The sequence below is a fragment of the Phaseolus vulgaris genome, chromosome 3 (assembly GCF_000499845.2).
Source record: "Phaseolus vulgaris cultivar G19833 chromosome 3, P. vulgaris v2.0, whole genome shotgun sequence".
In the NCBI taxonomy this organism is placed as follows: Eukaryota; Viridiplantae; Streptophyta; class Magnoliopsida; order Fabales; family Fabaceae; genus Phaseolus; species Phaseolus vulgaris.
The window spans coordinates 49348418-49492596 of record NC_023757.2 but is presented as its reverse complement, the minus strand read 5'-3'; the positions used below and the strand labels follow the sequence as shown (position 1 = coordinate 49492596).

General features: G+C 30.8%; 12 protein-coding genes, 1 long non-coding RNA gene and 2 other non-coding genes across 26 annotated transcripts; 5 read left to right on the top strand and 10 right to left on the bottom strand.

Moving 5' to 3' along the window:
• Positions 1-4752: 4752 nt before the first annotated feature.
• On the bottom strand, positions 4753-6079 carry LOC137808406 (uncharacterized). The gene has a single exon (XM_068609497.1). The coding sequence runs from the start codon at positions 5854-5856 to the stop codon at positions 5179-5181; it is 678 nt and encodes a 225-aa protein (XP_068465598.1). The 5' UTR covers positions 5857-6079; the 3' UTR covers positions 4753-5178.
• Positions 6080-17432: 11353 nt separating this feature from the next.
• LOC137808405 (GTPase ERA-like, chloroplastic) lies at positions 17433-24201 on the bottom strand. Of its 8 annotated transcripts, none has more exons than XM_068609490.1 (10): positions 23681-24201; positions 23239-23384; positions 22116-22256; positions 21927-22040; positions 21686-21811; positions 20466-20564; positions 20258-20359; positions 19818-19898; positions 19582-19717; positions 17433-17772 (listed from the first exon to the last, which is right to left on the bottom strand). In XM_068609490.1, the coding sequence occupies exons 1-9, from the start codon at positions 24054-24056 to the stop codon at positions 19631-19633; spliced, it is 1272 nt and encodes a 423-aa protein (XP_068465591.1). In that variant the 5' UTR covers positions 24057-24201; the 3' UTR covers positions 17433-17772; positions 19582-19630. The 8 variants fall into 8 exon arrangements, with proteins under 8 accessions (XP_068465591.1, XP_068465593.1, XP_068465597.1 ...); XM_068609492.1 differs by having other exon boundaries at positions 17433-17756; positions 23681-24122; XM_068609496.1 differs by having other exon boundaries at positions 17479-17756; positions 19582-19684; positions 23681-24122.
• Positions 24202-25523: 1322 nt separating this feature from the next.
• LOC137808404 (uncharacterized) lies at positions 25524-29446 on the bottom strand. Of its 2 annotated transcripts, none has more exons than XM_068609486.1 (4): positions 29165-29446; positions 27843-28535; positions 27059-27487; positions 25524-25996 (listed from the first exon to the last, which is right to left on the bottom strand). In XM_068609486.1, the coding sequence occupies exons 1-4, from the start codon at positions 29280-29282 to the stop codon at positions 25818-25820; spliced, it is 1419 nt and encodes a 472-aa protein (XP_068465587.1). In that variant the 5' UTR covers positions 29283-29446; the 3' UTR covers positions 25524-25817. The 2 variants fall into 2 exon arrangements, with proteins under 2 accessions (XP_068465587.1, XP_068465588.1); XM_068609487.1 differs by having other exon boundaries at positions 29017-29254.
• A 9634-nt stretch (positions 29447-39080) lies between these two features.
• LOC137808403 (uncharacterized) lies at positions 39081-39774 on the bottom strand. Its single transcript, XM_068609485.1, has one exon. The coding sequence runs from the start codon at positions 39664-39666 to the stop codon at positions 39304-39306; it is 363 nt and encodes a 120-aa protein (XP_068465586.1). The 5' UTR covers positions 39667-39774; the 3' UTR covers positions 39081-39303.
• A 7975-nt stretch (positions 39775-47749) lies between these two features.
• On the bottom strand, positions 47750-48396 carry LOC137808402 (uncharacterized). Its single transcript, XM_068609484.1, has one exon. It carries the CDS (start codon positions 48279-48281, stop codon positions 47919-47921), a length of 363 nt encoding a protein of 120 aa, XP_068465585.1. The 5' UTR covers positions 48282-48396; the 3' UTR covers positions 47750-47918.
• Positions 48397-52229: 3833 nt separating this feature from the next.
• LOC137808401 (auxilin-like protein 1) lies at positions 52230-58480 on the bottom strand. Of its 2 annotated transcripts, none has more exons than XM_068609482.1 (8): positions 57904-58480; positions 54028-57343; positions 53871-53949; positions 53671-53765; positions 53516-53581; positions 53336-53425; positions 52953-53129; positions 52230-52504 (listed from the first exon to the last, which is right to left on the bottom strand). In XM_068609482.1, the coding sequence occupies exons 1-8, from the start codon at positions 58311-58313 to the stop codon at positions 52469-52471; spliced, it is 4269 nt and encodes a 1422-aa protein (XP_068465583.1). In that variant the 5' UTR covers positions 58314-58480; the 3' UTR covers positions 52230-52468. The 2 variants fall into 2 exon arrangements, with proteins under 2 accessions (XP_068465583.1, XP_068465584.1); XM_068609483.1 differs by having other exon boundaries at positions 53871-53946.
• Positions 58481-70516: 12036 nt separating this feature from the next.
• Positions 70517-70588, top strand: TRNAE-UUC (transfer RNA glutamic acid (anticodon UUC)). The gene has a single exon. It is a non-coding gene; the product is annotated as a tRNA-Glu (tRNA).
• A 199-nt stretch (positions 70589-70787) lies between these two features.
• TRNAE-UUC (transfer RNA glutamic acid (anticodon UUC)) lies at positions 70788-70859 on the top strand. The gene has a single exon. It is a non-coding gene; the product is annotated as a tRNA-Glu (tRNA).
• A 2616-nt stretch (positions 70860-73475) lies between these two features.
• Positions 73476-77194, bottom strand: LOC137808400 (pheophytinase, chloroplastic). 2 transcript variants are annotated; one of them, XM_068609479.1, is made up of 7 exons: positions 76957-77194; positions 76763-76873; positions 76530-76668; positions 75422-75592; positions 74743-74983; positions 74449-74540; positions 73476-73967 (listed from the first exon to the last, which is right to left on the bottom strand). In XM_068609479.1, the coding sequence occupies exons 1-7, from the start codon at positions 77030-77032 to the stop codon at positions 73694-73696; spliced, it is 1104 nt and encodes a 367-aa protein (XP_068465580.1). In that variant the 5' UTR covers positions 77033-77194; the 3' UTR covers positions 73476-73693. The 2 variants fall into 2 exon arrangements, with proteins under 2 accessions (XP_068465580.1, XP_068465582.1); XM_068609481.1 differs by having other exon boundaries at positions 76763-76869; positions 76957-77180.
• Positions 77195-80575: 3381 nt separating this feature from the next.
• LOC137808399 (tubby-like F-box protein 2) lies at positions 80576-88743 on the top strand. Of its 2 annotated transcripts, XM_068609478.1 has the most exons (6): positions 80614-80744; positions 81226-81317; positions 86759-87131; positions 87209-87296; positions 87562-87691; positions 87783-88743. In XM_068609478.1, the coding sequence occupies exons 3-6, from the start codon at positions 86781-86783 to the stop codon at positions 88453-88455; spliced, it is 1242 nt and encodes a 413-aa protein (XP_068465579.1). In that variant the 5' UTR covers positions 80614-80744; positions 81226-81317; positions 86759-86780; the 3' UTR covers positions 88456-88743. The 2 variants fall into 2 exon arrangements, with proteins under 2 accessions (XP_068465578.1, XP_068465579.1); XM_068609477.1 differs by lacking the exon at positions 81226-81317 and having other exon boundaries at positions 80576-80744.
• Positions 88744-89937: 1194 nt separating this feature from the next.
• On the bottom strand, positions 89938-92213 carry LOC137808397 (anaphase-promoting complex subunit 10). Its single transcript, XM_068609476.1, has 6 exons — positions 91891-92213; positions 91755-91815; positions 91577-91669; positions 91420-91490; positions 90550-90654; positions 89938-90461 (listed from the first exon to the last, which is right to left on the bottom strand). Exons 1-6 carry the CDS (start codon positions 92067-92069, stop codon positions 90392-90394), a joined length of 579 nt encoding a protein of 192 aa, XP_068465577.1. The 5' UTR covers positions 92070-92213; the 3' UTR covers positions 89938-90391.
• A 3494-nt stretch (positions 92214-95707) lies between these two features.
• On the bottom strand, positions 95708-101250 carry LOC137808396 (U-box domain-containing protein 5-like). The gene is made up of 6 exons (XM_068609475.1): positions 100406-101250; positions 99732-99806; positions 99031-99207; positions 98699-98806; positions 97248-98422; positions 95708-96941 (listed from the first exon to the last, which is right to left on the bottom strand). Exons 2-6 carry the CDS (start codon positions 99786-99788, stop codon positions 96185-96187), a joined length of 2274 nt encoding a protein of 757 aa, XP_068465576.1. The 5' UTR covers positions 99789-99806; positions 100406-101250; the 3' UTR covers positions 95708-96184.
• Positions 101251-113365: 12115 nt separating this feature from the next.
• On the top strand, positions 113366-114472 carry LOC137805973 (uncharacterized). Its single transcript, XR_011080288.1, has 2 exons — positions 113366-113771; positions 114216-114472. It is a non-coding gene; the product is annotated as an uncharacterized lncRNA (long non-coding RNA).
• A 16212-nt stretch (positions 114473-130684) lies between these two features.
• LOC137805972 (uncharacterized) lies at positions 130685-131447 on the top strand. Its single transcript, XM_068605847.1, has 2 exons — positions 130685-131032; positions 131116-131447. Exons 1-2 carry the CDS (start codon positions 130758-130760, stop codon positions 131174-131176), a joined length of 336 nt encoding a protein of 111 aa, XP_068461948.1. The 5' UTR covers positions 130685-130757; the 3' UTR covers positions 131177-131447.
• Positions 131448-136015: 4568 nt separating this feature from the next.
• Positions 136016-138085, bottom strand: LOC137808395 (zinc-finger homeodomain protein 6-like). The gene is made up of 2 exons (XM_068609474.1): positions 137609-138085; positions 136016-137451 (listed from the first exon to the last, which is right to left on the bottom strand). The coding sequence occupies exon 2, from the start codon at positions 137169-137171 to the stop codon at positions 136206-136208; it is 966 nt and encodes a 321-aa protein (XP_068465575.1). The 5' UTR covers positions 137172-137451; positions 137609-138085; the 3' UTR covers positions 136016-136205.
• Positions 138086-144179: the final 6094 nt, after the last annotated feature.

The following is a 144179-nucleotide window of genomic DNA, read 5'->3' as shown; positions in this document are numbered from 1 at the left end:
CTGCATAAAGGAAACTGTAAACATCACAACCAATTCAAACATTCACTCATTGCTTATTGCTTTCTAACGTATTCATCACCAACTCAGCTACATGATGTTTCTGTTTCAATAATGCTGTTTTTTCTCACAACAAAGGAACCTTTGTGGGATGTTTCAAAGTACATATTCATAGAAGGACCCCCTCCCTCCCAACAAAAAAACAATATATAGTATGGAATATAACATTTTGGAGTTTGGTGTTACAAATCATACCCAAAACCATTGCCAGATTTGCAGAACAAGGCGAAACTAAAGGACAGTCTAAGCATATTTCTAATGCTTGTTTCCATTGAGAACGACTTTGTTCCCTTTTCGGCATATGAAGCTTCAATTAACCTTAATCTGCAAAAGTTGGTTAAGGACGGATGACATGTTTGATGTTCCTATCAAAAATAACTCCGAGAATGCAATTTGATGAGGAGTGCGTGTTCTTTGGAAGCGAGTTTTCAATTGGTATTCGATGAGACTTGAAAAAAAACTTTTTAATGCTTAAGTCGGTAGGAATAAAAAATAATAATAAATTTTTAACAAAAAGTCAAGAATAAAAGTATAAAATAAAATTTAATATATTTTTTAATGAAAGAATCATCATTTATTTATAAATTTTGTTGGACTCAAATCATTTTAAATATTATATTAAATGAGTAATTATTAGTTATCGTAATTGAATTGGGATACGTAGAGTTCCTTATTATTTGGAATTTCAGTGTATTTTCCGCAGAGAAGTTGATAAAGTTTTTTTTTTATTATCTATCAGTTAGATCCAATCATAGACTGACTAAGTTTTATTCAATTTATCCTAAAACGAATTTATAAATTTGTTTTTGGAAAAGGATGTCCATTCAAATTTAATTGTATTTTTTTAAGCATCGAATCAATCCAAATATGGATTCATAGTAAATTGAAACTACTTTAAATAACTTTAATTTTTCGTATAAAAAATTCCCGAAACTTTAAATATCACAATTAATCCTTGAAACATCTCCATCCACGTATTTATTTCTTTTGCTGAATGAAACTAGAAAAAACTCATTGATTAAACTAATCTATCTGAATATCCAAATATTAATAGCCGATAGTCCCTAAAATATTATTTTGTTTCATTCTTACAGCTATTTTCTTAAAAACCAATTAAGTTTGAGACATTATGAAACATTATTTTGCTTGTTCCAACAAAAATTGAAACCTAATTTTAAAAATTAAGTAGAGCGTACATGGTACTAGAACATGAACCCCCTTGTGACTTACTTAGTCTGGCATAATTTAGTGGTGGGGTGGGGGTGCATTAGAAATGACAGTTTTTCCTTTTGTGAGAATAGAATTGATTTTTTGTACTTGTTTGTTTTGTTTTACGTTTGTATATATTTATTGTTTTCCATTTGCGTTGGTTGAGGTGTGGACACAGTAATCCTATCATGTTCTCTCAAACTAAAAACACATCGGGACTCAAAACGTGGTTGATACAGACACAATAATGTTCCAAAGGTTTCCATAACTGGATGATCTGTGTCACTGCTGGAAGATAAGCCAGTGTTTCCTTTGTCTTATAACTTTCCTTGTTGTTCTTGGTGGCTCTGGGAAGAGATGTACCTGCCTCTCTGACATGCATGATTTCTCTTCCTATGATTGGTGACTGTGGCTGTAAGAGAGTACCAACTTTAAAAGTTAATATGCTTGCAATTTTGGGTATTGGGGTATTTCTTTGGTAACCTTGAGTATGATAAAAATGGGGTGATATTGCAGTATTTGTTGTTGGTGACTCAGGGGAACCTTATTTTCACTAAGAAAACAGTATTTGAAAACGTTTGACATCAAAATGTATTAATTATACTATGTCTGTCGACAAATAATATAAATTTGAGCAAACTTTTGTCTGAACCTAAAAACATAATCATGACTTGGTCCTGTTTTTATGTGGTTTAATAAGGAAAGTGGGTTTAGGAATATAGAGCTTTTCAAGCAGGTGGGTCCCTTTTAATATGCATATTAAAGGTTGTTTGATGGAAGAATGTGAGGGTTAAAAAGATAGTAACACCCTTCTATGGTCCTCCATTATTCCTCTCAAAGTTAAACACTTCCAACTTTGCTTTCTTAAGAATGACTGTGGAAGCTTTTCAACTTTACTGAATCATTCAGGATTCCATCTCTAAAAAAGGCCTTTCTCTCTCAATTTTTTCTCCAACTCCTTGGATTGTTAATGCTTAATGCTTTGTCTTTGGGTACCCACCACTAAACAAATCATACTCTCTCCGTCTTATATGCTGTTTATTTCAAAACATTTTTAAGAAAATGTTAATAGTTATAATAAAAAAAACATGTTTTTTTGTTGAACAAGTTAATTGTGACAAATGAAAACATTTCTATTAAAAATAATGAATAATTTTAAAATGTTTAATAAATAAAGTTACAAATGTTGGAGAGAGAGCAAAACACGAAATGCTGTTCCTCATTGATAAAAGAGTAAAGTGATGGAGGAACTTAATTCATGATAACTTTTCACTTTGGCTATTTCTGCCATGAATTTAATGAAAGTAAAAGTTGGGAATTATATAAGTGTTGGAAGAAAACTAACCCAACAACTGAACCACTCCAATAGTGATTGTATGTGGGAGTAATGATGAGTATCCCATTGAGGGGCAAAAGGGTGGAAGAGAAAATTGACATTTTGGAAAAATGGAAAGGTTTGGGTGCATGCCGACATAAACAAGATTATAATCTCTTCACAGAAAGTAATAAAAGTGTGTTTTTTTCCTATTGAGATAGCATAAAGGGTCCTATGGAAATAATAGAGAATTGGTTTTATAAAATGATCAAAGCATAATTTCACAATGATTGGGGTTAATTATCCACTAGAGAAACCTTTTGCTGAAGAAAAAGGCAAATAAATGGTGGAAGGGGGCGGGGTGGGGAATGCAATGTGTTAACTTTGTGATTGATAAGACAAGATCAAATTAATTCTATAGTATTACCAAAGTCATTGCAATAACTTCATAAGAACATGGCTACATCAAGTTGCATAGTTACCTATAATTAGATACCATAACAGCTACGCTATATAAAACTGAATTCATAATTCAAGAATTTGTGTTTCTCAATTATGGGAAATTAGTGTTTCAATCAAGGGTAATCTATATTATTAAAAAAAAAAACTAACCAATCTTTCATTTTTACCTGGTGATCTTAGGAGCCAAATTTAACCATGTGATTGCTCAAATAATTTGAAACTTGGTGCTTTTACAAAAAAAATATAAAATACCATAAAATCCCACATACGCACAACCATGCAATTATTGTATAAGAACTTGCCATATGAAGAAGAAATTCAATAAGAAAAGGTTATCTAGATAAAAGTTATGAAGGTAAGAGACGCGCAATCCTTTTCTGAAATTTTTGGTTGATTCGTATTTGAAAATGTTCATATAATTCACAAATAATTGTGCCTTATAATTAAATATGCCAACGCATTCACTTCTTTTATGACAATTTGTTATGAGAGAAAGAAATTCAATTACAAAACTTACATAGTTTATACAGTACTTTTGAGAGTTAGTGGAATCTTTTGAAGGGATTGTAGATTTTTTTTTATTTATATGATATTTTTCTAGCTCATTTTTTTATTTAATGTGAATCTTCCAATTTAGCCTTGAATTCTAAAAAATGTCATATAAATAAAACAATTTTCTTTTGGAAAACACTGATATATAATTCACAAAAAAAAAATAGAAATACTTTAAAAAGTAAAAAGTACGTTTTATTTACCATTTTGTGTATATTCTCTCTTATAGTTCTTATAGTGATATATCCTATTAGTATTAGATGTTACGAACACAAATAATGTTTTCTTTAGATGAAGTAGGAAGTAGAAAAGGTAGGAAAAGAAGAGAAAAATAATGAATAATGATGTCTTTTGAATTGAGTGAAAAATAAAAAGAAAGTTTGTAGTAAATTTAATTGATGTAATAGAATAAATTTAATTTCATATTAATATATTTAGTGAATAATTTTTTAAATAATTTTATATAAATATAAGATTTTGAAAATGTAAATTAAAGTTAAAATAAATTTTAAAGTAAAATAAAAATTATTATAAAACCTTAATAAATAAATAAAATAAAATTTTAAAATAAAATTCTATTAAAATAAATCATAAAAATTAATTTATTTTATTTTATTTTATTATAAATTTAATTATTATATATATTTTAATTATTTCTTTAAAAAAAACAAATATTTTGTTCCATTTTATTTAACTGTAATCGATTTACTTATTTGCTTAATCGATTGTAAGTTATAGGAAAATAAACTTTCTTCCGCATGTGAGGATGGAAACTCATGGAAAATCTTGAAAATTCTGACAATAATTTCTTATCTTATTTTTTGTATAATTTTAAGTTTTTTTTCTTCAAATTTCATCGCTTTTCTTCATTCTATGACTTTTCGTCGTTCGAAAGAAATCTAGGGTAAATGTTGAGAAATTCTTTTTAGTACTTGATGAAAAATGTAAATAGTTCATATCTTAGCTCAAAATCCTAGTATGGTAAATTCATAGACATTTTCCTTACAAAGATATCTGATTTTTAAAATATATTTTAGTTCTATATTCCTGAGATCAGTGGCAGTTTGAATTTCTGATTGTGTGAATGATGCATTTACTTTAGCAATGAAGTATTTAATCTAAATATAGAGTAGAGAGTTGGAAAATATGATGGTAGATGAAGAAATGAAGCATCAAGCATTCACGTTTATTGTTGGGAATACAATTCCATTCCCTTGCTTTTACCACAATCAAACATGCAAACAATTGGAGAACTTCCATTTCCCTCAAACTATAAACTGTAGAATAAGATCAGCATCGCTTCCAATTCTCGATCAAGGAACATATTCTTCTTCACTTCCATTATATCACCGCCACCTATTTCTTTACCTTATTTTCGCCAAAAACAAAATCATTACTAACAACATTACTTACTGCTAAAACACAACCATCTTATGCCATCCACTGCAAAATATCCACACTCTACACTACAGTTAATTGGATCAAGGGAAACGAGTACTGCCACTGCCATATATTATCTCTTTTTTTTTTTCTCAAACAGATATTTATTATTGAGCGCATTTTTTTTTTCTAGCTTTGAAAATCTAGGACGGATTCTGAACAACAATGGCGGAAGACTCTTCCCGAAGAAACCTCAATTGCTTCGCGATGAACGCTTCAATGGCGCGTTGAAACTCCTCATTGCTCAGCTTGTCCTGCGGGTACAAATTTTCCGGTGGGTTTTCGCGCCGCTTCTCGGTCTCCGACCGACGGAGATGTCGCCTGCGCGGCGTTTTCACGCTGTCCCCTTTCCAGTTCTCTGACTTGCTCCGGCGGAACTTCGTGGTGGGGGCGGGGTCGACGCTGGGCCGATCCTGAACCGTCTCGGCTATGACCTTCTTGTCGTGGAACTCGGGCTCCGGCAGCACGCGCGGCTGCGGCGCGTGGATAACAGTGAGGGGGGTGCGAGTGTTGAGGAAATCGTGGTAGAGAGCGTCGGCTGCGGAGTGGGGGGCGGAGAAGCGACGGGACTGGGCGAGGAGGGCGGCGATGATTGCGTTGGAGAGGGCGAAGACGAAGAGAGGGCTGGCGGCGAAGGAGAGGAGGCGGGTGAGGAATTGGGCGGAGAGGGCGAAGACGAAGGGGAGGCGCGTGAGGAGCCAGGAGAGGAGGAGGAGGAGGAGGCAGAGTTCGAGAATGCGAAGGGTTTTGGAAACGGCGGCGAAGAGGTTGTGTCTTTGAATGGCGTTGGCCTTCTCTGCTTTGAAGAGAAACTGGTCCATTGATGGACACAGAAAGAGACACTAACTAAGTGCTGCGTTTGATTTTGAACAACAAAAGGTTTTCTTTTGGTAGAAGACAGAAAGAAACAGGGTGAGAGTGAGACTGTGACTGAGTGTGTGTGTGTGTATGAGACAGAGAGAGAGAGAGAGAGAAAGAGAGCAAAAGAGCATGAAGAGTTGTTTCTTACTATCTGAAAGTTGGCATAAGTGAAACTTCTTTCAACACAAACTTGCTCTTTTATAGACTCCGCCACCTGCCACTGCCTCCTACATTTATCTCTCACCTCATCAATGTTTTTCATTTCAAATAATAAACACCAAAATATTTCCCTTATTTATTAACATCATATAACAACATGTATACAAATTAAAAATAATAATCAAACTTTACTATAATCATCGATAATTATATTTATACTGTTAATATCTAATCATGAAAAAAAAATATAGATTAAACTGTAATTTTACATAAATGATCCAAAATGAATCGCATATTAAAAGAAGCGATGAAACTACATTACATATGATTTAGTTTAGTAGAATAAGCAAGTATTTAAATATGGTGATTTTGCTTGGTCCAGAAATGGTGGGAGATAGCTGAAACTGGGACTTACGGTTTAAGATACCTTTTTTTTTTCATTGTTTTGGTGTGGAAGATATTTGATTCTTCAGCGGAGAGGTAATGAGAATCGGTCTTTGGTTAAGGGTGTTGAGATAAGATGTGGCATTTCACGTGATGCGATATGTGTTAGTGACACTCTTCTTGTACTTTTATTCTAAGACCAAACATTTTATACTAATACAATTCTTACTTTTTTTTAATTATATTTATCAAAAAATCATTCAAATTTAAATATATCGTTGATCGTGTTAACCAGAGGTTATTATTTGGTAAAAGAAATTTTTCAGTTTGGCTAATGAGACTGATATATTTATATATTTGAGTTATTATTTTGCTGTTCAGACCAATGTTTCTTACCAAGTCAACTGAACCTTCTTCTTCAGCTCACGTGGCTGTGCAGTGCCCAACTTGAAACATTCCACGCTTCATTGGATTTCAGCTTTCTATTCTATCTATACCCTTCTGCTCAACTTTCCGTCTCTTTTTCTTCAAACATTTTCTCTCCTACAGTTCTTAAATCAATTTTTCATAAAACTATTTTATTTATATTTAGTAAGGTAACTTTTTTAATAGTTTTTAAATTATTTAATATTTTAAAAAATTATACTTATCATCTTATAATGCTACTAAACTTTAATACTTTATTGTTTGAATCCTATTTATGAGTATGATTTTTGGATTTTTGTCGAGCTGTTAAATTTTTTTATTATAAATTTAATGTTAGATTTATCTTTTTTTGTTTAAATTATTTAATTTATCTTACTGAAAAATAATAATGATTGTAAATTAAAGTAAAAAAAATATTCTTTTTTATGTAACTATTACTTGAAATTTTAATTTATATAAAATCAGAACATAGCAATTTGAAAATATGAATTTATAATTATTAAAACTTATAATTACTTAATATTAAGATTTCATTTAATAATTAATCATGTTCATACGTATTATTCTAAACTTTCAACCGGTTTTTAATTAGTGTACCCTTTTAATTTAGTTTTTAACTTTAAACTTCATTTCTCTTTTTGAGCTTCATTTTTTACTTTCTATCTGAGTTAATTTTGGCAATGTAGCACGGGACTAACCTTGTAATATAATTAGTGTGCGGATAACAAGGATAAAATTATATAAGTATTATATATTATTATTATACCATTTTACAATCAGTACGAAGGAGTTGAACCAGATCTACTAAGTAGTGTAAGTAGTGTAGTAGAGTTTCTAATCACTATAACAAGCCTTTATAGAGTAGAAAAGTCTCCAACTACTAAAACAAAACAAAAATTTATCAATAAAAAATAAAATTAATAAAAAGGTGTATTTCAGTAATACACTAATCCATATAAAAAAAAAATACCATCACCAAACTCTCATAAATATGCCAATTTATATAAAAAAAAAAACACCATTACCGAGTTCTCATCAAATCTAGACTAAAGGTAAAAAAAAACTTTACCAAAAACATCCACAAAACATATAATACAAGTTTCACTAAAAAAAATATTAAATAAAAAATAATTTAAAAAATTAAAATAATTACATATTATGTTAATTGCACTATAGACCATTTTATAAAAAAAATTATTGATATTTAAAATAATTTATATTATTAATAAAGATTTATAAAGTAATTTCATTAGCTACCAAAATTTTAAGTATTAACTATTTTATATTTTAAATTAGTCTCTATTGATTTTTTAAATTAATCTAGAATCTAAAATATTAGTAGCTAAAATCATTTTAGCTAGTTTATATACAAATTTATAAATTATTTTATAAATAATATAAACTATTCTTTCAAGGTTTTCAACAAGATAATAATAATTATTTCTTCAACACATTTAGTCCTTCTTCTTTAATTCTCCAGTATACTTCACTGATCTCTTCCGGTTTCTTCGGATAAGTGGATCTTGGTTCTCTCGAACATGTGGATGTTATTTCTCTTTGACATGTTGGTCTTAGTTCTCTCAGATAGGTGGGTGTACATGTAAGATGCTCCAATAATAAAATCATAATCAATTCGGTTAAGTGATAATTTATCTAAAATACATCAAGTCACCTATTTATAATGCTTTTTTATTAGGTTTTATTAATTTTATTGGACTTTTACTTTTTGTATTTTATATTTACTAAGTTTATTCTAATATTTTGAACTTAACCTTTAGGTTTTGGTACACTATTAAGACTGGTCATTATTTTATATTTTCTTATTTTAATTAATGTCTTTTGATCCTTATTAATCACATTGTGTTTGGCAGACCGAAAGTTATTGTAGTTATGATCTCTCGATCATGTAACTTAACAGTTTTTTTTATCTAAATAGTGCAAAAATTATTTTAAATACCAATAATTTTTTAGTCTCTAAAATATTATATAATTTAATAAATATAATAATTATTTTATTTCAAAATTTGATTATTATTTAATAATTTTTTTTCTTAATAAAAGAGAAATAACTATACAAATTCAAAAGAACTGAGTGCTATCTTTTATCAAGTAAAACCTATTATCCCAATACCCTTTTCCGTGTGGTATTCTTCCTTACCATGTAATTCTTTAACTGGTTTGTTACGGAAAACGTATAGGTATTGTTGGCTCCCGACAATATCTATTCTACAATGAAACCAGAGTTTAGATCGTAGACAATTTGGTTAAAAGTATAAATTGAATGTTTTTTTTCTGAGCAAGAAAATTGAATGTATGAAGCAGTGTTTTCTCTTGAAAAAGTGAGTAATAGTAGCAGAGTATAATTTCCACTGCCACCATTGAGAGAGAGAGAGAAATAAGTGTATGGATTTTAAATTGAGCTAAGATAATAATAGTGATAAACAATAATAAAGGGTGTTGGTGATTGACATTGATATGAGTAGAAACTTAGCTGGTAATTTAAAAAGTAAAAAAAAGTAGATAAAAATTGAAGGTTAAGGAGTAAAATGAAAGTATTTACTTGGCGTGGCAATAAATTAAATAAAGAAAGTAATAAAAGGCGTGATGAGTGAGGTTCTTGCAAGTTGCAAAAAGAAAGGTTTTGGTGTGTTACATGCAGCACGTGGCGCTCAAGTGAAGCACGAAAAAGGGGCCAATTCAAGACGTAACGATACTAATAATACTGTTATTTACAGATTACTGTTGCTTTGCCTCTGCATTTTCCACAAACTGACACTCTCTGTTTCCGATCTCTAGAATTCTCACTTTTTCTTCTTCCTTCACTCCCAATACTCTCATTCTCATCATGCATTCCTTTCTTAAATATACTTTTCTGCTCTTTCTTGTTAAGATTTTTAATTTTACTTTTTCCCATGTCGAATAACAATTAACACCAACAACACTACATAAGAAAAAAAAGCCAATTTTTTTTCCACCACCTTCGTACCATCCCCTTCACTTCTATATTAATACTAAAAAGGCAGTTTTAATATTTTTAAAAGATTAAGTAATTTTAAATCCTATATTTCATATATTTCATACTTTTTCTTTCATCCACATACAAAGTTTCATTATTTGATTATGTATAAGAGGGTTGACACGTTATATTTCACACTTTTAATGTAAAAGATTTTTATTTTTATTTTATACTCATTTTTATATTTTGCTGATTTTTTATTTATTTTGTGACTTTTAAAATAATAAAAAAATAAATGAACAAAAATACGTTCATTATCATTAAAAATATCATAAAATTTATCTCAATAATTAACATTTAACATCAACCACCACTAATTACTACAAATAACCAATCACCACTTAAAAAAAATACATCACCCTCTCTACATACATACGGAAATGCAAGAAAAAATTTACCAGGAAAAAATGTTCACTTGTTTATTATTTTAATATTTTAAGTAGAAAGTAGTGTATTAAAATTGGTGTTTTGACTTTATTATATAAAATATTCGTGGGTCAATTTGTGCTGAATATTTTCAGTATTTTCTCACAAAAAATACAACAACTCTTTCTCACAATAACTTTTCACTTATCAAATAACTTGTTTTTGTTGCATTAATTTATGCACTATCTTTTTATGTTTTTATATAATTCACATCTAACATTCACTACATACATGCATGCTTAATTTAGCTTGAATGAACTTTTGAAAGTTGATTAAATTAGAAATAATGATTGTAATTGTGTTGAAATGGATGAGACCTGAGAAAGCACAGCGTAGGTTTGGTTCCTCTCCAGTTTTTGTACTGTGAAGAAGCTATCATGTCCCTTCAGATTGACAAGATGTTTCAAAATTTAAATTTTGATTGCATATTTAATGGAACGCAATCAATGTTTGAAACTGAAGACAGTAACTGGAACTTTGACCACGGCACCCTATAAAACTTTTGTTGAATGCTTCATCAAATTTTGGAACTTTCGTCACCATTCTCAGCGTTTTTCACAAAAAAATTAGGTTTAAATTAATGAACCATGTACTACCTCCGTTTTTATACGTAAACAACCAATTTAACTCCAAAAGTTGTAAAAAATTACATATAGATTTAAAATTCATAAGAAAATTACCTACCAAATTTCATGCAGACATTTTTATTGATTTCCTTTTGCGGATATTTTTTTGGGAAGGAAAGCTGTTTCTGTTTTTTTTTTGGCAGAAACTTCTGCAGGAAAACTCTTACAAATTTCAAATTCTTAAGAAAAATCTTATGAAATGTAAAAGAAGTCCAATAATATATTCTATAATCAAAAGTTATATACATTAATTAAAATTATACTATTTCGGAGAAAATGTTATTATTTGCTGAGAATAGTAGAAGTGTAATTTTTTCTATTGATGAAAATGGAGGTATTAATTTACAAAAATTATTAATATGGCTCCGGTAATTTCCCCTTTGCGGTAAGAAAATTTATTATAGATTACAAAATTCATAGTAGTTTAAGGATTGGGAGTAAAACCCACTTTTTTTTTTTTTTATGATAGTTCTAAATAAATTGTGAAATTAACATTACAGAAAATCATGAAATAAAATCAATTTTTAGAGATCAATATAATTAGTTACAATAGTAATTAAATTAGAGATTATTTTAGAAATTTAAAAAAAAAATTAAATTAATTTTTATTATTGTTAACAACTAAAGTTTTAACTATCAAATATTTAATTTTTAAATTTGGTAGCAAAAACTTTGATTGGTTAGATACTAATTTAGAAACTATTTAACAATAAAAACTAATTTAAAAACTATTTTTTTTTTATTTTTAAAATAATCTTTAATTTAATTACTATTACAACTAATTATTTTGATCTGATAATTTTTTTTTTTTAAGTGTAACATTTCAAAATGTGATTTTATCATTTTAGTTTTTATAAATTCCAAAAAAAGTGAAAGTGCCGTAATCCACGGTAGTTTAAAATTATAAAATATATAGCTTAAGTGGAAATAAATAAATAGTTTATGAATTAATAACGAACATGTTAAAAATACTTAAACAAAATTTATATTTTTTAAAATAATTTATATAGAAATGCTACTAATTAATAATAAAACTATCAAAATTAATATTTATTTAATTAAAAATATATACAAATAACACTAGTGTTAGTAATATAATTCTTTCACTAAATTCAAATTATTGTTGAATAATATGTCCTACTCGTATTTCAAGACTAAAATAAAGGAATACATCACGCACATAGGACATGCAATAAATAATATAATTAGTTTATAAAAATATGTAGCTAACAATAATTTGATTGAAGATATCTTATAAAAGAAATTTTGGTTGTTAATTAGATACTAATTTAGAAATCATATAACAATAATAAAAATTAATTTAAAAATTAAAAATTTATTTAATTTTTAAAATAATTTTTAATTTAGTTATTATAACAACTAGTTATTTTTTATCTCTAAAATTAGTTTCTGTTTCATGATTTTTTTTAGCGTAATGTCAAAATTTGTGTTGTTTTTGAAATTATTATAATTGTATATTTTTATGAAATATGAAACATTCCAATAAATTTTGATTCTAAAAATTATTCGTAGAAAATATATAATATTTTAAATTATTTTAGATTCAAAACTTATTATGAAAAAAATATCAAATTTAAAATTAATATAAAGCTAATTTAGAAACATCCACACTATTTGTTTTTAAAAATATAAACTTGAATTTAAAATCTAATCAATTATTTAGATTCGGATCTACAAAATTCCAAACAAGTGTTTTTATAAAATATAGATTTATATTTAATTCTAAACTAATTATTTGAATTTAGGTTGCATTTTAAAAAATCCAATCAAGGTTGAATATGCACATATTGTTGCTTTCATTCCTTCTCAAGTTTTAGGATACTATGAGATGAGAGATCTTAATTTTATGGGACTTAATTTCTAGTTCCTATACGCTTATAGTAAGACTTACTAGCTATACAAATATCTGAATAACAAGTGATCATTTGTTTCTTTAATGTTGTTGATAAAAAAAAACACAAATATCTGAATATGGAAGATGATATGTAATACAACATGTAATGCGACTAGCTAATGCTCTTATAGATTAAGTCCATTAAGTAAGAGATAATGAGATTGTCTTTTAACCAAACTTTGTTTATCTAATTGTTAATATACCCTATTACTTTTATATTGCCATTTGGATACATAATTCTTCACTCACCGTTATAACTTCCTTAAAATAACATAAACAATATCGAACTCGAAGGTAATTTTAAAATATTATAATTAATTTTATTTTTTTATATTATCACATAAAATTGATTTTTATTTCTATTTCAAGTAGATTTTTAGGTAAGTGTAATAAACAAATTATTAAAATAGGTTCTTACCAACTATTCTTTTAACATAACAAACAATAAATTTTTAACGTCAACTATATTATAATATTATAATATTCAAATCATTAACGAGTCATTAAATATTTTAAGATATTAGTTCATATGAAAAACATGTTTACTACTTCGAAAAACTCACAATAACTTATTTTAATAATTTTTTTACTATAAATATCAAAAGATATAAAATGAATAAAAAATAATTTCACGTTATACTACATCAATAAAAAAAACCATATTTAACCAAAAATATTATTTTTTATTTGGACAGATATTATTGTGTCTCATAGTGAAAAGATAAATTGACATCGCAGTCTCTTGATTTTTGATGGAACATCGTGTAAGACATAAAAAAAAAGGTGAGGAGTGATATGTGCATTAGACCTGGTTGGGTACCAGTGAGAATTAGAAGATGGGAGACCACAAAAGAAGAAAACATGAAAAACACGTATATGGGTGACGAAATTCTTCTCATTTTCACATCACAAAAAGGAACTCCTATGGATATTTTCAACTTACCTTTCTATCTCTCTCCTTTAACCCATTTCCGTTCCTCCTAATTCACATAGTCTAAACAAAAGCCTAGGTGACATAACACAGTTTCTCTGTAAGAAAAATGACATAACTCAGACTAGAAAAAAAGGGTTGTAAAGGTGGTGAAAACTGGTCAAGAAGACTATAATAGAGTAGAGGTGGTAGTTTGTAGCCATGAGAGGTGGTTGCAGTGTTACTATTGTTAGAGTTAGATGAGTGATGTGACTATGAGTCTCAGGAGTCATATCGTATAGAATAATAATAATAATGCATAAGGGCAAGAGACATGCATGCATGTTGGCCCTGCCCTGCCAATTTCCACTGCACTTCCATAGGGCTTTGGGAACATGCTGAATCAGGTTCTCTATATCTTCAAGTCACCATTTATTAACAATAACTTTACTACCAGATAGTCAAAATGGCCAACATCGAATGGTGGAAAAATTCTAATGACTCATCTAATCTAAATAGATTCAGTAAAATTTTATTTAAACGGTAATTAAGTCAATTTATCTGGAAAATGTGATTAAGGTAGAATTGAATTGTTTTTTTATCTACGAATGGATCCATGACCGTTGAGGTCTATTAAAAAAAAATATAAATACTAGTGATATATATTATAAGAAAAAAATATTCAATAAAAATCAATTTTAGAGAAAAAAAAAATTAGTTGTTATAGTGACTAAATTAGAGATCATTTTATAAACTAAAAAGTTGTTTGATTTCTAAATTAGTTTTTATTATTGTTAAATGGTTTTTAAATTAGTATCTAATTAACTAACAAAGTTTTTGCTACCAAATTTAGAATCTAAATAATTGGTAGTTAAAACTTTGGTAGCTAATTAGATACCAATTTATAAACTATTTAACAATAATAAAAACTACTTTAGAAACCAAAAACTTTTTAATTTCTAAAATATATCTAATTTAGCCACTATAATAACTAACTATTTTTTTTTCTAAAATTGATTTCTATTATATAATTTTCTTATAATGATATGATTTTTTCTCTGAACTCACCTGCATATTATTGTGCTGATCCTTGAACTATTTTTACATATTTCTCCACAATCATTTGGTGAAAAGAAATACGATCAGAAATCACTAACACCTGATAAGCGTGAAGACTAAAAGCAGAAAACGAAAAAAAAAAATCACTTTATAAAAAATCTGACCTATAACCACTTTTCTTTTCTTTTACTATGGAAAAACAACAAAAGTCTATTTGGGATAAGAAATTAACGATGTGATAAGCTTCTTAAGTCGTTTTCAGAGTTGATGTGGCGGTATGTATAAAAATTGGTTCAATCCACTTTAGTGAGAAAAAAATGTGTGATTCTATGGACTTCTTATCTTCATAACTTGGTTTCTGACATTTCAAATAAGAGACTTATTCTTTAAATGCACAAGTCCTTATAGCTCGATTCCTTTTCTCTTTTTCTCTTTTTCTTCTCGGAAAGGACTTCTCTGCTTCACATTTTTATCTCATCTACAATCAAAACTATATTTTTATGAAAATATCTCATTTCAAGACTTCGATTAATTTAGTTTGAAATTTTATTATCATTTGAAGATAATATTTATTATTAGAAAATATTGTCATCTAGTTATTTAAAAAGAGCGATTCTCAAAAAAAAAATTACCAAGCAAAATTCTTATCCCAACAATTTTAATCAAATCACTGATAGCATGTGTTTAGAGTTTAGGTTTTAAAAAATGATAAAAAAATTCTTAAATTAAAAGTTAAAATATTAAAAATTGTACTTCAAACAAAAAAATGCTTCAAATTTTTCACGTGTCGCACATTAATTATTATTACAGTTGATGTAGTGGTTTTAAGGTAAAAAAATATTTATTACAACAATATATTACTAAAATGACTAATTAAGTGGTCAAATTAGTGAGAAAAAGTTACTTTCCCATTGTTAATTATGGAATACTTAAACTTTAGTGGCATTTTTTCTTTTAAAAATTGCATATAAATTATTATGTCATTTATTTTAACAAGATAACGGTTATGCATGCTCTAATATGAAAATGAAAAATCTATTGTTTTTGTTGTTTTTTACATTATTATTGATTAGGACACAAAATTATATAAACTATAATTACTTTATTACCTAACTAGATAAGTTTAAGATTTAATTAGTTTATATTAATACATTCAAGAACAATAAAATTTCTTTATAATTTGGTTAAATTTAGGAATATCATATACTTTAATCTTCGTGGAGCTATGTTAGAAATATAGAACCTCTCTTAATAAATATGATTGATTAGTTATTAAGATATTACTGATTACAAAATTGAGGAGATTGTTACTTAAATTATGGATGAATGATTAGAGAGCATAATCTAAGATGTTAAAACATAATATTTTGTTTAAGTGCATGCTTACGAATATATGTCTAGCAATGCAAAGAATTTCATTACATTTTTTTATTTAACTAATTTCACATAGTTTTCGGTGTCTTAAGGCTAATTAACTTGAAGGTAATTAATGGGTGGAGGCATAAAAACTTCATAGAATTACTTATTTTGTGCATGAGGAGTAGCCATGGACAAGGAGACATGCATGAAATGGGTCATGAGCCAACTACATAATAGGGCATCAATCTCAATCCAATGAAAATATATTATTTTAGACCATCAATTTAAAAACTCTATTTTAATATCTAAAGATTAAATTTGAGATGAGAAAAGTATTGGTCTTAGTAAGTCCGTTTCCTCCTACAGACAGATTTTTTTTTTTTTTTTTTATCTAAATATAATGATATGCTAAAGAGATAAGGATAAGAGGGAGATGAAAAGGGAAACGGCATGCAGCTCCATTGATGGTGGAAAATAGCTTAACCGGAATCTTAAGACAACGATCTTGAAAAGGGATTTTGTGTTGAAAGCAGAAGCTTATTTTGAGAAATAGATGGGACTTTCTGGCCTGGAAAGTGCAAAAGGAGTAAGAGGAATATTTGTAAATGTTTTTAGAAGATACTATGCAGAGTTAAATAAACATTTAATCTCAAGTACACTACATTGACAGATAATAGATATTTCATTTTCCAAATCCTTCTGAATAGGAATAATCGATCGTGCGGTTTAAATGGGTTCTGCAAAAGGGTGACATTGACCATTACTCACAAAAAATGGTGATGTTGTTTCGAAGGCATATTCTGTTTGCTGCTTTTCTTGTTTAAACTTATCGTGTTGTTCCTTAAGGACCATCATTCTCTCTCGGCTTATTTCACGGGAAAAAACCAAACATGTTTCTTGGTTTCACAGCCACACTACTCCACAAAGTTTAAAGAAAACGTTTGAGCTATGTAGCCCATAGCCCATAGGTGCAGGCTTTGATGTTGAGCCCGTGAATATGAGGAATTTTTTTTTAGTAAATAACACTTACTATGTTTAGATTTTGTAAAATTTATTTCAAAGTTTGAAAAACACTTCAAATAGAAATTTTGTGATTTCATATTCTTTGGAGAGTGCAGGATGGGATATACTGAGTAGAAGGAGGAAGGAAAGGGCTAAAATGTTACCTTCTAGGTTTTCTCGTTGACCGTCCAATATAGTAGCATATAGCCCTTTAGTCGATGTGTCTATGTTGAGTTTCCTAAACTCACTCAGCCTTTTCTTATCCAAAATGTACTGCAACTTCGATTGCATCTTTTCATATTTTCTCATGTGAGCTGTTAAATGCAAATCTCATTCATGTATTTTCTGACTTTCCCCACAAATATGGGAATCCAAATCTAACTTTCCTTTCTAAAAAAAATCCAAATTTGAGTTCTTAAAAAATTATGTATTGTCACATCTCACCTACATTCTTGTTCGTGGGACTTTGGTTTGGGATTTTGAGTTGCTTTGTGTGCTCTTTTCTGTGCTCTACCTCAGACAGGCTCCTTTCTGTGCTTTCCTTCTACCTTTTTCATGTACTCTCATACTTCGTAAATCTGGGGGAGGTAAACACTATAAATTTATTCAATATAAAGTTCAAGAAAGATTTGTTTTCACACAAAAAAAAAAAAGAAAAAAGAGAAAGTAATAGAGAAGTTTACAATAATTTAATGAAGAAAAATGTAATTTCTTTTTTGGCTCATCGAGCCTGGTCCATGTGTACATACATCAGGTGGAAAAGAGCGTTATAGCTAAGAATTGGAACAAAAAAGGGGATTCAGGATTGCTGAATTGCTTGCTATTCGTTGTTTAGGGTCTAGGAAGGATACATGGGGTTGTCATGAGCAGATATCTATCTAAATGGAAGATCAGCAAGCCAATCCCTTGCAAAATTGCTTATGAATCATATACTACTCCTTGCCAATTCATTTGATTTGCAAATTAAGTCGTCTCTCAAATCCTTCCACGATCAGATCCTTTCAATTGAAAACATTGACAGTAAGAAAGAGGGAGTAATACAAAGTTAGAATGAAACTGTTAATGTGTTTTCTGCTTTAATTAGTACTTTTTTATGCATGGGAAATAGGGAAGACTCAGCAATACGTAGGTCAAAGTGAAATTATTTCGTAGTTAACAATACAATTAAAGTGTACTAGTCAAATATCAAAATCATATGCATCAATTTAAGTTATTACTTGAGTGAAGAATATTTTTTCAACTCATTCTTTACACCTGTTTTTCTTTCTTTATAAAATTTATAAAATACGGATCCTCACCTGTTTCTTTTTCTTTATACAGTTTACAAAATAAGGATCCGCTTGCATACAAATTCATCTATAGAATACAACTAGCACAACTACAGAAATGTGGCACAAAAGACACAAATAATGATTTTGTAAGCAATTAAGTACATCAACCATCCGATTGTTTTTGTTTATCACATAAGTATCATTCTTTAGAAGCAAATCTCTAGCATTATCGGACAAAAAGATGCAGACAACTCTCTTAGCACATATGAAACTCTTGTGTTGAATGTCTTACATCAAATAAAACCAAATTAAAATATATAAATGAAGATAAACATCCCCTTACAAATTAGTTTTATGAAAATGAGTTAATTTAAACTCACTTCATAGTATAGTATTAGAATAATTCAGAATCTATCTTAGGCAAGTTCATTAGGACCACTGGTATTAGACTCCTACTAGACTACTCACAAATATTTGATCACACAATCGAGATGTTCATTCTTCATCATGAGAGAGTCTCTTAGAAATCACATATCGAAGATAAAACTAAATTATCAATTATAAACTCACTTCCTAATACCTTGATTCACTAAATTGTGAGAATAGACAATTTTAATGTCATGCAACGCCAACTTAAATTTTGTGTGTTTAAACTAGTTTTGGATACTACGAATATTATTAGACATCTGGTATTCTCCTTCAACTTTCAACTGTGTCACGCAGTTTACATACACTCTGTTTATACATGAACAGCTAAAGTTCCTATTTTCCAAAAATAAACGAACCCTAACAAAGCTTTTTCTTAAAAATATTATTATGATTGAAATAGATGGTAATATGTATTCGTAACACTGTTACCACTCCCGTTCCTACAATAGCCGAAAACAAAAAATAATGTAAATGTGATAGGGAAAGGAAAGAGAAGCTAATGAAATTGCTTCCATATCTTAAATTTTCCATTCAACATATTTTTAATTCACATTTTTACCGAATAGGGATCATTTAACAGGCCTACAAGGAAGGGAAGAGGGTTAGTGTCAACCAAAATCATATACAGCTCAAGTTTTGATAGCAACCGTGGCAAGGGATCTTAACTTTGCTGATCAAAAAAAAAAAAGGGATCTTAACTTACATATTATACTAGATGCCAGATGAATATTTTTTGTTTAGCCATCTTCACATTATATAACACGTATCTGACCCCCATAACCATAGTGCTTTAGAAGCCCTTCATCCTGTCGCCAATTTTCTTTAATCTTTACTTCAATCTGTTCAGATTTCAGACAACGGTATATATATATATAGAATAAAAATTCCAGTCTAGAAGGAAAATGTCTTCAAAATGAGTAGCGTAAAAAATTGGCTCACCTCAAGATAAACTTTCTTCTGTAAAAAATCTTCAACATCAAGGCGAGCAGCCATTGCAAGCAGTTTCAAAGCCTTTCCTTCCTGGTGTATTTGAGCAAAACATACAAGTGGTTACTGTTCAGTTTAAAATATGCACCAGCTAACTGCTCATTGAAAAGGGGGAAGAGGCATCTTTAGCAGTATTTTGATTTTTTCCAAAATAAAGACAATTTCTAAGATTAGAGAAGAACAAAAATATCAGAAGTCTAAGATTACTTTCAGTTGCAATGCATGTCCATCAAAACAGATAAAAATTATTTTTTGCAACAATGTTATCAAATTCAGTGTTTAGAGAGTACACAAAAGCAAGAAAAGCAGTAATAACATTGGTAGTGTTGACTGTACAAATAAATTCCACAATTTCACAAATGATCCACTGAATTCTGGTTCAAGTGACATACTTTTCCAATAAGGATAATCTTCTGTGAGTTTTTCTCAACCAAAATCTCTACTTGTATGTAATCTTTTGCATTCGGCCGAGCTTTATAGTTTACAACATTTACCTGAAAGAATTGGATATAAGAAAATATTTTGACAAAAAGAAGTTAGTTATTCGTTCAATTTGAGAGGGGAAAGTGGGCTATATCACATAAAAATGAAGATGATTACCTGACATGCGTATGGAATTTCATTTCGATACTGTATAAAAATCTTTTCTCTAACAATTTCAGACACAAAAAATCTTTCTGGATGCTCACTGACTATATCCTGCAAATTCAGGCAAGTCAAGGCAGCATAGAAAATGAAAGAAACAAGTAGGTAGAAGAAATGGCAAGTGGGTATATTCAGGTTCTTATTGTATCCAAATTTTTGAATAACATGCTATAGCGATAGCAAAGGGGATCTGCACTACAATATATCAGTGGATGAAATCTGTACAGAGCAGAAGGAAATATCATACACTATTTGTAATACTTGAACAATATTGATGAGTGGTATCTACAGATTGGCGATTTAGTCATGGTGCATTACAGCTTAATTGTTCAAGCCATGGGAGGTCGATGACAGTTGTAACTTGTATATATGACATATATCATCTAAAATGCCTCATTTTTCCGGTTCTTAGAGTACCAGAACCATTACATATGTAATTAGTTACACATTAGTTGGGAGAAAGCACTAACAACCTTCTCCATACCATTACTATGTCACCCACTACAGTCTATAACTGCGTGCCTATAGATGGTACGGCATATTGACAAGATAATCACAATGGGATTGCTGGACTGAAGGCCACAAAATTAATCAGGATGCATATGCTAAGCTTCAAATTGATACTGTGACTTCTCAAGTAGGATCTATATAACATATCGTGGATGAATGTCACTTAAATTTCTTTATAACACATCTTTATACAACAAGAAAAATTAACATGATTCATAACAGAACATTGTGGCATCACATGATCTATATAGCTGACCCCACATCACTGGGAAAAGGCTGAGTTATTTGTTTGTTTGATTGTCAATATATAAAAAGTAAAATTAATGGGAACTGTTATAAATCAAGTAAAACAACATGTGTATTTGTGACTGGGAACCTAACAGATTGCTATGGACATTTATATACAGCCTAGTTCACCTTAATGACCTTAAACATAAACCCCAGGAAACTACCGGTTTTTATTTCAGTTTAAGCAGCAAATGAAAACTCTATATAATCAAATGCATTTACTCTTTTTGTAGTCAGGTGTGGAGTAGCAGAAGAAATGGTTATTTTGTGGTTTAGTTTAATGGGGTCCTCATTTTATTTCAAACTGTGAAATGAGTCAATGAGATAGCAAAAATGAAATTTGAATGAGGACAACAAAATTCTGACTTTTGACATGCCTTAGGATAATAAGCTGGTCCATTGGGAATCTTTGACAGTATCCAGTCCTTTACATCTTCAACCCCTTGACCATATTTCGCACTAACAGGTATAACCTCATCAACATCAGTAAATTTCTCATACCACTGCAAGAAATTTGAAATAATGAAGACATAAATTTTTGAAAGAAAAAAAAACCATGCCAAAACCAATGAATTAACTTATACATGTGAATATGAATACTAACTACTTTGTTCCAACCTCAAGTTTCTTTGCAAGTTCGCCAGGTTTAACGAGGTCCTTCTTGTTTATAATCAATAGAGTGGGGGGTTTATCTTTGAGGTCTCCTATGCCTTCTTCCAACAATCCATCAATCTAGAGATAGGAAGCAGTTTGGAAAAACAGGAAAGAGAATAAAACTAAAACATTCTTGTAAAGGAAGATCCCTACTTTTTCAGGAGCTTTACGTGCATCCACAAGAACCAATACACAGTCAGCATTAACTGCTGCACTGCGAACATTTTTCATCATCATTGAGTCTAACATGTGCATTTCCTTCTGTAGAACACCAGGTGTGTCGTAAAGTATCATCTGCAAGAGATTTGAAGGTCAGAAAAATGGAAAAATATAAATTCAGGTGTACATCCATTAAGTTTTCAAATTTAGTATTAACATGACTCATGAAAAAATAACAAACACTTACCTTGTGCACAATGTTGAACTTGTGAATTCATATAATATTAAAAGAGAACAATATATCAATTTGAATTACCCCCACCTCATTTAATTTCTGTGTAACAGTTTCAAATGAAATGCCAATATGCAAGATCATTTATCTCTAAAAAAGGCACTAGGATGATAAATATCCAAGAAAACTATAATTCATGTAATTGAATGTCTCTATTCTAGTTTATGATATAACTAAGAATGGAAGCTTCCACTATAAGAAGCCAATGACACTCTTTGAAATGTGGACAGCATTGAGCATGATATTAGTTAGTGAAGATCACATTGATTTTAGAATGAAATAAATCATCAACTCAAAAATATTCTCCAAATTGTGTGTTTGGGTGACCATTTGCAAAACTGATTTTGGAATGAAGTGGTGTGTGTTTGGGTGTTTTTATTCTAAAAACAAGTTAATAGCAAAATCCAATATAAATGTCTTTATTCAACACAAAAGCTGATAGCGTGTTTGGATTCCATTAAAGGACGTGCATATTGTACTTATTTTCCACGCCAATTCTAGTAAACACAAGGAAACTAAACAAAAGTTGCTTCACATATGACATGAATGATGTGTTACTGAATTCAATCTAAACATGCACTAGCTAAAGTTGCTTCATTTCAAAATCAATTTTGGAACTAGAATCAGTTATAACCAGTATTTAAACGTGATTTTGAATTATCCAACCTGAACCCAAACAAGTATCATCACACATTTAAGAAATAGGAAAACAAAAACAGGCATAACAATTTTTACAGGCCACGCACCACATGAGAAACAAAGAACCAACTAGACAAGCTGACAAACCCAAGCAGAAGAATTAGGAACCAATAACAAGATTAAAACCTGGTAATCGGTTCCAGAACATATACACAGAATCCGATGCCGGGTTGTTTGAGGTTTATCAGTAACTATTGACAACTTCTGACCAAGCATTTGGTTGGCCAATGTACTCTTCCCAACATTTGGCTTCCCAAGTAACGCCACATATCCTGCATTTGAAGAAATATAAAAGCATGAACCAACTCTAACGCCAGATATCCGGCATTTTAGATTTTTCTAACATGTTATTGAACCCTATCCAAGCATACTGCTTTTGACGCACTCTCTATTATGGTTGAAATTTATGGGAAATCATAAATTTTGCTGTCCTAGTTATCCTAACTTAGTAATTTTCACTTAATTTTAACTGCTATCCTATAGAAAGAGTGTATTAGAGAAATTCTTGATGACACTCCTCTCTGAACGAAACAAAATAAATTCAGAAACCCTAGAGGGAAACACGAACCGCTCCGGTGGTCGGGACCTGTATCGAAGTCAAGCTCCTCACTCTCGTAATCGTCGAGCAAGGCGATGTTCCGGTCGGGCTTGTCGCTGAGGGACAAGAAAGACGAGTCGTCCTCGTCCAAATACGAATCTTTTTCTTCTTCTTCTGCTTCCTTTAACTGTAGTTTCAATTCTTCTTCGCCGACCCAGAGCTGGTCTTGTTTGGCGTGGAATACTTGGAAGCGGCGGTGTCTGGTTCTGGAAGAGAGGTGGGAGAGGGATTGGGTGGGGTTCCGGTGGAAGGTAGCGAAGGCGCAAATGGGAAAGAGAGAGTGTTGAAGTTGAAAGAGGAAGTGTTGCGTGGGAACGGTTGCAGTTGAAGAAGCCAGCTTCTCCATTGCCAATGCCTCTGCTCCCTGCGCTACTTCTTTTTATCCAACTTATAGGATAAATTCAACTATTAACTGTTAACTATATTTCTTTCACGACGTCGTTTTTGTTGGTCAGCACTTCCGAATCAAGGGCTCAGACCACTGTTCTAATGGAACCTGTCTTATATTATTTATTATATATGTAGAATTTTTAAATATCAGAATAGCGTGTTTTACTCTTTATAAAAAATAAATGAAATAATAAAAACATAAAAAAAAAACATCAATATCTTATTATATATAAATTAAATAGCATTAAAATAAAATTGAAAAAATATATAACTCAAAATGAAGTTAATTAAAACACGTAAGTCTATAAGATTAACACAAAGATTCAACATCATTACAAGTTTAGTGATAATATTTGGATAAAGATAATATAAATTTGCGACTTAATAATTTCATTCTGACCTAGGATTTTGGGATAATAGAGTTTATAAGAAAATAGCACAAATTGAGATAGATTTTTTTAATATTATTATTATTATATTTTCTTTTAATTATGGAAGATGTGTGGTGCACCACTCCCTGCTTTTTCTTAAAAGAGAAGTCACATCCCTTCATTTTTTTAAATGTAAATTTGAATTATACTGTAGAAATACTGTAAAAAAAATTATTTTGTTATTACGAATATGTCATTATTCTTATTATTAAGATTTAATAAATATAACTGACTTAAAAATGTTATTATAATTGTACTATGTTATCTTTAAATTAAACTAGATTACATATTATTATTACATTAATTTGACCATTCGAGGTAAAGTTAACGAAAAAAGAGAAGAGCAACAACTTTGTAATACATTTTCTATTATTAGTGAAAAATTATTTGTAATTACAAAATCAATAATACAATTTATCAAACAAAAGTGAAACCAGAACCTTTTTAATAATCTGAGTATACTTTAAAAAAAAACCGTTTTACAAAATGCAACATTTCTCGGAGCTTGAATATATCTACCGTCTATTTAGGTTAACCTCACAAATTTAACTTTTAGACTAACAATAGCCAGACTTACTTTTAATCTTACCAAATTGAGAAAGGATTTTCTACCAAGTAAAAATATATCACACACAAACACACACAGATAATGCAATCTGCTACATAAACAAAGCCAATATAGGTCATATAAAATTTACATTACAATTCAGCAATATTTTATTTCAAGCGCTAAAGAAAAAAGAAAAAAGAAAACCTCCTCACCCACTCCTGGCATGCTCGTACTTCACGTGCAACGAATTACCACGATACATTTGTCAACCATGGAACATAGCGAACTGAAACAATGCAGAGAAACACCCAGGTCGGAAAGAATCCCTAACAGGTCATGCAGGATCATTGCTTGACCAGATTTTCTTTATTACGGTTCATCAACATCAAGTATCCAATTTCTTCAGTGGTGTTAAAATGCTTGAAGAAGCAAGTATAAAGAATTAATAAAAAATGCGCTCTTCGATAATGTATCGGGTGAAAAGAATACTTTGCACCCCATAATCCATAAGAAATTATGGCGTATTATTATTTCACAACTCAGACTGAACCCTTTTACTAACCTACTAGCTAGACATTCCAGCGAAAGGCAGATGTTAAATTATGGACATACTTAGGACGCCGCAAAATTGTAATGATCAAGAGATATGTTAGCCACACAGTAGAACATATAATTTTTATTCTCCTCCTCTACCATAACTCGGCAATGAAGTTAGTATGACGGTATACATGGTATATTAGTTGGCTGCATCATCATGTTCACGAACCGGATCATGAGCTGCAGCGGTTGATCCTCTACCCACCGGGAGATAGGACAATACTATTGCTGCAGTACCAAGTGCAAGCGTGGTAGTAATCGAGCCCCAAATCCATCTCTGCCTCCTACTCCTTCTTTGTCTCTCACGCCTTGCCATCTCTGAACAAGACAGAAATAACATAAATGAAACAGAAATAACAGATGAGACAAAGCCTACCAAACTACTGCATATATTGTGCAAGCATTAGACAAAAAAAGCTCATCGTATTACATATCCATTAAGGAAATTCTAACATTGCGGGAAAGTTGACCATTAAATAAAAATAGTTTTGGACCATGATCAGCTATAACTTAAAATGGGTAGGCATAGTATGGGTATTGCAAGTACAAACACTTGTATGAAGAACACAAGTACAACTTTTTTCACTGCATACCTAAGATTGTAATACATGCCATAAATCATTTGTAGCATTAGGGCAGGTTTGGTAAAATAAAAATCTTACAAGGTTTATTTGAAGTAATGAAACTGGATCATAACCTTTCTATAAGTTCTTCTTAACTTGTTTCAATAAGCAAAATGAGAAGCTAAGTTGTTTTTAGCTTATTTTACTTGCTTCGCAGTAAAGATTAAAATAAAATCTCACATTACAACCACTTAGGTCCTTCATTTTGTTATTTTACCCAAACACTCAAAGTAGAAATCCTCAATATAATGTCTACCAAAGCAATCACACTGTAATAAAGCATAAGATATGAGCTCATACAATATCATCACAATTCATAACTGTTCAATTGATCTTCATTTCACAATAATAAAAAATGGTTTCTGTAATCTTTCCTTTTCTCCCAGTAATTCTCTCTTATTGGAGGTTTCGTGTGTATATAGCCCATAATCAACATTATTAAGCCACCAAACAGCCTACCATCTTACTTTTTTTATCATACATAAGACCCAGCTATGGACATATCTATTACTCTATCAATAAAACTATGGAACCACATTCACAGTCAATGATCATATAAAGCAGATACTATGCCAAAACCTGGTGGTTTTTATTCAACCATCTCTTAACAAATATTTGTGCCATTTGTAAAGTAACTAAGAGACGTTTTTGGAGGAAAAATAAAATGACAAATCAAACCAATTATAGCTTTAAGAAAAAAGTACATTTATCAAACATTAAACGCAAAATATCCAGTTTAAGATAGAAAGATACACACCTACTGCTTCCTGGTTCCTCTGAGACATCTCCCTATTCATGGTCTCATAACAGTGGAGACGTTCCAATAGTCGAGCAATCTCAAAGTTCTTCAACTCTAATTGAGCTTCCATCTCCATCTCCATTTCTGCCCTGGCAATTCCTCTTCCAATGCTGTTTGATATGAACCTAGTAATGTAAAGTTGCTGAAAGACATCTTCCATAGGATCAGAACTCAGCTGTTCACCCTCAGATGTAAGGTTGGTAGGCAAAACAATTCCCACATGAGATAACCCTTGTCTAAGTCTCTCCCACTGGCTTTGCAAGCTGTTAAGGGATTCTTCAACTTGTTTCCTCTTCTCTATCTCCATCAATAGACTCAACCTTATTTCACGCAAATCAGATTCCATATCACGGTGAGAATTTTGAGTCCCGCTGTCAGATGAGAGTTCTACAGGAAGAAAAGAGCCAATATTGTTTATATCATGAAATATTTCCAAGAAATATACTGATCCTCTTCCTCACATCTAATTATCATTCCATGTATGCACTAAAACTGAGAAATCGATGGATAACCAAGATATCATTTTATCACTGCAGCAACGACCACACACAGTAACATGAAGAAAAGACGGAAAAATGGAAATCAAAAGTTATAAAATAACAATAATAAAATGAAAAGAAAAATGGTCCTACACATTACACCCGATTTCAAACTCTATAGAGCACACCCCTATGGTTGTATTTGTCTACATGCTAAAATCAATTCCGCAGAAATAATTGTCAGTGAAACTAGCTCAACTTACCTTCCCAAGCATCAAAAAATTCAGCCCGCTTCAATGCTAGTTCCATGCCTGTATTATCCTCACCATCTGTGCAACTTTTTATACTCATTGAATCATTTGGATCAAAAAAGTCTTCACACTCACCAGCTCTTTCCAAATTCAACGCCACTACTTTATCCATATGTGGCCCATTAAGAACGCCACTACTTTCACTTTCCCTATGTCTGTGCCCAGGGTCACAACCATTGTTGCTACTAAGGCCAGTATCATGTGCACCATTCACCTGCACCTCCTTAGCAATAACAGATTCGGCCTTGGTAGAATTGACTTTGAGATCAACGTCAGAAAAGGCAACCACAGAATCATTGCTCTTACCATTAGCATTTGGATCATCAATATCCTTCTCCTTGGCCTGTACATTGGCCTCAGAAGAACTTTTCATCAAGCGCGGGCCACGGCGTTTGTGATTCACAATGTACGGAGAAGGAGGGAACGAAGAGGGCGCATCTGGAAGCGGCGTCACCTCAGGTGTGGCATAGAGTGCTGGCTTTAATTGAGGACGAGGAGCGGGCTTCTTTGCCACTGGCGGTTCACTACTTCGCCTATGGAGCTTCGTTGGGACAGGCATCGGCACCGGAGCAGATTTATAAGAAGGTTTCGAAGCTCCAGGCTCTATCAATCTATCAAATGCTATGGCAGTAAAGGTCGGCATGGCTGTACAAAATCATATCAAAACGACACATGGACGTTAAAACAGGAATAATCATGAATTAAGACCGTTTTCAGGCCAATTCAACGCAATTTTCAATTATGCATAATTAAATCCAATAGATATAAATTTAAAAATCGACAAGAACATACGCAAAGACACTAAAATTCAGGCAATTTTCAATTATGCATAATTAAATCTAATGGATAGAAATTTAAAAATCGACAAGATCATACGCAAAGGCACTAAAATTCAGGCGGCAAAAAGATCAAACAAACAGAAAATCCCTAACCTAATATAATGCCCTATACTCTCCCTAAAATACACCGAAAACAGAAAAAAAGAAATGTTCGCACAATTCTAACCTAAAAATAATCTTCTCTTGTTGCAAAAGAAAAAGAAAAACAATGAAAGAGAAAGAAAAACGAATCCTAACACAGGAAATCCAATATGTAGCCTGAGACCTAAACAACGGAATCCAATTACCGGTATCCGAATTGCTATTTCTGTTTTTCTCAACCAAACTCTACAGGAAATCGAAATCGGTAAGACGGTTTTTCTCTGTTTTTTCTTGTTTATTTTTTCCACGAAATCGAGGAGAATAGCAGAAAGGTGAATAGAAGAAGAAACAAACCTTGAACGAAGAAGAAGGAAGAAGGAAGAAGGAAGAAGGAAGAAGGAAGAGGAGGAAAAGGGTGAAGTGAAAAGGACTCAGTGGACGCCTGAAATGGGAGGCGTGGGAAGGTGCACATATTTTGGATATATTTTAATATTTTGTTATTAGGACACACTTCCCACACCCCTGGAATCAATTTCGACCTTCAAAATCTCCAACCTTTTCTTACCTTGCCCTAATTCATTTCTCCATTTTTTTTTTATTATTCTTTTCTTTCTCTAATTTTTGGTGCCAACGCCCTCTCGTATTCTCCACTTATTGTTTAAATATTGCAAATTATTTATTTTTAAGCCACAAAAAAATATCTATTTATCACTTTAATAGGCACTCATATATCTTGCAAGATAATCGCATTCAAATTAAGTGAGATTATTAAATGCAACCAAGTTTGGCTCTGAAATAACTTCATTTAATACAACTTTATATGTTTTCAAATTATTTTCGGTTTTGAATATATTCTTAGTTTTTTTTTTGGTGAGTGGGTGTGGCCCGAACACGCGTCTCTGATGATGGGCCCGGGCCCTTCTCACTGCATGCATCAGGTGAGGTAATGTAATATAATAGTGTGCAACAAACATTGACTTTGGTGTGGTGTAAACATTTGAATTGTTTGGGTCTATGAGAAGGGAAACCAATACTTGAAAAGGTGGGTTGTAGAAGAAACAAGAATGATATGTATCACGAGTTCTTCTTCTTCTTTCTTTTAAGACAAGTCTTCCTTTCATTGCTGTTCAATTGCTCCAACAACACGTTGCAATTTCAGTGTCATTGTCAAGAAGGTCAATAAAGTGGAATTTGAACTTTAGGTGTGCTTAACATCGTCATTGCTTTTCCTTTTCCTCTTCTTTTCTTTATTTAATAGTATCTAACAAATATTTATTACGCTATAACACTCTATATTTAATTTAAATACATTTTTAGTTCACATAAATATAACTCTTTATGCAAAAAAAATATTTATTAACTTTAAATTATAATATTGTTTACCATATATTTTTATATTCTTCTATTAAGAACATTGTTTTGTAACTATTCAATATAATAATACAAAACTTAATATATAGAAAATAAATTATTCACTCTAAGTAAAATACTAAATTATTGAATGAAAATATAAAAATAACCTGTAAAGTTATCCTGTTTATGTCAAATAATAAATATATATTACTTAACTAAATTAGACATCTACCAAAATCTAATTCTCTTAACTTAAACTATTCTTTTATCATTTTGATTATATTAATATTTTTTTAGTTTTAAGTTAACTATAATAAATAATATGACTATAAAAAAAGGATTAATTTTTTTTAAAATTAAAATTAATAAACATTTTATAAAACAAAAGTAAATAAAATCACACTTATATAAATTAAAAATATATTTAAACTTATACTAAAGTAGAACTAACTAATGATTTAATTACATTACTTTATGAATTTGGAAGAATACTTTAGTGTGAGAGAATTAAATACCTCTCCCTAGGGGAATACATGATTTTTGTTTTTGTGTATGTATATATATGGAATTATTACTTTGTTTTGGAACTCATTTAATAGGTTTATATGATGGTATTTCTCTCTTTTTTCTTTCTTTTAAAAAGAGAGTTGAAATTAGATTTTGTACACTTTGAACCAATCAAACAGAGATCAAGCCCACTCAAAACAGGGATGTCATAGGAATTTTTTTGAATAAATGTTCCTATCAGTTAAATATGAGTTGAATATTAATCCTTTATGGCATCTGATTTTTAATTACCAAATTGATGAAGTCATCACTATTTGAATTATAATTTGTAATAAATGAAATTTGACACATACATAACACACAGGACTGAGGTAATCTTATATATCTTGAAATCCTTTCACTTCTTTTATGTAAAACCCAAATTTCGGCTTAATCTTTTTTTGGGCACGGTTATAAATCTGTGAAATAAAGATTAATTAATATACTTTAATTAACAGATTTATAATAAAATATACAAGGAGAAAAAAAGAAAAACTAGTTTTGAGGAAGGAATTGACATTTTTATTAAATAAATAAAACAATAAAGGAGAAGTGATCAAATTATCATCTTGAAATCTCCAAACATTATTACTCTTACAAGCTATGTGAGAAAAAAAGATAACAAGGTTAGTGTTTAAAAACATTAAAAAAAATTATAAAACAATTGCCTCACGAAATAAAAGAAGAGGTGTATATTTTAAAACTAAAGTCTCAAATATAAATTCATCAACACACTTATAAAATTGAAAAAGGAAACTTGAATAGAGAACAAAAACATATATTAGTTGTATTCATAAAAGAGGGAGATTTGTGTTGTCAAATGATATATCAGTCTCATAATCCTTTTTTCAAAACCTTCAAAACCCAGAGTTTGAAAATGGGAATAAGATATAAAATAAGAAAATGCAATTAAAATAAAAGAAATTATATCTTTATCAAATAAGAGGTGATAAAAAAAAATTGTTAGCATTATAGTAGTTTACATAAAATTGTGTGTTTTTTTTTTTAAACATGTGTGGGCCCGCAATCTTATTTTTTTTTATTCAAATTTTGGGTATTTTTTTTGGATCGACTATACATTCTGAATCAATGCTACTAGTTATCTACGTCCGTAAGTCATTTTCTGATAAATGAAAACATAAACAACATGAGACATTGTCACTGCATTCACTACATGAAAACGAAAATACTTACATGAAAACACAATCCCACCACACCTAACAGTAATGCCTCGGTGTCCACCACCACAACAAATGAGCTCTTTCGTAGGATTTTTTTTGAAATAAAAGTGATAAGGGCAGTTTGGGATTTAAAAAAAATGTTGGGTGCAGGTCACAATTTATTGGTGGAGGGAGAATTAGCCCTCGTTAAAATATGTTCTCTACCAATACTTCCACTATTTGCACTACTCTTTTAATATCTGAGCCACCATTTGCACTTAAACTGGGTCGATTTTACTGGCCATATAATTTGACTATACGCCACCCGTGCTTTTAATACCTTCACCAAACAAGCCTGGGCCCGTTCCGATTGCTTAGCAAATTGACTATATGCACTGCGCTGCTATCTACACCGCGGTTTTCAAAAGCCTATTTCCATTTTGCTGCCCGGCATTTAGCTATTTGTAGTTAAATGGGCTTTAAAACGAACAAAAATAGTTTCCCGAGGCATAAGTAATCACTGTCCGTAAGGACTTATCCACGGTGTATTCCGCAAGTCCCCCAGGATACAACAGGAACTTCCCGATAATTTCCGAGGATCAGAACTAGCAAGTTTCTCTTTAAAAGAGTAATATCAAATAGAACCCAGAAATATTATAATATTAAAATAAAGAGGAGAGAGAAAGTGAAAAATGAAAATTGGGGAAAGGAAGAAGATGGTGACCGGAGGTAGAAGATGAAGAGGTGTGTGAGAGAGATGCGATTCTGAATGAGGGAAACCCTTGTTTATATAGGGAAAAAGGTAACAGCCCCAAACGGCCACTACCCACGTTCCAGCAGCCATTGGTGGCGCGATTCCAGGTTCCAACGGCACAGCTTCTTCAACCTCCGAAAATCCAGCAAGTAGTGCGGCACGATCCAAGGTGGGGAGGGCAACGTTAGCTTTTCAAACTTTGAGTCATTCTCCGCTTCACTCTACTTCCGTGATTTCCTCCAACAGAAGCATCGAAAGATTAGGGTTCTTCATCTTTGTTTTTCTGTTTTATCTTTATCTCTGTTTTTCAGTTTATTTTGCAAAATTGATTCTGTTTACAACAATCCCCCACATTTTGCAAAAGATAAAACATAGAGATGAAGAAAGAAAAGAATATTATGGGTTCATCTAAGATGTAATGCGTCAGATTTGGTATAGCAAGCTATATAAACCAGTCTTAGATTGATGAACGTAACACATAGTGTAGTTGGTATAACAAGTTATATGAACCAAGACACTTAGTATGTGTTAGAGGTTTATCAATCACAATACACCCCCACATTACTTGCTGTTATCGTTGTGTTGCGCTACTAGGCCATGCGCGTGCCCGATATTCATGAGTGCTATAGAGATCTTGCCAAGATCTCATGCAAGCGACCCCACTTGACACTCATATAGGTGATTTCATCAAGTGTATGCTACAAATCATACACCACCCATAAGGGATATGAAAATCATTAAAACTTTGTAAATCATTAAAACTCTTTTACCTCTGAATTTTAACCACAAAGTTTATCCTCTCGATAATGCAGTATCTAGCACTTTCACACACACCATAACAATGGATAAAATTGATTTAAAATCAATATTAGTGCTAGCAGAACTAACAAGTGACTTGTTTTTACCCATATGAACCTTATTCATGGGATCTCCAATCACAAAGGTTGGGTTTCCATCACTTATTTGTTTGCAAGTGGCTTAAGTCCCATTCCCCTCGATGTTTCTAAAATCATTTTTCTCCCTAGGGGTTTTGTCAGAGGATCTGTCAAATTCCGTTCTGACTTGACATAGTCAATAGAAATCGTTCCACTCTTTAACAGCTGTTTCACCAAATTATGTCTCAATTGTATATGTATATTCTTTCCATTGTAGCTTTTATTTTTAGCTATAGCTATTGCCGATTGGCAATCACAATGCATTGGTACAGATGGGGTTGGTTTCATTCCTAAAGGAATGTTTGCTAAGAAGTTTTTCAACCACTCAGCTTCACTATCAGCCATTTATAGAGCAACAAACTCAGATTCCATTGTTGATCTTGCAATAATAGTTTGCGTGGCTGATCTCCATGTAACTGCACCACCCCCAAGTGTAAATACATAACCACTAGTGGATTTTGTCTCATCTGAATCAGAGATCCAGTTAGCATCACAGTACCCTTCTAGCACAGCGGGAAATCCACTATATTTAATGGCATAATCCATTGTACCTCTCAAGTATTTCATGAGTCTCGCAAGTGCTTCCCAATGATCCTGACTAGGACATTGAGTGTATCTACTCAATCTACCTACTGCATAAGCAATATCTGGTCTAGAAAAGCTCATTAAATGCAATAAGCTCCCAATTATCTGGGCATACTGAGTTTGAGAAATAGATTCTCCTCGGTTCTTCTTTAATTTAGACTTAGCATCATAAGGGGTACTCACTGACTTAAAGTCATAGTAACCAAACTTCTTTAGAAGTTTCTCAGTATATTTTTCTTGGGATAGTAATATACTATCTCCTTTCCTTATGATTTTAACTCCTAGAATCACACTTGCTTCACCCATGTCTTTCATCTCAAACTTAGATCCAAGAAACAATTTTGTTTTAAAAACTATATCATTGCATGTACCAAAAATTAGCATGTCATCCACATACAAACATATAATGACATATTCACCATTTTCAGATCTAAAGTACACACATTTATCAGCATCATTGGTAGAAAAACCTTCACAAAGTAAAACATTATCAAGTTTTTCATGCCATTGCTTTGGTGCTTGTTTCAAACCATACAAAGATTTTAAAAGTTTGCATACCTTATCCTTTTGACCTAGAACTACACATCCTTCGGGTTGAGTCATATAAATTTCCTCTTCTAATTCACCATTCAGAAAAGCTGTTTTAACATCCATTTGGTGAATTACTAACTTATGGACAGATGCTAAGGCTAGCAACACACGGATAGAGGAAATCCTAGTAACAGGTGCAAAAGTATCAAAATAATCTATGTTATGTTTTTGAGTAAAACCTTTAGCTACTAATGGTACTTCTTTTGCCTTATATTTCTCTATGGATTCATCGGGATGGTACTTCTTCTTAAAGATCCACTTACAACCAATGGGTTTTGCTCCTTTAGGCAGATTTACTATGGTCCACGTATTATTTTTCTTAATTGATTCAAGCTCAGTTTTAGTGGCCTTATCCCAATGTTTAGCATCAGAAGCACTAATAGCTTTTACAAAACTTATTGGATCATTCTCAACTAGATAAGTATAAAAGTCATCTCCAAAAGATGTTTTCTTTCTCTGTCTTTTACTTCTCCTAACATCCTCACTCAAGGTATCACTAGCACTATCTATAGGTTGTTCAGATGTACCACTACTCTTTAGAGGAAAGATGTGTTCAAAGAACTCAGCGTTTTTTGTCTCTACTATAGTGTTGCGTTCAATTATATCACTATTAAGAACTAGAAACCTATAGGCAGCACTATGTTCTGCATATCCTAAGAACATACAATCAGATGTTTTAGAGCCTATTTTCCTTTTCTTAGGATCAGGTAACATCACTTTAGCTAAACTCCCCCACACTCTTAGGTATTTCAAATTAGGTTGATAACCTTTCCATAACTCATAGGGTGTTTTACCAGTTTTCCTATGTGGTATCCTATTTTGTAAGAAACACGCAGTAAGCAGAGATTCACCCCATAAATTATCAGGAGCATTAGAACTAATAAGCATGACATTCATCATTTCTTTAAGAGTCCTATTTTTCCTTTCAGCTATTCCATTAGACTCAGGTGAATATGGTGGGGTTACTTCATGAATAATACCTTCTTTTACACAATAGTCATTAAATAAAACATATTCACCACCTCTATCTGATCTAATTCTCTTAATTTTCTTATTAAGTTGATTTTCTACTTCCGCTTTGTAAGTTAAAAACATGTCAAAAGCTTCATCCTTATGTTTAATTAAATACACTTTGGTGTATATAGAAAAATCATCTATAAAGGTTACAAAATAATTTTTACCACCTCTAGACATGGTTTGTTTTAAATCAGCAAGGTCGGTATGAATTAAACCAAGAATTTCAGTTTGACGTTCTACAGAGTGACATGTTTTCTTCGTTATTTTAGATTCTACGCATACATCACATTTACTACTTTGTTTGTCATGCATGTTGATTAATCCTAGTCGTTGCAATTTTATAACATACGAAGAATTCACATGTCCTAATCTAGCATGCCATATATCATACGAGTCAACAATATAAGCAGAAGATGTAGATTCATTCATAATTTCAGAAATGTTTAATACAAAAAGGCCTTGATCACAATATCCCTTTCCCACAAAAACATTGTTTTTTGTCATAACAATCTTGTCAGATTCAAATGACACTTTAACCCCAACTTTGCTTAGTAATGCCACAGAGACCAAATTAACTCTAATTGATGGCACATGTAGCACATCATTCAAAGCTAGAGTTTTACCAGATGTGAGCTTTAGAAGAACTTTTCCTTTTCCTAGGACAGGAGTTGTCCTGGAGTCACCGAGATATACTTGTTCTTCTCCATCCCCCACACTTGTGTAGGAGGTGAACACATTTCTGTTTGCACAGATGTGTCTGGTAACCCCAGAGTCTACCACCCATTTGCTCACATTTGTCACAAGGTTTACTTGTGAAACGACTACCACAATAGTATCTTCCCCTTCGACTAGATTTGCCTTAGGAGGATAGTCGTTTTTAGCCCTATGTCTGCACTGGGGTGCATGATGGCCTGGCTTTCCACAGACAAAGCAATTACCTTTTTTCTTGAAAGTGGGGTTAGTTCCACTGGGACGAGAGAATTTGTTATTAGGTTTCTTTTTGTAATCAAATTTTTTCTCGTACCTTTTTGGAGCTGGTTTGTCTTCTATCACGTTTGCTTTGGCAGACAAAGCTTTGGCCTTTGCAGCAGCGCACTCCTTCCTGTTTGTGTCTTCAATAATGATGTGGGTGATCAAGTCTGATAGAGACATCTGTTTCTGTCTGTGCTTCAGTTGTTGTTTGTAATCCGTCCAAGACTGCAGAAGCTTTTCGATCAAGAGTTCGGACATGAATTCATCTGGTAATTTTATGCTTTCAGTTTTGATATCTTCAATCAGCTTATGATATTCGTTTATTTGGATTTTGATGTCTTTGCCTTCAATCATCTCCCAGCGGTAGTATTTTGCAATTACGAACCTTTGTCTGACGATGTCTTCGGCAGTATATTTGAGGATAAGAGAATCCCAAATATCTTTCGCATTCTTATAAGAAGCATAAACATCGAACAGATCGTTAGATAACACACTGAGTAAAGTGTGACGACATACCTTATTCGCATGGATCCAGTCGTCAACTTGTTTCGCAGCCGTGGTTGAGTCGGGTTTGGCAGTTGTAAGTGCATGAGCAACTCCGTACATGTCCAATAGGGTGGACACGCGTTCTTGCCAACGTCGGAAGTTCTGACCGGTGAAGACTTCAATTTTGGAGACGTCCGAAAATGGTTTCGCAAAAATGTTTTGCGTTGCGGAAGCAACATTTGATGTTCCTGTAGCGGTGTTGTCGTTGTTGTTCGGATTTTCAGCCATAAGTCCTTACGATTGTAGTTAAATGGGCTTTAAAATGAACAAAAGTAGTTTCCCGAGGCGTGAGTAATCACTGTCCGTAAGGACTTATCCGCGGTGTATTCCGCAAGTCCCCCAGGATACAACAAGAACTTCCCGGTAATTTTCGAGGATCAGAACTAGCAAGTTTATCTTTAAAAGAGTAATATCAAATAGAAACCAGAAATATTATAATATTAAAATAAAGAGGAGAGAGAAAGTGAAAAATGGAAATTGGGGAAAGGAAGAAGATGGTGATCGGAGGTAGAAGATGAAGAGGTGTGTGAGAGAGATGCGATTTCTGAATGAGGGAAACCCTTGTTTATATAGGGAAAAAGGTAACAGCCCCAAAAGGCCACTACCCACGTTCCAGCAACCATTGGTGGCGCGATTCCAGGTTCCAACGGCACAGCTTCTTCAACCTCCGAAAATCCAGCAAGTCGTGCGGCACGATCCAAGGTGGAAGAGCAACGTTAGCTTTTCAAACTTTGAGTCATTCTTCGCTTCACTCTACTTCCGTGATTTCCTCCAACAGAAGCATCAAAAGATTAGGGTTCTTCATCTTTGTTTTTCTGTTTTATCTTTATTTCTGTTTTTCAGTTTATTTTGCAAAATTGATTCTGTTTACAACACTATTCACCATCCGAATATCCGCACCACTCTTATCCAAAGAAGCCTGTGCCTATTCAGTCCCATCATTTCCGCTATCTGTCATTCCTTTTTATTTTATACACCCACCAGATTTTTTAAAATTATGAAATTGTAATTAAAATACAGTAAATTAGTAATTAGTTAGATGTATGTTTACATTTGTATATATTTATTAAGTCAACACAGAGAAGAAATTGTTTTGATATGAATGATGTTTGTTACGTCATGGTTAATTCAAAATTGATTGAGAATAAGGAAGGTAAAAGAAAATCATACGAGGAGGTAGAACTTGATGTATTCCATCCAAGATGAGTAGATTGTGGAAAATGATGAAAGGAGGAGAAAATGAAAATGTAGGTTTAAAATGGGAAAGAGAATAATGTTTTTTCCACCTCTAGAAAAGAAAGGTTAAACCCAAGGTAGTGGGAAAGAGAATGATGTTCTTGTCATTCCACCTCTAGAAAAGAAAAATGTTTTGTTGATGTATTTCATTAGAACTAATAAAAATATATTTAAGTTTTCATTTTAATTTGAACTGACTATACTAAATTAATTTAAATTTATTGAATTATTGATTAAGTAATATCATAATACTATTGGAGCTGTTGTGCAAGTTTTGGATTCAAGTGGCCAAAAAAAGTTAATCGCAGAATCTTAAATTAGAAAAACTTTGTTTCCAATTTGATCCTTTCATGAGTAGTTCAACGGAATAACTTCACAAAAACAATTGAACATACAATAAAATAATCAAAACACGTATAACGTTACATGGATATATGGTTTTAGATTTTGCGGAAATCGCTTGTTATAATCAGTTGCAACTTACGACACCAACCATATGTGCCCTAACTTAATCAAAATTGAATAAAAACATAAAGCTGTTAAAAGAAACCAGACATCATCTACTACCAACTCAGTTTAAGAGAATATTTTGTTCTATTAACAAATCCAATACACCACTGAGAAAAAGAACATCTTTGATATTACCAGAACCTATGGAAAACAGGTTGATGAACTTCACATGTTCCCAATTGATTCAAATGAATGGCTAATTAATACTGAAAGTAACCAAACTCTACGAATTCTTACACAAAATACACTAATATTCTGCATTGGAACCCGAAGCAAAGTAGTGTCTGATCATACGTAATGCATGACAGGTTTATTTGACTTCAAATCCCACATGCCTCCTTCCTTCAGATATTCAAGATACCTTGCAAATTCAGGCTTTGCTGTTGTTTTCTTTTTCCTACGAAGAGCCAAGAAGCTCAAGAGAGGGTGACTCTTCTTCTCACTGTTATTTACCTTCTTTGTGGGGTTTCTCTGAAGATTGAAGTCCCCAGAGGTGGAACCTAAAGCCATTTTTGTTGAAGGGTTGGGTCCCCAAGAAGGCAAACTCGTGCTCCTCTTGAGCCCCTCGTTCAAAAGTGCAGTGGTAACTGATTCTTTACCTAATCTCTCATACCTCCCAGGACCTCTCCGAGTACTCATGGATCTAAACATGGTTGGAGGTTGTTGTGTGAAAGACAAGATTTTGAATGTTGTAGTCAGTGTTCAAAGAGTGAGAGCAAAAGGGTTGGTGGGAATAGGATGATGAATGGGAAAACTTGGTGTAGCACAACATTGTGGGTGGGGGGTTCTATATATCTGCATATTTGAAGTCAAGTTTGGATAGCTTCATGATGTTTCAGTCAATAATAATACTATAATCATGTTTGAATATTTACTACGCACATGTGATTTGAAAACATTGAGGTTGTGCAACTTTTGTTGACTATTTCTGTTTTGGCGTCCCCATAACATAAATTTTTTATATCCAAATCTAAAATATGTGTCCACTTCCACGAAATTACATATTGATTTGACTTCAATTATTAACTTATCATGCATCAAATAGAGTAGTTTCCACTGTTATACTCTTTTAAATGTATCAAAATTTGTACTTCGCAGGAAGTAAAGATACTAGGTAACTTATTTATAATCATTAAATTTGTTATAAATTTATAAATTATTTTTAAAATTGTCTTTACTAATAAGGCAGTGTATTATATATTTTTAAATATTTAATTCTTGTATTTTCTCTTCTTATTAGGTTATTTACTATTTTAATTGATTTTTATTTGCTATACATTTGAGACGGAATGTATGGTTCTCAAATTTCTGGTTATAATTTATTTCATGATAATCACCTTTTTCTACTTCTCAGTTGTATTTAATTATATTTTGATTGTATTTAATTCTTTTTATTTGACTTATATACTATATTATTATGTCAAGTAACTTTAATTAGCCAAAATAATATGACATATACCTAATTATCGGTAATATAAGTATGACCTTAAGTCATAACATTAACTATGTTGAGGATAAATACATGATTAATGAGTGGGGAATAAATTATACAGCAACAATGTCTAACAACTTCCAATACCAGAAAATCTAGAATAAAAAATAATTTTAAAAAAAGAAAATAGTGATTAAATTAAAGATAATTTTAAAGACTAAAATAAATTTTGGTTTCTAAATTAGTTTCTATTATTAAATAGTTTCTATATTGGTATCTAATTAACTAATAAGATTTTAACTACCAATTATTTTAGTCTCTAAAATATTTCTAATTTAATTATTATAATAATTAATTATTTTTTATTTTTAAAATTAGTTTTTATTAAATGATTTTTTTATAGTGTTCATATAATGTGACAGACTATTAAAAACGAGTCCAAGTTCTCTAGTCTTTAAATTAATATATTAAAAACGTTTTTAATATATTTTAAATTTTAAAAAACAATGCATTTTAAAGAAAACTAAGAGAATCCAAATTCAATAAAAATACGAACGACGTCTAAAAGCTGAGTTGCACTAATAGGCCTAAGTGACTTGCCTAATTATAAGGGTACATATATGAAAATGTGATTTATATATTCATTGTTGTTAAGTGATAATTAATAATGTTTTGTTGGTTATTGTTTAGAGATAGATATTGTATAGTGCATGACCATCCTAAGTTTCCAGAAATTAATAATGTTCTATTTTTAATCGATAACAAATCCACTTAGTAAGTAGTAAGTAAAGCCTTATAAATCTTCCTAGGACATTTGGCTGCAGTTTAAAGTTTTTGCAAAGTTGTTAATAATGTTCAAGAAATTAATCTTTTCCTCCATTGTGACTCCATGTTAATGCCCATGACAGCAGGCCCAGAATACTCTCCATTGAAACAACTCCCCAGTTTGTATGAGATTAACATATATGAATTGAAATGTTGTTCCTTTTCATTTTCCTGCAAAACAACAACCAACGGTCTTTCCCAGCCAATTGGCCCAGAGAAGTAAAACTAAACTATAACACTCCTAATCGCACAACGGTTTTTTACAGTTTCTCTAACTCTCCCTCTAGTACTGTTAAGAAAAGGAAAGTGAGTATATATGTGGTTGAGCCTTCATTTACTAAAATAGACAGAGACTCATTCTATGTTGTTTAGTTTTTTTAGACTTGTAGTTATTATTGATGAGATATTTGTTGTAAACAGAATCAATTTTTGCAAAATAAACTGAAAAACAGAGATGGAGATAAAACAGAAAAACAGAGATGAAGAACCCTAATCTTTCGATGCTTCTGTTGGAGGAAATCACGGAAGCAGAGCGAAGCGGAGAATGACTCCAAGTTTCAAAAGCTAAACGTTGCCCTCCCCACCTTGGGTCGTGCCGCACGACTTGGAAGTTCTGCGCCTCCACTTTGCTGGATTTTCGGAGGTTGAAGAAGTGGTGCCGTTGGAACCTGAAATCGCGCAACCAATGGCTGCTGGAACGTGGGTTGTGGCCGTTTGGGCTGCTACCATTTTCCCTATAAAAGCAAGGGTTTCCCTCATTCAGAATGCATCTCTCCCACACACCTCTTCATCTTCTTCCTCCGATCACCACCTTCTCATTTCCCCAATTTCCATTTTTCACTTTCTCTCTCCTCTTTATTTTAATATTATAATATCTCTGGGTTCTATTTGATATTACTCTTTGAAAGAGAAACTTGCTAGTTCTGATCCTCGGAAATTACCGGGAAGTTCCTGTTGTATCCTGGGGGACTTGCGGAATACACCGCGGATAAGTCCTTACGGACAGTGATTACTCACGCCTCGGGAAACTATTTTTGTTCGTTTTAAAGCCTTTATAACTACAATCGTAAGGACTTATGGCTGAAAATCCGAACAACAACGACAACACTGCTACGGGAACATCAAATGTTGCTTCCGCAACGCAAACCATTTTTGCGAAACCTTTTCCGGACGTCTCCAAAATTGAAGTCTTCACCGGTCAGAACTTCCGACGTTGGCAAGAACGCGTGTCCACCCTATTGGACATGTACGGAGTTGCTCATGCACTTACAACTGCCAAACCCGACTCAACCACGGCTGCGAAACAAGTTGACGACTGGATCCATGCGAATAAGGTATGCCGTCACACTTTACTCAGTGTGTTATCTAACGATCTGTTCGATGTTTATGCTTCTTATAAGAATGCGAAAGATATTTGGGATTCTCTTATCCTCAAATATACTGCCGAAGACATCGTCAGACAAAGGTTCGTAATTGCAAAATACTACCGCTGGGAGATGATCGAAGGCAAAGACATCAAAATCCAAATAAACGAATATCACAAGCTGATTGAAGATATCAAGACTGAAAGCATAAAATTGCCAGATGAATTCGTGTCCGAACTCTTGATCGAAAAGCTTCCGCAGTCTTGGACGGATTACAAACAACAACTGAAGCACAGACAGAAACAGATGTCTCTATCAGATCTGATCACCCACATCATCATCGAAGACACAAACAGGAAGGAGTGCGCTGCTGCAAAGGCCAAAGCTTTGTCTGCCAAAGCAAACGTGATAGAAGACAAACCAGCTCCAAAAAGGTACGAGAAAAAATTTGATCACAAAAAGAAACCTAATAACAAATTCTCTCGTCCCAGTGGAACTAACCCCACTTTCAAGAAAAAGGGTAATTGCTTTGTCTGTGGAAAGCCAGGCCATCATGCACCTCAGTGCAGACATAGGGCTAAAAACGACTATCCTCCTAAGGCAAATCTAGCCGAAGGGGAAGATACTATTGTGGCAGTCGTTTCACAAGTAAACCTTGTGACAAATGTGAGCAAATGGGTGGTAGACTCTGGGGCTACCAGACACATCTGTGCAAACAGAAATGTGTTCACCTCCTACACAAGTGTGGGGGATGGAGAAGAACAAGTATATCTCGGAGACTCCAGGACAACTCCTGTCCTAGGAAAAGGAAAAGTTCTTCTGAAGCTCACATCTGGTAAAACTCTAGCTTTGAATGATGTGCTACATGTACCATCAATTAGAGTTAATTTGGTCTCTGTGGCATTACTAAGCAAAGTTGGGGTTAAAGTGTCATTTGAATCTGATAAGATTGTTATGACAAAAAACAATGTTTTTGTGGGAAAGGGATATTGTGATCAAGGCCTTTTTGTATTAAACATTTCTGAAATTATGAATGAATCTACACCTTCTGCTTATATTGTTGACTCGTATGATATATGGCATGCTAGATTAGGACATGTGAATTCTTCGTATGTTATAAAATTGCAACGACTAGGATTAATCAACATGCATGACAAACAAAGTAGTAAATGTGATGTATGCGTAGAATCTAAAATAACAAAGAAAACATGTCACTCTGTAGAACGTCAAACTGAAATTCTTGGTTTAATTCATACCGACCTTGCTGATTTAAAACAAACCATGTCTAGAGGTGGTAAAAATTATTTTGTAACCTTTATAGATGATTTTTCTAGATACACCAAAGTGTATTTAATTAAACATAAGGATGAAGCTTTTGACATGTTTTTAACTTATAAAGCGGAAGTAGAAAATCAACTTAATAAGAAAATTAAGAGAATTAGATCAGATAGAGGTGGTGAATATGTTTTATTTAATGACTATTGTGTAAAAGAAGGTATTATTCATGAAGTAACCCCACCATATTCACCTGAGTCTAATGGAGTAGCTGAAAGGAAAAATAGGACTCTTAAAGAAATGATGAATGCCATGCTTATTAGTTCTAATGCTCCTGATAATTTATGGGGTGAATCTCTGCTTACTGCGTGTTTTTTACAAAATAGGATACCACATAGGAAAACTGGTAAAACACCCTATGAGTTGTGGAAAGGTTATCAACCTAACTTGAAATACCTAAGAGTGTGGGGGAGTTTAGCTAAAGTGATGTTACCTGATCCTAAGAAAAGGAAAATAGGCTCTAAAACATCTGATTGTATGTTCTTAGGATATGCAGAACATAGTGCTGCCTATAGGTTTCTAGTTCTTAATAGTGATATAATTGAACGCAACACTATAGTAGAGACAAAAAACGCTGAGTTCTTTGAACACATCTTTCCTCTAAAGAGTAGTGGTACATCTGAACAACCTATAGATAATGCTAGTGATACCTTGAGTGAGGATGTTAGGAGAAGTAAAAGATAGAGAAAGGAAACATCTTTTGGAGATGACTTTTATACTTATCTAGTTGAGAATGATCCAATAAGTTTTGTAGAAGCTACTAGTGCTCCTGATGCTAAACATTGGGATAAGGCCATTAAAACTGAGCTTGAATCAATTAAGAAAAATAATACGTGGACCTTAGTAGATCTGCCTAAAGGAGCAAAACCCATTGGTTGTAAGTGGATCTTTAAGAAGAAGTACCATCCTGATGGATCCATAGAGAAATATAAGGCAAGATTAGTGGCTAAAGGTTTTACTCAAAAACATAACATAGATTACTTTGATACTTTTGCACCTGTTACTAGGATTTCCTCTATTCGTGTATTGCTAGCCTTAGCATCTATCCATAAGTTAGTAATTCACCAAATGGATGTTAAAACAGCTTTTCTGAATGGTGAATTAGAAGAGGAAATTTATATGACTCAACCTGAAGGATGTGTAGTTCCAGGTCAAAAAGAAAAAGTATGCAAACTTTTAAAATCTTTGTATGGTCTGAAACAAGCACCAAAACAATGGCATGAAAAACTTGATAATGTTTTACTTTGTGAAGGTTTTTCTACCAATGATGCTGATAAATGTGTGTATTCTAGATCTGAAAATGGTGAATATGTTATTATATGTTTGTATGTGGACGACATGTTAATTTTTGGTACATGCAATGATATAGTTTTTAAAACAAAATTGTTTCTTGGATCTAAGTTTGAGATGAAAGACATGGGTGAAGCAAGTGTGATTCTAGGAGTCAAAATCATAAGGAAGGGAGATAGTATATTACTATCCCAAGAAAAATACACTGAGAAACTTCTAAAGAAGTTTGGTTACTATGACTTTAAGTCAGTGAGTACTCCTTATGATGCTAACTCTAAATTAAAGAAGAACAGAGGAGAATCTATTTCCCAAACTCAGTATGCCCAGATAATTGGGAGCTTATTGCATTTAATGAGCTTTTCTAGACCAGATATTGCTTATGCAGTAGGTAGATTGAGTAGATACACTCAATGTCCTAGTCAGGATCATTGGGAAGCACTTGCGAGACTCATGAAATAATTGAGAGGTACAATGGATTATGCCATTGAATATAGTGGATTTCCCGCTGTGCTAGAAGGGTACAGTGATGCTAACTGGATCTCTGATTCAGATGAGACAAAATCCACTAGTGGTTATGTATTTACACTTGGGGGTGGTGCAGTTACATGGAGATCAGCCAGACAAACTATTATTGCAAGATCAACAATGGAATCTGAGTTTGTTGCTCTAGAAATGGCTGGTAGTGAAGCTGAGTGGTTGAAAAACTTCTTAGCAAACATTCCTTTAGGAATGAAACCAACCCCATCTGTATCAATGCATTGTGATTGCCAATCGGCAATAGCTATAGCTAAAAATAAAAGCTACAATGGAAAGAATAGACATATACAATTGAGACATAATTTGGTGAAACAGCTCTTAAAGAGTGGAACGATTTCTATTGACTATGTCAAGTCAGAACGGAATCTGGCAGATCCTCTGACAAAACCCCTAGGGAGAAAAATGATTTTAGAAACATCGAGGGGAATGGGACTTAAGGCACTTGCAAACAAACAAGTGATGGAAACCCAACCTTTGTGATTGGAGATCCCATGAATAAGGTTCATATGGGTAAAAACAAGTCACTTGTTAGTTCTGCTAGCACTAAAATTGATTTTAAATCAATTTTGTCCATTCCTATGGTGTGTGAGAAAGTGCTAGATACTGCATTATCGAGAGGATAAACTTTGTGGTTAAAATTCAGAGGTAAAAGAGTTTTAACGATTTACAAAGTTCTAATGATTTTCATATCCCTTATGGGTGGTGTATAATTTGCAGCATACACTTGATGAAATCACCTATATGAGTGTCAAGTGGGGCCGCTTGCATGAGATCTTGGCAAGATCTCTATAGCACTCATGAATACCGGGCACGCGCATGGCCTAGTAGCGCAACACAGCGATAACAGCAAGTAATGTGGGGGTGTATTGTGACTGATAAACCTCTAACACATACTAAGTGTCTTGGTTCATATAGCTTGCTATACCAACTACACTATGTGTTACGTTCATCAATCTAAGACTGGTTCATATAGCTTGCTATACCAGATCTGATGCATTACATCTTAGATGAACCCAGAATATTCCTTTTCTTTCTTTATCTCTATGTTTTATCTTTTGCAAAATGTGGGGGATTGTTGTAAACAGAATCAATTTTTGCAAAATAAACTGAAAAACAGAGATGGAGATAAAACCGAAAAACAGAGATGAAGAACCCTAATCTTTCGATGCTTCTGTTGGAGGAAATCACGGAAGCAGAGCGAAGCGGAGAATGACTCCAAGTTTGAAAAGCTAAACGTTGCCCTCCCCACCTTGGGTCGTGCCGCACGACTTGGAAGTTCTGCGCCTCCACTTTGCTGGATTTTCGGAGGTTGAAGAAGTGGTGCCGTTGGAACCTGAAATCGCGCCACCAATGGCTGCTGGAACGTGGGTTGTGGCCGTTTGGGCTGCTACCATTTTCCCTATAAAAGCAAGGGTTTCCCTCATTCAGAATGCATCTCTCCCACACACCTCTTCATCTTCTTCCTCCGATCACCACCTTCTCATTTCCCCAATTTCCATTTTTCACTTTCTCTCTCCTCTTTATTTTAATATTATAATATCTCTGGGTTCTATTTGATATTACTCTTTGAAAGAGAAACTTGCTAGTTCTGATCCTCGGAAATTACCGGGAAGTTCCTGTTGTATCCTGGAGGACTTGCGGAATACACCGCGGATAAGTCCTTACGGACAGTGATTACTCACACCTCGGGAAACTATTTTTGTTCGTTTTAAAGCCTTTATAACTACAATATTTTGGACTTATTGGCCACAAAAAGATAATCACACAGAATCATAAATTATAGAAATTTTCAATTCCACTTTGATCGTTAGCTGAGTAGTTGAACCGAACAACATGGGACTTTTTTATTCCCAGATAAATAACCACTGATTAGTTGCAGACATCAGCAATTTTGCAGTTTATCAGAAATAGAATAAAAAAATATCAGAAACAAAATCATTATCAACACGGATTCTGTAAAAATTTAATCTCCAATTCACCACTGAGAAAAAGAACATATTTGCATGTTCCCGATTGATTTAAATGAATGACTAATACCAAAAGTAACCATACTCTATACAAATTGTTACACGAAATATACTAATATTCTGCATTGAAACCCGAAGCAAAGTAGTATATGATCATATGTAATGCATGACAGGTTTATTTGACTTCAAATCCCACATGCCTCCTTCCTTCAGATATTCAAGATACCTTGCAAATTCAGGCCTTGCTGTTGTTTTCTTTTTCCTACGAAGAGCCAAGAAGCTTAGGAGAGGGTGACTCTTCTTCTCACTGTTATTTCCCTTCTTTGTGGGGTTTCTCTGAAGATTGAGGGCCCCAAAGGTGGAACCTAAAACCATTTTTCTTGAAGGGTTGGGTCCCCAAGAAGGCAAACTTGTGCTTCTCTTGAACCCCTCGTTCAAAAGTGCAGTGGTAACTGATTCTTTACCTAATCTCTCATACCTCCCAGGACCTCTCCGAGTACTCAAAGATTTAAACATGGTTGGATCTTTGAAAGACAAGATTTTGAATGATGTATAGTGAGTGTGGATAGATTGAGAGGAAAAGGGTTGGTGGGAATATGAGATGAATGAGAAAACTTGGTGTAGCAGAACATCGTGGGGGGTCATTATATATGCATATTTGAGGTCAAGCGTGGTTAGCTTTCATGGTTTTTTTATTCATTAGTATATATCATGTTTTGAATGGTTATGGTTACTGCAAAACTTGACTATTTCTGTTTTGCCGTCTCCACAATTATAAAATTCTATCAACTTCTGAAGTCTATGTATCCACTTCCACGAAAGTGCATAAAAACCTCTCTCTTTTAAATTTGTAGTGTCTGCAAAATGACTTGTTAACAAATTAAATACTCGCTTAGTAGAGAAGGTAAGTTTGAATGAGGCAAAAGCAGTATATAAAAATGTTCAGGAATTGGTCTTATTTCTGACATCAACTTTGTTTAACTTCTAAACAACTAACACTTGTTCAAGTAGAGTGTTCAATTCCCTAATTGTTTTTTGTTTTGTGAGGAATGTTTGAAGATTGAACCAATAAAAAATAAATCCATCCTTATTTTATGAGTTCACGGAAAAGGTAGGTTTATTTGTGATGACGGAACGATTAATATATGCATATATGTACCCAAAGACTTGGTTTGAACGTGTGTGAGATTATATTATACAAATATACTAGTTCAAATTTTCTATTAGATTTTTTATACTGTATTTTCAGTATGCATTGATTTTAATTTTTATATATTAGTTTTTTTTAATATATTTTAAAATATCAGTGTAACTTGAAGTAGAATGTAAATACAAAACCAAACATCTAGCAGAAAATCTAAATTCAAATTTAACCACTTTATTTAAAAGTATATAAAAAAATTAAATTAATAGCAAGGAAAACAAAATGGTGGAAATATATATCAATATCTACATCGTAAACAAGGATAGATCTCACTTCTCATCTATATTAAAATTATTGACATCTAAATCAATTTTTATAATAATTTTTAAATTAATATTAATTAGTTATTAAAATTTTATTTAATAATTATTTATCTAATTTTAAAAAACATTGACCATTATAAATATATAATAATAATTTTGCTTTATTTTTTCTTTGTATATTTTCACCTATATTAAAAAAAATGTCCTTTACATTAAAATTTATCTTCTTCATTCTTCTCCTTTAAACACTCACTCTGCTAGGCACTATGTATATCCTATAAAACAAGTCACATCACTATGGATTTTTTTCATCAAATTATTTTTCAAAGATGTTATCATGAGAGTAGTTAACTCTCTACATCACTAGGTTTTTTTTGGCATAGAAAATCACATCTGATAATAAAACGCCACCACAATGATTTTATTTTGAAATTTCACAAAGCCCATAAAATTTTATTATTATTTTTTTCTAAAAAAAAATAATGAAAAGATTCTAAGTGGTACATTCATTTTTTTTCAATTTAAAGAAAAATTATTATAAAAAACTTGTCCTTTCACAATAAACACAAATCCTCACACGGAACTAAACAAACTATGAAATATAATTTATTTAAAACATAATTAAATGGAAATAAAAAAATATGAAAATGAGTTTATTAAAATTTCTCAAAATTGAAACAAATTTATATGCGAGCTTCTTAAAAATAATAAAGTGGTGTAGGAATTACAAAAAATATTACAGGAACCACAAACAAAAATTAGTTTAAGAAGCTTTTACAAGTAATAATCAGAAAAGTATGAAATTTAAATCTGAATTTATTTTGACTTGACATTGATTATCAACCCTATTTTTTATTGTCTCGAGCTAGAGTAGTCTATAACTACTGGCTTGCACGTTGGCCAAATGTATGTATTTTTATAATTGAAACAATTTTATAAATGATAAATCTAATATTATATAAAGGGTTTTAGGGTTGAGTAATGCAGGTGAATAATTATATATATATATATATATATATATATATATATTCAATTCATATAAATAAACAAATAAATAATTGTTATTACATGTGTAGTTAATGGAGGCTATATTTCACGTACGTCAATTTTATTTTAATTTGTAATGCATGTTTATTCTTATAACTGATGCAGTCTACATGTTTCTATTATTAAGCATTATCTTTTATTTTATAATACAAATGACAATATATTTTATTTGATATTATTAAGATGGAATTTAATTATGTTTTTAGTCTTAAAATTTGAGTCAAATTTGTTTTTTTTTTCTCAAATTAAAAAGAAATTAATCATACAGTCTCAAAAAATAAAATAGTTTCTGTAATTCCAAAAAAATATTTTGAACTTAATAGATTATAATACATTAATGAAATTGGTGATGTAAAATTTGAAAGTGCATATATAGTAAATGCTACGAATGCCATGCTACTTACTTCCATTAAATTATCTAAGAACCAAGTTATAGGAACTAATTTTTTTTTTCATAATTTAAAAGACTAAAAACAAAGTTGCTTCATTGAAAATATAAACAAATCTTAGAACAGTACGATAGTATAAGCAATATTTTATTAACTTCTTACATAAAAAAAATTAATTATTTTTATAGCCTAATTTAAAAAAAGTAAGTGACCAATATATTAGCTTTTTTACCCTCAACCTGTTAATGGATTAGGATTAGATGAAAAAATAATAATTAGATTAATAAAATTCCCATCCATTATTGGATAATGTCAATCTAATCCGACCTAAAATTATACAATCCAATAAGGTATAATTGCATAATGTAGACTCTTTCAGTTAAAACATAAAGCTTTATTTAACTTAACACTTTCGTTAACTTCAAGAACATGATTAGATTGTTCGAAATGATGTAAATAAAGAGTATAAAAAGCATAAAGTATTGGAAATACTACTCGACATAGCTATCTCCTGTTCTAAGCTTCAGAAGTAAATCAAGTCCAAAAGCAAGCACTACTAACAGCGATTTCATTATTCTCTGCTTCTTCCCGTTTTGCATGGTTATATAAAAATAATGGTAAAGTGTAAATTTAAAGCTTGTAAAAGATAAATTTTATTAATAAATTTTTTAACATTCTTGCTCAGGAAAATACTAGGAACAGACTCTAACGTAATGAGTATTTTTGAACAAAATATCTCAGCAATACTATTTTGTGAGTCTAGTGTCTTGTATAATGAATCTATCTTGCAGAAGACAAACACCTCCATCCAGACACTGCAGGTGACTTCAATTTCATTATCAAGATTGAAGTGACATTGCTTGGAAAGTCTTATCCTCTTTGTTGGGTAAAGATCAACTGCGATGCGATGCTTCTGTTGAGAAAACTCGTGTAATGCCAGTAGTGATGGCGTGATTCCGATCATCATGGACATTTTCTTTCTGCTTTTTCTGCTCAGTTGGGACGAAGCACTATCATAAACCTCAACTGTTGGTAATTTGGCATGGGTTGAAAAAGCTTTGGAACGATACACTAATTAAGCTTGATTATCATTCTGCTATAAAGTACTTGAATGGAGAATGTCCTCCTTTACACAATAGTGCTTGTCTGCCTTCTCAGATTCACCAATTATGCTTTGGAGATGAGCTGGTTTAATCGCAGAAGCAAATCAAGCTGCTGAATCTGGCTAAATAAATACAACTTTAGTTTTAATGTTTCTTTTAGAATCTGAGTTCCCTCCTGATTTTGTTCTGTTGCATGACCGTGGGACTTATCTCATACCGTATTCCCTCGTGAATTTTGACTTTGTTTTGATCTATTTTCTCACCAAAAAATTTAAAATATCAATCACTCCTTATTTTCTGGAGAAACCGCTAGCGGAAGTTGCACAACGAAAGGTTTAAAGTGCGACCAATAAATTTTCATCTTTACTAAAATAAACTAACAGACAGAAACATTCAGCCAATTTCGTGCAGATTCATATTCTATATACTTAAAATAAATTCAAGACTTAGAACAGAGATTCCAAAAGTTTGTTTGATGATATAAATACAAGCCTCTATATGCTTTTTTGTATGTATTTACCCTTTGCTTTTGCCTTGGTTGGATGAGTATTTCTTACATATAAATATTTAGGGGATAATAAATATTACAGAACGTTGAAATGATAAAAGAACGAGGTATCGTCCCCAGGATCCCACATTACTTGTGAAGGGAACTGCTCTCTTGTAAGGGACACTTTAAAAAACATAACAGGGTGTGCTATCGCTCTTCTGAGTTGAATTTGTTCCAAGCTTCCTGGATAATGAAAGAGGACAGAAAAAGAAAAGAAAGAAAGCAAAAATGAGAGATCGGTCATGATAATTAATTTATGAAGTCCAAGATGATTATCCAACTTCATGTTTTATCATCAGAATGAGGGGTATTGGAATAACCAACTTGCCATGTATCAGAAGTAAGAAACAAAGACCAGAAGGGTGAACACTTATGGCATTCTAGCTTGGGGTAGGAGGCTTGTATAAGGTCAGATACCAACCTCACTAAGCACATGAGCATTATTGGCATGCTCGCGTATTTGCATATTTTCATATGCTATTGTGTATATGATGTGCATGCGCACTGGAAAATTTATTAGAAGTTCTGCAACAGCATTATGGTTCGCTCGGGCAGAACATACACATTACAGATCCCCCTTGAACTTGGTTCACATAAATAAATCAACTGGAAGATGACATGCATGAAATACCTTTAGGAGATCAAAGACTTTTTCACATATGTATTTGTGTTGAATACTTGCTCCACGTTGCTGTAATTTGTCGGGATGGACACAAAGGGTGGCCTTCCTGTAGGCTTTCTTTACAGCAGCAGAAGTAATGACGTCCGTCAGTGGGATTGGCTGCCACCCACTATCAGGCCCAAGAATCTGACAAAGTAAAAAAAACTAGATAAGGAACGACATATAATGGAGCATCAGGAATCAGAAAAGATTAAGAAACCAATTTAGTCCCATCTGTTTCAGACTTGTTTAGTGGACCTTCAAATCACCTCCTTACAGTGTTGAGTAAAAAGTAGTTCAGAATAAGAGAAGAAAGGAGTGACATGGGTTATTCGAGAATATGAAAAACCTACATATTGTAAGGTTGAAAGCAATGCACGCAAATTTCCTTCTTTTCCACTTGACCACCTCCTGACTTCAATATCCAGGGTTTCTGCTAATCTCTGCAAAGATTATCAGACTGAAGTGATCAACAAAATGTTGAAACAACAAATCTGAACCTATAAAGAGCAACTGTTTGGATAAAAGCTCACATTTCTCTCAGCTTGCTCCTTCTGAGCTACAAGGTCGCGCATGTTCTTTTCTTCCAAAGCTTTTGCCTTACATTTTCCCAAAAGTCATGGTCAATCTCATTTATTTTATAAGTAAAATTAATGTATGATTAAAAAAACAAGGTTAAAGAACTTACTGCACGTTCAGCTGTTCGACGATACCTCTCCAGTCTAGCCCTACACCTCTGAGCTGATTCACCTTCTCGTTCTGATCTTTCAGTAAAAGAGGAAGCTTCAAGCAAAGGACAATACCTGGTCAGGATTATCTAGTGGAAGCACTAAAATGTTGATTGAAAGGTTATACTAAAGTAAATCATGGGTGTCGTGCATCACATACCACCATAAACTGAGGAGTACGGATATCTGGAATGAGTGGAGGAACTAGAGTTCTGACAAAATGGATCCAGAATATCCTGCTATGTAATTATTATAAATTCAGCAGGCAATTATGAAATTTGTCACTTGGATATTTAAGTGGGTCTGTGAATACTTACTGAGGATGAAGAGCCCTGTCTTCCGCCGTTTCTGGAAGAAACACTAAATTTGTCAGAGACAGATCTCCCTAATCGTTCTCTGGACTCGGATGCCGCTCTCTCAACCTTTACTTTTTCCATTGCACGCTCTCGAGCCTCTGCAGTTGCTCTTTCCACAGCAGTTCGCTGTGCTTTCAGTCTGGCTTCTGAAGCAGCCTTATCAGCATATGTTTTGTCCCTGGCCTCAGCACATGCCTTTTCAAGTCTTTCTCTGGCTTCAGCCAATATTCTCTGTCGAGCTTCTGCAGTTGCTCTCTCAAATGCAGCCCTTTCTGCTCTCTCACGAGCTTCAGCATATGTTCTATCACGAGCCTCCAAAGTTGATTTATCAACTGCCATCCGATCCTTTCCTCTTTCCCTTTCCCTTTCAGCCTCCAGAACTGCTGTGTCAACAGCCATTCGGTCTTTCTGTCTTTCCCTTTCTCTCTCCATCTCCTCTTCTATCTTTCTGAAACGATCTTTTTCCAACTCTCTTTCTCTTCTTATCCTCTCAACATCTTTCTCTTTTGAGGAAGAAATTTCATCAAGACTTTTATCTTTGCTTTTGGTGGAATTTAATACACGAGCTCTTTGAGAAGGCTTCTGGATATTTACCGCTTCTTGTACTGTAGCAGGTTCATCAGCTACTGTGTTCCTTCCATAATCACCACACAGGTTAGCTTGGCTCGATGACATTTGAGGGGTTGTCTTAGTTTCCTCTGTGCATGCCTGTTCACTGTTAAAACTATTCTCGTTGACATAGACATTTGTACTAGTGCAAGTCACCTTTCCTGAATGCTCTACTTCCCCTCGGGACATTTCAAAAGCCCCTTTTTTCCCAGTATCCTTTAGATTTTCCAACCATACCTCTTCCAATTTCTTTTCACCAACCTTGCAGTCAGTGACACTCTTTCCAATTTCTTGGTCAGCTATAGGATCTTGACGTAGCTCCTGTATGCAAATATTTTCTTCATGAATGGAGCATGAGTGTGCTGCCAGAAGATTGTCATCACTCTCATTGGTTTCTTTTGCAAAATTCAAGTGAATCCCTTCTCCATTACCCTCCGTTTGTTCCAAAGCCTTGTCCAATCCCTTATCTTTTCCATCTTTATCAGCATCTTTGAGCATCCTCTCACGCTTTTGGGAGTGACTATCCGCACGTGATATATCCACAGTTCCTTCGCAATCACATGCTAGGTCTGATGGGCAGTCGATTTCTTTCTTTCCCTGAGTCTCATTTCCAATATTCATTTGTAGCTCTGGAACTTGTGTCAGAACATTCTGAAGCCATATGCTATCACCGACATCTTTTACTCTATTTCCTTTTCTATACCCATCACAAATTTCACTAAGTTTCTCCTTACCTTGATCTCTTTCGCAAGGCTCATTTTCCCCCAGCTCAAAAGTCACTCTACATCTTTCCTCATTCATTTCCAGTTCAAAGTCCTGTTTAAGTCCCTTTTCATTCTTTAGCTGCTCAAGAGCATGCTTTAAGCATTCATCATTTTCTTCCATTGTAAAAGATCCTTTGCGGCTTTTCCCAATTTCTTCATTTTCACATGTCTCCTTCAATTTCTTCTTGTTCTGAATTTGTGTAGCTTCAAGGATAATTTCATCTTCTATTTTGCAAGTCATATTTTCTTTATGGCTAGACAGATTAATGGCGTCATTTGATCTTTCAAATTTTTCTAGCTTCACAGAATCTTTCACCCGTTGCTCACTCTTTACACCTCCAAGAGCAGAAGCTTCTCTTTGAATTTTTCCGTTTTCTTTCATTCTCTGAGACTGTTCATGCCTTTTCATACTCAGTTGTAGCTGTTCATCCTCTTTTCGTTTTTTCTCACTCTCCATATGCTTCGTGCTCCACTGTACCTCACTGAGCATTTCTCTATCAACTTCTTTTGATTTCTCGATCTCAACTTGTTTATGCTCCTTGCGTTGTGTCTCAACCATTCTTTCCTTCTCACTCTTTTCTAGCTCAAATATTTCAGCCATTTCCTCGTTCTTTACATGCTCTCTCTGCCTGCACTCCTCTTTAGATAACTTAGATTTTTTGATGTTTTTTCTCTGTTCATGAGCCCCATTTCCTGCTTTGTATTTCTCCTTGCATTCCTCTTGCTGCGAACCTTCAACTTCTTTAACCTTTTTGTATTCTGCTTTGATGTTAAGGGCTTCTTTTTCTTTCTTGCCATATTCATGTGCTCGGGTATCATGTACCAATTTCATAGTATCGCTATGATTTGTGGGTGTAATTACCTTCCCAGATTCTTCTGTTCCAACCAATTCAAAAAATTCAGTTGCTTCTTGCCACATCCCAATTCCAGTACGTCTATCTGATTCTTGAGATGACCAGGACTCCTTGATCTGTGTTTCATCAAACATGTTTAGAAGTCTTTCCCCTTCTAACAATTCCAGAGTTTCTGGGGCAGCCTTCCTAGTTTTCTGCCTTCCATCTGTGGAAGAAATTTTCTTTTTGCCAATTCTCTGCACACCCTCATCATTCAAACTATCAAGTTTAGTTATATTCACTGCTGTCTTTGCTTCATTAACTTTTGCATCATAACTTGAATCTACATTGCTTTCGGAAAACTCCTTCTTTCTCTCTTTCAATTCCTTGGCACTCCTAAGTTTTGCTTCAGGTCTATGCATGACATCTTTGATAGCTGCAGCAGATGAATTTGTATCAACCTCCACATCAAGGAAAGGTGGCGAAGTGTCACCTAGGGTCTCTTCAAAATCAACCCCCTCTTTGTTTGAATGAAAACCATTAGTGTACTCCTGTTTTGCATCCAATACTGGTGGTGGCCGAGAAGGGGGCGGCACTTGAGAGGGTAGAGTTCTGAGGCTAATGTGAGACACAGTTATGAATGTTTCACAGGAATGAGAATCATTTCTGCAGCATTCATTGTGCAGATCAAGATCACTACCAAAAACCTGTTCACCAGATGTAAAATTAACCGGATGTGAATCCATTTCACTTAGATGGTTTCTCCTTGCCTGGCTTGCATTAAATTCCATATCAAGGTCAACATCATCAACAACCTGTAAGGAAGGATCGGTCCTATGAAAGTGCGTGGTTTCATCAAATACATGAGTGAATTCAGGAGCATTACGCAGCTGACTTGTATGACTTTTCCCCTTTGACAAAGCTTCATTTCCTGTATCATTTACCTTATGATACAAAACGTTGAACTCTGAAATTCCATCAGAAGACCGCAAATGATCACCATTTGGCATGCCTTCATTAATTCCAAAATGGTCCAAGTCTCCGGAAAATGAATCAGTTTCCACCGGCGTCCTACCAATGATGAAAGAACACGGTTAAATCATTACAATATCAAATTCCAATCTCAGTAAATTAAAATATAGAGAGAGAGAGACCAAAGCACAAAAAATAGATGTAAAGAAAACAAAATCATGCAATAAAAAACTTCTAAAAACACACAAAATACTGAAAAGCGGACAAAAAGCATTTCACATATACAGTAAGACCATATAGCATGTATCTGAAAATTCAAAGAATTCACCATTTAATCGACAAAACCATAACTACCACCCCTGCTTAAGAAAAACAGGGGTGGAGTGGGATTACGAAAAAAATAAAAACAGCGTCTTCCTATGCAATAACCAGAAGTAAACCCATAGTTCCCGTTGCTTCCTATAAAAGCTCATTTTCACTACCATTACCCCAAAATCCTCAACGACGAAGCTAAAATCACACACTGATACTAAAACGCACAAACTCATTGCCTTGAGTTTCCACTGCGCATTAAAACAAAACCAAATCCAATCATGCATTTCATCAAACAATCAAAACCAAACTGTAAACACAAAGAGCGCGATGTCATTTATACATACCAGGCTTCTTCCTCTTCAGCATCACCACCGTCGTCTTCTTCGGAGACACCATCCCGAAACAAGTCCTCGTACGAGAGCAAAAAATCGAGGCCTTCGCAGCCTCGGAAAATTTCGGAGTACTCGCACGCGACGTTTCGGAAGTCGAAGAAGACCTCGCCGTCGTCGAGCGACGGAAGATCCAGCACCGGAATGGCGGAGGCGCGCGGCGCGTGGAAGCTGGCGAAAATCTCGCCGTAGTCCTCGAAGCGTGGCGAGAGGGAGTGACCGCCGGCGAACCTCGTCGCGCCGCCGTATACGTGGTCGTATAGAGTTTCCGCCGGAAAACCTGGGCCTCCAGCGGCGCCAGTGATTTTCTTGGAAACTGTGACGGGAAACTTGTTTGGTTGGCGAGAATGCGCCAAGCTTTCCATGAGAACGTTGGAGTTGTTTCTACTTAAGGTTTCTTCTCTCTACACGCTCGCTCTTTTCTACTTTCTTCCCTCTCTTTCACTTTCTCTCTCTTGCTCCCTCTGCTCTTAGTAAGTGAGTGCAGACACTCTTGGAAATCAGAGGAGGACGACGAAACCAGAAAAGAAATGAGTAATGAAATTGAAAACCAATGGGAAAAGGTGGTCACGCCAAATGACCAAACAGCCCTTTCATTTTTTTCCAAATTTGGCCTAGTCTCTCATTTCTATTACATTACATTATATAAAACTATTACATTAAATTTGATTAAATGGCATATTATTATGTATAATAAACTACATTACTCTAAAATAATAATTTTAAACTATACTTTGAGATCAAGAAAATGATAAATAAAAATATAGGGGACCAAGACTAAAATTAGAATGGATTTAAAATAAGAGGGACGTGATGTTTCATCTTGAGGATATTTTATTTTTTCTTCGGAAAAAAACAAATTAATAAAGTAATTGAATGATTAATTAATGGAATGGAATAATTAAAATAGGTAAACAAAAGTAGTTAGGACTAATAACGCGGGAAAGATAGGAAGATGGAGACATGCCTGCTACTTTAACGCGTAAAAGATCTTCTAACATCGTAGACAAATATATTTTGATTTTATTTAATTGTAAAACAAAAACAAAAGAAAAACAATAGTAGTTTTAACGAGATGAAATTGTTTAGGGTTGATTTTGATAGAGTTGATAAAATGGAATAAAGGAAGATTAGAAATTTGCAGAGAAGAATGGTGTATATTTTGGTGGGAATCTAGGGGACCTTTTGTCTTTGCTACCAAACAAAACCCACACCGTACCATTTTATTTTAAAACAACATATGTAGAGACAAAGGTGACGCACTCATACAACGTTGGAGTGAGATGTGAGATTTGTTACGTCTAAAACTAAACTCATTTCAAAGTTCGTACATTGCACCGATTCCATTTTTTTTTATTATAAATGGCCACCATGTCCTAAAATTTCCTGAATGACAAGAAGATGATTATTTTATTTTTAAATTAAAATTCATATATTTTCAAATAAATACTTTCAGGGATATTTTTTAAAAAATTACTCAATCTTATAAAATCAAATAAGTTTAAAAATAGATATGATATCATATTAAAAAGTGTACTTTTAGTCTAACTCAATCTTATAAAATCGACTTATAATAAAGTTTACACTTAATTATATATAAAATATCTTAATCTTGATATGGGATTTCAACACTTATATTTATTTTTTATTATTATAAAATAATTTAAATTCCCAGATTAACTTATATTTATTTTTTATTATTATAAAATAATTTAAATTCCCAGATTAATTTTCATGAAAAATTGTTTTGTTTCAAAAAAAAAAAATTATCCAATTCCTCGTAATAATGTATAAAAAATAATAGATGGTTTAAAATCTATTATACCGTTGAAGTATACGAGAAACACTCATTTTTAACATTTAAATATTTTTTAATTTTCAAAATATAATTAAAAAGTAAAATAGAAACATAAATTATATATTAGAAAAACTTCTTTTATGAATTATAGTAGATAATAAAATATTTAAAAGTGAATTAATAATCTTAAAAAATAGAAGTGGGTTGATAAAAATGGTCCAATAGATAATAGGTAAGTCTCTTAAATATTTCATATTCAATTTAAAAATTAAGGGGTGATAAAAAAACTCTACAAAGGTACTAAAATTTATTGAAGATAGTTTGTTATGGTAAAAAGAGTATTTGTTAGGTATTAAATAGAATATTAGACATCTAATTGTTTTTTTGATCGGATTAAGTATGCAATTATAAGAAAATTTAAAAAGTGTTATGATTATAGAGAAACATTTTTCCTAATTTATCTTTACCAATTCATTCATGAATTAATGAATTGCCAATGTTCTATGCCCCCAAGGGCTATGGGTTTTATTTAATCTAGAAATTTGCAATAGTTGACCATTGGCCTTGCATATTATATTGTAAATTTAATTTCATTACATTTCCATAGCCCCAAAGCAAAGCCAAGGGTTTAAGGATTTAAAAAATGAATTGAGATTCCATTTGGCTTTCCTATGAGATATATATACATTCAAAACCTTTCAAATAACTTCCATTAATACGAAACTCTCTAAGTTTGGTTAATGTTAGAAAAAACAACTCTTCTGTTAACCAAAATGTTTCAGAGCCTTTAATTGAGTAGTCCTATATTTTGCAATGAAATTCAAGTGAGAAATGATAGGTACATCTACCCCTTCATCAATACCTAAAATTTCAGCAATGCAACCCAAAATACCTGTGTATGTCTTACATGTGCAACACCATAATTAATTATTTCCCAAAATGTAATACATACATATTTTGCCTCAAATATGCACAGAAGTACAGTTCAGAAATGCACCCAAATGCGTCACACATTAGAACAAAAATGCTACACTGAAACTCATACGTAGTACTTATGTGGGACAGGACCACCACCAAATGCACTTCCAAATTGCGCCCAAATGCATGCACCAAAATCTAGTCCCAAAAATATGTACAAAAACTACCGAACTAATATGAAAGTAGTCGCAAATTGAGAACAAATTGAGAACATGTGCAGCACCAATACACACTAAATGCAAATTAATATGCACCAAAAATTCATTAAAATACAGCACTAATACGCCAAAAGGTAGTCCTACAATGAACCAAAATCATAAATTAGTGAAATGCACAACTATAAACTAGATCTATGTCCTCTCACACACCCCAACCCCCCATTTTAGGGCTATTATGTGCACAACTACCTCTATGCTCAAGTTCTCACTATCTAAATATAATTAACCTTTTTTCTCTCTAAATAAGTTCACAGTTTACCAGTTTAAAAGTGTGTAAATATGCATACACAAAATCAAATTCAAGATCATAATCTCACGTGTTATGAAATTGTTCACTTTTTAAAAAAAAATATATACTAATTTGCGAGTTTTAAACTTTTGAAGTTATTTATGTCCTAATTTCATTAAAATTCAAATAGTTGGATGAATCAAAGAATGTTAAAATTTTAAATAGAAGGGAAATTGATTAGGAGACCGAATTTACTTAATTGTAAACATAAAGGAACTTAGTTAATTCAAAAAAACTTGAAAGACTTAAATTATATAGGGACTTTGCTGTGGGAAAGGTAAAATTAAACTTTGTTTTCGAATACTTGATAATTTCTCATATTACTCATGATTTTGAATAATTCTACCTCATTTAGAAACTCTCAGTATTAAAATTATCATAATATTAACTATATAAATGTGAAATATATATATATATATATATATATATATATTTGTTTCAAATCTACTTGAATGTCACATGTGTACTTTGATTTGTAGCTTTCAACTCTCTTAAATCCTATCTAGTATTGTAAGTTTTTATATCTAAACTGTTTTGTTATGTGTGTCCAAGTTTTTTGACATGTTTCTTCATCTAATGAGAAATTTCAATAAAATGATAACTTAAAGATAATCATACAACAATTGAAATTCTAATGAATATAATCTATTGTAAGTTACAATTAATGTAAAAAGTGACATTTTAGCATGAATCAAATTTTAAAATCAATGTAGGAATCTACTCTATACATTGATTATTAATCAATGTTAAAACTTTCGTAATTTTTAAATCAATTAAAATAGTGATAACATATATTGATTTGAAGTTAAAATGTTACATATATCTTCTAAGTGGCAGAGCTTTGTTGGGTGTGAGGGCCTGGTTACCACATTTTTTTTCCATATATATAAATACTTTTTTTTTTAATTTTAGTATATTTTATATATTTCACATCCTAAAAAAATTACCTCTAATATTAATTTCGCAGGGGCGATATAATTTTTTGAAAATCCTCCACTTATATAACCTATAACTCTTTTGTTTATTTAATAATCGTTAGTGACTTTTATTAATTAATTAAACAAGATAATAAAAAGGGTTTGAAGAGTGGAACTTGAAAGAATAATGTATAGTTTTGACACTTTAACAAAAATAAAAGATCAATTTGAAACTAATAAATAACATAAATCACTAAAAGTCTAATTAAGTTTTACATGAAGAAGAGGTTTTCCATTTTTTTATAAAATTATAGGAGTGATTAAACGAGTTAGTTCCGTCCGTTTTGGTCTGATTTGTCATTGGTCGGACAAAAGCGGGATGGACGAGTTGAATGTCAATATTATACGAGCTAAAATTAGTAATACATTTTTGTTATATAATGGGTTGACGGGCTCACTACATCTTTTCAATTTTATTTTATAATTTTTTTGTTTTGGATTTATCGTCTTAGTTGTAGTAATTTATATAACTTTTTGGATAATAAAAATATAAGGAAGAATAGTAAAATTGAATCAAACTTCAATATTTCAATCAAAGAAGGTTTAATTCCTAACAAAATAAAGTAAATATCAACAATACATCAATTAATGAATGTAATGATGTAGGAAGAAATTAATGTAAGTAAAGTTATGTATAAAACATTGATCATCATCAATTTTAATTCAAAAAGCACGAGATTTATCTTTAAAAGTGACAAAAATAAAAAAGGATAGGCTAACAGGCTAGTTCGTCTCGCCCTGTCCTTAGCCTGTCGAGTTGATAGGCTGAATCAATACGAGTTGACGAATTTAAAAGATTAATCATTTCGCCTAAATAAGACGACTGACAACCCGACCCAACCCACTTTATCGTCCTAAAAAATTCATGTGTCGCAATATATATTGACGGATAATTAAAGTTAATAAAAATATTAATGTTATGGAAAAAAATTAGTCAATATCAACAAATATTTATAAGGAATTTTAGATTTTTTTTTTATAAATTATGGTTATGCATAAATTAAAAATAAAAATTTAAAAACTATAAAAAGAGCTTTTACAAATTTACTTATGATTTATAAAAAAAGTTCCGGCAATAAAAATGTGTTGAAAATACAGAAAAAAAAAATAACTCGTCTAGATTGAAAGGTAAATTGGTGGATTGACTAAAAGAACTAAAATTAGATTGTAAAATGATAAGTTAGCATGCATTTGTCCAATCAAAACCTGAGAAGTTAAAATAAGAGTTAAGTGGGGTGGTAGGTTAAGGTTAATTAACCAATCTCTTCAATTTTATTAAAATTAGAGTATTGAAGTCTAGTTAATTTTACTAAAACTCCATATTATTCCTATAATGATACACATTTCTTTTAATTTAATTATATAAGTGTTGTTGTGTAATACATATTTATATTTTAAAATATTTATATACAAAGTGTTTTATTTCTAATTTTGTTAAGAAGTGATAAAATATTAAAACATGTCTGAATTGAGCTTACTCAATATATAATTGAACTTTTACACATAACGTTAAGGAATACTTCAAATTAATATTTTGTTCATAAGCGTAGTATTGGTAAAAACTATCTGCCAATTTATTGATGACTAGTTTTTATTAGAAAATTTAATTGATAATTTTTAATAAATTTCTATTTGCAGCCTTTTTTTCATCCGCATGACATAATATAAATATAATATAGAACTAATTTAATTATAAAACAATGTTTAATATTAAGACTCATCTTTAAAACAATAATTTTATAGATTATCTATATTAGTTCAATTTACTGGTGCATCTAACTTAATATTATCACTGAACTGTTATTTTACCAATGCTATACAAATATATTATTTAACTAGGAAATTAACACAAGGAATTCAATGAAAATGAATAAAAATCATCATTGTATAAAAAAAAAAGGAAAGGAATTTTTTTTATCAACTAATTAAGAAATCAAAAGTTTTTTTAGTTTCTAAAATTGTTTCTATAACAACTAATTATTTTTTGTCTTTAAAATTAATTTCTATTTGATGATTTTTTTAAGTAGTCGTTCATATTTATTAATTTTTTATTACAAAATTTTAATGGTTGTATTTCACTTTCTTTAAACAAGTGAACAAAAATGTAATTAAACATCATTACATTATCTTTTCACAAATAGATATTAAAAATATTTAAATTTTGTTTTAATTAATCTTTAATTATTTTTCTTTCATAAATGTTACATATAATTTTTTTTTATTCTTGATTCACAGTTTCACAGTCTTGTGATCCATTCAGTTATTGGGTAATTATTGTATTGAATTGCCATCACATTCCACTAAAGAATGAGAGTCACATCAAATGAATCAACAATATCCAATATTAGATTCATCTTGTTTTCAGCAAGTTTCTAGCAACAGATTTGGAATGGTGGAAGGGACAAAGTAGTTGCTGAAATCACACTCATCTTATTCAATAAACCTTTAATTCACCCTCTTAATAAAACACTTCTCATCCCTATAATAGACCCACATATAATCATAAACCCACATTTTCTAACAATCATTATCGAAAATAAAAGTTTAGGGAAAAATTATTTAGTAGTTAATAATCTTCCCCAAGTCACGCCCAACAATATAAAACATGAAAATGTGAGTGAGAAGAAGTATCCTAAAAATCTAGTATAGAAGTATATTCAATGAATACTTGAGTAACAAGTTTAATAATTATGCAAACACATCTAATATGCACAAGCGTCATGCGCCATGATCGTAGAACAAAGATTGTGTTTATTACTTCGTAGAACAAAGATAATGATTATGATCATTCACTATCATCATATTCTAATAGTTTATGATTTTTTTTTTATAATTTGAAACTTTTATACTTAATGAGTTGATTGAATTATACATATATACTTAGTAGTCGAGGAATAAGTAATAATTTATTGTGTTGTTTGATGCTTTGTTTACATGTTATTTTTAATATACGTGCTATTTCAACGTTAGAACAGTTATTGAGGAAATACCACTGAAAATAGCAACATTTGATTGTTATTTTTTTTATATAAAAGATTATGTATACTCCTCTTTTATGATCTTTAGAGCGAAGATAGTATTTTTTAGTTTAAATAAATATCCAATTTTCATATTCTATAGTTTTGTTTTGAACATAATTACAATTTTTCTCTTTTTATATAAACTATTTAAATATAATATATTTTTATTTTTACCAATTTTCATTATTCACTATTACCGGTTTAAAGGTTACAAATGATCCCATTTGCAATCAAAATACATTATTGAATTTCCTTATAATTATTGTATTTAAATATAATTTAACTCTTTTGTTAATTTGTCTATATAAGGCAATACTAGTTTGAATTTTGAACAGAATTTTTTTTATTGACCGAGTATGAGTATATGAGTATGATTGTGCTTAATATCCAATTTTTTTAATTTGGGGTGGAGATTGGATAAATATTTTTTTATTTAAGAATATATCAATTTAAAGTGTTCAATTGCGTAAACCATTATAATGTGTGTCCTTTTGACATTTTATCAGTGATAATATTTTATTTTTATTGTTATAATTTAAAATAAAATAATATTTGAAACAATAAGGACACAACTAAGAGTAGATTCGTTATCTAATAAAAATGATATAAAACTTTCATGCCGGTTGGGTGTGAAGATAGGGATGTGGATGAATTTTTACTTTGAATATGAGAATGAAATAGTTAAATCTACGTCCACACCATTCTCTTGTCATCCCTAATTATTTTCTTTTTAATTTCCATATTTGCTTGTTATAATTTAAGAAATAAACATGTTCCAATACTTGAGTGTAATATTTTAAAAATTAGATTAGTGATTAACTCTATAAGGATACTAAATTGTTGAACTACTACTCAAATCAATGAGTTACTATTTCAAAATAGTGATTGACTTAATAAAGATACTAAATTATTTAACTATTTAAATTTACTATACATGATCGAGATTATGTTCACCATAAAAGATCGAAAAGATTACATAATAATTTTGGAAGTATGGTCGAACACACCTCGAAACATGATATAATGATTGCTTAAGAACAAGATTAATCTCTAATTAAAATATAATTGATGTTAGATTAATATAAGGTTAACCACATCATCCATATTGATTAAGACTCATATGTGGCGGAGGTTCAACATCACTCTATAAATAAGTTGACAAAGATCAGGTAGAGGTATAGTTTTAATAGCATTTATCATTCTCAACTACCCAAAAGGACTATTTTGAACGTCGTAACACCTTTTGCATGTACATACCCCCATCTCATACTGGATCACGAGGAGGATATCTCGAAAGGAACGAAAACTACTAAGCCAGTGGGGAGACCTCCTCTAGTCATACAAGAACAATTGTCGCCCATCGCGGGGGCGAGAAGAACATGAAGAATATCTTACAGTAGCAACAAGGAACATAACAAATGGCAAGCAAAAATCAGTTGACACTAGAATGACCGAAATAGGTCAAATGGTTTATTGATTGAACTTCAGAGAGAGTTGGTCGAGCTCAAGAAGAATAATGTGGAGGAGATAGTCATCATAAGGCAAGAGAATGAGACAATAAAAAGAAAGCTACCAGAAGGAACTGGTGTATCCCCTGGAGTCTTGAAGATGAATCCAACCAAGAAACCTTTGCAAAGGGCGTGTTCTGCTCTATACCTTTTCCATCCGTTTTAACTCCACCATTTGAAATAAAGAGTCACAAGGTCGAGTTGCAACTCAACAACTCAACCCATACCTCAACCACGATAGGGGAACCCGATGACACCCCTTTGTAGGTGACATAATAGATGTAAAACTATTCTCAAACTAAAGGGGCTAATGATAGACTAGCATGATGAAACAACTGATCCGAACAAACACATAAATACATTACTCAAATAAACATGTGCACCATGGATGATGTCTTATGTGTCGTGTATTCCCCACATCTCTAAATAGGAACGAACTTAGCTTGTTTCACCCGTATCTGTCCACTGTGGCTAAATTTGAAACACAATTCGTGATGAGTCATCCACACCACTTGACCTTCATTGCACTAGTGAAGTGCTCATATTCATGAAAAGAAAAGTCTCTAAAAAAGAAGAATCTCTACACATGTTAATGAAAATTAACCACTATAAATTTTGAGTCACATCAGTCGATGAATAATTCCAGCATTATTAATTGAGAAAATTTTAATAAAAATTAATTGATAAATAGTTTTCACCTATACAATAATATTAATTAAAAATAATTTCTATCATTGACAAAAACTCATCATTTACAAAATTCAAAAAATAGTTTCAGTAACATGGATTAAAAAATTTATATGGTATCTATATTAATGTTGATTAAAAAAACTGATTATTGATTAATATTTACCTACAAATAAATCAAACTCAATTACTTATTGATGTTTATAAAAAAAATGTTAACTTATCAAGAGGAAATAATCTCAATTGAGATAAAGAAAAATTATATTTGACATCTATCAAAATAATGTTAATATTAGTATTGACTTACAAAAATAGCTTTAATGATAACAACCTAATGATTGATTTTAATTTGAAACCGAACTCTTTTTTTATCAATAAAAAATATTTTGTGCCAATAACACACCAATTTGGTGAGTCAATATTCTAATAAAAATCAAGCTAAAAAATCTAAAAAAAATATAAATTTAAGATAGAAAGAATGTCCAAAATTATTATTTATTTTTTATTATATTAAAAATAAAATATATGAATATTTATTTTATTTATTCTAAATTCTATTATCATTTAATATATATATATATATATATATTATTTTAATTATATCATGAAACAATGTTTTTAATATAAAATAAAAATAATGAATTCAATGATAGGAAAGGAGGAAAATGAAAGCAATTATGTAAGGAACCTTTGTATGATAAGACAGGGAACATTAATGCTTGCTGGCAATAAGCTAAACCTAATTCTTGTATGTTGTAACGGAATAAGTTGTGACGAAATTGACATGAATATTATTATCTATATTATATTTAGACACATCACTCTCAGAAGCTTCTGATAGTGATACCAGATTCCACCATTAAACCTTCACTACATGTCAAAACTGTAGCCATTGCTGAGTCTATGAGAGAATCAGGGACCCCACTACCTTAAATGGTTACTTTCATATCAATGCTCATTTCTACCAGGGACTTCTAATAAATGAGGTAACAGAGATCACATATTCAAAGTAAAATCCAAATACATGTCATTAATCACTTCTACCTCTTCACACATCTTCAATTGCCCATCATTACTTCAATGCATGAATGGTTTCTTGCTTAGGGGATTTAATAATCTCAGATGAAGCATCATGTCCTTTTCCTTCATGCCTTCTGCCTAACATTATTCATAATACTATATTTCAATTATTAATCATACTCAGTTTTCATCATGGAACAGTCAAACATTGTCGGTTGCTAAACACTTTTTCAACACATAATTAACTACAATATTGTCTTGCACAACATGTTTTTCAAATCATACGTGATATTTTCTTGCCCTATTATAGACAAATCTTCAAGATATATGCAAACACTAAAAGCAATTAATGGTTTTTGTCACATGAGATTGAACATGTAATCATGTGTTAAGCTTCTTCTATTTGAATCAACTAAAATTCAAAAGGAGCTGCTTCATTAAGTTTTTATCATGTTTAAGTTTATGAAATAAAATAATTAAATAACATATTAAGAAAATAATAATTATTAAATTATACGTAATTATTGTATATAATTATACGATATTATATCAAATTATATGTAATTAATTTAATAATAATAATGATAGAATCTCATGATTAGTGGATCTCTTTTTAATTAGATTATAATTTAGAGAGATAAAATAGTCTTTCTATAATAATATATTTTTTTTTTATATAAAAGTGATGTAAATACACTTTCTTTTTACCATCTTCTTATATATATACCCTCTACTTATATAATATAACAATGCTACTCATTTTATTTGTTATATTCTTGAAGACACAACCATGGACCACAGTACACTAAAAAGAATGAAATGTGAAGTATTGGGAATCTGAAATTCTGAATATAATTTAGTTAATAAATTTATTTTATTTCTTGGATTATAGCCAAATTGCAAAAACCTTTTTTATCAACGACTTGTCTAGAAAACTTCTACTAACACCAAATATAATAACTATAAACTTCTTCAATCTTCTTACATATATTATAAGCAACTTTATGCACTTATTCTTAGTGGTTGTGCTTTAAGATTTAAACGAATTCTTTAACAATTTGATGTGTCCCAAGATTGAAATAGTTGGTCTTTGTAGTAACTAAACAGATTGAAAGATGTTTGTGTTGTGTTAGAAAAAGAAAAGAAAAGTAAGATTCAAATCTAATGAAACCGTTGATTGCTTTTTCATTGGTGACCAATCACATTCCATGGAGCTTTCTGTCCTTGTGGTTGTTCCGTCATTTAAGTCAAATGATTATTCCTTTTTACAGTAGTTTTGGTGTTTAAGAAGATTTGAAATGAAGAAAGATAGAATATATATAACAGGGTCCACTTGAAGGATGATATCAATCACCCAAATCCAAAGAAAAAGAAAAAGGGTTAGTGCCTTAGTGGGTCATTGTGTCTTCTTCTTTACATACATTCATCATGTTTCCACTTCATACATGTATCAACTAAATTATACAAAACTAAGACACTATTGCTACTTCTAAAATTTAGGATAAGAGAAAATATCAAATTAATACTAAAATATTTCATTGATTCTCTGATTTTCCTGAAAAAACATTTATGAATCAAAAGATAATAATTATCCACGTTTCATATTTGGAAATATAAAAGTATGCATTAACTCTACCCACTATAATATTTACAGCACTTAATTTTCTTGACATGTGACATTGTTTCAATGAAGTGGTCTAAAAAAGTGACATAAATAATACTTGTTGAATTGGTTGGTAACTTTATTTAAGATCTTGGCCTCAGAAGTTTGCTGGTTCTAAACTATGGGAACTATGAGGGCACGTTTTGTAAAAAATATTTATTTATTTCTTAGTTTTGATGAAACGGAAACATCTAGAACTCTGTTTGCATACTTTAAAGACATCACTAGCTTCTTTGCAATAATATAAATAAAATAATTAAATATTGGGGACATTCAAAATTAAAATATATATTACGGCATGAATAATGAAACCCCATGGTCAACTATGGGTGCTCAAGTGGGATAGCGCTTTCTGATCACTGATTACATTAGTAATTAACTAATATGTTATATTCAAACGTATCATCAATTCCATTGTCGTCCAGCGGTTAGGATATCTGGCTTTCACCCAGGAGACCCGGGTTCGATTCCCGGCAATGGAACTTTTTTTATTTTCTTATTTTTTGTCAATTAGTGGCTTTGTAATTTATTATTTCCTCACTCAACTATAAACCAATAGGCCCAATAGTAAAAGATAGGTGCAACTATAAAACAATAGGCCCAGTAGTAATAAGTAGTTCACATTTAACTCAACAGAGAACATAGTTTGATATTAACATTTCATTAATTATCTTTCAAGAATCCATTGTCGTCCAGCGGTTAGGATATCTGGCTTTCACCCAGGAGACCCGGGTTCGATTCCCGGCAATGGAACTTTTTTATTTTTATTATTGGATTTTTATACCTTAAGACTGTGTCTTTTAGTATTTCAAAGAAACCAACGTAAGAGTGAAGAAAGAAAGAAAAAGAGTGTGTTGAAATAAAGTTCAGTTGTTAAAGTGTAAACCTGAAGACATGAGTTATTTTACATTCTTTTACTTCCCCACCAAAAAAGTAGTAAGGTATATTTCATACAAAACTTTTTTGGCACCAATTTCCTTGATAACTAGGAAAAAAATAAGAAAAGTGTTGTATTTCCTTCATAAATGGTGTTGGGTCAAGACATAAAAAAGTAAGAGTAGTTTATTGTTGTATACTATAGATAATGATATGAATTAAAGATAAGTATAATCTCTAAAATGAAAGGATACAAGAACACAAATTTATATATTATATAATTATAAATTATATAAATTGAAAATAAAGATTTATGTGGATAAGTATGCTTCAAATTTTTTTTAGCAAAAAGATGCAAAAAGATGTTTTTCATGGCTGATTTAAATGAATTTGTTCCTTATTTTTATAATAATACTAAAAATTTATATAATAAGTTTGAGGTTTTAGAAAATTAATGTATTTCTCATTTTTAAAATTATGTTAGAATCGTACTAAAATTGTCAAATATCTAACAAATATTTTTTTAATTGGACACTTCATTAATACGTATCATTCGAATTTCTTACAAGTTTCGGTATCATATGTCCGGACACTCCTATAACAATAAAAACATAGGATTTGGTTCCAACTTCCAATTGCTACCCAAAAGAAATTTGGACGTTTAGTAAAATGGATAGGCAGTTTCATCCTGCACCCCTACATTTTTCTTCCTGCACCCACAATGTTATGCAAAGACCAAATTATCCCTATTATTTTTTAAAAATTCTAAAATGCACCTGAACTGTATTTATTTTTTTGCATTATGGATTATGGAATCTGGAAAATTTTCGGATTGGCACTTCCGGTAAAATTTCGGATCCACCAATCCATAATTCAAAATATGCATTTTACATTCAAAAATCCATCATTCAAAAAAAGCATTCCGGATCCACCAATCTGTAATAGAAATATTCATTCCGGATTCAAAAATCCGTAAGTAAAAAAAATGCATTCCGGATCCACGAATTCGTAACAAAATTAGGCTTCTGGATTCAGCAATACGAAAATCAATAATTTGTGCAAAAATTGCTTCCGGAACACCCCCTCATCCGGAAAAAAAATTCAGTTCTGGATTGATGAATCCATAGCACACTCCCAAATCCCTATATCCGGTAACCATGGTGTCCTTTTTCAAATAAAATATTAAGGTCAGTTTCAGGATTTAGAAAATTGTGGGGGTGCAGGAAGAAAAATGTAGGGGTGCAGGAAGAAGAAGCCTAATGGATACTCGCACCAAGCCCAAAAGAGAAGAATAAGAAAAACCATGGCAGCTTCTTCCTGCACCCTTACGTTTTTCTTTCTACACCCCCACAAAGTTTATGCAAAGAGTAAATTATCCTTATTTAAAAAATGTCCCCAATAGAATAAAAACCCTAAAAAATGCTCACCGTCATCTTCTTCTTGCGCAGCCGTATCTCCAAATTCCTACTGTGCATTGTTTGTAATTTTGTGGACACTGATCTATATACTTATATGCAAATTATGGGTGATCCGATAACGATCCGATAGCGAGTGGCACGATAGGTCCAACAAACACTTGCTATGATAGATTTTAAATGACTCTGATACCATATACGAAGTTGACTTTAAGTCTAACTCAACCCTATTAAATCAGCTTATGAGGTAAATTTTGCACCCACTTATATAAAATGAATTATTCTCATCTCTAGTCGATGTGAGATCTTTAACAATAAGAGAGAAACAAACTATTCATATTGAGCCCTATTCTCCACATCGAAAGAAAGACCAAAATTTCACTTGTTGGTTCTATATCTATTCTCCACGAAAGTCCAAAAAGTCATTTTTTAGTTGTATGATGATCTCAAAGTTATGAAGAGTCATAAACTAAGAGTTGCCAACTTCCTTAAAAAATAAGAAACGTTTAAAAGGTTTTAAATTCAGTTTAACTACTACCCCTATGTACTTCTTATGGAATGAATGTGAAGAATTATTTGTTATAGAAACAAATAACTGAGGTATTTTATATTTTAAAAGAAACTTTAGTGAATGAAATATTTAAATTAATAAATATTTTAAATATCATTTGATTAATTCTACAATTTATCTCATATTATTTTAAATGTTATTTTTAATTTTAAAAACAATTAAAACATTTATGATTTTAAATATCTTTTATTTAAAATAATGTGAAATGAATTGTAAGATTAATAATAATGACATTTAAAATATTTTATTACTTACAATAATATGAGATGAATTGTAGAATTAATGATAACGTATAAAATATTTTTGAAAAAAAATAATATTTTAAATAGTAATATATGAGATGAATTGCAGGATTAATAATAATAATAATAATAATGTTGAAAATATTTATTATTTTGACTGTTTTATTTACTACTGTGAGGTGATCGAAAACCAACAGGATTCATTCTCATTTGCTAATGTATGAAGGAGAAAATTCAGAGTGCAAACGTATAACTAACGAAAGTGTTTTATGTAAGAAATGAATGCATACATTATCTTAAAAATATACAGGTATAAAAAACAATTCTTGTAAAGTATTCTTGCCATCATTTTCTCTATCCTTCCTGAGTATTCTTTACCCAGTTCTTTGTACACAAAGTATGCTGATAACTACTATTAACTTCTTGAAACTAAAAACTGAATCAAGAACTTGTTTCTGATTGGTTTTAAAAAATAATACATGTTCAAACAGTTTGGAGGGTCACTTCAGGTGTGAGGGTGGTCAACCAATCCAATAAAGCCTTGTTCACAAGCTCTGGTATCTCATCATGTGGACAATGCCCAGCCTGCAAGTTTACAAGAGTTGTTTTTGGATATAACTCTTTGATTCGGTTAGCCTTTCCTGGACCAACCCACGGGTCAAGGTCGCCCCAGAGCAACAACAATGGGCAAGATAGTTCACTTAAGACAGCATTTAGAGTGTACTTGCTCTGATTCATCATGAACCGCGTCATTAACCTGCAGACAACATTGGGTGAAGTAGTGAAAATAAATAAACAGGAATAATTAGGAGAAGAAACTGATAATTAAAATTTCACTTGACCACAACTACACCATAGTATTAGGATCTAATTGCAAGGTATGGAAATTTAGTCTCACATTGAAAGCATGGAATTCTGATGTGGGGTTTATTAGGCCTTGCCATCTTGAACCTTTTCTAACTGCAATTGTTACCTTTTATGGTGCAATTCTCCCAAGGTTCGTATCAATCAGTATTATAGTTTTTTACCGTGCCTCAGATTGCAAATGTGCAGCACGCATTTGCTCAAGACTAGTGAAATGGACTATAGTGCAAAGCATGGGATCACATGCGATGGGATTCTGAAGTCAACTTTATAAGGCATTGGCCTCTAACTATAATAGCTAGTTTTTATGGTGTAAAGCTCGCAATGTTCTTTTCATGAAACATAAAGGCATTAGCGTGGACATAGTCATGTACCTGTAATAAACTTCTCCAGCATTTGGATCTTGAGCTGGCCTTGTTATAGATTCCACAAGATAGTCATCCACATTGGAAGAATTTACATACACCTGTGTTGAAAAACTATGCATTCAAACACATATATATATACAATGTCACACTAGTAAGAAACAAAAAGTACTAGAAAGTTGCTGAAAGGGAATAGCAATCCCACTAAAGACAAAAGCCTCCAGGAATGTGATTCTCACAATAAAAAACCTACCATTTTAGTAACACAAATGTGCTTTAATAAGATGATAGCAAGTAACATACACTTTTTAGAACTGACACAATACGAGCTGGTTGCTTTGCCTGCCAGAATAAAAATCCAAGAACTACACGCTGGAAAACTTCCTTCAAAGGCTTTAGAACAAACTTTTGTAGAGATGTTTCTTCAGAAGTTTTACTTTCATTTTTCACGTCACCAAATTGTCCAGCAGAATTTAGTAGAACAACACCGTTGACAAGCTCAGGCAACCCAATTGCAGCAACCAAAGCAGTAAATCCTCCGAGGCTGAAAAATTATCACCAAGGTAAACAGCAAATTTTTACTTTATATAGCACATAATGTTACAATGTCAATTCTATAGATAAAACAAAACTGTACTTGTAATTTACTATAAATAAGATGTTGGTCCTACGGCTGTCAACTCATCAATTAATTATTAGACAACTCAGGAGTAAGAAAAAGCATTGCATTGCAACAACCAAATTTGACAACATAATACTTGGGAATTAATTTGCTGAAGATAATCTTGTACATGTTTTCTAGTTAATGAAATCTCTGTTGCGGAGGTAAAATAACAAAATTCCTAGCCCTTGCATCCCTTGAGAGCCAATCAAACAATGTTCGACAAGATGAGAAATTCAGGTAAAACTTGTGAAAGGAAGAAGACTCTGGCATTTCAGATTAATATCCTGATGGAAATTCAGGTAACAACATAGTTCTTACCTATTTCCAACTAAAACTGCTGGTTCTTTTACTATTTCCGTCACGAAGTCCACCACTTGATCCCTCCACACCATGGCATCATAATCGACAAGTGCTTTGTCACTCCACCCAAATCCAAGCAAGTCTATGGCATATACCTTATGTTTCTTAGCCAATTCTGGAATGTTGTACCTGGAGATATAAATAAAGATATATGATTATCTCCACATAAAAGTGATCTTATCGGACCGACAACTGAAGGCACTGACAAAAAAAAATTGCATACACAGCAAAGACAGAAAAGAACCATTCAAGCTCCTTAGCTTACAAGAAAGAGAAACAGTGACATCACCATCTTGTTGCAGTATTTGTTAGCACATTATATGCAATATATTGATGAAGTTAAAGTAGAAACATCTGATGGAAACACCTTGTGAAAATGGGCACACTCGGTTCCTATATGTAAAAAGGCTGGGTTCATTTTCTCCATATACTTTCATTCGGCCATTTCATGTAGATTCTGATCCCCGCTGCAGCAATATGCTACAACACATACCCTTAACAACACAACCATCACCACTAATGTCTGGTAAACTACGAGGATCAAAACTTAAACGGAACCATAGTATAAGGACCGAAACCTAAACCAGATGCGAACAAGGACCCAAAACCTACTGAAATGAATGTTAGCAAAACATTATCTAACAAGCTTCTATTGACAAACACTTAATTATTATTTAAAATTTTATAAAAAAATCAAATAATGTTTTGAGATCCATAGAATAAAAAGTCAAACACGCACGATCCTGTAAATTTTAATAAACTTGAACCAATAATAGATAATATGCTTAAAAAGAGTGTGGGAGGTAGAGACTATAATTTCCAGGAAATGCTACACAATCTGTAATACTAATGCACACTTTCAAACATACGCTCTTATTCACTGAAATCTAGAATTGAAAATCCAAACTAAGCTGGGCCTAACTTCTTATTTCCTAATCCCTGCTAGTTTCCAAAAGAAAATATTAACCAATAATAGAGAGTTGTACCAGCAATATGGAAACAGGTGAAATGTAAAATGAAGGTAAACTATTGGCACCAAAGAGAAAAGGAGCAAGAAGAAAAAAACCTCCAGTGGAATGCAGAGGCCCCAAAACCATGAATAAGAACAATGGGGGAACCTTCTCCTTGCACAACGTAGTGTATTTTATGACCCCTCCATGTCCAATAATTGTACCCTTCCGCTTTGAACGGCAATCTTTCAAAACCTGAACCCAGATTCCTTCTCCGTAAGCATAACATAACTAACACTCAACACAAACCACACACACACACTCGAATGTGAGTCAGCATTAAATCCACCTTTGGAAGAAGGCTGAGCCTCCGCAGTGAGAGTAGAAGCGGCGACAGAAACGCCGGAGGCCACAATTCCCTTAACCGCAAAACTCCTCCTGCTCATTTCGCACTTGCTTCCTTCAAACAACACCAAAACTCAGCAACGAATTTGTGAAAGTTAGTAAAGTAAAAAAACAGATATATAGAGATAGATGCGTTACGTTGAGAGAGTGGAATAGTGATTTTAGTGAGGTGTGATGGGATGTAAGGGGAGAGAGCACATATGGAAGAAGCCATTGAATTGAACAGAACTGAACTTGGAATTGGAATTAACTAGTTCCAGTTTTGTTTGGGAAGTGGGAGTTTTTGTGTGGTGGGTTCTGAGAGTTGTGGCATACCCCAAACCAGAGATGCGCTTTCACTCACCATCATATTTTTTCTTTTTCTTTCCACAACATTAATATTCTTTTTGACATTTTTTTAAATATGGTCTTATGTTATTTATTTGATTTTTTTTTTAATTATTACTTCTTATTTGATTAGTATCAAAGATAATATTCTTACATTTTTTTAGAGGTTAGTTGGGATGAGCGGGAACTTTAATTAAGTTGAGTATGAAATTTGTGTCTAATAAGTAAACTTGTATGTATTTATTAGAGTGTATATGTATTTTTTATATTGACTTAAATATTAATTAAATAATATTTTTATAAAAATAAAAATCAGATCAAATATAAAAAATAAATCATAATTATATAAATAGAGTACTAATAACAATTATATAAATATAAAGTAATTATATAGAAAAGGTAAGCAATTACACATCATTAAAAGTTTTACGATAAATACAATTTCTTTTTTCAAATATGTTGAGAAGAAAAATATCTTGAAAAATTGAATGGACTTTATGAATATCAAACAAATTGAACCATTAAGAATTAAGAGAATGGAGAATTTTATAACAAAACAGTAGTTCTTTAAATGAAAAGAGAAAAAAAAAAACAAAACAAAAAAGAGAAAATAAGTTTATAGATTATTTAATAAACTAAAGATTTACATGATTGAACGTTTGAAATTGATAATCAAACATTTTCATATAACAATAAAATATTAAAATAAAAAAAATAATCAAATGTTGTGTATTCGATGTTATAACAAGAAGAAAAATACTTTAGGATTTAAGTGAATTTCATATATATTCATCAAGTCAAATAATTAATTGATAAAGAAAATAAAAAATTGTATAATTGCACAATGAATGAAGGATTTTAGTGGATAAAACAAAAGACAAAAAGATAATAAAATATATTTTTTAAGTTAACTAATAAATAAATTAAGAGTAATTTTGTAATTTAAAATGAAAAGAAAACACATATCTACATACTCATTATTAAAAATCAAATATCAATTATTCTCGTATTCATATCAAATCTTTAACATGAAAATTCTTTATCAAAATAGACAAAAAAATATGTATCATTCTCTCAAATATGTATTTATTTGTCATCCCATTAGGGTGATATGCTAATGAATTTTAAATTGATCTTTTTAAAGTGTGTGGTTAAGGGACTTTAGGGTATTGAGGGTAATAAAACTACAAAAATGTTTTATAATAACATGTTTTTACTATTAAAATGATAATAAATAAACAATTTAAAACCTAAAATAATAACAATAATTAGTAATTAAATTTAAAATTTTTAAAATATCACAATAAAAAAATTATTTCTAAAAATTAAATTAATTTAGATAATTTATTATGAATATGAGTAAAAAAAATTATTACGAATTTGAAAAGTCATGTCAAGAACTCACTGACTTTCATTGAGAAAGTAGTCAACATAGAAATTGTACCACAACTTCCCAATTAGTTGAAATCAATTTGTATAAAAGTCACACCACTTTAACTTTGTTAAATTTTGTTTTAAAAAACAAAAAAATTGTTTACTTTTGTTTTTAGAAAATGGAATAATTAATTGGATTTTTATTTTGAAAAAAAATTATGTATTAAGAAAGATTTAGTTATTTTTTAATTGAAAAATTAATTAAAAATGATGTTAAAATCTTAAACTTAAAGTAAAAGCATAAAGTATACAAAAATATGCCTAAAAAATACTAAAGATATAAAAAAATATTAGTAAATTAGTGATTTTTCAAAATTTTGGTATCTTCAATATTCTCCCTTACTTCGTTTGAACAACTTTTACTTTTTAACTGTATAAAAAAAAGTTACTATTTGAAGTTTTTTCTACAAATTTTATCAATTTTTTAATATTTTAATAATTCAATTAATTATTTAATTAAAAAAACAAAAAACAAACAATTTTTTTCAAAAGAAAAATAAGCAAAACTAAAGTCGTGTTTTACATTAACTTTTCCATACAATTAATTGTGTACGATTAATACGATTTTAGTTATATTAATTTTAACTCAAATCATACTAACATAATAACTTTAATTAAATGTAAATCTCAATCTTAATCAAAGTCCTTAAAAAACCATTAGACTTATGTCAAAATTGATTTCAATTAAAAATCAGAGATAAACACGACTTTTTTTTTATTGACCACTACATAATGAAAGTTGTGTACCCTTAACGTAATATGAAATAGTTTTGACAATGAATGAATACTTTTCCAAATTCATAATATTTTTTTTTTATCTATATCAATGCTAAATTATCTAAAATGTACTATTGACGTGGAAAAACCTTTCGTGTACTGTTATAATTCAGCAAGAATAGATATTGGAGTCAATTAGTTTAAGCAACCTTAGTTTAACCACTACACCTTTATAGATCTTTAAGTTACATGTTTCTATGTACCTTTTTTTTTGTACAATTTTCTTTCAGGCTTTTACGATTGTGTGGAAATCTGATTCGAGAAGAAAGAAAATTAAAGAAACGAGAATAATGTATAATTTGATTCGACACTAGAAAGGTTTAAAAAATAAAAGGAAATATGAAAAAAATAAAATAATGAAATGTATATTAATAAAGTAGTTATAAAATGTAAATAATAAAATAAATTTATATTAATAAGTGTATAATGTTACACATTCAATTAATTTAAGACTATAATATCAGGGGCAGAGCAATATTGATCCATGTCGATACACAACGGTTTGTCGTGTCTTTAGTTGTCCAATTCTTCAAGTCTCTCTGCCTCTTCGCGTACTTCGGTCGGCCGGTGGGGATACCTGCAATTGCACTCCGACGCTCAAGTCAGCGACAATGCTCAAGTGAGAGTTCTCTGATAGTATGAAAAGCGTACCCTTTTCCCCTTTCAGAAATTCCTTTTTGTATGTTGACTTGGGTCTTGGCCGTGTGGGTCAAGTAACCGATTATTAGAGACATGCCTCGTGGTCTCAGGTCGTGCTTGGTGACTTTCTGATATAAAGGGAGTGCTCCAGAGAATGTATTTGACTTATTCAGTGAAAGTTATAACCGTTTATTTTCCAAGTGGAACCATGTTTATTATTTATTTAAGTTATCTAAAGTGCACACTTCTATCGTCCTGACTGGTAGAAAGACATTATTTATTTAATTTATTTTTTCACACATAAATTATAATAACTATTTTCATTGATTGTTTTTAGCGGACACTTTATAATGAAAGTGTGTTTTAAAAATTTGTTTAACAATAGGTATTTTAATTTTTTTTTGTTTTATCTTATTCTTCTCTACACTTTTAAATCTAAATTATTATTTGAAAAATAATAATTAAAAATAACACTATATTACAGTGTAAATGGCTTATTAAGGGAGTAACCAGGCCAAGAAGAGGGCCACGTGTACGAAGGCACAGCTTATGAACAGTAGAGATTCCTGCACTAGATTTTATCCAATAAATAAATCATGCTTCACTTTTTCCACCAAAAAATAATTTAAAAAATGGTGGAAAGATAATGTGCATCCGATTCAAACCACACGATATTGCGACCTTATTTTGGACCCGCGGTGGCGGTAGCGGTGGCCGGCGATTGATAGTGGCGTGGGAGTAAGACATGGGTACTACTCCTCTTTTCTTTTACTTTCCATACCAAATCAGAGAACACTGTTCTCTGCTTCTTCATTTCGGGTGACTTGTGCTTATCTGTTTTTACTGTTTCTGGATCAGTATTCTAGAAGCTTCCTTATTTTCTCTCACACTTTTGCTCACAACGTTCCAAAGTCTCTCTGCTTGATTGATAGGAATTTTCATGCTTTTCTTCTTAGATCGATGCTCTGACTTCGTTTTATTTATTTATTTATTATTATTGTTATTTTTGGTAAAATTATAGATTCTCGCTTCATTAAGTTGATTTCAAAGACAGAACGTGTTTGCATTTTGTAAGGACTGGATGAGTTTTATTTTTGACATTTTAGTGCAATATTTTTTTGTTTTGTACATATTACCTTGTCAGTAATAAAGCACAAATCTTTATGATATTATTAAATTATTTTGATTATGACCCAATATTAGTTAATTTTGGGGCTGGCTTGTTTCTAGTTGTTGTCTTGAAGCTGCAAGCATTGAATATAGAGCCATGTCTACATGCGATGTATGTATGTTATGCAGGAACGAGATGATTATTAATTTAGGTAAACTTCTTAGTCCTTATTTGTATAACCTTTAGTATAAATACTTATAGGGAAAGGGAACATGAACTTAAATCTCTTTAAGTTAAAATTAACCGGTGTACCTTAGCTTTTGGACAAAGTTAAATGCCTAAGTTGATTTTAGCTTATAAAAGAAGTTCAATTTATTTGACCTTTTTCTTACTTTTTTTACATGTTTATGAAGAAGTTTATCTTAACAAGACCCATATTTAGTACTTATTGATACTAAGGTGGACTAATAAATTAAAAAAAAAACTTATCTTGACTTTGATAAGTTTCTCTGTCAAACTTTGTGAGGTTAAAAGGTACTTACACGAAAGCATATGTATGCACAAATGTGTCATTGTTTCTGTTGTTTTTTTAGCTCAGTCAAAAATTGTATCTTTTGTCTCTAGTATCACTGTATTGTCTGTTTGTTCTATCTTTTGGTGAGTTTATCTGTTTGACCACAGCTTTCATCTTACTGTGTTTTAGTATCATCAACTATACTGGGTGTTTGAGTCTACTTAGCGTCTGTACATTCTCTAGCTGTTTCGTAACTGATTTCTGTTACAGATCAGTTAGCATGTTATGTTGTTAAGCCTTGTAAATAGTCATATATCCTCGCTATGGTTACATAACAGTTTATGAGAGTGTATTTGTGAGATTACATACTGTAACTCACTGAGAGAGTATTTTGTAACTCTTAAGAGATAATTCTCCATAACTCTTTGAGAGAGAACTTGTTCTTGTTGATAGTGTGGTTTTCCCATGGATGTAGATTGGAATTTGTTAACTCTCTAATCCGACCATGTTATATCTTATGCGTGCTTTGGTTCTTTTCTTGTTTCTTGAAGTTCTTGGTTTGTTTGTTGTTACAACAAATTTTTGCAGTGAGTGTGGAATGATAAACCTCTATGGGTATTGCAACATATGATGTTGAGAAATTCATTGGAGTAATGATTTCGGATTATGACGATTGAAGATAAGATAATTTATTGTTCAGCAGGGCTTTTTAGAAGCGCTTGATGGTGAATCCAAGAATGATGCCACTATGGCTGAGAAAGACAAGAAAACATTGTTAGGAAGGTTCACAGTTTAATTGTTTTAGTCTTGGTGACAAAGTGTTGAGACAAGGGTCGAAAGAGAAGATTGTTGCATGGATTTGGACTAAACTTGGAAGCTTGTATATGGCGAAATATTTGGTAAACCATTTGTACCTGAAACAAGCTTTGTGTTCATTCAAGATGCATAATGAACATCCCATTGATAAGCAATTGGATGAATTTAATAAGTTGATTCTAAATCTTCAAGACATTGATGTTGAGATTAAAGATGAAGATCATACTGTGAATCTTTTGTATTAATTGCGAAAGAGGCGTATTCATTTTAAGGCAACTTTGTTGTAGGGAAGAAAGTTTGTCTCTCTTGATGAAGTTTCAATTAGCATTTAGTTTCAAGAAAAGAAATGAAAGAACAAAGTCAAAGTCATTTGAAAGGGGTGAAGGGTTGATTCTTAGCAGAAGAACAATAAGGAAAGAAAAAAGAAAGACACCATTCTGAAATGGAAGGCCACCCTAGAAAAATTTCCATGGAAGGCAAAAGGGAACTCTGAAGCAGAAGAAGCCTCAAGGCTTTAGACATGTAACTATAGTAGAAGATAGGTATAAGTCACTAGGTGCCCTTACTGTGTGCCTAGTAGTGCTATCAATGCAGAGTAGATCTTCTTTTGAAGAATTTGTTCTTCTTGGAGATAACAAGTCATTCAAGATTACTAGTATTGGAGTTATAAGATTTAGACTATATGATGGAACATAAAAGATCTGCATGAAGTTAGGCATGTACCTGACTTGAAAAGAAATCTAATATCCCTTGGCAAACTGGGAAAGAAGGGATTTGGTCAAAGGTGATAGAGGAGTGCTACAGGTGATGCAAGGATCTATGATTGTTGTGAAGGGTGCGAGGAAAAAATGACTTGTATTCCTTGGAGGGTTATAAATTGGTTTTGTGTCTGTTGTTGCTGAGAAAGAATTGTCAAGAATATAGTTATGGCACTCAAGGTTAGGTCATATGAGTTAAAGAGGTTTTGTTGAATTACTAAAGCAAGTGTTGTTTGCATATGAGAAACATGAGAAGTTGAAGTTTTGTGAATACCACATCTGTGGTAAATCCTATAAGGTCAAATTCAATACAGGACAACAAAGAACAAAAGAGACTCTTTGAATATGTTCATGCTAATCTCTGTGTACCATCAAGAACTCTATCACACTCCGAGTCAAGGTATTTCCTATTAATACTCAAGGAAATTATGAATATATTTTTAGAAGACCAAGGATGAAGCTTTTGAGAATTTCAAGATTTGGAAGCATCTAGTGTAGAATGAGACAGGGAGAATAGTAAAGAGATTTAGAACAACTAATATCTTGAATTTTGTTCAAAGTTATTCAATAAATTTTGTAAATAAAATGGTATAACATGACATAGAACTGTGTTTGGAACTCCTCAACTACATGCCCTACTAGAAAGATTTTGATATGACCACTTTGGAAGAGTAAGTTGTATGTTAAAGCAAGTGCATTGTTGCCTACTTGATTAATATATGTCCTTCAACTGTTTTAGAGAGAAAGATCTTGTGGAAATTTGGATAGGTCATCTTCCTAACCATTAAAAAATATGATAATCTTTGGTTTTGTTGCTTATGCTCATATTAAGCAAGATAAACTGGTAAATGCATGTTTCTTGGATATCTTGGAGAGGTTAAGGCATACAAATTATGGTGTCTTGAGCTAAGATTCAAGAAGTGTATGATCAACTGTAATGTTACTTTCAATGAGATTGTGATGGCTTATAAATAAAAGGTTTTTGAGTTTGTTGGCGACCAAGATGCTAAGATTCATAAAGTAACTTTGATCAAAGGTTTTCTATGTTGAGATTCAAGAACTGGTAAATGCATGTTTCTAGGATATCTTGAAGGGGTGAAGGCATACAAATTATGGTGTCTATGATCATTCATGATGTTATTTTCAATGAGATTGTGATGGCTTATAAGTAAAAGGTTTGAGTTTGTTGACAGTCGAGATGCTGGGATTTGGAAATCCAACTCTGATTGAGGTGGTGCCAAGATGTTTCTCTTATTTTCTTTAAACATACCACGAGGAGTGTGAAGAATATCTTACTAAAAAGCACCAAGTTGAAGATGGTTACAATATAACACAAGGAAGGACATGGATATGCAAATTTAATTGTGTTTTCTCGTGGTAGCAAGTAAGGAGAAGAAGGAATGATTGATTGACATGAATGAAGTGATGAAGTAACATCATCATAATCATAATTGGAGTTTGATAAGGAGACTTGTTGGTGCTAGATTGATTTGTTGTAAATGGATTTTCAAACAAAATGATGAAATTTAAGGAATTGACCAAGGAAGATTTAAAGCAAGATTGGTTGCCAGAGGTTTTACACAAAAGGAGGGGTTTGATTTTAGTGATGTGCTCTCCCTCATAGTAAAGCATATATCCATGCAAATCCTCTTATTTTCTGAGTTTGATCTTGAATTGGAGCAAATAGATGTCTAGATTGCCCTCTTGTATGGAAATATGTAGGAAACCATTTTTTTGAAGCAACCATAAGGGTTTGAGGTAAAAGGTAAAGACAAACAAATGGTTTTATGAGTTTATGACTCAAATGGTTTCGTGAGAAGCAAGTTTGATAAGTGTGTTTATTTCAAATTCTTACTTGACAATCACTCTGTAATATTGTTGCTCTATGTTGATGACATTTTCATAGCAAGCAATAGTAAGTTTGAAGTTGAGAAGGTGAAGAATGAGTTGATTAGTGTTTGAGAAGAAGAATTCGGGAAGACAAAAAAAGAACTTGTGGATTGAGATCATGAGAGACAAAAAGAAGAATCCATTATACCTGTCTTGGAGAGCTACCTTAAGAAAGCTTGTGATAAGTTTGGAATGACAAACTTGAAACTTGTTTCTTCACCTTTAGCTGGCATTTTAAGCTAAGTTGTAAACAATATCTTGAAGAGTGTGGTTATATAGATACAATTTCATATGCAAACATTGTTGGTCTATGATGTATGCAATGGTTTGCACTTGATTTGATATTTGCTTATTTTATGAGTATTATGAGCAAATTTATGTAAAATTTTGGGTGAGAAATTTGGCAGACTCTTAAGTGGATCCTGAGGCATGTGAAGGGGTCTCTTGGCAAAGTTTTAGTTTATAGTTGAACTAGAGATACTGGTAGAACAACTTTTGAAGGATTTGTAAACTCAAATTATGTTGGATGTCTAGGTACTGGGAAATCTCTCACAGGTTATGGTATTGCTATTAGTTGGAAGGCAGGTTTATAGAAGATTGTGGTTTTGTCTACCATTGAAGTTGAATATATGGCCACAATAGAAGTTGTGAAGGAAGCTGTGGCTCTGGTTTTGCTGAAGAGCTGAGAATGCACAATCAAATTACCATAGTGCATCGTGATAAAAGCTATTAAGGAACTTAGTCATGAGAGAACCAAGCATATCGACATTAAGTTGCATTTTGTAAGAGAGGAGATTGGCAGAGATTCTGTGAAGGTGAAGAATATTTCAACAAATCATAATTCCTCTGTTATGATTACAAAAAATGCTTCCAAACAGTAAGTTCTATCATTGTTTAGGGTTGATGGGAGATTGACTGTTGTTCTGGGCTTGTAGATGTTCTTTGTCTAGTGTTAGAGAAGTTTGTTCATGAACCAAGGTGGAGATTTGTTGGTTTTTGCCCAGTCAACAAGCTGCATCTATCTCTTGTATTGTCATATCACTTGTCTATTCTATCAACTGGAGAGTTTATCTTTATGACCGAAGCTTTAGTCCGTACCTTGTTTCAGTATCATCATCTATACCGGGTGTTTATGTCTGCTCAGTGTCTGTTTGTTCTCCAGCTGTTATGTAACTGATTTCATTTACAAATCAGTTAGTATGTTATATTGTTAAGCCTTGTATATTCATATATCCTTGCTATGGTTAATAACAGTGTATTCAAGTGTATTTGTGAGATTACATACCTGATGTTTTCTGTAACTCATTGAGAGAAGTCTCTTTAACTCTATGAGAGATAACGTGTTCTTGTTGATAGTTTGGTTTTTGTGTAGATGTAGATTGAAGTTTGTGAACACTCTAATCAAACCATGTTATATCTCGTGTTTGCTCTATTTCCTGGTTCTTTTCTTGTTTCTGGAAATTCTTGGTTTGTTCATTGTTACAATTTGGGTTTTCTTGATTTGTGAGCATTCCCATAGAATTGGCTTGTTTCACGTTAGTTTCTTTATCAGTCTTTGGCTTTTCAATTATTGTTGGTATGAGAAAACTTCAGTGGAATATATTAAGGCATGTTAGAATGGAATGTAGAAGCATTTTAATTTTGTTTGGATTGGCATGGTTTTGTATTGTGAAGAGGATTGGTAAGCCGTGAGAACATGTTGAGAAGCATAGTCCGTGAACTCAAGGAGATGAGAGATGGAACAGGAAGCACGTCTAAGCGGGGTGCAGAAAGCAAGCTTCGACTCAGTCGTACAAAGTCACATATTGCTCCAGATGTTATTGCAACTACATTTGAATTTATTCAACAGGGACAATGGGCAAATCTTCCAGAAGAATTGCTTTTTGACATAATCCAGAGGGTTGAAGAGAGTGAAACATCTTGGCCTGCCCGTGCTGTTGTTGTCTTCTGTGCTTCTGTATGTAAATCATGGAGGTCTATTACAAAAGAGATTGTCAAGACTCCTGAACAATGTGGAAGGATCACATTTCCTATTTCATTGAAGCAGGTAATAAATTCTTCACCCTTTTTCTGCCCTACTCTATTATGTTTCTTACGTTCTTTTCCTTTTATGTGTATGGATAGCCCGGTCCACGTGATTCTCCAATACAGTGCTTTATCAGGAGGAGCAAAGAAAGTTCTACATATCTGTTGTACTTTGGCCTGGTTCCATGTAAGTTATTTCATTGCTGAAACCTTCCATGTGGCAGAATGCACTTTGCTTGACATAAAATCTTATCTATATGTATAACTTAAATGGTGCTTGAATAAGATAGAAATGAACTTAAACCTTTTGATGCAGTCAAAGTACAAAAGCCAAATTTTGCTTTGTTTTCCTCCCTTCATGATCTGCTTGTCGATCCATCTTACTAAAGTTTGATAGAGAATTAGTTCTTGATATTCTATTTGAGAAGCTTGTTCTGGCTTTAATTGTACAGCAGAGAATGACAATAACAAGTTGTTATTAGCGGCCAAAAGGATAAGAAGGGCAACAGGCACTGATTTTGTCATATCCTTGGCCACAGATGATTTTTCTCGAGCCAGCAATAAATATGTTGGTAAACTGAGGCAAGTTTTTGGTCGATAGAAACCTTACCTTTTCAATTTTCACCTTGCCTCTTATCATCTTTGCTGATACTTGATAATGTACTCTTGGCAGGTCTAATTTTTTGGGTACCAAGTTCACCATATATGACAGTCAACCTCCCCGTGATGCTGCAATTCAACCAAATTGTCAATCTAATAGGAGATTTCATTCTAAGCAGGTGTCACCAAGAGTTCCAGCTTGTAGCTACCTTGTTAGCACAGTTTCCTACGAGCTGAATGTCCTTTGCACTAGAGGGCCAAGAAGAATGCATTGCGTCATGAACTCTATACCCGTCTCAGCAATTCAGGAAGGGGGCAACGCCCCAACTCCAACTTCTTTCCCTCAAATATTTGATGAACCTTTTTCTCCATCACCAGCAGCGAAAGAAAAAGTTCCAGTCCCCGATTTAAACTCTGCAAGCTTATCAGAGCCACCAATATCGAGCCAAGTCTCAACTGAGCAATTAGCACTGAAAAACAAGGCTCCAAGATGGCATGAGCAGCTACAGTGCTGGTGCCTAAACTTCAAAGGTCGTGTGTCTGTGGCTTCTGTTAAGAACTTTCAGCTTGTAGCTGCTGTTGATCCGTCACATAACATTTCTGCTGAGGAGCAAGACAAGGTAATCCTGCAGTTTGGAAAGATTGGAAAAGACATATTCACCATGGATTACCGTTATCCACTCTCTACCTTTCAAGCGTTTGCCATCTGCTTGAGTAGCTTTGACACTAAACCAGCCTGCGAATGAGATGCATCACCACAATTTGATCATCATCTGCCGAGTTGTTGATTGTTAATTATGGTGGCATGCAGCTGAAAATTTAGCCGTTCAGCCTGTAGTATCCTTCCCTTGAATCGGTTGTTGATTCTGGAATTTGCTCTATTTGTTATATCGTGGTCGTCTAAAATTAAGTTATATGAAGTTTAATGATTTCTGTAATATATGTTTCCAGAATTCCTCACTAACAAATGTTTTGATTTCTTTAAAGAGTTCTTAATGTCAATGCATTATTAATATAGAAAACATTACACCAAATTTGCACGAGAATGAATTTTGAGGTAGTTATCATAAAATTTCAATAAAATTGTCATATATGGTGATTTAAGATTAGATAACTAAGTAAATATTTTTATGGTCAGTTTATAACTTGTTTTCTCGTGTAAATACTGAATTTTCAGTTAACATTCTTTGCAGATTTTGATAACGTTAAACAACCTATGATATATACCAATAATAATGAAAATAATTTAATTTTTATACATTGTTGGTTTTAAAGAATTTTACACCCTTGCTCAATTTGAAATAATTTGGTATGACTTTAAAGATAACTATTGTAAATGTCAATAAATTTACCATACATAATTTTGTGATTGAAGGATAAGATAAAATTTTGATATGTTACGAGTTTATTGTAAAATATTAATAATTAAAATTTGAATAATAGTGATATTCAATATTTATATTTAAGATTTTATAGTATTTATGGGTTGTCAACGGAGTCAATCAATTATTCATCACATTGTTTTTCAACGTACTGTTTCTTCCTGCACCTCCACATTTTCTTCTGCCACCTCATACACAACATGAAAATACATTTTTATCCTTCTTGTGCTACTCCCATAGAGTAATTTTCGGATTATGTAATTCGGGAACTCATTTAAAAAAAGACTTCCGGATTACATAATCCGAAAACTAAATAAGACTTATGGATTATGTAATCTAGGAAGTAATCATACTTCTGAAAAAAGACTTCCAGATTATGTAATTCAGAAACTAATCATGCATATGAAAAAAGACTTAACTTCCTGATTACGTAATCCGATATATTATATATTATAGAGGGGTATTTTTGGAAATTTGAAAATTTATGAAAGTGAGAGAAGAAGGTATGGAGGTGCAGGAAGAAACAGTCTTTTCAACGATTTAGAATGCCTCCACACTTTTAGTCTTTCAGGTCCAATATAAATTTTAGAGTAATGAAAAGCCGTCTTAAGTTATGAACCCCAAAACTAGTCAACATTCAATTTTATCATTTGTGTCTACAAAAGGTGTAAAATAATGATTTAAGTTACTCTGTAAATTAATCATAAAACAAATGGAGACAACATCTCAAGGCAAAATAATCCAAACAGAAAATGTCAAGATAGAAGAGACAAGCACATTGGAATGAGATATTGATTTATTTGAAGTTACTATTAGCTAGTAACCACATTAGAATCCTGGAAAGAATAACACAGAAGTTGCTTGTAGAATATATTCTCTAGCAGTGGAATTACATGAACCAATACTAGACAATGGTATCTTGGCCTTAGTGCCAATTTTCATCATAGTTTTTCGGTGAGAAGTAAGAAACAATGATGATGACAAAGAGGGAATAAATTTCACACAATGCACAAGTTGTTTTGTCAATAAATATAGAACTCTTGAATTTGAATCTCCAGCTACTACCATAGAGCACAAACACATGTAAAACAAAATGTAAATACTTGACAGGCACAGAGGGTACTGAATTACTGATGGCCACATTTACTGATGACAATTTTTAAGAATATTGAAGTGAAATATATTTGACATTTCGGTCAGTAGTGATTTGGTTTCAGATATTCCAGATGATACAATCACTTAATGGCGGCATCCTTTGATTTAAAACCAGGTTGGCTTCATTTACTTTTACCATAAACTATCATCTTATAGAAGAGTAGGTGATGAACTCCCTTGAAGTAAATTGAAATGGCTGGTGTGGAATAGGATTCCTGCAACAGTGGTTTACATAGAAAGACATTAATTAATAAATTTATAACTGCATCAAAGAAATTGTTTCAAAAGTAAAGGGAGACTCACGGTCGAGGCCCATAAACTTTGATTTGCCGCACATGAGTATCCCTTCCATTGAGATGGTTTGACAACACAGCAATTTGCAACATGAAAGTGTTCACAAAGGTATCCCTGTGATTGGTGAAAGACAATTACAAGATTCAATTAACAAGTATGCTAATACGAAGGAGAAGCAGTCCTTAAGTTACATTGCATTATTTTGGTTACAACCATTGAGACTCATTCACAATATCAATTTTAGGGTAACAATGAAAGACAATCAATCCAGTGGTTCAACAGATGAAATGAAACAAGAACTGATTATTACATTCCTATGTACCAACAAACACATCTTCAAGTAGTATGACTACATATCCTACCCTATCTAATTTCTCAGTTCACAATTGGAAAACATCCTCAAAGCCTTGAACATAAATCCAGATATATAAGGAGTAAGAATTCAAATAAAAATCAGTTAGACTTCAACAAAAAAAAGCCAAGAATTCAGTCACTTCTTCAGAAGAACATTAAGCAGTAGGCACAGCATATTGCCTCAAACACAATTTAATCAAAATGCATGGTCCATGTTGATCTTATCACTCCAACAATACAACAGTAGCTAGATGAAGTCAGTCACATGACACCTTAACTCTATAAGTGCAATCATTGCCAGTCCCAAGTCTGACTAAAAGAGGAGTGTTGTATTAATCCCTCGACACAAGACTTGTCAAAATCTTTTTTTTTTCTTCTGTAAGTGTTTATAGAGAAATTTATTCAGACAAACTAGAAAAAACAGGATTGGTTCACTTTCACTGAGGTTCCCTTAAATTCCCTACAATAAACTATCATGTCCCCCATTAAACACTCACACACACACACTGACCAGAAAATACTTACCTAGGATCAACTCCAGACAACGATAGATAGATCCACCCAGTTGGCTTCACAAGTTCCACGGTCTTAATCTCCTACAAATGTTCCCAAACCCATCATTCATCAACAACCACAACAACCAAATCAACCTTCTCAATCAAACCCAAACTAATAAAATTACCTTCAAGTTGTGAAACCCATCACCGGCACGGATGGAAACTTTGCTAGGCGTGTAACTCTCGTCCAGCTTGAAATCCACGTACAGCACAATTAGCTGCAACAACAAAAAAGATTACAAATTTAGCACTTAGAAAGCATAGTTAAATTTTATTTGCAAGAGGGGTGTGCCGTGCACGTACTTGAAGTCTAACTTTCTTCTGAAACTGAATATTAACCAAATGGGGTTGCGCTCCGTCGGATCTGAAAGCACGGAGAGCGTGATTGAGAATGCGAGTGAAGATAAGAGAAAGAGAGTGTAGCGAGTGAAGGAGTTACTGCCAATAGGTTTCGAGGTTATCGTCACGGAGAGAGGAAACACCGTTACCGGGTTTGCAAGAACTGACGCTCCAAGCGGCTTTTTTCCCCATCTCCGTTAAGTCATCGTCAACCATCAGCAATTGGTTTCCTCCGCTCAACTTTGTTTCTTCTTCGCCCTCTGATGATTCTGCTGCCATTTCTGAAACCTCAAACAACCCTACCTCTCTCCTTTTTCTTTCCCCGCTTTTATTTTTCAAGCTTCTTCAACTACTGGGAAGAGAAACCAAATGGGGAAGGATGTTGAATTGAACAAGAAAACAACAACAACAACAAAAGGACGATATTTTAGTTTAAGTTTTCAAGTTTTTAAAGGCTGAAATTAGGGTGTGGTAGTGAAAATCTAATTTTTTTATTGTACTTGTTCTATTTGGTAAAAAGGAACAGCAACGATTGGTTTTAAAATTAGGTTTAAAATTAAAAATAACAAATTTGGATAACAAAATGATTATACTAGTTTTTAAGTTTTTAAAAGATTTGATAATTATTTAAACCTAATTTTTAAAACAGAAAAAAAGGTTGTTTAGTTTCACTTTTAAAACGAGAGGGAAAATGCAGCACTCTTAAAATGATTATTAAAAGAACTAATTACATTAAATGAAGTCACTTTTCATATGTAATCTGATTGATTTAAACATAATATTTTTTCAATTCTGGACGGATCTACAGAGATGTGCATAGAATCTTCAAGGGATCAGAGTTTTAGTTCTATTGTTTCCTTTTCTTATTCTATGCAGATTATGCTGCAACTTGTGAAGGAACACTTGCATCTGAACCACCATATAGCAACGAGATAAAAAGCTTTATTGTTTTGCATAATCCCTGTAGAATTGTTGAGTGAAATATTGAAATGGCTTGTTCCTCTCTTCTTGTCCTATAATGTATACTCTAAAAAGTGACAGTATTACAATAAAAAAAACAGTTCAATCTATCTCTTTATCTGCCTAACTAAGTATAAAACTAGTTTGATGTTAAACACAGTTCACATATACACACTGGTGTAGCATATTGATTATACTTACTCTTACGCATAACAGAGATTAATCTTCTATCATGGTTGCTATTCTTTTAGGCTCTGTTTGGATTGAGGAGGGGATGTGTGAGAATTTGAGGGAGTGGATGTGTGAGGAAAGTGTGAAGAAAGTGAGGGTGTTTGAATTGGGGTATGTTAGGGAATGTGTGAGGAAAGTTTATGGGAGTTTGTGAGTGATGTGATGATTATGATGAAATTTTAATTTTGTTTAAAGGTGTGAATTGTAACTTTACAAATTAACCCTTACCTATTAAAAAAATTAATAATAAAATGAGTTGTTTTTGTTTAAAAATGAAAAACTTTCACACATTTCGTAAATTTAAAAATTATAATTAAAAAAATATATGTTAAATGTAAATATGTATAATATAAAAACTATAATTAGAAAAAAAATATGTATTCAACAAATTAAATAAAAACAGAAGTTCAAGTAATAAAATTGAAAAATAAATCAAATCTTATATAAATAAAAAGATATTATTTTTTAATATTAAAAACTAGGGATGGCAAAGCGGGGCGGGCCATGCGGGCCGGCCCGCAGGTAAAAAACGCGAGGCGGGATGACTTTTTCAACCCGCATTAGCCCACCCCGCATTAGCCCGCAACCCGCGCGGGCCAGTTGCGGGGCGGGGCGGGCTGGCCCGCAAACCCGCAAGAAAAAAATATTGACACTTAATAGCAGCAGAGCAACCTAAACTGGGTCATGCCAATTAAATCAATTTCAAACACGATAAAGGAGCAAGACACCAGTTAGAGAAGGAGAAATAAGCAGAGGGTATTTTAGAAGTTACCGATGACCAAACCATCAATTGAGCCAAAAGTTATCTTATTTTTATTGTATTATTTTTATGAAAAATTAATTAATTAATTGTCATTGTTTTAATATATGCAGATGACGGGGAAAATTATAATTATGAAAAAATGGATGAAGGTTCTACTAAGGTGGCATCCAATGTTATTGAAATGGAAGAATGTCAATAATGTTTATGTTTAATGTTTTTGAATTAATGTTTATGTTTAATGTTTTGGAATTAGGTATTTTTAATGTTTTGGAAGTGGAAGAATAGTGATATTTGATATTTATCTTAATGTTTTGATGTTTGACTATATTTGAAAAGGAAGGGAAAAAAATTAGGTTTGATAATAACAAATATATAGGTTTAATTTGACAATTTTTTAATAACAAAATGTAAAAAAATAAATATTTAATTTTTTTTAAAAAAAGAAAAAACCTGCGGGCCAGCTCTTATGCGGGGCGGGTCGGGAATTCTAGCCCGCAATAACTTTGCGGGGCGGGCCAACCCGTCCCGCATTTTTGCGGACCAAACGCGGGGCGGGCCAATGCGGGGCGGGCTGGCCCGCTTTGCCATCCCTATTAAAAACCCTCTAGAAATGAAAAATAAAAAATACTACAACAACAAAAATATAACGTAATTAACAATAAAAAAAAATTTCATAAAAAATTATAATAAAATAAATTATAACTCATAAACATAATAACTATATATAGAAATATATTAATATAAACATAACAAATAAATAAAAACAGAATTTCAAATAATTTCTTTAAATATTAAACATATACTATAAAATTAAAAAATAAATCACATCTTATATAAATAAAAAATTACTATTTTTTAATATTAAAAAACTTCACAATAAAGCAATCTAAAAAATACAACATAACAAAAATATAACTTAATTAACCATAGAAAAGGATTTCATAAAAAATAAGGATAAAAACGTATTAGTAGTATAATCCGATATAGTTCAATAATTAATTTTTTTTATTTTATTAAATATTTGTGTTAGTTAAATTTATTTAATAACTAATATTTATAATAAAGTGTAGTTTTTATCAATAAATTATGTAAAAATACGTGAAAATATATTAATTATATTTTCAGTTTCTAATGAATAATTTAAGTTAGAATAAAATTATTTTAAGTGATGGATTGTTTTTAGGGATTTTTTTGTATTGAACAAATTAAATATTTAGTATAAAATAAAATGAAAAATGTTTAGTATAACCTTTTGGTGATGACCATGATCCAACTCAGGTAATATTTTCAATTTTAATTAGATATAGTATATTTTTTTCTTTAAGAAAAATTAAATTCAACCACATTTAATAAAATATCTGATTAGAACTTGAAAAATAGGTATCACCTGATCTACTCTAATAACTAATATATAAATGAAATATTTTATTTAACTATATTTTTTTTACACTGATTTATAATATTTTATAAAATAATAAACAAACTTAAAACTTCCTTAAAATTTATTATGATTTGTTTCTTCATTTTAAATATTATATATATATATATATATATATATATATATATTTTAAACATTGTACAATAAATTTTTTAAAATACTAATACATTCCAATGAAGCATTGTGATACATTTAAATGAGGGTAAATTTGGGAATAAGGGATGCTGACATGACTTTCCTTCTACATCTCTTCATTTTGAGGGGAGAGGATATTTACTGTTCACACGTATATCCTCTCCTTCACTTCCCTGCACATCCCTTGATCCAAACCATGGATATCCACTCACATCCTTCCTCTTGAACATTACATCCATGAAAGCAAAAAGGGGTTAAAGGGAAAAGAAATAGTCGCAGATATTATGTGAATGTTTGTTAATGGTTAGTGTTAGAAGACGGTTTCAATGAAAAGGAGTTCTGAACATAAAATATGATAAGATAGACAGAGTATGATATTTGAACCATATAAACCATTCAAAATATCTACCTTAAAATCAGTTCTCAAAATATATAGTTAAAAATATACAATACGAAATGGAAAGGAAGGTCAATGCCGTAGCAACGAAGGCTGTTCCTATAACTATCCGTGACCACCAAGTTACAAGCGACAAACATCCCTTTAACATCTCGGGAGGAGAGGAGAAAGAGGAGAACTACTCAATTATCTCCCTATCACTGACTTGACATGCTAAAATAACTAGACACCAGAAGAAAAAACACTACTTTATGCAGTTAGCAGTTACTGAACAAAATTATGCAGCAGGCTATAAATGCTTCAAGGCGAGATTTGGCATGGCTTGGTCAGAAAATATTAAAAGAGGCAATCTAAAAATCCTATCTGCCATCCAGAAATTAAAAATGTCTCTTATCAGCATAATCTGTAGTCCCCCACAAAAAGGTTATGGAGGGTATATATAAAAGGTCAAAATGCATAGAAACTCATTTTCATCTCTTGTTTTTTGGTGCAACTGAACTGGATTTTGAGAAGATTGATAGTCTCTTCAAAATGGAAGGTTTCTTTGGTGATTTCTTTTCTTGATAGAGATTGGTAGATTCTTGAGAGGCATTGAAATTTGGCTCATAGGAGTCTTCATCCTCAAACTCCGTCCTCAAAAGACGTAGTAGTTCAAGTGCAAAAGCCTTTGCCATATCACTTCCTGAATTGGAGATGTCCACAAGAGAAGGAATAATCCCCTCATCCATAATCATCTGACAGTATTCCACACGTTGAGAGCATAAAGAGAGTAGAATATCAAGTGCCGGTTCTTTTTCCTCATCACTGCCAGTCCCAAGTATTTCAACAACAGAATATATGCATCCTTTTGTTTCAACCACAGAAACCCTACCCTCTTCAGTATCACAAAGGTTTTTCAAAATATGTATACAGTCTCTTGAAAGGGTTTTATCTTCAAAAAATGGCAGTAATTTTGGGATGCATCCGAGAGATACCATGTAGTGACAAATTTGACTATTGGATGAAAAATTAAGCATTATTTTAATAGCTTTTCCTTGGAACTCTTTGCTACCCAAATCAAGGATCTTTGAAATAGAAGTGAGTACAGTGGAAGCAGCAATGTTAGCTTTCTCACACCAGTTTCCTGCCAACTCTCCCATTATGGTAAGAGCTTCACCAATCACGTCTGTGTCAAGAAGACTTGCCAACATAATGCATGTATCTTCACTTAAATTGGTCATACCATTGCTACATGAAAAGCACAAAGAAGTCATTCCAATATCAAAAACACGAACAAAGATAAATATTCAAAATTAAAAGAAACAATAATCTTAATGTATTGGCCAAGTACTTGGAATGAGTTTTAACATAGAAGAAAAGTTCAAGTATCTTTCCTTGTTACTCTACACCACGTAAATCTAGCTTTTCAACCGATAATTGTTAAAAAAATCCATAAAATTAACAAGGTAACAAATTAAACCAGACAAATGCAAGCTAATCGAAATAACTAACAATGAACCAAGAACCAAATTGCAAGGGAAAAAGAAGTTGTACCGGCAGCACTTCATAAATTCCAACAGCAATTTAGTTCCAGATCTCAGAGCTTTTACATCATGTCTCTCACAGGCAGTGCTCAGAAATCTCGTGAGTGGGTCAATGAAATTCTCAGATGGCACAGAGCAAAGAGTATGGTTATTGCATTTGAAATCTATTTTCATATCTTCAATGAGTTGGCATTGAGATTTCCATTGACGTTCATGGAGTTTAGACAAGGGCATCAGAACAACATCATGAATCCCTGCATGAGATTGATGCCTGGGAGAATTGGCACCGGTCTTGTTCAATATCAAATCTAAGCCATGATTGGCCTTAGCATGAAAGGAATCTGAATTATAACTGGTCTCTAAAGATCCAAGTGACAAGTTACTAAGATCCATTTGGAAGTTTAAATCATACAAAGAACTTCCAAAACTCTTAATGGAATTGAAGGAAGCTTCCCATGAATGCAAATGTTGCACTTGTCTATTTGGGTCAGGAATGGAGACTCCATTAGTTTCACACCACTTTAATATTAGGTCCTTGAAGACAACATTTGGAGTCAATGCCATATGTTCCAGTTTCTTTTTTGTTTTCGGGCATATAGTATTACCCTCATCAAACCACTTTTGTATCCACATCCTTTCATATGTTTCTCCTGAAGCAATGACAACAGGGTCATACATCAACCTTAAAGATATTGGGCATGTATATTCCTCAGGAGGTGTAAGTCTGCCCAACTCATTGGCCTGAGTCCTATATTGATCATGGTTCAAGTATGGGCCTGACTTGACAGGAAGGATGCTTTGAGACTCGTGAACTGAGTTCTCAGTTGTGATTGGTCCTTCACTTTGGAAATAGACCTCAATTTGTTCTCCGGTGATTGATTTTTTGTGCTTTAGAAGGAGATACAAAAGATTTTTCAAGACAATCTCTTTTTGCTGTTTATTTGGTCTGACTTGTTTTAGCAACTTCTGAATCGATCGTTTCTCTATTAAGATGGCCGATGAGGATGTAATACTAAGTCTTGCTGCTACAAACTGAAAATGTTTTATTTCAGATTCTTCCATTGAATCATTATCTGATGTTGAAGAATCTTGCTGGAGCAATTGTTTCAAAACCTTCCCAGCTGCTTCTTCCGCTGAGTTGAGGCCAAATGTAACACACTCAAGATCACCAATTAGTAGAGAAATCTGCAAAGAGACATTGCAACACCAACAAAAAGCATTAAAATGAATATACAATGTAACAAACAGAACAAGCCAATGCAGTGAATAAAATAAAACAAAAAATCAGATATTTCAAAGCATCAATAATGCGGCCATCCACAATATTCAACTAGAAAACAAATTCTTCAGCATTGTGTGGATATATTTCATTTAATCATCAAATGGATTTTATGAATTATGAGAACTGTCTGATTCACATGTGGCTATTTAGCAATACAAGACAAATAAAATTGGACTAACCTCTGCAGCCAACATCACCGGAACCATATTCAGAATCTGGACTAAGTTTTTTACTATCGATTTTCTTGCCTTCTGGCATTTTGAGAGTATGGAATCCCCTGTCATTGCCTGAAAGTGATATTAGAACCAACTGAATTAGCTTGCTACTACCATAATCAATGATTATATCATATGTAACTGCAGTTGCTCAATAATTTTCTACGCATCATAATAATTGTTTATCCATATCTTTGCTCAATTTGATGTGATAGTACAACTGTTGATACGATCATTTGTTTGAAAAAATTTGAATTTTGCAAAGAATAGCTGAAATAATAAGAAGAACTACACACCAGGTAGAGTTTACTAGATTCAGAGCAGTATAGTAGTAGTTGTGCGGCTTTGTCAATTGCACTGTTGAGCAAACACAGAGCCTGCATTCCGCAAGGACGTGCTTCTTCTATACGTGGAATTATCCGCAAGATTCTAGCAACTAATTTCCTGAGTTCCGTGCACATTGCACGATGCACCTTCAAACACGAAATTACAATCAATAAAATTCTTAGTTCCAATATGCAAAGTAGTCGAAAAGGAGTATTATTTTTAACACCCCAATAGTGCAAATACTCAATTAATACCCCTTTTCTTTTTTTCCTTTCTATCTATCTATCTATCTATTTTTATCATATAATACCACCTACGACATTTATCACTTCTCTCTTCACTATTTCTTTCTCCGACTGGGTATAGACTTCCATTGGGGTGTCCACCAAACATTCTTCTTTGAAAAAGCACCCACATATCTTAAAAGTCAAAGGCAAGCTATAAAGTCAGCGCCTTTTTCTTCTAGATCAAACAGATACAAGAAGAAAAAAAAGAACAAAGGCAATTAATTTGAAAAGTATAACTCAGTGATTGACTGAGGAAATGGTTTATATTTTTTTAATAAAAAATGAATCCATCCAAACAGTACCAATTTAAGAAGAACTGAATGTACAATGTCAATAATAAGCATCCTCAATATAACATAATCAAATTCAATTCTTTCCAGTACCTTAAAAGAGGAAGGATTTGGTAATGTCTCTACCAGTTCACTGCCATCAGTTCCCATTCAGGAGAGTATCCTAGGCTACAAAGGGAAAGAACATTAAGCTAGTTAGTTCACTTCTTATACAAAATCATGCATAGAGCTTTAAAGAGAAATTACAACGTGTTAAGTATCTAACTCCTATTAATTTATGGTTTTCAGCAGTTAAGGTAATACCTTTTCTGCAATATTCAAAACTCAGAAGTTACTACGAAAGAGTGTCCCGGGTAGTATTAATCTCAAAACGCAGTAAAACCCCCACATGAAAGTAAGCATAAGAAGGGAAAGAGAAGATTTGGGGATTCAAGTTGGGATATTCCAGCCAATAAAGTGAATCTATGGTATCATCATTACCTAAACGATACTACTGCAAGTCTACAAGTTTTGCAAATCGTATAAATGAACTTAAACATAAATCTTGATTTTCATCTTTCAGTCAATTTACACTGAAATCAAACTGCCGAACAAAGAAATTGAAGCCAGTCTGGAACATGAAAAAGAGGCAAACAAATAATCCGTTCTATGAGATGACATGAGTTTAGTATATTGGAAACAATTTGAACATAAGATGAGAATAGAATGTGAGGGTTGAAAGTAATTTGGATTACACAATAGCACAGAAAGAGGGAGAAATGAATTACCCTCTATAGCGAAGACGATAAGAAGAAGCCTTCCAACAGAGCCAAGTCGATTAATTCCAAATCATCATCATCGCACACTCCAAACATGCCACTACCCACCATCAATAATTAAAGAATCTTTCAAACAGTGAAGTCAGAGGCGTCAAATGAGCACTTGTTAAAACAGCAAAATCGCCACTAAGTTGATCGTGTGAAGGAGAATTCAGAGAGTTCACAGTGCTTTCGTGCAGCTCTACCATTGAGAAGAAGCACGAGCACCACGAACAACAAAACCCAACGGTTCCAAGGAAACTTTATCAAAAGTAAAGTGTAGCACGTGTGGAAGCTCATAATTATCTTTTCTTATTACCTCCAAAAAAACAAAAACAAAAAAAAAAAGTCCCACTTTTGCTCAATTGACGATGTCCTTCCCTCATAGGCCATAAGTGCCCCACCCAACAAAAAAGATCAAGAAAAGAAATAGTTACAAAGCAGAATTGATGGTGATTAAGGCTTAAGTGGGGAGCATTCAATTAGGATAGCAACCCACGAAAGGAAAAAATATGAAAAAAGGAAGAGATTTAATCTTGACTGAAAGCGAAGCATGGCACTGAAAATAATGAAGAACCATGTTTAAGATTATGAGTTTGAAGGAAGGAGGAGAGAAAGAGAGATTATGAAGGAAAATAGTACGAGTGACGAAATGAAAATGGTGGTGGGGAGAAGGGACCAAGTCGAGGAAAGAGAAAGGAAAAAGCGTGGCAATCTCGGTGGCAGTGGCGGTGACTGGTTTGACCTGCGACCAAGACACTGCACTGCCCTAAAAAAAGAGCCACCAACAGCAACTATCATTGCCTCACCTGCCTGTCACGGCTGTGATGGTTGTGGTCCTGATAAATGGTCTCTGTGGGTCCCAGGGTGTTGCCTGTGACCAATTCCCAATCCCAAATATCCACTTGCCAATTACTGCTAATCATTGCACTTTTTCTTTTATTTATAAGAATTAATTTCATTGAATAATTCATACACTATTCAAGAGTTCATTTTCTTCAAAATATAATTTGTTTAAGAAATGCTTATTGCATCTCATTTATAAATAAAAAAATCCACAAGAACTAAGAAAAGAATTAATCATATTAATTGATTTAAAAATAAATATCTTTTGAAGTTCTTTTTATCATTGGAGAAATACACACAAGAAATCTCTAGTTTCTTATTATAGTTCAAACAATTAAAGTGACATTCAGATTTTCTGAGAATTATGACACTGTCACACAAAATTTATCAAATAAAGATGACAACATCTTAATATTAGTTGACAAGGCATCATGCAAAAAATCTAAAGGAAAAGAGACAAACCAGGTTGAAAAACCATTTATAGGTTTATTGAGATGAATAGATACCCAAAAGCATCTCTATTTCAGACAAAATTAACTCATCTCACATGAGAAAATAGACTTTTGAATATTGAAAATAAAGGTTTTAATATTTTCCAAAAAGAAAGTTTAAAGGTTGTCAAAATTTCACCTTCTTCCATTCAAATATCACTAAGCATGAGTTGTGGAAAAAATATAAATATAAAATAATAATAATAATAAAAATGTTAAAAAAGACAACTATTTAATTAAAACAACATGACCTTCTTTTCCAAATTATTTTCTCTTCATATTTGATTTGAAGTGAAAAGGTGTCCTTCAGTACAATAAAATCTGTGGGCATAATATAATAGTGGCTGTCTTTTTGCATGGTACGGCGGCGCCCAGAAGTACTACAATTAATTATTGGTTACTACAGTGAAAGTGAAAGAATAACATCTATGTTTTTGAAAAAATAAATATTCATAACTGCTTAAAAAAACAACTAATTTTAATAATAAAATAACGAATCGAGACATTTAATTCAAATATAAATTAAGTTAATTAATAAAAAATTATATAATGAGTATAGAGAAAAATTTAGTTATCAAAATATTATAACCCTTATATCTTTAAGAATCTATTCTCGATACACTTTGCTATTCAAAAATATAGAATTATTTTTAATAAAGAAGTTTTTAAAAACTCTTTCAAAAATATTAATTTATTTCAAAAAAGGAACCATTTGATAATTCAATATATTAATATTGAATTATTTATTATTTATTTCATTTTTTTCGGCCATATTTGAATATTTCAGGTTGGTTAAGGTTGAACCCGTTTTTGTCAAAGAATTTTTCGTAACCCGTCCACATTCGTTAACTGAAACCGGGTCATTGGATCATCTAATTAATTAATAAAAAATAACATGAAAAATAAGATAACAAAATCAATCCAAACTAAAATGAATAATGTAAAAAAAATAATTAAAAGTATAGAATTATATAATATAAAGTTATAACATTGAAAGATCTAGACAATAAATATTATACAATTTGTTTTGACAGCATAAATTATAGAATTAAGCACATAATTTTTTTTTGAAGTAATTAATATGGAGGTTTGTTTGGATTGTTTCGGGTTCTAATGTTCAAATTCGATACCTAAACATATGTAATTTTTTTAATTTTATAATTCAAATTGAACTGATAATAAACGAAGCCAAAATTTTCTCTATAATATTTGGTTTATATTGATTAGGTAATTAGATTGATCCAAACTCATGTTTACCAAACTCAATCCAATGTTCAATTATGGAGATATTTATAACTACAATTCAACATCCAAGTAATAAAAAAAAATATTTTAATTATTAAAGAGTCATTATTTTTTATCTTAGAACATACATCTATCTATACTATTTGGATCGGATTGGTAGTTGTACAAATAATTGAATCTATGTTTAGTAAGTTTAAACGTTCTTAATCATAATTTTAGATCATTTTACCATGATTAACATTAAACAGAATAGTTATGTGATAATTCTAGTCGTACGGAAATCTAGAGAGTTAAGAAGATGACAATGCTCGAGTAATCCAATATATCATAATCTCGATTAGTCTACACCGACATTTAATTAGTCCTGTCACCAATTGATAAGAATACAATAAAAGAAAAAAAGATTTTTAATACTACGCTTTCCTAATACCTTTTAAGTCAAACATATTTTTGAGAAATTTTTTCCTCTCCACCTATTCACAATATTGGTTATTTTTTAAATTAAATTTGTTATACATGACATTAATTATCCCGTAACAAAGATTTATCATACTGACACTTATACTACGTTCTTAAATAGACTTTTAGTTTAATGATAAAGTTATTATTTTGATTAAAATTTATACTTATAATTTTTTTTTTATATATATTTTAAAATTATATTTCTACAAAATATTTCAAGTCTTATAGTTTACATTTTAATATTTTTATTGTTTTAAATATATTTCTAATCTTTTAGAATAACTTTTTATGAAATTTATAATTAATATATTAACCTGTTAATTTTTATAAAAAAAAATGTTCGAGTCTTTTGTCCTCTATTATTAAAGATTCATTTGTATGACAAAAATAATAAATTTTTTAGTTGATAGTTTACTTTCATTATTTATTTATTAAAAAAATCATTAAATAGAAACTAAATTTAAAAATTAAAGATGATTAATCACTATATTAACTATATTAGATAATATTTTAGAAATTAATTGATATTTAAAATAATTTATATTACTAATAAATAGTTTTCAAATCTATTTAACAACTAAAATTTTAGCTATAACTCTAAAATATAATTAATTAGCATTGAATATTAATTTATAAAATTATTTATTAATAATAAAAATTATTTCAATACTAATAATTTTTTAATTTCTAAAATAATATATAATTTAGTTAATATATTAAATAAATTTTTTGTATCTCTAAAACTAATCTATCTAATAACTTTTGTAGTGATTCTTATCATTATTAAATATTCAATCCCGATATTTTTTTTTCTTTTAGTATTATTTTTGTCAATTTTAAGGTATAAGACATTTGGATAGAGATATATTCTAAATTATAAAGATTACAAAGATGAATTTTAAATTTAAAGGAATACACGAAATTTAGTTCAAATTTAAGGAATTAAAATATATTTAAGTTTATTATTATATAGAAGCTAATAAATTTATTATCCATAACAATATAACGTGATAATTTTGTTATACATTTTATGTTACTATTTTCTCTTTAATTATATTTTAAAATTTTAAAAATTAAAGCTGTTATTTTATTACATATAAAAATAAAGAAAAAATAAATACTACAGATAAATTACTCACCCACCTGCACACCACTATTTTACAATATAATTACATTTACTGTTTTTCATCCTGATTTATGTTGTTTCTTCAAATTAAAGATTATGAATCCTATATATATATATATATATTATTTGAATAAATATATAAAGTTAAACTTAATATAAATATTAAATTTTAACTTATTAAAATAATATAATAAAAAGACATTAAAAACATCCCTGTGTTTCCCTTGTTAGATTAGACTTCAGTTTAAAAGTCTTTTCCATTATTTACACCTAATTATGTATGATTAATTAAGCATCTTGCTTTCACACACATATATATGTAAAATCACAGTCACAATCGTGATATATATCTGTTACTGTTTCTTTGTGATTTTCCATCACTCTTGTTAATTGAATAATAACCACTACATCCCTACCACACACATATTTTTATTCAGTGTGAATGAATATCTTATGACCCTTTCAACACTAAGTGTCTTGTAACACAACTTTTTGTTTTTTTTTAATCTCATCATCTTTGATCGTCCATTCAAACTGTTTTACGGAACACGACACATCATTGAAACCTCTGTGATGTATGCTTCCGCGTTTTCCTTCTTTGTTTCTACAGAAGTGGGGTACGCGTATATCTTTCTACTATACTTCTCCAATTCTGAGAATTTGTCTGCTGCATGTTATAAAAAAAGTAAGAACCCTAGAAATGCCTAGGGTAGGTACAAGCAAGGTCTGGTAGAAAGCAATTGATTGACTATAAGAATCCGTTCACACAATATATATATATATATATATATATATATATAATATATTAATGAACTGTTACTATTTGTATTTTTTATTTTGTTATAAGAACACTCGTGTTGAAAAATTAGTGAGGTGAATAGGTTTAAGATATAGAGGTTGTTTATAATTGAAAAGGTTTTTTTTTGGGTGGATGTGTTAACAGGAGGTGGGAGATCAATTTTAAAAACAAAAAATTATTAGTAAAAATTATTAGAGACTAAAAAAAATATTGTTTTTAAATTAGTTTATATTATTGTTAAATGGTTTCTAAATTGATATCTAATTAATAATAAAAAAAATTTGCTATCAATTTTAAAAATTAAATAATTGATAGTTAAAACATTGATCGCTAATTAGATATCAATTTAGAAACTACTTAACAATAGTAAAAATTAATTTATAAATTATTTTTTTTAGTTTTTAAAATAGTTTTTAATTTAGTTATTATAGTAATTAATTATTTTTTGTTTTTAAAATTGATTTTTATTTCACTTGTTTATAGATAATTTGAGTGAGTATCTACAATAGGCTTGGGTGTTTGTAGGCCTAATCCTAAGCATGTATATTGTTTATATAGTCATTTATTTTATACTCAGAATTGGAACATTTTGAGTGTTCTATATATTCAATATATATTTTTATGCTGATAAACCCACTATACCCACAAATCCCCTCACACTCTCTCTCTCTCTACATTACACATCATTTTCTCACTGCAATTATTTCACAAATCCACTGAACTATGCTAAATATCCAAAATGATGACAAATAGACTAAATTTGTACTCACGAATAATAAATTTCCTATACCAAATTCATTGTAAGTCCATGTTTGGATAAACGTTAAACATAATTACGGTAGGCACAGTTTCGTTACAAGATAAGCTATTTCTGACTTTATTTTCCCCAAAATATTCTCTCTTTTGGGAATTAATTATTTGGATAACATCAATTTAATATTTAATTTTTTATTAATATTAAAAACTATTTTATAATTTATTAATAATAATAATTATTATTTTTAGATATGATTAATTTTTTAATCTCTAAATTAGTATCTAATTTAGTTAATATAGTAACTAATTACTGTAATATTAATGAATTTATATGCTTTTACCAATTCAAATATGTTCTCTATGTCAATTAGGTTTCTTTGAATAGAGACCAATACAATTAAAAGCAAGTTTTTTTTGAAGTGAAGTAATGAGATATAAATAAGATTTTGTTCATGTTCTAGGATAAAACACTTTAGTTTCTCCTTGATTGGCAAATACCCGATAAATTCATATTTAGGGCCAAACATGTGATGAGAGGGTAGACATCGAGAAAATAGAAAAGTTTTCTTGTTCGATAGGTAGTTGAGATCTTCCCACTCTTCCTCGTGTTGAAGACTCAATACTCAATTTTTGGGTATGGATTTTGTTTAATGTTGAGTGCTTTTATCTTTCTTATGCTCATTTATACAATGACCTTTCCTCTTTTATGTAGAAATCATAGGTAAGGATTTTGATCATTGCAACTTCATGTTAAGGTTGGGCTTTTGCCTTTGTAAATTCAAAGCCCCCAAAGAAAAGAAAAGAAAAGTGGTGCTTCAACATCAACATCGATTACCAAGGTTCCATTAAACTCTCCTCGGGAGCAGGTGCAAGTAAAAATCGTGATACTGATTCGTATTTAGTTTTTGAGTTTAACATAATTAAAATGTATGAACAATTATATATAGAAACAATTTTTAAAGATCAAAATAATTAGTTACAATAGGAACTAAAATAGACACCATTTTAGAAACTAAAAAAAAAATTAGTTTCTAAATTAAAATATATTATTTTCTATTATTGTTAAATAGTTTTTAAATTGGTATCTAATTAGCAATTAAGGTTTTAACTACCAATTATTTAGTTTCTAAATTTGGTAGCAAAAATTTTGGTTGCTAATTAGATACCAATTTAGAAACTATTTAACAATAATAGAAAATAATATAAACTAATTTAGAAACCAAATTTCTTTTTAGTTTCTAAAATGGTCTCTAATTTAGTTACTATTGCAACTAATTATTTTGGTTTGTACAAATTGGTTTCTATTTCATGATTTTCTAGTAGTGATATATATATATATATATATATATATATATATATATATATATTTATATTTGAAATTTTCTCTTACCTTGTAAATTTGAAAACACTAATACAATATCTTAGTCAAAAATATTTATCCAACTTAATAACCTAAAATAGACACTCTTTATGTACTTTAAAACTTAATAATTTAGCTTAATAACAATTATGTCCTATAAATAAGCTTTTATAGATTAAAGGACGATGATATTTATAAATTAATCTTAATCTTGATTGTTATATGATATGAAACTTGTAGGTTTATAACAAAGTTCCATTCAATATCAAAGTTGTTCTCGAATGGGTTTGGGGCCTAGAGAACAATTGCTCCTACTCCTGTGTTCAGTCGGTCCAACACTCTTGATACTCCTTAATGCATTCGCACTCCCTGTTGTGCTTCTCTCCTCTCAATCATCATGCTCCTTAAGCGGAGGTGGTACCTGCAGAAAACACTCCGACGCTCAAGTTAGTAGGGTGTCGGTACTCGGTTAGAGTACTGTAGATAATAATGTACTTTTCTCCTTGAAATGCGTATTATTTATACTACCTTAATTAGCCTTCATTGTTGGGCCAGTTTAAGGAAGCTGGTTTGCGCTCAGGGTCGTGTTAAGTCACCCTTAACCATGGGCTAGCCTTGCTAATCCGGTCAACCTTTGACTTGGACATTATGGAGCGGTCGGTCACGCGCACAACACGATCATCTCTTTATTACTTAGGTGGCGGCGTGGGCCGAGTGCTGGCCGACTCAGTGAGTCGTCCGGCGGTACCGGTACAAAAGTCATTATATTGAAGATATTCTTCACTTTTAAATTCAATGATTTTATTCATAAAAAGAGTTTTTGATGCAAATTAAGAGAAAATATTTATAAATTATCTTTGTCTAGACTCTAAATAATATGAAACATTGTGAAGAAACTCATTTTAGTTTTCTAGTTGAAAATAAATGATAAAAATGAGTTGAACTGATTTTCTAGTAGCAATTGTTAATGTGATTAGAGTTATGACATTAAATATATATTTTGATCTAAACTCCTTCGGTGTAAAGTAGTGAATATTTATAAATATTGGTAGCATATCCAGGTTCAGTGGAATATTTAGTTCCACCAATGTTGTGTAGAAAGATTGATGCCATGATCTTATCTGATGAAGTTATTTGGTTTTGGGCCCAACTGAAAGATATATATTCTGCGTGTTTATTGGTAACGAGAGGAATAATGAAAGAGAAGATAAAGGGGAAAGGAAGCATAATCTTTAAAAGATTGCCAGAACAGGAGTCAACGTCCATGTCCTTTCGTTCTTACGGAATACGTGAAAGTAAGAGCAAAGCGTGGACATTGTTTCATTGGCTCTCAAAATCAAAACCAAAATATTAACCAATAAAATCAACAACATCTTCAAATTTCCCCCCAAATTTTTACGAATCATATTTTGTATTTGTATAGATAAAATGGATCTATACAATATGATATGCCTATTTCATGTCATATGAGGATGAATTTGTTGAAGGGGAGCTTTGTTGTGACGAGAACATGGTAATATGATAAATGTAGGTCTTTGAATATTAATTTCAATACACAAATCTTCTAGAAGTACAATCAAGTGTTTCTGTATTGATGTTTGTGGATTTCTAGCATGTGGTGTGAAATATGAGATAATTGTAGACACTTGATTGTTTGTGAATAAAGATTGTAGACAATGGAGCATGTATAATTATTGATATGATTGTGAATGAATTCTCTTAAATTCAAAGTTTTATTGGAAGTTTTGAAACGATTGACTTACTCTACTATTTGTTTTGTGTTTGTTTTAAAATTTGTGATGATCGAGTGTTACATGTAAGCATATGGTATTACAGGTGATAAAACTCCACTTTTAAACTGATGGAACTATCAACTTTTAAGTAGGTTGATAACTAAAACTTTGGTAACTAATTAAATATTAATAATAAAAACTATTTTAGACACTAATAATTTTTTTAGTCTTTAAAATAATATCTAATTTAGTCAATAGAATAACTAATTATTTTTTTCTCTAAAATTGATTTTTATTTAATTATTTTCTAGTAGTGTATTAAAATTAAAATTTAACATTTTAAAGAAGGAAAATATTTTTTTTTTTATATTTTAGGAATTTTAGTGAGACCCAAAAACATATTTCACTTTGAAAAAGGCAAAAAAAAAAATCAAATTACATTTCTCAACAAACCAATTATGGCACGGAATTAGAATATCCATTAAGATTTTACAAATCTATATATCTAGCACACTAAAATGAGACCAAACACAGTCTTCAAAATGTTGTAAGATCATAAATATGACAAAAAAATATCTATATGTCAGACACATCAATAATTCACATTATACCGCAAATAAAATGTATTGATATCAAAATTAAGATTTAAAAAAAAAATCTATCATTTTTTTTATTATAATGATGATAACGAGAATTGAACCTAAAATATGCCCCCAACTCCCAATTAGACCACTCCTTGTTGGTTATTATAGTACTAAATGATAATAACTAGTGACATCTCCTTAGAAATATGAATCATAGAGAAAGAATAGCAAGAAAGTTATAAAAAAATTATGAAATAAAAATTAATTTTATAAAAAAAATAATTAATTGTTATAGTGATTAAATTAGAGATATTTTAGAGAAAAAAAAAATTAGTTTTTATTATTAAATAGTTTTTAAATTGGTATCTAATTATCAACTAAAATTTTTGCTACCAAATTTAGAAACTAAATAATGGGTAGTTAAAAATTTGGTAGCTAATTGAATACCAATTTAAAAATCATTTAACAATAATAGAAACTAATTTAGAAATCAAAATATTTTTTAGTTTTTAAAATGATCTTTAATTTAGTTATTATAATAATTAATTATTTTTTATATTTAAAATTAATTATATTTAATCGTGATTATATTCAAGTATAGACAAGTGAATTAGTAGCTATATTTAGTTGTGACTATATTTCTGAACACATGTGGATGTTGATGGATACAAAATATAATAATTAAGTAATTATAGTTTTATTTTTTTTTAAGAATTAGTCCATAACAACATAGATGGAAGGAAGTGTGTTTCTTTATCGCCAATAAAATGGTATGGACAGAACATAATTATTCCTTATGCAAAATAACGCAACCAAGTTGCATGAGCCCAACTGCGTGTGGTATCTATCATCATAATATCACCAACATAAACTTTAAGCACTTTTTGAAGAAAAGTCAGCATGTTTTTACGTTGAAGAAGTATCATATCTTGTAGTGGAAGAATCAAACCCCAAAATATAATCATACATATTCCTGTTTCCTCAAATCCAGGGAATATCCCCCACACATATATGCCGCAATTTATTAATGCCAAGATCCTGCAATTTTCAGGGGTGGCTCAGTCATCACCATAATCTCCAAAAATCCTACATAGATACCATTAAATATGTTCGTAATAAATTCCCACTAATGGCTGCTTTCAATTAAAAAATTTACATTGCAAATTTTTGTATGTTTGGAGGTTGAAACTGGATTTGCCATAATTGACATTATACATGTTAAAAAAATAATATAGGACAGACTTTTTTTGAAGAAAATGTAGGAGACATATAATCACCCTGATACAATTTTTAGACAACATCAACATACCCAGTTTCATATGATAGATTTGTTTTTTGTTTTCACTATGGTATTCTTCAAGAGGTAACTGAAAACTACTTTTTTTAGAGGGGAGAAATCATATCTCTATTTGAATCTTGCTAGTAAAGAAATTATTTGTAAAAGCTTGTCAGAGGACATTACAGAATTACAGAATGCATGTTAGTTTTTATTCCTCAAACCAGACATCAATAAACATGTTTTTAGATGTTTTTAGTTTGTATATTGACCTCGACGAACAATAGGTATCATCCTTCTGTCAGGATCTTCAGAATTATTTAAGCCATAAACTGATATTATAGAGATGGATGCAAAACAAATAGTTTAGAACTTCTGCTGATCTTGTTTTCAAATGCTATCAAATATTTTATTAGTAGTAGTTTTCATTCTTTCTGTTATTGCTTGAATCCTTATTTCATTTTTTCGATGAACTATAAAACAGGATAAACTCCAGCTGATCCATGCTGCAATTATCTCAAAGAAACAAGTTTAAATTCAAGAAGGAGAGCAGATCAATCATGTATTCCCGAGATGCAGTGTGACATCTATCATGATATTTTTTTTATCAATTTTAAATATTGAATACAGGGTATGCCATGGAAGAAGGGTTATGGATCAAAATTAGTATACACTAGAATTTAATTCCTAGTAAGTAGTATCATCAGAAAAGTAGCATCAATTGACACTTGTCTTCAGCTCATCAAACAGGGTAACATACACTTAGAAATGAGAGCAATCAAGTCAATAAAAAAAATTCCGATAGACAAGGTTTTGAGACACGGATAATTGACATAGTTGATCTCTCAAAATAGAAATATTTTCTTAAGTTTTGATCTATCCTTTTAACCAACTACCTTTCATTTTAGATAATGATATCTTAACACCAGATACACATAACAAAACATATACTTCACACTCCAATAAACTAATGTTTTAATCATATTTAATTTATTTTTTAATATAAAATATTATTATATTATTATAGTGATTTGTCAAAGTATTTGTGTTTTAATTTTTTTTGTTAAAGAAATCTTTTCCTTATCACAATATCCATCCACATTCTTGTCACATGACCAAATCACCGGAGACAAATTTTTTTCATCTTCTCCTTAATATTGCAACTAATTTTTTTACCGCAATATATTCATTCCTATTATCTTTTCTTGCATGTCTACATTTAGCATTCCCTTATTCTCGATCTTTATAATAGTTTATTTACACTTCACTACCTGATACTCACTTCTACTTAGCATTGTTACTTGTCATTAAAAGTTGTTCGGTAGGATTTTCCTTCAGGTTTGATAGCACTTTCTGATCACAAATCATGCTAGAACAGTTTACTCAACTTCATCAACCTACTTGAACGTTAAGCTCTCCATATCTTTCAAGATTAAACCATGCAACTTCTGAATTCTTATAAGCTGTAATCCTCATTTTTCACCTTGAAAACAATGCCAACTCGTTTTTCATTAAAATTATACTCATATACTCTGTGTTTACTCTTAATTAAATATACTTTGACTCCAAAGCATATGTCGTTCACAAAGCATTTAGTTGCTTACTTAATCTTGGATGTACTAAATAAAGTATGTCCGACACTAAAGGCATGACTCAAAGTTGGACTTTGATACAAAACAGCTATTGCTGTCATTGTGTTTTGCCATTAATTTATCATAACTGTACAATTTGGCGTGTGTTTTGTCCACACTCTAGCATTTTACATGAAAAATGCTTCATTTTCTTTTAAAAGATGAACTATCTTCATTTCCCTAGTGCTGCAAAGCTTGCTATTATTGTATATTGTTATTTGTTACTTTTAAACGAGAAATAAACAGTATTATTCACAGTCTCACTCTTTGAAAAGAAAAGATAAGCAAATTATCAGCATGTCTGGTAATTGCATGCTGAATTTTGACGCTGAAAGCCACTGACTCGAATCTATAAAGAGAGGTGCAACTTGCCAATGACAAAATAAAGCAGTATCTTTGATCGAAAGAATAAAAGAGTAAACGAATGTCGTTTGATCTTGATTCTTCTATTCCACTTGTTGTCCACTATCGCGATTCATAAAGTGGTTTCAAGGGAACGAAGAACAAGTCTCTTTATCCTCTGTCCTTTTAAAAAATATACTCATCCAACAGGCCTAAACCAGTATCCTTCCAGCGCTTTCCCTCCTACTTATAAAGTGCTAGCTTAGTTATTGTTTTCCCATACCATTGCTTGCCTGAAGCAATAGTTTCCCTTCTCTCCTTCCCAGTTTGGGAAACTCACTTAGCCACTTCCATATTTCTGAAGCCTTTGTTCTTCTGTCCAACCCAGCCTTTCAATACTACCATTGCCTTTAAGTTGAAACTTCATTCCATACATTCAGATGGAATCATCTTGGACCCAAAGGCAAAACAAAGAATTTGAAAAAGCCCTGGCTAAGTATGATATAGAAACCCCAGATAAGTGGCAGAATATTGCCAACGAGGTAGGAAAAACAGTGGAGGAGGTCAAAAGGCAATTTGAGATCCTCAAAGAAGATGTCCGACGCATTGAACGTGGTCAAGTGCCATTCCCTTACAGAACAAACAATTCTAACAGTAATTAAGCCATTGGTGTCAAACAACACAGGTACTGCACCACCCTTTTCTTGATATCTGAGTAAATCATTTTGGTTTCAAGAGTTCCTTTTTTTTCTTTCTAAAACATAAGCAAATTGACAAGTTTTAAATTGACAATTCAACTTAAAAGAACTATACTTGCCATTGTAAGTGTAAGTGCTTCCCATTAGCCAATTAGAGACATTTGGAGATAAATCACTAGCTAGACACTCCTTGCTAAAACTCTGATCAGGATTCTATAATCTATCGAACTGAAGTTTATTCAGTCTGTGCTAGCCTCATTAACCTTTCAGTAGTTCTTTACATTTTGTTCTAGACCAACTATTTTCTATTATAACTGAAGCTGTTTTCCGCAATCATAGAGTCTAATCAAATTCTTAACATTAAAACATTTTTGTGATATATGCAAAAACACAGTTCACTGACCTAATATCCCTTCGTCTACTATTGGCAGGTCATTGATCCAGAGTCCGACAAGATTGAAGACCGGTGAGGATTATAATCGTATCTGCAGTAGCTAAATAAATGAAAGTATCATCAGCAGTGAAATGTAAAAAAAATATAACTGTATGTAAGCAACCGTGTGACTGCTATAGTTTTCTAGTACTAGTGTCGAACGTAAAAAAAATGTATTAAGTAGATGTATTTACGAATGAATCACGTTTATAAACCAGAACTACAGATTATTAATAAAGAATTTGTTGTATAATATGTCTACACTACTCCTATGCACGTGCGGTTACCAAATCTAAAGAAAGAAGTTCCAACAGCAGAATACACTGAATAATAAACCTAATAGGTAATCATGCTCATCGTGCGATTTAATTTATTACCTGCTACAAGTTTAGCCTGGACTTAGGGTTCTTGTAACGGCATCCATGCAAGGTGAAAAACAAAACAAGAATTGATGTGAACGACGTAGAATGGTATTCGTGGACTATCATGCTTACTTTTGGTTAAAATAAGAAGGAAATAAATAAAAAAGAAAGAAAAAGCAATGATGAGGGGATTGAGTGGTTTACCTGGATGATTCTTGATTATGAGGTAGTGTAGAAGAAAAGAATATGGTGATTCGGTAAATGAGATGGGAATTCTGTGTAGATAGCGTAGAAAGGGAACTGTGGTGGGAAAAAGTGGAGCACAGTGTACGCCTTGCATAAGGGAACAGGTAAAGTTGGCAGCATAAGAGAAGGGAACAAAGAAAGCAAAGAGTTGAAAATTGAAATGATAGGATAGGGATAGATAAGATTGTGGTTGCAAACCTTCTATTAAGCATCTCTTCCTTGCAAACCTTTCTAAGAAAATGTGACTTGTTTAGTTTTAATAGTCTAATACATATTTACTTAGCTGTAACTTTAACAACACAATGATTTTCACATTCCATTAAACAATTTTCTTTTGAAAAAAAAGGAAGAGAAGTATACACCAATACATGTATGTTAACCCAAAAATATTTATTTAGTTTTAAATAATTTTAATATAATTCTAATACGATCTTTAAGAAATATAATATTTTTCTAGAAATCAAACTTATTTGTATAAATTTTTATTATGATTATAAAAATAAGGAATAATTTCTATATATATTTAGAAATATTTAGATTATATATATGTATTATTACAAATATTTTTATTTAATTTCTTATCATATTTTTATATAATGTAAAAATTTATAAAATTGTTAATTTATTTTTAAATAAATTTAAACTAAAGTGTTTTTTTAATGATGATGACAAAAAAGAAATAAAATACCTGAAATAAATTATATTTTCTTTTTTACTTTTTAAATTTTAAATAGATGAACTAGATTATTTTTATTACAATTTAGAAGATAGATGAATTGAATTATTTTTTGTTATATTTGACTATTTGACTTCATATAAATTTTAGTATAAAATATGTGTTCTCTCTCATGTTTTATATTTTAGAAATTATTACGTCACTATCTATACTAGATGAAAATTTCATATTTTATAATTTGCTGTATAAATAAGTTTAAATGGCAATAATCTAGAGCAATAGAAAAGCAAATTACATAAATAATAGCTCATATGTTGTAGAGACTTAAATGAAGGAAGAGAGTAATTGAAAAAGTGGGTCCAACTTGGTGTGGTAATCTCTGAGATCTTCCATTAGTCTTTCCTTACATAGTCGTACGCCTAAGGTGCTTATGAGGATTCGCAGTGATGGACTTTAGCTGTTCGATCACATCACTGTAAAGTCTAGTTACTTCCACTCCCCGACTCAAATTCTGACATCTTTGTCATTTTATGGGTGACATCCACACAGACCTTAATTAAACCACACACAAAAGTTTCATCACCAAAATGCAATAAGATCATTTTTAACCAAAGGAATATTGATGAGGAAATCTTTAATTTGGACAACTAAATACTTTCTCTGCCCTGAAAAATTTGTTAAATATTTTTGATTAGGTTCTCATTCCATTTTGTAATTCTATTTAATTTATTCATTTTGCTAAAAAAATAATATTTTAAACAACATAATTGTTCTCAAATAAACTGTAAATATTTTTATATTAATTTAGTTCCTATAAAATGTAAATATGCTGTACATCATCATTAGTAACAGTGTTATACTGAAACATAATGTGGCTAAAGAACTTCCTCGATGTTTTCTAATTCTGTGAATTATACTCCATTTTCTTTTATCGACTAATAAGAAAAATTAAAATATTTAAAGAATATATCAACCCGTTTACAAAGTAAAGTTTAGATATATCTACCTCAAAATTCAGCTTCTTAAAAAAAAATCCTAATACAAATATGCAAGAGTAAGTCCAATCCAACGTGGTCAATTTTGTACTCCGGATCAAAGTTGTGGGTGTGGTGACAGTGAGATCATCATAGGTGAAGATGGGAAAATAAAAGAGACTTTGTAAACTATATTATGTTTTTGTTTAGTGTTGTAAATTTTTTTTTATTAACAATAAAAAATATATATACAAGAACCACTTAAGCATATACAAGAACCACTTAAGCAGTTATTCAACCCTAATAAAAAAGGTATAAGCAATATGATCGCATAACATCTTTCAAACATCTAATAAATAAAACAGTTCTTGACAAAATCCGACAAAAACTTCCTCCGACATCTCACTAAAGTGAATACAGACAAATCAAAGGGGCGAGACACCAATCAGAAAAAGAAAAACTAGCTGAGGGAAACTTAGACGTGAGCCAAACCCAAACCTTTAACTAAGCCAAAGAAAATATTTCAGAAAAGTCCACAACTCCCTCATTAAAAACTATCTTATTTCTATGAGACCAGATTTCACTGACCATCGCTATCCATATATTACCCAAGCCAAGATTTACAGATTCCGGAGCATTACACAACGTGAACTGCAAAAAGTGTGAGAAAGCATGAAAAGAAACAATCGTCGTATTATCTAACCACACATAACAAAGGTTCCACGTCAACCAGTATAACCTACCATCAAAAAATAAATGAAAATATTCCTCATCTTTTTCCCTGCAAAAAATGCACAAACTGTTTCTTACCGCAACCCCGCACCTGAGTAAATTAACCTTGGTTGCAATCCTATTTCCCAACACTCTCCACGCGGTCAACTGAGCTAAGGGCAAAAACTTAATCCTCCAAAAGAAATTAAACATCCCAGACCAGTCCTCTCCTCGACCACCTCTTAGAAACCTATAAGTCGAACTAATTGAGTACCCGTGACTTAAATCTTTTATCCAAATCCACCTATCAGCTTTCTCCAAGATAGAGCATAAGCTGTGTACTTCCTCAAGGAGCTTCTTTAGCTATACATGCTCCCAATAAAAAAAGGTTTATTCTCCTCCCCAAATACCACTCTCACCCAAAATTTGTCCAGGACCCACAACTATTAACTGATTAACCAAAAAAGCCTTGAAAAATTAATGTTATCAATAACATGGACACATAAAATATAAAATAAAATATATTTATATTTTATAAGAACTATACATGTAAACAAAAGTTTAAAAATATTTTTTATCAATTTCTCTATTTTACAGTCAACAACATCACAATTTCTAAGAATTAATAAATTCAAGTTGATTCATTGATTATAAATTAAAAAAAATAATGATAAAATCAGTAATTATTCTTTAGTTTTTTTGAAAAAAATATCTTAAAAGTATAAACTTAGTCAATTCACTACAAGAAAATCAAGAAATAGAAACCAACTTTTAGATACCAAAATAATTAGTTGTAATAGTAACTAAATTAGAGACTATTTTAGAAACTAAAACAAAATTGGTTTCTAAATTAGATACCAATTTATAAACTATTTAACAATAATAGAAACTAATTTAAAAACCATTTTTTTTAGTTAATAGTTAAAACCTTGGTTGCAAATTAGATATCAATTTAGAAACTATTTAACCATAATAGAAACTAATTTAGAAATCTTTTTTTTTTAGTTTCTAAAGTGTTCTCTAATTTATTTACTAGTGCAACTAATTATTTTGGTTTCTAAAAATGGATTTCTATTTCATGATTTTCTAGTAGTGAATATCAAAACAAGAACAAAATAAAATATTACACAATATTCATAATGTACAAGAATTAACTCAAATTAAGTTGGTATATTTTTCTTACTTTATAGCTTCGTAGTCCTCTATATAAGTGTTACTACCACTCTTCATTTTTGTATTTAATAACAATAATAAAGAATATGAAAAAGAGTGTATTAAAAAAATAATGTCTAACTTTTATTCCTCTCTCACAATGCATTTCCTGTGTTGTATGTGGTTGTTGTTGAGAACAATTTTTTGGATTCTAATTTCGCAACTAGTAACAATGGAATTGATTAATGAGAGTATCTTTGCTTAGGCAAGTCCACTGTTTTTATTCTCATCTTCCACTTCCTTATATTCTTTTAAAGAGACTCACAAGATCTTCTGCCCTTTTCGAAGATATATTCTGCCAAAAGATTCAATCTAACCAACAACACATCTCTTTCAAGACAAACCTTTTTCTCACACACCACCCTTCTTCACTAAAACTAACCATTATGTCACTCTTCTTTTCTCTATAGTAGGGTTATAATTCTATCATCTTTTTTTTTCTTTTCTCTGTTAACACTTTGCAAAAATGGTGGAAAAAATCTATAGAGGAATTTAAAATGCAGTAGGAGATCCTAAAGGAACACTGAACAATGAAACCATCAAATAAATCATATTTATTTGATTCCCTGTTTTCAAAGAATTTGACAGTTAATAGGATATATGTTTTGAAAAGCATATCCAATTCAACCTTTTCTTCACCTTTAACTTAATCTAATATGTTTCAGTGTTGTATTATATTGCCAGTTTTTTTTATGTACTTCAAAGTACTAAATTGTTCCGCTCCACAAAATATACTCAATTTTAATGTTCAAATAACTTTTTTAAATTTTATTCCATTATTTTAAAGTTTTTAATATGATCATATTTTTTTAAATGAATTAATTCGGTATTTTTTTTATTATCAAACTAAAGTATTATAGACTAACAATAAATAACACTTTATGATTTAAAGTTAATTTATTGATAAAACGGACAGTTACATGCTATTCAACATAATTAAGGATATGAAGCAAGTTTTATAAACGAGGATAAGTATGAAGTTTTACTTAAAAAAAATGAAAAAAATATAGTTAAACTTGCACCTATTAGCATATCTATTGATTAGTGATGGTGAAAAAATAATCATAACCTATGTTCTAAATGAAGTTGACTAAGAAACAATGTAATTCAAAATAATCTAAATTGATGTGAACGAAAAGATTGTGTTTGATGTGACTAAAAAACATCACTAATGTTTACCAATAAAATTCTGATTAAAATTAGATGAAAAAAAAAAATAATACCAATCTATCTCTACAAAATATAAAGTTGATAATAGTGGTTGAAAAAACAGCTTGATCAAACAATGCATGTTCGACCATGAACAACCTTGGTGAGGCTAACGACATCCTAACTGAAAATAGAGTTCATAATATCCCAACTGAAATCAAGCAAGTAAAAATTATGAAGAAAATTTTTGAAAGAAAAGAGAATTAATTTTTTTTAAAATAAAACTTAAAATTATATAATTATAAATAATCAAATTATTCTTATAACTTTTAAAATCTTGAATTTATTTAGATTCTTTATCCCAGCAATATACTTTTCATACAAAATTTCAATTTGTCTGGAATTTATCCTGTAAAATTCTCCACCGAAAAATTTGAGAGTGTCTTGGAATGTGAAAATAATTTGGCAGCTGGCGATTGCATGACGAATGGAGCTTCTAGCGTTCCTCCTATTCTTCCAATTGCAAAATCTTCTTTCATAAAACAAAACTAATCTCTCGAATCATAGCTGTTGAATTTCCAGACAGCATATTCTTCATATATATAAAGACACCTAATTTTCTAAAATTAAAGTTCATGGTGCCATCATCAAAATTTTATGCTTGGGCCAATTCAATGATTTTGATTCTCCTTTCATAATTTTACTTCAACTTTACATGATATAGCCTTTTCTTTTTACAAGAGGATCATTTTGTCTGAATACTATTCTTCTAAGAATAAATTACACTAAGTCTTTTTAAGATTAACTTATTCACAATGCACATATTTTTCCAAAAATATTTATTACAATCTCCTTTCAAGAGCGAATGCATCACTTAGGTCAAATTATGTAAAATGTTTTTTTTATCAACAATAAAAAATAAATAAATGGGAACCACTTCAGGGGTGGTCCAACCTTTATATATAAAGAGCAAACGCCTTACCTTATTCCTACCTAGAGACATCTTTCAGATTAACTAAGGAAAAACCAAACCAAACACTAGAAAACATTAAACAACTAACATCATACAATTCACGGGGTTCAAAACCTAAGTAGAGTACGTAAATGGAGCACCACGGGACTTTGCATAAATCCAAGACTAAACTTTTACCTGGACCCATGCGAAAACTTCCAACGCGTCTACCACACCCCTATAGAAGGTCATAGAATTCCTATGTTTTAGTAAAATGCTAATATTTAATAATCAGATATTAAATATAAAATAATTTAAAAATAAAAATTAACTAATTATGATATTACTTAAGCTAAATACTATTTCATAAACTAAAAAAAATTGTATTGCCACTTTTATAATTTTGAAAGATATTCAGATATAAATTACATTTTCAAAGATATTTAGAAATTAAGTCTGAAAATGAGTATTTTGCATGGATCTAAAGTCTATTTATAAGAAGTGGGTAGAAGCACTTCCATTTGCTCGACAACTCCTCTAAAGCCAACCTTGAAAATTTTGACAATCTCATTTTTTAAATTTTCTTGGACCTCTTGGAAATCATTTTTTTTCTTGCTATGTTATCTTTTGTATAGTTCTTATTTAACTCTTTTCGAAGGTTGATTTGTGAGTTGGACAAAGAGGATCTGTCTTTTTCTTCAAATCATCCACTTTTTCTTAGTTGGATTACGTCTCTCTCAATAAATATTATATAAGTCTTTGCGCTTCTTAGACTGAGATTTTTTCGATCTCAATTTGGAATGAATTAAACTCATGAACTGTAAAATACTCCTTTTAACTCCATAAAAAATAAATTCTAAATATATCTAAAAATAAATTTTAAATCTAACTCAATTTTATAAAAAAAAATAAAATTTACACTATTTATATATTATAAAATATAATAGAGAGGTTTCTAACAAAATACTCTAACACGAAAACCTATAACCTTCTATGAAAGTATTTATTGGACAAAAGGAGTTGCAAAGGTAGGCGGAAAGAGACTTGAAAAATAATCAACTTTGTTATAACCATCCATGAGATGCATATTTATTTTTAGTAAGATAAGAGAATTAAATATTTAGTAGGATAATAATATAGTGGACGAATAAAACTAAGGTGAAGAATTTAGTTTATACTCGTAAATAAGAAGATTGATGATAGTTTGTACGTGAAAAGAAGCATAACACGACAAATTCAATTATTGGTCACAAAATCTTTAAAGATGTAAAGTGGGCCAGTTGTACACATCCAATCAAAGATGTATTTATTGGCTTCCAATTCCAAATTCCAGTAATACAAAAATTATGTAACAAAAATCAATTTTAAATAAAATTAATAATTAATTGTTACAATAAATAAATTAAAAATTATTTTAAAAATTAAAAAAAAATATTATTGTTAAATAATTTTTAAATTGATATTTAATTATTAATCATTTAGATTTTAAATTTAATAGAAAAAATCTTGATAACTAATTAGATATCAATTTAAAAATTATTTAAAAATAATATAAACTAATTTAGAAAAAAAAATCTTAAATTAATTTTTATTTTAATGTTTTATTTTATAATTTTCCGGTAGTGTGAAACAAAAAGATTGCAATTGATTAGGAGAGCTGCATAACTGACCTCACACTCCTGTTACTTTTCACAGGGAAGGTATATATAAGCATAAATGGAGTACCAACCATGCTTTGTATTTTAGTCCAAAAACAGTAATCACGTGATGAAGAGAAAGAGAAAGAGAAATTCTCTTCATTTTATTATTTTCAGTTTTAATTTTTATATATTATTACTATAAAACTATTTTAAACACACATCTCATACAATTTTTCTTTTACAAATACTAAAAAAAAAAAATCAATATTATCTACGAATTTTTACCATATTAATTCGTAGGTAAATTCAACATTATTTATGAATATTATCTACAGACAACATTACCTATGGATATTACCTACAAATCTGAATCTGTAGGTAAATATAACATTACCTACCAACTATTATTCACGAAATTTTACTCACAGATCTCTATTAGCTATCAACTATTATCATAATAATTATATACATAATATTAAAAATATTATTATAATATAATTAAAATTTAATAATATTAATGATATTTATAATATTAAGAATATTTATTAATATTAAGAATATTTATTAATATTAATAATACTTAATAATATTTAATAATGTTAATAATTTTTATATTATTAATTATATTATTATTGATAATCTTACTAATAGTATAATAATAATCATAATGTAACAACAAAACTTAATTGGTGTAATGATTAAAGCTTCTTTGAACATTTCTCAGGGAACTTGGCTTTATATAATAATTGTAAAAAATAATCAAAAAAATTAGAATAAAATAATATTTGTAAATAAAAAAAAATTCAAATAATAATTAAAATTTTAAAAATAAAGTATATTGAATTACCTACGGACTGTAGTGCATGAATATTACCTACGGACTGAATTTGGTTGGTAAGTACTGTTTGCGTTACCCACGGACACCTTTGTTCGTAGGTAAATTACTTACGCCCGTATTATATACGAACTTTTTTTCGTGGGTAATCCGTAGTTAATGCTGATTTACCTACGAATTTTGACTGTTACCTACAAAATTCTTCCGTAGATAAATTGAATTTTTCTTATAGTGAAATATTCCATACAAATTTATTTTATTGTTTTAATTTTAGGTTTTAGTTACTATATGGGAAAAATATAAATTTTTTGCGCTAATGTTAGCATAGCACTGTAAAACTGCTATTTTTTTTTTTATAACTTTCTTCTATGATTGATTCATCAACCAATGTTGGAAAAAACATATGCCTATCATGACTCATAAGTCAATAGTTAATATTAAAAATAAATTTAAATCAAAGAAATAATATTGCTTTTGCTGGTATGTATGAAAGAAGAAAAAAAAGTTTATAAAAAAGGTTAAGCCTAATGAAAGAATTAACTGTCTGAATCCCATATAGAAGATATATCTGGAATTTAGATGGTGTGGGTGTTTAGAATACTTAGTTTTTTGACATAGAAGATATATACATGGTGTTGTTACAAGGTCGGGTATCTCTCATAATGACTTTTGTCGCTTTCGTCTTCTCGTCCTTGCAGTTCCTGTATTCGACATCTCTGGCAAATCCTCCAACACGGCAGGATGGGGTACCTGCGAAGGTGCTCCGACGCTCAAGTCAGTCCGAATATAATATGTAAGTATGCTAGAGATTAGAATATTACCTCTGACACCTGGTTCCTTTTGATATTTATAGCCTTGTGTTGGCCTTCAGTGGTTATGGGCATTCTTTTGGGCCCAGACGAAGATTCATTTATGCTTTAATCATGCTTTATGATTAAACTGACTTAATTATGATTAATCGTAGTTTATCATCAACTTCAATGTTCGTTCAATCTTATCCACTATTCGATCATTCGGCCTCCCTGGTATTACATGTGGTGTAAAAGAAAACAAGCATACATATATGACATTAATGTGTAGGACATGATATTTTTGAGGTGTTTGTAGTTGGTCCTCGTGGTTGGATTGTGGTAAATGAGGAAGTGGTAAAAGGAAAGGAAAGTCCACTTGCGAAAGAGATGAAGGAAATGGTAAGAAGCATCTTTGCCTAAAACGTTTAAAGGATTGTCTTTTAGTCGTGATTCTCTTCCTCCACTTGTTTCTCCATTCTCCCTCTTCATTTGTGGCTCTTAAGGGGACGGGTCACGTTATCTTCAGTGTCCTTTTGGGAGATATATTCCACCACCACCACCACCTTTCTCCTACTTATAAGGAGCTACGTTCGTCATCTCTTTTCCGTGCCTTCCCTTCATCTTTTCTTCACCAAAACATTATACATTCATTCTTTTCTTACCCTTCTGCCCTCCCTCGCTGCCTCTTAATTTGCTTACTCAACAAAAATTACCAACAAATGGCATCATCTTGGACTCAGAGGCAGAACAAATTGTTTGAACAAGCCCTGGCTTTATATGACAGGGAAACCCCTGACAGATGGCAGAATGTTGCCAATGTGGTGGGAAAATCAGTAGAGGATGTCAAAAGGCACTATGAGATCCTCAAAGAAGATATCAAACGCATTGAACATGGCCAAGTCCCGTTTCCTCGTTACTAAACCAACACCAGCAGCAACTAAAGCATTAATTAACACAGGTGAGTGAGAGCTTTTTCTGGAATCAGTATATATTTTTTGTACAAATTTTTTATCTATAAGCACCCTAATGCAGTTTAACTTTAACGTTGCATTGAAAGTTATGAAGCATAGTTCAACAACATGTCATGTGATGTGACTATCTCTGATTCAAGTTTATCATAATACAGTCCTACTAGTGTTTGCACTATTGTTGTCGCCTGCTACGTACTACATGTTGCGGGGTCCATTGAATGAGATAGGAATTTTTGAAATGCAAAACCCTGAAAGTGAAAAATGCTAGTTTTATGTGGTCCATTTGTTTTGCATCAGCTACTGGCCAAATTATCTTGTGCACCCAGGTACTTCAATTATGGCTAGTCGCCTGCACTTAATAATGAAATTTTGATTCTCTAAGCTCTGTGGAAAGTTCTAACCTATCGCATCCATTGCTTGATACATAACTTTAATGGCCCTACTTATGCTAGTTCAAACAACTGCCATGTGCTTTGAACCAAAGGGCAACACAAAAAGACAAGCCATAATGAAGAACAACACCAGCCATGTGATTTGACATAGAAAGCTCGGGTTTTGTGTCTGATATCTCAAATGAGTATCTAGTGGCTTGTTCTATGTGCACAATGAATGCTATAATAAACTTTCACCCCTTTGTTTTCCAATCTTGGACACTTCTGTTTTTCTACATTTCTATAAGTTCTTTGTATGTAGCCCTTCTTCTGTTGACTGATAATATTTCTCTTTCCACCATTTGCAGGCTCTTGAAGATCCAGAGCCCACTAAGTTTGAATAGCCATTAGCATTATCTTGAATAAATAGTGAATAGTGTATTTCCAGCAGCAAGCTGTGAAACATTCTAATTGCTCCTTACCAGCACCGTTTTCCTCCTTCTTTGTACACTAAGCTTAGTTTATCCATGCTGTATTTTCAAATTAATATTGTATTTAAGGAAATTTCTTTATCGCATGTCAACGAAGGATTACATGTTACTCTAACTTTTAATATATAAATAAGTGATACCAACTTTTTTAATTTCCAACACGAAATAGTACAACTGAGATCAGGGAATGGGTTCCGTATTCTTGAGTATGGAAAAAAAATATTCTAGAGAGGTTTTCAATGTCTAGATGTATTTCGAAAAAGTTTGTCTCCAATAATTAAATAAGAAAATCCTCAAGAATGGAAAATTATGTTGAAAAAAATAATACTAGTTTTTTACGTGATAAATCTTCTCAAATACGAGCAAATCAAAAATTGAAAATCTTCATTCTCATAGTAGGCTTCAATGGATCATCTTTGGATTTCCTCACTGTGGAGAATGACATTACATTCTTGGTTTAGTTTTTCCTTATTGCTTAAGTTGTTTCGGGTTGATGATTATGTTTGCGCATTCCGTTTCATTCAGTAATTTTTCTCTTTTTCAGTAAATTATGTAATCAATATTATCTTAGTTTTCAGAATAGGTTCTTACAAAAGAACAATTCTTCCACTAAATCAACTTTTAACAACCTATAATGGCACACCTTGATTTAAGTAATGAATTCTTATTCTCAAGAATCAAAACAATTCTCAAGTACATTTATATAGAAATTATAATATACATTTCCCTCACTTATATATTACAAATGGGTTGAAGAAATCATAGAGCTCCCATTTTATTGATTCTAATTAAAAATATATATTATAATTTAGTTATATTATTTAATATTTCTATATATATAACTGGTTGGATAGAGGCCTAAAATGAATGAGAGGATAAACCCAATAAACATTACTACAATAAATTTTAATACTACTTAGAAAAAAAAATCAATTGATAACAACCGTATATTATTTTTGTGTTAGATGGATATACAACTATTACACCCTCATTATATCCATAGAATATGTAATTATTACAATTAAATAAAGGGAATAAAAACTATTTACGCTAATAAATATCTTAGGATTTGTATGTATAAACTAAAATTTGTTGTCTGAAATTACTTATAACAATAATAAAATTAAAAGAAACGTTCTTTAAAACGATCTGTTATAGACTTTTTAAAATAACATAAAATATTATACTCAAATGAAAAATTAGTGATGCATGCATAAAATGGGCTAATAATGTATGGTATTTGTCCCTAAAATGTTTTATTTTAATTTATTTTATTCTTTACCCAAAAAAAAATGCATGGTATTTATTGACAAACTGTCGCATTCTATAAACCCACAAGATTGAGGTAAAAGACCATAAAAAAACCTCATTTAAAGAATCACATCCACCCTCAAGGAAAAAAAAATATGAACAAAGCACAAATTACACTACACAACTTGCAATATACTTCAATTAACCAAGCTAACTTGCGTAACGTTATCTTTATATATTTTTTGTTACTAATTTTGTTAATTTTTTATTAATTTAATTATTTAACTTTATAAATGATAGTATCCTTAAAATAAAGTATACCACTTTAATTCCTTATTTAACATTTTAAAATAAAGTCATTATATTATTCTGGGTTACGTATAGCTTGATTATGCCAAAGAATTGTTCGATATATGCGAAAGTCACTTGTTCATGTGTGACGATATATGTGTGTATACATACAAATAAACAACAACACTTTTTTTATTATTTTCAATAAGAAAATAAATAAAACTATAAAGAAAACAAAAACAAATATCATATAAAAATACTAAATATAATACGAAATAAAATAACACGCGTATTTTTATTTTATTTTAAAAGGATAAGCGTAAATTATTTTTGTACTGAATATTCATAAACGAGACTCATCAATTTCATAATATTATTTTATTTTTTTCTTTTAAATCTCCAAAATTAAACCTCCATCAACAAATTAATTTAAATTTGAGTAGACATACTATTAAGGGTAAATTCCCTATCTAGCACCATTTATACTTTTATTTCCTTAACTAGCACTCTTTTGTTTTTATTTCCCTATCTAGCATTCTTTTGTTTTTATTTCCCTATTTAGCACCCTTTTATTTTTTATTTCCCTATCTAGCACCATTTCAAAAATAAATTAAAAAATAATAAATTAATTTTTTTTTGATAATTTTAATTTTGAATGCATTAAAAAATAAATATTTTAATGTTTAAAATAGTTAGAAATATAATTAATGAATAAAGAAATGTGTTTTTACAAAAAAAAATAAAAATAAAAATGTTTAGTTTAAAAATTATTTTTCTAAGAATGAATAAAATAAAAAATTAAACTCTACAACAACATAAAAGTTGAATATATAAACATAAATTAGTACTTATTTTTATCATTATTGATGATGTAATTATGTTAATTTCAAGTAAAAAATACAGGACATAATTATAAAAAAACAAAGTTAAATAAGGACTGATATGAACATAAAAAAACAACATGATCCAAAAAAGAATGTTCATATTGTCAAACACCAAAACACATAAAATAATATGTCTCAACATTATTGGATTGTGCACTTCTCGTCATTAATTATGTTTCATTTCGCACAAACTATTTAATGTACCATTGAAGAAAATATTAAATGAATTATCATCTTTCATTTATTTTCATTTTTGTGATCAACATATACTTATTTAGTATCGCCTTATATCTCTGATATTTGTCTTATTTGGATTTATTTTTATATCTTTTATCTTTATTTTAATTTGTTTTGCCTTGTTTTATATCTTTTATGTTTTTAATTATTATTTTTCTACCATTCTTTTTTTTTATTGTTGCTTTTTTATTTTCTAGACTTTTTTTTTCATTTTTTGCTTCTCATTTTTAAGTATTAAGCGTAACATTTGCATTAGTTTTTTTTTTAAGATTTTGCATTTAGGATAGACACTTCAATATTACTTGTGTATCCACTGTTAATTAATACTAATTGACTTTGATTTTTTTTAATTATGTCATGTATTTTTTATTTGAAATTAACATGATTACATCATCAATAATAATAAAAATAAATAGTAATTTATGTTTATAGATTCAACTTTTATGTTGTTGTAGGGTTTAATTTTTTATTTTCTTCATTCTTAACAAAAATAATTTTAAACTAAACATTTTAATTTTTTTATTTTATTTTATAAAAACTCATTTCTTTATTCATTAATTATATTTCTAACTATTTTAAACATTAAAAATATTTATTTTTTAATGCATTCAAAATTAAAATTATCAAAAAATAAATAAATTATTATTTATTTATTTATTTTTGAAATGGTGCTAGATAGGGAAATAAAAAATAAAAGGGTGCTGGATAGGGAAATAAAAACAAAAGGGTGCTAGATAGGGAAATAAAAACAAAAGAGTGCTAATTAGGGAAATAAAAGTCTAAATGGTGCTAGATAGGGAATTTACCCTACTATTAATTTTATTTTTAAAAATTAAATAGAATTGTTTTTCTTAAATTATTCATTAAATTAATATATATATATATATATATATATATATGAATAAATTTTTGTGTAACATATGAATATATATATAATATTCACTTCAAGAATATAATTATTAATCATTTGAAATTCTAATTTTTAAGTTCACATTGGTTAAATAGTATATAATATATACTATAGCATTATAGTCTAAAAAATATATAATATTTTAATAAGACGAGATTAGCAACTTCATGAAATAAATAAGTAAAATAATATAAGAATGGTAAATTTGTTGTCCTCCTAATCATAATAATTACAGAGGATAGACTAAAATTGTACCAAGAGTTTTTTTTTTTTATCTCTTCTTTTGATCTACCATTTTTGGATTTAACTAGTTATTTTTAACTTTCATTTACTTTGCACTCTAGTTTTGTCAATTCAAATTTGTTATGGATATATATAGGTTCCTTAGAGATAGGTGCAGGGGGAGAGGGGCAAGGCCTGCAACCGTAAGCTTATCTCATTTGTTTGATTGCTTTTATTTCTTTTTTAAATAAATTTTTATTTAAATTTTTAATTTTTTTTAACTTTTTTAATTGTAGGTTTTATAATATTAACCTAATCTTTATGACAATATGTTTTTTTGTTTACATTTCTAATAACATAAAGTTTAATTCGTGTATATTGGCCTTTTTAATTGTGGAATTTTAGCCCCGATTAGCAATTAGATGACAGAGGTGAGAAATTTATACTTGGAAACTGTGAATCTTATAAAGCCAACTATATGAGTAAGAAAATGAAAATTTTGATTTAGATGTTTTTTAGTTTCTCATTAAAGTCCATACAACCCCCAAAAAATCTCAAAATAGTTTGAAATATTAATTTTATAAAAAAATGTTATATTTTAAATTATTAAAATTTAAAGTTTCATCACAATTTTACTTTTAAATAAAAATATATATAAATTGTTCTTCATATAAGACTATATTATTACGTGTGAATTTCATTTTATGAAATTATTTTAAATTTAGCTTGACTTCCTAATAAATATTGAGTCGAGGAGGAAAGGGTTCGAAAAAGAGATTTGAGACGACGGAGGCAAAGAAAAAAAGGGAAGGTAATATTATTAAGAAAAGTAAATAAAAAATGTATAAATAATTACACATTTGTTATTCTATTTTCTTTTATATTAGTTGTCCAATAAACGTTCGTAAAATGATATTCTAAAATTTACTTTTTATAATAGTCGTGGTATGCTATTATTCATAATTATTATTATTTATTGAAAAATCACATTTTTTAGTTCAATTAGATTTTTAGTAAATCATAAATTTAACCAATCATTCTCTGATTTAATTTATTTAATTTGAATCTAATTAAGATAAACAAAATTAACTACTTTTGTTTGAGTTATTCCACCTCGCATGGCGTAAAACATTATCGTCCACAAGAACCAGTGTTCATCCTCAACTTCATGCGTTTTGTTTGGGTTATTGTGTGGCTGATGAAGCAGTTGCGCCACCATTATAGTGGCAAACATCTCAACCTATTTCTCACTACAGGCATATAAATACACCCTTCAGCAAATCAATTTCACAGCAACAAAAGCAAACAAAACAAAATAAAAAGAATAAAACAGAAGCTTTTCAATAAATTCTAAGAATAAAAACATGAACACCCAAATGAAGTTGGTTGTCGTGGTGGTGTTGCTTGCCGTGTGCGTTGGAACGACCTGGGGTGATTTCCTCGGCAGCGCCAAAGCCAGTGCAGAGGCCAAGGAGTCCGCCACCCCAACGGTCAAAGCCGCCAAGGACTCCGCCTCGTCAACTGCCAAATCTGCCAAGGACGCCGCCGCACCCGCTGTTGATGCCGCCGCTCCCACTGTCGAAGCTGCCGGCAAAAAGTCTGAGTCTTTTGCTCAGTGGGCTTACGCGAAAATTTCCGGGTAATCTTCCCTCTCTCATGCTTTAGTTTGGAGATTCATCTGTGTTTATTTGGTTATTGATGAGTTTACAATTGTTGTGACAGTGGTTTCGGAAAGAAAGGTGGAGATGACAAGGCAAAGATGGATCAAAATGAGAAGAACTAAAACTAAGTAGGAGAAAGAGGATGCGAAGGTGACTAAGTAATAGGTTATGAAGAACTTATATTATGTTGTTAATGGAAGTTTTAGCAATGTGTCTACCGTTACACCAGAATCAGTGTAACGAGTCAGTTTTTTTCCTTTTTCTTTTTCTTGGCATAGGAAAAGAGTGGTTGGTTTTCTTCTAACAACTGTGCTCTTACCTTAGTTCCCATGTTGCACTGCTTTTGTTACTTGGGCTGCCACAACTCTAATAATAAACGTACTTTTTTTATGTTCATATTTTCTCTTCCATCTCATCTTTATCTTTCTTCCACTTTTTCATCATCTCATCAGACTTTAACACTTCACCATTCCTATTATTAAATGAATCAAGACAATTGATACTTGTTCAAATTTTATAGACATTAAAATTTTTCTATCGTGCTCAATGAGAACACATTTTAATGTCACAGTATGTTTCTTGGAGTATAGCGTTCAATCTCTCGTATACGCTTCGCTTTTATGAATTTTGCATTCAGCTCTTCACTTTACTTTCTGATTTTGCTTTTAAATACAAAACTGACATATTATTATTTTTGCTTTGTTTTCTGGTTTGGATTATTTATATGCAATAATTACAGAAGAAGAGAAAAGGTTGTTTTTTATTATTTTCTATATACAAATATTTAACATGACACATATTTATAATAAGGTAACAATTTTGTGATTAAAAATAAAAGCTCCATGCATCTTCTCAGAATAAATGGACTCCTAGAGAGTGTTGGTGTTATGTGATTTTTGGAATAAATGATGGAGAGATGATAGAAAAGAAGCTTAAATCATCTTTTTAAAAAGTGAAGAAAAGAAAGATTAGGTGAAACTCACGTTAAAATCCAAGTACGAGAAGAAAATGGAACATATTGTACAAATAGGTTCCTTTAATTATGTGGCTGCTACCACTCCCCTGATGATAATTGCCTCAAAATTATGCGATAGAAGTACAGAGAAACTACCATTCATTAGGCAATTTTTTTTATTTCATATTTTGTTTTAATTTATTTAAATTAAAATTCTTACTCATGAAAAAGGTATTTTTAAGAATACATTTATTTCTAAAAATTCTAAAAATTAACTATCATACCATATTTTGTATGATAGTTATGATTATTTACGCTTGTTAAAAGCCGATGAAGAAGCGGGAGATATAAATTTACGTTGAACTTGGGTACATCTGACGTAAATTTTTAGTGTTTTTTGTTTAAAAATTATTGGATTTTGAGTTAAAACTAAAACCTAAAATATAGAAAAATATCAATTGCAATGACTCTTGTTCTGCATACATTAAATACAAATCACAAATAATAATAATATGAAAAGTTAGAAAATCACAAAATTAAATTTTTTTAATCGGGAAGTATGAAATATCTAAGATGTAGAAATTTGATAAATCTCTATTTGTATAAGAAAACACCAAAAACAATTTTCAAAATGAAGTTATTTTAATATTAATATAATAAGCCACCTTTTAGACTGCATATGGAATTATGAATTAGTGGCATTGTGGTGTTGAAAATGAAAATGGAAACAGGGAGAAGTTATTTAGTTGAATGTTGTAAGTGAAAAAAAAAAGTGTTTCAAGTGAAAGTGTATAAAACTTTATTTCAGAAAGTAGTTTGGTTCGAACTGAACTTATTCATAAAGATAATTTAATTCATTTGATTTTAAACCAGTTTAGTGTATAGTCTTGAAATGTTTAATTCAAACCAGTTATTTTTCACAGCCACAAAAAAAAAAGTGGGATTCAAAAGTGAAACACAAGATATTTAAACATATGATAAGGACTTTTTTTTTATTACGTTACTGAACTTATTAATTGTATATAGAAAAAACATGTCTTTTAGTTGTTTGTTACAGAGCTAGCACCCAATTTTGTTTCTGTACTATGCAGCCCAATACAAGGTGGGCCTGCTATTAGCACCTCCGTCTTTGCCATGGACATCCCAAATGGTTGATAACATTTTCTTTAGAAAAAAACACACACACGATGAATACATGTTTCTATTATCTATTGAAGCAAGAAGTTCACAACTCAACAGAAACAGGTTTCGTGGTTCAACATAACGCATAATCCATTGTGTATTGAATCTCATATACAAAAGAAATCATGCTCTTGTGTTGTTATCATTTTTTAACATCATCTAAGATCTTCAACACATCATCCATATACAAATGTTTGACTTTAATAGATACAACACATGATTTCTAGTGAAAGAGACTATCATTTCTTGAGAGTTATAACTAGTTGAAAAATTCACATTTAGTTTTGACGAAATTTAATGTGACTGTAAAAAGTTCTAAAAACTTGTCTTCTCATTTTCACATGGATAGTTATCACAATTCAAATATGTCGATCAATGTAATTTATAAATTAGTATTAAAAGTTTATGATATAAGAGAATTGAGACATAAAGACTATTCACTTTCACGGTGGGGTTCACAATTGTTTCTCAATTCAAAAATGTGAAGAACTTCAAAAGATTATCCTAAATTAAACCGAATAAAAACAAAGATAATCCTTAGGGAAACAAGGTCATAAAAAATTGTTTTTATTATCACAGATACAGTCACAATAGAAACAAAATATCACAGCAATTCTCGGACATAATTTCAAATTTTTAAATAAATTTTGTGCCAAATTGAATTTCTTCCATGTATCATATTTCAATTATTTTATTAATAAAAGTCTATTTTTTTCTACTTTTATGCAAGTTTTTCATTGCATAAATATTATCATTAAATTCAATTACATAAATACTACTTAGAGAAAAAAAACAACCTTAGTAAACTTAAAATATAAGACCGACAACAAATTACCTATTTGACTAACTCTTCGTTTTTTTTTTCACTTTTGAAGCATTATTTACAAGCTTCTCCACAAAGATTCTAGGCATGTGAATTCTAACGTTTGAGTGGTATAAATACTACAATATCTACACAGAATTAAAGTTACCTAAATAAACTTTAAATCAAGAATCATATATTTAGTTCCATAATAATTTTCTATAAAAATTAATATATTTATGAACAATAATAAATTTAAATGAAATTTTCTTTAAATAAATTCTATAAGAAAATTCATATTAATAAAAAAAATTATATTAAGAATCATGAATATAATTTTTATACTAATAGTAGTTTGTACAAATATTTGTTAAAATAAAAATAAATTTACTATTATATTTTAAACCTATCTTTTTTACTCTAAAATTTTAAAATAAACTTTTAATATTTTTGAAATCAGTATAGTCATTTTATTAATTTTATGTTAACAAATTTAAAATTATTAATAATATTTATTTTTACCCATGAATTTTTATAATAATGCTTTTTTATAACAATTACTATTAATAATAACATTTTTTTTTAATAAAAATCATTCTTAATGACAGTAATCCATAATAATTATTATTATTGCTAAGAATAAACCTCACATATTATTTATAATAATTATAATAAGTTTATTAATTCATTAAATAAATATATTTTCCAAAAACATTATTTTTCAAATTATTTTTTAAAATACATTCAAATTAAAAGGTAAAAAAATAAATGAAAAAATTGTGAAATTTTATCAATAATAATAGTTTTTCACATTTAACTATGGTATTAAATTAAATTTAATAGTAATAATAAATTATTAAAACGATTTAAAAAAAATTATCATTAATTAATTTCAATACAAAATTGATTTTTCATATAAATTATTATATTTTTACAAACTATTTAAGTGAAATGTAACTATCATATTTGTATATTTATAATTGCTATAATTTTGTATTAATAAATAACTTTTTTGTTATGTTATTTGTAAATACTATTTATATATAATATCCTTTATGTATATTTATAAATATATAATTATTCATAGAATAATATATAAATAGGATTTAATGTTTATTTTTAAATATTGAAAATTACAAAACCACGTTGACCAATCGAATTCTTATTTGTTCAAAAAATAGGTCGAGTATAGTAAATAATGTTAAAGGTGTTGGCTTTTTTGTAAATTTTGGGACAAATTGGTTCTTTGCAGGAAAAAAAAAGATCTTACTACTACTGTATGGGAGAATCTCTTATGAGTGTATGTGTGTGTCTGCTTATGTGTTGAGTTGGTGCTCATGTGTCTGCTTATCTGTTGAGTTGGTGCTTATGTGTGTGCTTGCTGCAACAATACCTTGTCATGGAGAAAAATCGTATTGCACTTTTATATATACATAGTATATACATCTAAAAGGCTTGAAATCTCTGTCCTTCTTCTCTCCCTGCTCCTTTTTTTTTCTTTTTTTTTTTACTTTGGTTATGCCATGATTTTATTCGTGTAGACCACACACACATTGAATACCTCAGAAAGGCATTTTGAGAAAAGAACGGACATTGTCTCCTAATTCATCTGTCGGTGTCCTATTACAGGACAAATTTGTGTGGTTGGGTGGATGTGGTGGTGGGATCCTATTTTCTCCAAAGCCCTCATACCTTTGATTTTGCAAGAAAAGTGAATGGGTTCACGAACCGACCCTTGCCTTCCATGATCATCAAACAACTAAGTACCTCTAAGGATATAATGCATGAAATCCACACTCTCACACCCAGCTTAACTTATTCCTGCTTATAACCTAAACTCTGTATATATCCAACTTTCATGCATGATTTCTATTATCTGTTTCTTCCTCCTTTTTATTCTTTTTAGGCTTAATTTTCTACAGACAAAATTTGTCTCCAAAAGGCAATAGATGAGAAAAGATAATTGATGACATTTTCGTTTATGCGTGTGTTTACATAAATCAAAGGACACAGCATAGATGATTGCCGATAGAAATTGAATGGTTAATTTAAGTAATAACATAACAGATGAGAATACACAGCAGCATACCAGCTTACCTATTTGCTTATATGTAATAGTATTCACATCTAAGATTTTAAAGTCTTTTGAGTGTCTTTATTGAACATTAAAAAAATCAACAATCTAAAAGAGATGGACTTAATTAATCTAGGCTTACATTTGCTTCTTCTTCATGGCTTGCTTGCTGTTGTGCATCCAAACCTTGAAAATCTGTCTTTTTACACCAACCTGAGAGCAAAACTGATGCAGTTCCTGTTCATCTTGTTTCTGGATCTTCCACCCAAGTTTATCAGCAAACTCCATCATCTGATCCTTTTGTTGCTGTGAGAACTTGGTCCTGAACCTCTTCTTGGACGATGACAGGGGTGGCTGCACTGATAACAATTGCCCTGCCTCATCGGTCTGAAACATGTTGAGATCTTCGCTTGAGGACTCAGTTGGGGTCCCCCCAAAGCCCAGCACCGCGGGCTGAACCGACCCACCTGAAGGGGTGGCCACCACCCCGTGAAGGTGGTGTGTAGGTAACTGAAGATGAGATTGCGGAGAATGAATAACAATGTTTCTATTGGTTTTGTTGGGGTAAGTGAGGTGGTAGTTGAGAACATGTTGTGATGACTCGCCTTCGGGTTCTTTTCTGTGGAAATTGCGGTGGCACTCACAAGCTGCACACTTGAAGGATTCTGGGGTGCCTTCTTCTCCACTTGGCATAAACTCTCCACACCCATCTGTGACATGACCCCCCATGATTGCAGCATGATTCTTCAGACATTCTCGGTATCTGACTGTTGCTGTGAAAGTTCCGGTTGAGTGTGGTTGAGTTCTTGAGGTGGTTACGATAGGAGGAGAAATAGCAGTTGGATCTAGATCTCTTCTGGGTCTGTGAGGGTGAGGAAGTTGAAGAGGGTTTGGTGGAAGAGAATTAGGGGGATTGAGACGACGGTGGTGATGTGAATTTGTTTGGGGTGGATCACTGAAAACCAATGTGTGAGACTGAGGAGGTTGGTCACTTCTTTCCCCTATTAGTGACGATAGCTTGGAAGAAGATGAATTTGTATTGGGGAGGTTATAACCCAAAGTGCCAGGCATCTCTATTACCTTATCTTGCTCTCTCATGTCCATCAAATCTGACTTTTAATAAAGAAGGCCAAGATCTAAACTTAATCTCATTCCCCTCTATTTTTCTTTCTTATTTTACTCTAATCTAAGCCTCTCCTTTAGTAATGATCATCATCTCGCTTGTGAATTTTCCTTAAGTGTGATTGTGGATCATACTGTAGTGTTTTCAACCCTAATTCATCCCCTCTAATTATAAGAGCAGACTTAATCAAGGGTGACTTGCACACCAACAACAATTTTCTTTCCTGTGCTCATCTTGATATTGACGTTCTGTGTGCTAAACCTACCAATTAAATTTCACTGGTCAGTATTAATAACACTATTAACAGTATAGAGTACCACCAGCACAGGAAAAGCGTAAACAAAGTAGTAAGAGTAGAATTTTGGTGAAAAAGAAAATTCTTAAAATGAGAGAGAGAGGACAATATAAACTGTTATACTGTTGGAAATTGAAGGAAGCTAGATCAACTGGGTCCCTAGGGAGCCTCAGGTAAGACACAACTTGGCAGCTAAACAAGAGCAAAGATTTGAAGTGCAGGAAGCTTAATTGCACCAGCAAAACCTTGAGAAGAGAGAGAGAGAGAGAGAGAGAGAGAGAGAGAGAGAGGCTGGAAATTAAGGACTAACAAGTTTTGACATAGAATAGAATAGAAGAGACAAGTGGGAACTGAATGTTGATTTATGAGATGGGAATAAGAAGGCATAGAAGGTGTTGTTTCCTAGCTTCCACCAAGCAGCACAAAAATCACCTAAAAAAGAACAGTGGGGTTGTTTTGCACTCACGGAGAGTGATGACTACACTGCAAGTTTTGTCTTGCAGAACAACCGACAAGAGGTCATGTTGGTTCTCTATCTCTCCCACACCCTGCACGCTGGTCCAGTTCCTAATTATTGCCTTTCTCAGCCACTCTTTCAAACCCTAACACAAACCCTTCAAATGAATTTTTGAATGTGAGCTCCATACATAGCATAAAAGGGAAATGCTACAGATAGAGTCTTGCATTAGGATTAAGCACTTCAATTCTTATTACATGCAAATTACACAGGTAAAACCCCAAAACTTTTATTCTCACTATGTTGATTACGGACAGAGAAATCTACTAAAATACAATGTTATATTATAAATATATTTCGTTTTCTCTCATTCTTTTTCAGTTTAGTTATTTCAATTTAAAAAGTTTTATTTCACTTTATTTTTAAAGTTTGTATATTAAATTAAATTTTTCGTTAGTTTTTTAATAAAAATATTACATACTAATTTGATCACTTAAATTTTATGTGTTATGAAAAAAAAATGATTTGGTGTATTCTTTTATTGTAGGAATTAAATTAATGTTAGAATTTACAACCATACATTCACTTTATTCTATATCATTTAAGCCACACTCTTTGATTTGGTGTGTTAAAGGACACTGAATTTGGCATAGAATCTATATTCTGCGCATTTAAAATATTTGTAATAAAAAAAATTTTAAAAAAAATGTACTTAATGAAAATATAAGCAAAATACAAAATGTTAAAATAATTTTTAAAATTAAAAATGATTAAAATATTAATATTTAGTGAGATGTAAGACGTAAAAAAATTATTTTCTTTTCAAATATTTAACACAACTTTTAGTTAAACTTGTAAATTTTAGTTGTGGTATTAGTCTTTTTTGAATTGTTTAATGAGGAATACTTGAGTATTTGTTGCTATACTTTATTTTTATTTCAGTATACCGGGACACATGTTAAATTACATAATAATGTTGGTTTTCTAGATTAAAAGAACTCTCTACAAAGATAAAAAAAAATTATTTGTATTTCAGAAAATAAGACAGCGTTTTAAAGACTACATTATAATTAATATCCCTTTTGTGACTTTGATGTATTTTCAGTTTTGTGGAACAAAATTTAACACTAATTAAAAAAAAATTATTTAATAAAAACCAATTTTTAGATAGCAAAATAATTAGTTGCAATAGTAACTAAATTACAAAACATTTTAAAAACTAAAAAAGTTTGGTTTCTAAATTAGTTTACATTATTGTTAAATAGTTTCTAAATTGATATCTAATTAACTACCAAGATTTTAAACTATCAATTATTTAGATTTTAAATTTGGTAACAAAAACTTTGGTGGCTAATTAGATACCAATTTAGAAACCATTTATCAATATATAGAAACTAATTTAGAACCCAAAAATTTATTTAGTTCCTAAAATGATATCTAATTTAGTCACTATAACAACTAATTATTGATTTCTATTTCATGATTTTCTTATAATGAACATTAACTTATTCAGTTAATTTATAAAATAATTTAATTTTTCTAAATATATTTAATACATGCTTCAAAATAACTTATTTCAATAATTTATTTAGAAGTTTTAATATATAAATTACAAGTTTTTCTTATTATTAACATTAATATTTTAATATATTTTTATTATTTTTAATTCATTTTATTTTAGTATTTATTAGATTACTTTTTAAATTTTTATACGGTTCAAATTGAAAATTATATATAATGAAATTAAAAAAATACTATAAATTATGTTATATTTAAAAATAAAAACAAATAAATTTATGATAATAAATAAAAATTAAATTTGATTAATACTGAGTATAATTTAGTTTAAATAAAAAAAATTATTCAAATAAAAAACACATAAGTTTTTTGAAAAATAAATAGAATACTACAAATTTTCAAAAAAAAAGTATTTTTTGTTTAAAATTATAATTACGTAATAATATATTGTTTATGTAGATTTTTTTATAAAACTTATATAATCATGTATTTTAGATTTAACAAAATATAATTTAATAATTTCATTTATAAAAGTTATAAGATAAAAATTTATCATTAGTTTATGCAAGAAAATTGAACATTTAAATCTCTTAAATTTGTTTCATGGTTACTCGATGGTACCTTTTCACACTGAAGACGAACCAGTATGGAATTTAGAAAATTTATATCAGGTTATAAATTCAAGTTCTATTTGTTTTACATCGATATATACTTTAAATGAATTTGTTATAGTTTTCGTTTAGAAAAAAATATTAAGAAAAAAACAACAATTTATATCTTAGAGTTTTTGTTTGGACGTAAAGAGGAGAATGTTAAAATGAAAAAAAAAAGAATTATTAGTACTTAAAAAAAAAATTATTTATTGCTATATTAAAATAAAATTTTATCCAAATTTTTATTTATTTTAAAAATAGTACATTGTCCCTTTTTCATACATTGTTTAAGTTAAGTTTTAAAAATATTACACAAACTATTTTTTAAATTACATATACAGATATAATGTGATAAAATAATTTTTTTTCGTCTGAATATAAGAAAGTGATATGTTCTTTTCGTCATGTTTTCTCCGTAATTCGTACATGCCTTGGACACTTTAAGGAAGTACATGACAGACACCTGGGACATCAAACTAATAAAGATTTATTCACATAAAATAATAATAATAATAATAAAGTCCAATGTTTTAACTACAAATATTAAATAAGTGAGAAAGTTAAATAATAATACTAAATTTTAAATTTAAACATAATATTAATATATATATATATATATGAATTACAATATATGTTTATATTTAGTTGAGATGTATCTTCTATGAAATTGTTTAATAAAATGCATTTGGAAGTTATCGTAATAAATGTTTAAGAAAAATAAGTTTCAATATATCATTAACTTTTTTTAGGTGTGGGATGATTAAATTAAAGTGAGAAAGTGAGTGAAGGATTGTTGGAGCAGTGGAGAGTTTTGTCTTGTTGTTAGAGTTTGTCAGAAACTGAGTCTCTCTCTACTCAAGGCTGTTTTGTGTTTATGTTTGTGGCTTTGTGCGTGTGCAGCAATATCTGCAACACACTCTTTTGGTTGGACAATTCATTTTACTTTACCACCTGACTTGTTTCACGCTACAAACAATTGATGCAATTTGGTTTTGATTTCACTTTCACGCTTCAACTTGTGTTTGTGCTCTTTTGGTTATGTTCTATTTCTCAAAATGGGTATCACACGTTAATGTCCACTACACAATGGCAAACGTCTCATATCATAACTACTGCAATGTTTGACTCTTTCTCTCTATAATTTATGGAAATTCATTTATACTTAATAATAAATAGCTTATCAAAGATGCACAGGACCAGACACACATCATCACTAATTTCAACCTTTTTTTTTTTTTTTATCTGTGACAGCTCATTTGCTATTCATCATGCAAACAGATTTTACCTTCTAAAATAGGAAATTTAGAATAGTAAAATTTAATATAAACAATTTTAATACTTGATAATAAAGTAATAAAATACTAAGAAGTGGTAACTACTAGATCAGACAAATTCTTTAGTTATATTATTATTTTTATTATACTTATTATTATTAATATAATTTATACATATATTAATAATAATAATATAAATTATATTAATAATATTAATAATAATTGTGATATAAAATTGTAGTGTGGTGTTGATAAAGATGTAGAAAATAACCTTAGAGTAGAAGTGATATAATTTAAATGACATGCATATTTTATTATTAAAATAAAATGAGTTATAAATAGAAAATTCAATTATTCAAGTTTCATTTTAAAAGAACCACTATCTCTCTAAAAACTTCTATTTTTCTTTTCTCTCCCTTCTCTCTAATTAAGATTCTGACTTCCTCGATCATCAGTTTGACAATCAGAGTCTGTCAATAGACTATTGGCAGTAAATACTACAAGACTGTTTGATCAAAATCTTTGATAGACTAATTTCATTTTTGTTATTTTCATCGAGTCAAATTTCGAACTTGTTAGTTTTGTCTCTCGCTAGGCTTTGCATGTGACTCTTTTAGCTTCAAGATTAATCTCTATTAGCTCAGGGTCCTAGTGACATAGTTAGATTTGTTATCAAGACTTTGTGGTACAGATTAAGCTACCCTTAAACTTTTGATAGGTTTGAAGCTCTTAATGAGCATATGCTTAAGTTCAGGTAAGAGAAGTAAGGGAAGTTAGTTTTAAATTTTCAATAGAACTCTAGGCTAAAAGATCTGGATGTGGAGGTGACGTGGTCACCAGTCTCAAAATTTCTTGCAATATTGTTTGTTTTAAGTATATTAGAAGTTGATTGAGATTTGAATGTGAGATTTTATATATGGTAGATATTATAAAATTATATTGTTTTTTATTTGAATAAGTAAATGAATGTATTTAAATAATTTGATGAAGCACTTAAAGGATAATGTTGTTGAGTAGTGGTTGTTTGATTTTGATTTAGAGTAACTATTCAACTCTAGTAGGGACTTCGTTACTTTGGTTTAGTATATTTGATAAAAAAAATTGAATGAAAATATCAAGTGCTCTAGGGTCCATTTTCGCTCAAACAATAAGGGATCTCGTTCAAACGAAAATAGGTTAAATTCTGAGGTACTTTCTGATCCATTTCCGCTTAAACGAGATGGAATTTCGTTCAAGCAAAAATGGAAAAAATTCTAGAGTGTTCGTTGGTTAATTTTCATTAAAAAATTAAAATTCACTCGAGCCAAAATTTATGGGTTGCTCATGGGTGCAATTTTGTTCAAACAAAATTTTTTCACTCAACCTAAATTTAAAAAAAAAAAACTTAAACTTAAACTAAAATTTTGTACTTGCTTTTAAAAAGTTGGTTATTTCTACTTCATAATTGTTAATTATAAGTTATATACAAAATTATTTATATTTAATTGAAAAATTCTTTAATTAGATATTTATGTGAGTATTAGATGAAATTTTGTGTGTTTTGAAATTCTAAGTTTTGGTATGACTTGATTGTGTGATTTTGGATATTGTGAGATTTGGAATATGAATCTAATCAAGACATAGTATTTTCAGGAAAGATACTGTGTTAAGATTGTTTAGGATGTGCATTGATTAGGGATTCGTCTAGAAGGAAATATCCTGACTCTCTGAGATAATGGAATCATATAGATGAAGTTGTTCAGGTGGTGAGAGTCGAAGGAGGTTCATATGAATGGGTAAGTTGTTTGAAAGATAACTAACTTGACCTATTATATGAGTTAACCTTGTCATACTAGAAGAGATGATATTGAGATTATTTATGCGCATAACTGTATGGATTTCACAGTGAGATAATATGACAGATGCACATCTCTGAGTCTAAGTCAATGCACAAGTCTTCCGGAAGTATAGTCAAGTATCTGAGTATGTTGGTTAGTAGAAATCTGACATGAGAAATGTGAATGATGATTATGATAGACACTTGATGATTTGAGAAATTTTATGAGACTTGATGACTTATGTTTGTTAAATTGAAATTATATAGAATTATTTTATAGTCAGGTTACCCTATGCTCTGTTTTGTGTTTGTTTTCTTTAATCTGTGATGATCTGTTAATTTACATGGGAACAGATAAAGTTGCAGGTGATATGGCTCCTTAGAGTACACTTGAAGGATGAAATGTTTTTATTTTATTTTAAATGTTTTGCTTTAATTCCTTTGTGTATATATTAAAATCTTTATGAGAAAAGGATATATTTTGAGATATAATACGAAGTAATAATATATGTTTATATGTTAATTGATTATTTCATGCATATTATTTAATATGAATAAAATAGGAATGTTGTAGTGTTATTGTTTGTAAAGGCTATATTTGTGATGGTTTAAGTTAAATCTTATGACAAAAATATTTATAAATTTTTCTTTAATTATTACAAACATCAACACATGTTGTGATATATGACATGGTAGATGTATTTAAAAATGGTGTAGTATTATTATAAAAATTGTATTTAAAATATTATTTAAAAAATATACAGGCTAACTTAAGTAAGTTTTCCAATAAATATGACTAAAATTAATTTTAAAAAATACTTTTATGATATAAATATTAACTCAACTTAATTATATTTTTCCTTGGTATGAAATTAATTATTTTTATTTATTTAAATACAGAGGCAGTAAAGTTAGCTGCAACGAGGACTGGGTGTTGTAATTGGTTGCCCCCCACACAAGCACAAATCAAAATCCC

Coding starts and splice junctions, on each gene's coding strand:
- LOC137808406 (XM_068609497.1), bottom strand. CDS start 5,856: ATGGACCAGTTTCTCTTCAAAGCAGAGAAGGCCAACGCCATTCAAAGA.
- LOC137808405 (XM_068609490.1), bottom strand. CDS start 24,056: ATGGAGAAGCTGGCTTCTTCAACTGCAACCGTTCCCACGCAACACTTC. Junction 19,899..20,257: donor AGATTATCCTTATTGGAAAA/GTATGTCACTTG, acceptor CAAATACACCAG/GAAGGAAAGGCTTTGAAACT. Junction 19,718..19,817: donor AGAAGAAAGTTTATCTTGAG/GTGAGCCAATTT, acceptor AAATCTGAACAG/ATTGAAGTAAAGATTAAAGA.
- LOC137808404 (XM_068609486.1), bottom strand. CDS start 29,282: ATGTGCACCTTCCCACGCCTCCCATTTCAGGCGTCCACTGAGTCCTTT. Junction 28,536..29,164: donor TTCCTTCTTCTTCGTTCAAG/GTTTGTTTCTTC, acceptor GATTTTGTACAG/CCATGCCGACCTTTACTGCC. Junction 25,997..27,058: donor GAGGAACCAGGAAGCAGTAG/GTGTGTATCTTT, acceptor TGTCTTGTTCAG/AGATGGCAAGGCGTGAGAGA.
- LOC137808403 (XM_068609485.1), bottom strand. CDS start 39,666: ATGTTTAGATCCATGAGTACTCGGAGAGGTCCTGGGAGGTATGAGAGA.
- LOC137808402 (XM_068609484.1), bottom strand. CDS start 48,281: ATGTTTAAATCTTTGAGTACTCGGAGAGGTCCTGGGAGGTATGAGAGA.
- LOC137808401 (XM_068609482.1), bottom strand. CDS start 58,313: ATGGAAAGCTTGGCGCATTCTCGCCAACCAAACAAGTTTCCCGTCACA. Junction 53,130..53,335: donor TGCTTTCAACCTTACAATAT/GTAGGTTTTTCA, acceptor TTACTTTGTCAG/ATTCTTGGGCCTGATAGTGG. Junction 52,505..52,952: donor AAGTCTTTGATCTCCTAAAG/GTATTTCATGCA, acceptor TTCATTATCCAG/GAAGCTTGGAACAAATTCAA.
- LOC137808400 (XM_068609479.1), bottom strand. CDS start 77,032: ATGGCTTCTTCCATATGTGCTCTCTCCCCTTACATCCCATCACACCTC. Junction 76,874..76,956: donor CACTATTCCACTCTCTCAAC/GTAACGCATCTA, acceptor TGTTGTTTGAAG/GAAGCAAGTGCGAAATGAGC. Junction 74,541..74,742: donor TTGTGTCAGTTCTAAAAAGT/GTATGTTACTTG, acceptor TTTTCAACACAG/GTGTATGTAAATTCTTCCAA.
- LOC137808399 (XM_068609477.1), top strand. CDS start 86,781: ATGTTGAGAAGCATAGTCCGTGAACTCAAGGAGATGAGAGATGGAACA. Junction 87,132..87,208: donor TTCCTATTTCATTGAAGCAG/GTAATAAATTCT, acceptor GTGTATGGATAG/CCCGGTCCACGTGATTCTCC. Junction 87,692..87,782: donor AAATATGTTGGTAAACTGAG/GCAAGTTTTTGG, acceptor TACTCTTGGCAG/GTCTAATTTTTTGGGTACCA.
- LOC137808397 (XM_068609476.1), bottom strand. CDS start 92,069: ATGGCAGCAGAATCATCAGAGGGCGAAGAAGAAACAAAGTTGAGCGGA. Junction 91,816..91,890: donor AACCTCGAAACCTATTGGCA/GTAACTCCTTCA, acceptor CCGTGCTTTCAG/ATCCGACGGAGCGCAACCCC. Junction 90,655..91,419: donor TTGTCTGGAGTTGATCCTAG/GTAAGTATTTTC, acceptor CACCAATCACAG/GGATACCTTTGTGAACACTT.
- LOC137808396 (XM_068609475.1), bottom strand. CDS start 99,788: ATGGGAACTGATGGCAGTGAACTGGTAGAGACATTACCAAATCCTTCC. Junction 98,807..99,030: donor AATCTAGTAAACTCTACCTG/GTGTGTAGTTCT, acceptor TATCACTTTCAG/GCAATGACAGGGGATTCCAT. Junction 96,942..97,247: donor GAATTTATGAAGTGCTGCCG/GTACAACTTCTT, acceptor CTTTTCATGTAG/CAATGGTATGACCAATTTAA.
- LOC137805972 (XM_068605847.1), top strand. CDS start 130,758: ATGAACACCCAAATGAAGTTGGTTGTCGTGGTGGTGTTGCTTGCCGTG. Junction 131,033..131,115: donor GCTTACGCGAAAATTTCCGG/GTAATCTTCCCT, acceptor TTGTTGTGACAG/TGGTTTCGGAAAGAAAGGTG.
- LOC137808395 (XM_068609474.1), bottom strand. CDS start 137,171: ATGGACATGAGAGAGCAAGATAAGGTAATAGAGATGCCTGGCACTTTG.